This window comes from Salmo trutta, chromosome 12, assembly GCF_901001165.1.
Source record: "Salmo trutta chromosome 12, fSalTru1.1, whole genome shotgun sequence".
In the NCBI taxonomy this organism is placed as follows: domain Eukaryota; kingdom Metazoa; phylum Chordata; class Actinopteri; order Salmoniformes; family Salmonidae; genus Salmo; species Salmo trutta.
Window position 1 is genome coordinate 14,794,521 of NC_042968.1, and position 144,179 is coordinate 14,938,699.

A 144,179-nucleotide genomic window follows, 5' to 3' on the forward strand; every position below is an offset into this window, starting at 1 on the left:
CTGTGTCTTTTGCAGAGGTTTTGTTTGACACTGATTTCTCTATAGCTGTAATTGAAAAATGATTGGGCAATCTGATGTAGTTACATCCATTTTTGGACATATAAATGAATGAAATGTACCCATTGATTCTTGAATAATATGAGGTCAGTTCAAGTGTCGTACCCCATCAGAACTCAAAATATAAGCTTGTTTTACTCCAATGTTTGTAAACAAACTAAATGTAAACAAACACTGTATAGCCTCAACACATTTTTAAAACTATAATGTTGACATCATGGATTGTCAGTCCTTGCATTCATAGCTCTGTCTATGAATTTGAGAGTGGTTACCCACTGGGCACAGATATCAGTTCAATGTCAAGTTTTGATTTAAATTTGTGAACTAACATGATTTCAACGTAAAATTAACAAAAAATATCACCTTGTCATTGACTTCATGTTAAAAGTTGGGTGAAAATAAAGACAAAATGCTCTAAAAATTGATGGCTTTTTTCAAAATTCTGTCAGTTTTCTACATTGATTCAACTTCATCACATTACATTCTTTTGTTGAAATGATGAGGGAACAACATTGATTCAACCAGTTTTTGCCCAGTGGGTACATTTCTCCAGCCCCATCCCTTAGCTTTTTAGTAAAACAGTGGCGGGGAGTACACTTTGTTATTGTTTCAACTGCTGATTGCAGCTTTAAGCGCTCTGTGAACCATGAAAATTGAATAGATTTTCTAATTCAATGATAAAGTTGAGTAATCTTAAATAAGCCACTGCTTATGGTCTTCATGGAATTCATGAGCTGTACAGAGGCACTTTGTAAATGACAAGCATGTCTTAACTGGAAACCCTGACAGTTACCATTTGTGAGGCACGTCCCCACTATAGATAGATTATCAGTGTCAAATGATGTCAGGAAATCCATTATTTTTATATAATGAAACCCATTTCCACCTGTCTTGGAACATAGCCATAGGGAAAACTTAGAACCAAGCTTTCACACTTGATCCGTCAGCTATAATAAAAAGACATTTTAAATGATACGTTTTTGTTGGAAAACAGAATATTCTAATAACAGTAATATATGGAAAACAGTCAATTTCATAGCTTTCCAATAATTGTTTCATGTGTCTGTAGTGTATAATGCTACAGGAAAGAATGGTACTTCTAAGGGTAATGGGAGGGTCCCGCTCCTCTGCACCTATGTGATGATGGATCCCTTTCAGCTGGTGACCTCAACCAACTGCAGCGCTCGGCGTGGCTACCTCTGCACCCTGGGTACAACACCTTCAATAACACCATTTTAACATGTTTAAAAAAATGTGTCCTGATCCTTATTGTAAGCAGGTATGCTGCAACATTTTCTTTCGTTATTTAACAGTAGTGTAGAGGCCTCAATGATATCCTGAATGAAATCTGTGCTGTATAATTCTTGCTCTACAGTTTTTAATATCTCTACAAATGCCTCAACGAGTATGGTAAGTGGCTTTTATTAGTGGCCTTTATCAGTTGTTGTAATCCTATGGTGCAGCGTCAGTAAAGTTATTGTGAGTATGAATGGTTCTTGTTGACTTTTGTAGGACAAACAGGGAGCAAGTGGCAAATCAAGACACTGGAGAAGCCATCAAATTAAAGTAAACCGTAAGTTGGTGGAAAGTATGGTGGCAAATTTGTTTCACGATTTCAACCAACCATTTACTTCCACAAACTAAACGTCTCTCTCTCTTTCTCTCTCTCCTCTCCTTGTTATCCTACAGGTATGTCAAGGAGTCTGTCTAGCATGGAGAAACAAGTGACCCAGATGGATGAGCTCCTCAAGGTCAGAAATGTTGCCGTGTTAAAAGTGCAGTGTGATATTTTGTCACATCCCACTGTGCACAGACGTCAATTCATCGTCTATTCCACGTTGGTTCAACGTCATTTTGTTCAAATTACATGGAAACAACGTTGATTCAACCAGTGTGTGCCCAGTGGGATATTTGAAGAACTTTTTGCTATCAAAGCATTAACACAATTATAGTTTTCAGTGGTTGGTAGTTTTGCAGTCATATCCTCTGTTTTGTTTCAGGAGGCTCAACTGGAACTAGAAAGAATGGAAAAGGCTATAGGAGAGCCTACAGACGCCAACGGGGTAAAGCATCACAATGACGATGGACATGTAGTAAGATGGGTGTGGTCAGTGGAGTAGATGACAGAGTTTAGGGCCACTGGAACTTTCAGTCAAAGTGCTCTCTCTCACCACAGAGATATATTATTATAAAATCAGCAAACAATGAATGTAATGAAATAAGTGATACTGCTGTATCTGGTCAATTTGGACCTAACCTTTACCCTCCCCCAACAGAAAAAGTACCTTGAGCTTCTATTACATGGAACACAGATGCTGTTTCCAAGTGCTCTGAGATTAGACAACACAACAGCTAGCCTCCTCATCAACTGCACTGGGGGTGTCATACTCCTCAAAATGAAAAGATGTAGCGAGGACAGTGACACTAAAGTGGTGGGTCAAGCAATGATAGCATAGTTGTACCACAGTAGGTGCATATAAAATGTAAATGTTGGATTACATACTGAAAACCTAATGTCAATACTCTAAACCTAGTGCTGTAAATACTGTAAACATATAGATCTGTTTTTAGTGTTGTGACATATGACAATAGAGAGGGCATTTTGCTGATGATCTGCTGTCTTCAAACAGGACAAGGAAATGTTTGATTTGACCTTTGAGATTTATAAGGCGGTAAATTTAGTACTGACCACAGAACTAAATGAGGCCTTCATCGTGAAACACCCAACAGGCAGCATCTACCAGATCAGGTGAGTGTTTACAACCTGGGCCTCCACCATCTCACTCATTGGTATAGCCGCCAATTCTACACTCGTAGAAAAAAGTGTTCGAAAAGGGTTCTTTGCACAAGGAAATGGTTCTACCAAGAATCGTTTTTTGAAGAAACCTTTTTGAAAGATAAGAGTTCTTTGTAAGGCAAAGAGTTCTACCTAGAACCGTTTTCATCCTAAGAACCACTTTCTGGAAGAAAGGGTTATTTGATGATTGTTTGGAAGGCAAGACAGGTTCTTTGGAAGTCAAGAAGGGTTCTTCTGCATAAAACCCTTCTGAATCCGAACAACCTTTTTTCTTCTTTTTTTTCTTTCTTTCTTTAAAATATTTCCTGAGCATTAGTGTTTACCTCAGTCCTTAAACTTTAACATCTGGAGTTTGAGTAATCTGAACAATTAAAAAATATATGTGTGAGGTTTTAAACTACCCATATGTCAATATTTCTGTATTTACTGTATCTGGTATTCCATTAATACTTGTACATATACAGTACTGACATAGTTGATATCTTTGCCAGGATTTGTATTTTTCAAATGAGTATTTTCTGTGATTTTATTGAGCAGAGAGTAGGTGAACCAGTCTGAGTGAACCAGTAGTATATTGTACAGTACACAGCAAACACAGTTCAATTAACTTAACACTCAGTGGTGTAAAAGATCCTCAGTGTCGGTGTTAATAACCAGTCGAGTATGATTGTGTCATTTTTACTCTGTGTAGAGTAAAACACTCAAAACCACACCCCTCATTATCATATTTGTCAGCATGCGCTATTGCAGGTTGATTTTCAGAATTGTTTGTTTCAATATCTGTGTTTTTGCTTGTGCATTGATTGGTCGATTAATCTTATGCTTCACAAAGATAAATAGCATACATTCTCCTAAAGTAATTCAACCTGTTAGAAGTTGGACTAATTTCACTCATTTCTGAGATGGTTGTTCCAGTTTAGATGATTTAGGTAGTCCCAATAATCAATCTTCCCAACCCTGGCAGTCATTCTAATTGAAAATTGCGGGAGATTAAAAGTGTTAATTGTTGGATATCCTCACTCTGGCTGGATTCCAATAAGAACTACACCTTACTTTGCAAACCAGCACAATGTGACTTGCAGACCTGATGTGGCCTGTAAAATGGGAATTTCTTAACACCACTTAGGGTATAACTAAGCCCTCAAAGAAAGGCCTTATGAAACATGTAAAGTATTGTCATTACAGAGATTCATTTTAAAGGCTGGTGGAAACCGTTCATTGAGGTTCTATTAAGAACTCTTCAAAGATATAAGGGTTCTCGGTAGAACCTTAAGAGAATAAAATAGTTATTGGCAGAACCCTTCATAGAGGGTTCTAACTTGCACCAAAAAGGGTTCCCCTATGGGGACAAACCAATGAACCCTTTATGGTTCTACTTAGCATCTTTTTTTCTAAGAGTGTATAACTATGCATCTTGCTGTCCTCTACTTGAATGTAAGCTGTCTGACTCTTGTTTTCTTGTCTTCCTCAGCCTCACCCCATCACAAATGCATAACAAGGTTCTAGGGTCAGACGACGATGCATACATCAAGCTTCCATCTTTCTCAGCATTACATTCCTCTCTGGAAAACCACTCAGTTGTTAATGTACAGGTTTGTACGGTAAACAACATTGATGTTGTTTCGTTGTGCAAATAGTATTTTATTCAGATATTCTTTTATTCCTCTCAGATGACCACTTTTATAGGCAACCCATATCCGTCGACTGAAAACATCACAGGAACGGTGTGTACCCTTGTACTAAGGGATGGATTGACGGAAATCAGTGTAGAAAACTTGACAGAGCTAATTGAGGTAGGCTACAGGATAGAACAGGCCACCTTCTTTAACTTTAGTATGCTGTCATTCCATCCTCATTTCCCTAACAGAGATGAGGGAACCATAAATGCAAGTAGGTTTGGTTGTTTCTCTCTCTTCTCTATAGATCATTCTGCCACGCCCAGATGCTCCTGTGCTCTCTGGTATAACTGTATCCTTGGAGGAAGGGGCTCGGGTTGGGACCTCTTTCAACACTACGGACCCCAACATCACAGTCATATTCACCGTAGAGCCCAGTGTCAATGTGTCCATAGAACTGCTGCTGGGCCTGGGCTCCCCACCCAATGACACCCACTATAAACACCGCACCGTCCTGAGACACACAGGTAGAGGAGGATTCCACCACCATAGCTACTGCTAGACATAACATTACACCCACTGTGCTACTGATTTCAGTCAGTCTAGCTGTCTGGTATGCACGTAGATTCACATAATACTTTGATATTCATGGTGATTCACAAGCTTATAGACATGTCTGTCTGACATTTCACACTGTAATTGGAGGTTGGGCTCCCCAAAGGTATTGTTGGTTTTCTTTCTTAGCCTGGGTGGCACAGATTAATCCATGTTCATAGCCTATTGTGGTCTTTCAGAGGGTTATCGCTGGCTGGTCACCCCTGAGATGATGGAAAAGGGAACAGGCACCTGGTATGTGAATGCCAGTCTGTTTAACTCAACCTGGAGCAAGGGCCTGACACTACAGATCACCACCTTCACTACTAAGTGCATGTACTGGAACACTAAACAGCTGACATGGAGCATAGCTGGCTGCTGGGTGAGGCTGCTATTAATGAGCCCTATCCCTCCTTTGTCTCCATCAGAGTATGAACAAACCTAATTAAGCGTTGAAATGTGTTTGTGACATTGTGAAAGCGTTTGTCTGTGTTGTTTTGTTCTAGGTGGGTATACAGTCAACTCCCAGGATGACCCATTGTCTGTGTAACCACCTGACATCGTTTGGGAGCTCTTTCTTTGTGATGCCCAACTACGTGGATGTGTCGCTCACAGCTCAGTACTTTGCCACAGTGAATCAGAACTATGTGGTGGTGGCGTTGCTCTCTGCCTTCTTTGGCCTGTACCTGGTCACTCTGCTCTGGGCCTGCTATGCAGACAGGAGGGCCCTCACCAGGGTGAGTTTATCAAGGCGTGTACAAACACAAACACACACAAAGTCATGCTCACACACACACACACACACACACACACACACACACACACACACACACACACACACACACACACACACACACACACACACACACAAAGTCATGCTCACACACACACACACACACACACACACACACACACACACACACACACACACACACACACACACACACACACACACACACACACACACTCACTGAAGCACTTTTGTTGTTCACAGAGGAAGATGACACTCCTGAAGGATAACCACCCATGTGCCAGTTATAACTACCTACTGAATGTCCAGACTGGCAGTCGGAGAGGGGCGGGTACCTCTGCCAATGTAAGATGGGGTGGGAACTGAATAGATCCTTCATTCTGTGGTCAGTTTACTTAGCATAGGAATTAGCTAATCAGAGTATTTGTTTTATGTAGGTGACAGTCAAGTTGCTGGGTACACAGGGGGAGAGTGAGCCCCACCACCTAGGTGACCCTGATAAACCAGTATTTGAGAGAAGGGGTGTGGACTTGTTCCTGGTGTCCACACCCTTTCCCCTGGGGGAGCTGACGGGCATCCAGCTGTGCCATGACAACTCTGGGGGGCACCCCTCCTGGTAAGCACCAGGGCAGAGAACACATCCTCCCTGTAATTATTGTGACTTGTTTAAAGTCAAGGTCAAGTCATGTTTAAAAATTATGTGTGGCACACTGAACTCTTAGGTTCGGTTAAGAATCTGCAGGAACAACTAAGACCTATAAATACAGGGCTGTTAAAGTAGTTTAGGTGTGACATTATCAAGCGTTGCTCCCCTCACCCTAGGAGACCTGGTAGAGTTTCATCACAATGACACTTGAAAATATCATCCTTGCCTCCTCACCCTACCTTGTCACCTCCTCTCCTCCTGTTTAATACCTGTCTTAAAGGTCCAATGCTGCCGTATTTATCTCATTATCAAATCATTTCTGGGTAACAATTGAGTACCTTACTGTGATTGTTTTCAATCAAAATTGTCAATAAGAAACAAAATAGCTTCTTAGCAAAGGATTTTGCTAGGGCTATCTGGGAGTGGGAAGGAGAAAACTAACTGTTATTAACAGAGGGGTTTGGAACTCTATTTCTTATTGGTCTGTTGTCACCAGGCAGGCCAAAACTCCATCCCACCAAAACAGGCTGACATTTATTTTTATTAAAAACAGTTCTTACACTAAAAAGGCATTATCATCAATTTTATAGTATTATTCCAACCTCATAATGTGGAAATATAAAACACAGGGAAATCACATTTTTGACTGCACTAGGCCTTTGAATACCACAACAAAAACATTGCAACCACTGCTATGCTGGCAGGGACTTGTTTTCTGGTTTTTATTTCTACAGTCTAGGAATCTCTATCTCTACACAGGGAATAATAAGCAGTTTCCTGAGTGTAACGTCACGTTTCCTCCCACCAGGTATCTCAACAAGGTGACGATCCAAGACCTGCAGAGACAGAAGGTTTGGCACTTCCTGTCCTCATCATGGCTGAGCTCCGACAGGGGGGAGGGGCTGACCAAGAAGACCCTCAATGCTGCCAAGAAGAATGAGATCAGAAGCTTTAGGTGACTGACCACCGGCAGAATACAATGTTACAACATGTACAGTATGTAGAGGATTGCTAGGCAAGATCAAACATCTTGCAATGTGTCATGGAGTTTTAATTCTGAACCCTTGTATCCTAGTCTACTTTTCCAATGTAATTTCTTTAACTTCCACCCTGGTCATCCCCTAATGTCCCACACTTTCTATGTCCTAGAAATATTTTCCAGACCAGGACGTCGACAGGCTTTAGAGATCAGCACATCTGGGTGTCCATCGTAGACCCTCCCTGGCGTAGCCCGTTCACCCGAGCACAGAGGGTGTCCTGCTGCATGAGCCTCCTGCTCTGCACCATGGCCATCAACATCGCCTTCTGGAAGATCCCCAAAAACCAGCAGTCTCCTGTCATCTTCACCATTGGTAAGTCCATAGAGATACAACATTGTATTGGGTACTGGATAAGTCCTTGTTGGTGAGTCAATTAGTCCTCTTTTGTGACTGTGCCGTTCTTATATCTGAGCCCACATCTAATGAGCTGCCTCTGATAAGAATGGGCAATTTTACTCTCCACTCAAATAGAAATGGGACATTTTGGCTACCGGAAAAAGTTTTTTTGACAGTAAAAAGAGAGCAGTGCAGTACATGGGATTTATGATTAGCCTGCAATATGGATGGTAATATATCAGACTTTTTAGATGCAGCTGCGTTAAGTATCAAAGACAAGGACTGGTCTCAATTATAAACGCAAGGTCCCACTCAAGGCTCTTTTGTCCTTGGTGTTCACAGAGTTACAAGGACTAGTAGTTGTAGGCAGTGGATGGCTCTTCATAACCCTTCAATAGACAACGTTTCAGCCACATTCTTTCGACTATCCAGCCCTACACAGCACAGAGTGGTTATTCAATGACCCCAAGCCCTTGATAAACCTTTCATACGGCTAAGAAATACTTGACCCAGAACAACACAACAAGTGTTCAGACATTGAATGATATATTTTTTATTTATTTATTTATTTTTATTTCACCTTTATTTAACCAGGTAGGCAAGTTGAGAACAAGTTCTCATTTACAATTGCGACCTGACCAAGATAAAGCAAAGCAATTCGACAACATACAAAAACACAGAGTTACACATGGAGTAAAACAACATACAATCAATGATGCAGTAGAAAAAAATAAGACTATATACAATGTGAGCAAATGATGTGAGATAAGGGAGGTAAAGGCAAAAAAGGCCATGGTGGCAAAGTAAATAAAGTATAGCAAGTAAAACACTAGAATGGTAGATTTGTAGTTTGAAGAAAGTTCAAAGTTAAAATATAAATAATATGGTGCAAAGGAGCAAAATAAATAAAATAAATAAATACAGTAGGGGAAGAGGTAGTAGTTTGGCCTAAATTATAGATGGGCTATGTACAGGTGCAGTGATCTGGGAGCTGCTCTGATAGCTGGTGCTTAAAGCTAGTGAGGGAGATAAGTGTTTCCAGTTTCAGAGATTTTTGTAGTTCGTTCCAGTCATTGGCAGCAGAGAACTGGAAGGAGAGACGACCAAAGGAGGAGTTGGCTTTAAGGGTGACCAGAGAGATATACCTGCTGAAGCGCGTGCTACAGGTGGGTGCTGCTATGGTGACCAGTGAGCGGAGATAAGGGGGGACTTTACCTAGCAGGGTCTTGTAGATGACCTGGAGCCAATGTGTTTGCCGACGATTATGAAGCGAAGGCCAGCCAACGAGAGCGTACAGGTCGCAGTGGTGGGTAGTATATGGGGCTTTGGTGACAAAACGGATGGCACTGTGATAGACTGCATCCAGCTTGTTGAGTAGGGTATTGGAGGCTATTTTGTAAATAACATCGCCGAAGTCGAGGATTGGTAGGATGGTCAGTTTTACGAGGGTATGTTTGGCAGCATGAGTGAAGGATGCTTTGTTGCGAAATAGGAAGCCAATTCTAGATTTAACTTTGGATTGGAGATGATTGATGTGAGTCTGGAAGGAGAGTTTACAGTCTAGCCAGACACCTAGGTATTTGTAGTTGTCCACAAATTCTAAGTTAGAACCGTCCAAAGAAGTGATGCTGGACAGGCGGGCAGGTGCAGGCAGCGATCTGTTGAAGAGCATGCATTTAGTTTTACTTGTGTTTAGGAGCAGTTGGAGACCACGGAAGGAGAGTTGAATGGCATTGAAGCTCGTCTGGAGGGTTGTTAACACAGTGTCCAAAGAAGGGCCAGAAGTATACAGAATGGTGTCGTCTGCGTAGAGGTGGATCAGAGATTCACCAGCAGCAAGAGCGACATCATTGATGTATACAGAGAAAAGAGTTGGCCCAATAATTGAACCCTGTGGTACCCCCATAGAGACTGCCAGAGGTCCAGACAGTAGGCCCTCCGATTTGACACACTGAACTCTGTCAGAGAAGTAGTTGGTGAACCAGGCGACGCAATCGTTTGAGAAACCAAGGCTACTGAGTCTGCCGATGAGGATGTGGTGATTAACAGAGTCAAAAGCTTTGGCCAGGTCAATGAATACGGCAGCACAGTATTGTTTCTTATCGATGGCGGTTACGATGTCGTTTAGGACCTTGAGCGTGGCTGAGGTGCACCCATAACCAGCTCTGAAACCAGATTGCATAGCGGAGAGGGTGCGGTGGGATTCGAGATGGTCGGTAATCTGTTTGTTGACTTGGCTTTCGAAGACCTTAGAAAGGCAGGGTACGATGGATATAGGTCTGTAGCAATTTGGGTCAAGAGTGTCCCCTCCTTTGAAGAGGGGGATGACAGCAGCTGCTTTCCAATCTATGGGAATCTCAGACGACACAAGAGAGAGGTTGAACAGGCTAGTAATAGGGGTTGCAATTATTTCGGCAGATAATTTTAGAAAGAAAGGGTCCAGATTGTCAAGCCCAGCTGATTTGTAGGGGTCCAGATTTTGCAGCTCTTTCAGAACATCAGCTGAATGGATTTGGGAGAAGGAGAAATGGGGGAGGCTTGGGCGAGTAGCTGTGGGGGGTGCAGTGCTGTTGAATGCAGTAGGGGTAGTTAGGTGGAAAGCATGGCCAGCCGTAGAAAAATGCTTATTGAAATTCTCAATTATAGTGGGCTTATCGGTGGTGACAGAGTTTCCTATCCTCTGTGCAGTGGGCAGTTGGGAGGAGGTGTTCTTATTCTCCATGGACTTTACAATGTCCCAGAACTTTTTAGAGTTTGAGTTGCAGGAAGCAAATTTCTGTTTGAAAAAGCTAGCCTTGGCGTTTCTAACTGCCTGTGTGTATTGGTTTCTAACTTCCCTGAAAAGTTGCATATCGCGGGGGCAGTTCGATGCTAATGCAGAAAGCCACAGGATATTTTTGTGTTGGTTAAGGGCAGTCAGGTCTGGGGAGAACCAAGGGCTATATCTGTTCCTGGTTCTAAATTTCTTGAAAGGGGCATGCTTATTTAAGATGGTGAGGAAGGCATTTTTAAAATATTGAGTGATATAGCCTCTGTTATTGTGCCTTGACTCCATAATGGTGTGTGCTTTCATGTCCCAGGTTCGCTGAAGGTCACTTGGGAGGAGATCATGGTGGGGGTGGAAAGCGGTTTGCTCATGTTCCCCATCAACATCCTCATCATCACCATATTCCGCAGTATCAAGTCACGAGTCGTCCAACCAAAGGAGAAGAGCCACGATATGCAGGGCCTGAAACCCCTCGCTGTTACCATGCCAACCATTCTTAAGGTCCTCTCTTTACATTTTCAAAATAAAGTGTTGCTGCTGTGTTATAGTTCTGCTCCATACTTTGTCTATAACCTTCAAACACTCCCATCGTTTATTCCTTTCAGCTGTGCCTTCCTTTTTTCTTACCTCCAAGGCCATACAATATCTTATTGGTTATAGCAACCATTAAGATTGGTATTTGGTATTTTATTAGGATCCCCATTAGCTGTTGCAAAAGCAGCAGCTACTCTTCCTGGGGTCCACACAAAACATGAAACATAATACAGAATGACATAATACAGAACATCATTAGACAAGAACAGCTCAAGGACAGAACTACATACATTAAGATTGGTACTAGCAACTGTGTTTATGTATGTTCTGTCCTTAAGTACTGTATTCCTGTGTACTACGCCCCTATCTAGGACACAGAGGAGATGGTGACTCTGCTCTGTAAGAGCCAGAAGAACAAAGTGCCTGAGCTAGAGAAGAAGCTGGAGTCATGCGATGACCTTTGCTCAGCCTTGGGCAGAGTGCAAGGGGTCATTCAGCTTATGCAAGGTGCTTCACTGACACTGCAAGAGCAACCTTACAAGTCACACAGGTGTTGACGTCATTGTAATTGTTGGAGATGTCCTAAAATTTGATGCGTCTGCCTACGTATCACTAGGGTTGAGTGAGAGTGACCCACACTGGGTCTACTGCAGCAAGTTTGTCCTGTACTTCCTCCACCACCTGTCCATGTGCCTGGAGCGGCTGGATGAGAGTGCCTTCTCCACCCCAGAGGCCCGTCAACACATCCTGAACACCGTCCACCTGCTGCAGAAGACGTCCGAGATGGTTTTCACCAGCCACATGGCTTACAGGTTGGACAATATACCTGTGCAGAGAAGGGAATATAAATAACAGAATTAAAAGTTAAGCTTTTCAAAAAACAACTTTACACGTCATTCCCTTCCTCTCAATTTCCAGTCAAGTTTAATTGCTCTGTATTTGCGTGAATATCATTGTCATACATTACTCTGACCAAGTACCTAAACAGACCTGTGTTTCCTCTGTACCTCCTCTCTCAGTCCTCCCCGTGTTGCTAGGGAGAAAAGGAAAAGCTCAAGCTGCTGGCTGCCCTGGTGGTTTGTGTTTGTGGGCTGGTTCTTGCTCGTCTCCATCAGTGTTGTGTCCACGTACTTTACCCTGATGTATGGCTTTGCCTATGGGAGGGAGAAATCCATCCAGTGGGTTATCTCTCTGGCCATGTCCCTCTTCCAGAGCATCTTCATCCTGCAGCCTCTTAAGGTTAGACCAGGGCTCTGTAGCTTACATGAAGAACATAGTCCTGAAGTTCTGTTCAATCAATCAGTCAATCATCAGCAGATGTAAAAACAAGAATTTTGTTTGATTCTTGGGTTTATTCTCAGGTAATTGGTATGGCGATCTTATTTGCCCTCCTCCTCAAACCAGTGGCAGTAGAAGACAGTGAGGAGGTTGGACTACTCCTGAAAGGTAAGATCCTCTACCACAGAAGACCTACTGTACAGGGCTCTCACAAAACCATTATGCTTTACCTTAGTGTCAGTTTACAAAGGCATAATTGATCTGGGTTTCTCAGTACTGGTACTCTGAAAAGGCAATTATAGAGTTACATCAACTCAACTCTCAGTATTGATGAAGGGTTTTACAGAGAGAGAAGGGTTACAGTCAGTATCTAAAAGGACTGTCGTAGAGAGAAAATGCATTTTTTTTCATGTCCACGCCTACTCTCGTGCAGATATACAACAAGGCCTTGGATATGAAGGGCTTCTGTCAAACTATGGAAACCTGTCTGTTCAGCATAATTAATGGTATATGCATTTTAGAATGGAATAGAGCTGTAAGTCTGTTTTACTCTCAGATAGTAGGAGAAGCATAGTATTTTGCTAGTATTTTGCTGCCATTTTGGCCAGGCCTCTATTGTAAAATATATGTTTAATATCAATGAGACTAACCTGGTAAAATAAAGGTACAAATATTTAAAACCTGTGTTAGTATGCCATACCATGTCAGGCTCACAGGGATTCTGTTGAGCTTCCCTTCTGAGATGTTGCAAAGAAAAGTCCTCACAAAGAGGCCTGTCTTATCTGTTTTACAGAACAAAAGGAGATGTGTAAATTGTACTCCGGTAGGGAGATACACTAAAGAAACACAATTTAGCTCTACATGCTGTCTCCAGAGGGTCGATGGGGTCGGAAGGCCTGATGCCCTACAACAGACATCCTCTGCTCTGCTGCACTGACTATCAATGTGGCAAACTGAGAATACAAGTTCTTTGAAAATATACTTGTTATGTTTTTATTGAATACTTGTTACTCTTATCTTATAAGAAATGTATAAGGCATAATATGTATGAATGTACTGAAAACTACTGTATCATTGAAATTGTAATATTTAGTCATATGCTGATAGTTATAAACTTTTATTCTTGTGGATTGTATGAAGTTTCTCAATGTATGGAATTACTCTGTTATATTTATTTTATCACAAACCGCTGATATACTATTTTACACTGTACAATTATATTTACTTTTAAGTAACATACAGTCACCTCCAAAATCATTGTCACCCTTGATAAAGATGATCAAAAAAGACTATAAAAGAAATAATAGAAAACCAGAGCTATATTGAATGTTTTCTGAGATTAAATAACACATTGGGAACGATCTTAGACCACTCCTCCATACAGAATCTTTCCAGATCCTTGATATCCTTCGGTCTACGCTCTGGACTGCACTCTTCAGTTCAAACCACAGGTTTTCAATGGGGTTCAAGTCCGGAGACTGAGATGGCCTTTGCAAAATGTAGATTTTCTTGGTCAATTAATAATTTCTTTCTGGATTTTTATGTGTGCTTGGGGTCATTGTCTTGCTGGAAGAGCCACTGGGATTTTACATGTGTGTTACCTCTTTTTTATACCCCAGTGAAATGGGAAGCCATGGAAGATACAGTTCCTTAAACTGAGATTATTATTTTTTTAAGTAGAATGTTAATGCAAATTGATTTTATTGATAAGAATCTTTACGGTGCCAATCATTTTGACACCTACAGTATCTTTTTTAGACTTTGTTTTTACTTGGTAGCCCTTCCTGCAGTGAAATGACCTAGTGGCCTCATGGGTGGAATGTTATTCATATTTTTCATAATTTCATAATTAATAAAAAGCCACCGAAAATCCGGTGTTTCTATGTCAAACGGTTTTGTTATATTTCAGTCTTCTGTGATGTATATAAACTGCAATATTGGGATGCAAACTCAAAATGTAATACCTTTCAACTCTATATCTCACTATTTTAAGCCCATAACCATGTGTGTGAGGTGTATACTTTGGTTTCAAAGTAGATTTGTTTAAGACTACCAAGAAACACTGTGTGTGACCCTGATTTAGCCCACTGCAGTAAAAGGTTCAACAAAATCTCTTTCAACTGTATTAATATAAAATAATATATATATATTTTTAATATGAGCATACAATAAACCTCAGTATTTGTATTATTTATTTTATACAGTCTATTTTGCTCATCTTTGTCAAGGGTGCCAATACTTTTGGAGGTGACTGTATCTGTGGGTTCACTTAGTATTATATATTTATTGGAACACATTTTCAAAGAATACTCAAATTAGATTCATTTCACCCAATTGGACGTGTTGGCTGAATGACATAAGGATACAGAGTTACAGTCTTTTAGCTACAGTACAGTAAATGTCCCAGTAGGATGATCCAGTCTGGGTCAGATGGAGGTCTGGCTCTGTCCTCGAGATACGACTCCACTATCTGCATCCCGTTGTCTTCACTCCACTCCCCTGCTACGATGTGGAAAGCCATCTTCCCACAGAAACTAGACAGTTGGATAGTAAATTAACTGTGATCATATCATGAACCAGACAGGTGGTTTCTATTCATTTTTGCAAAACATGTTCTAACCCCAGACAAATGGCTCCTATCCAACCCTTATGGAATCATTCTTGCACTCAGAGACAGGCCCACTTTTGCACTTTCCCTATGCCCCAATACAATACACATAGATTATTCAACCTAACCCATAACAGAATAATTACTACTGATTTGCTAATTAGACAAGAAAGGGTGCTCAGGTCATAATGGTCTCCAAAAAACTCACTGGGCGAAGACATGTTGGAGTTGTCAACAAATGGGTATTCAGTTTAAACTGTTGATTTTTGGATAATAATTCTTTGATGTTGGTATTGATAATGGTAACAATGTTGACTGGACCAATTGAGTCACTCACTCCTCAGTCCCGACATTAGAACTGACAGCTGATATGGAGCTGAAAAGGAAGTGACAGTTTAACAGTCTGATGTGGCAAAGAACAGAACTCTCCTCATCAGAAACCTATTAGAGAGTGTGTATAGTTGTCTTTCTCTCTCTCTCAGTCCACAATGTTAATATGTTTTTTCAATCGGCTAGTTAGCACACACAGTGTAGTGCCCAAACCCCCTGTAAGGAAAGTATGCAAGGTCACTAACACCAAGGTCTCTAACACTAAGAATGCTAATCTAAATCCTTGGGTAATGAGAAACAGGCAGCTCCACCAAAACATGACATTTCTGCTGAGGGCATTGAGATCCATTGTACAGTCCATGCAGTTGATAATGTGGTCATTCATTTTGTGAGTCTCCATAGAACTGAAGGCTGAACCTGAGAAAATGTGTGTAATCCGTCATTTCATCTCTGCAAGGCTTCAGTATCAATGGAGATTGCCATAGAGGTAAATCCCACTGCAGCAACAATGGTGGTTCAATGGTCAGACAGAACGTTACCCATTCCAAACTAATATCTGACCCCAGTTAAAATGATTTGGGCCCTCTGCAGAATATGTTTTTAATAAAAAGCACAAATTAATGAATTCAAGTCTATGTGAGAAATTAATTTAGTACATTTCTTGGGGAATTGCCAGCTAATAAAATGTTGGAAGAGGGGATATTAATATTCTCGTAACCTAAATTGAGTCACTCAATTCCCCTTTAGCGTAGTAAAAATAGAGTTTGGCCATGAGCAGAAAGGAGAGTGCTTCAGGGCTTTAACCTCCGCCTGGGTGACTCATGGCAGGGAAGCAACCTTCTCCAATTGGTTGTTTTCTTTTTATTCTTGCAATTTTAAAACCCTTAGCTAAACTCTCTCCCCTCAAACTCTATACTCTGCAGAGAGAGGGTTGTGTTGTCCTCAGGTAGAATGTAATAAGAATGATTTTAATATTATATTGTGTACAGTAACTTAATTGTTTTAGTTGATCTTTGTTGTTAGGTCAAACCAACCTGAGAAACCAGGACTTATGCTGCTTCATTTCCCCTATGTGCTTTACTCAATACTCCAAACAGTGGAAAATCACTGAAAATGTAATTAAACTTTAAAGTGTTTTTCGCCAGTAACCTCACTCATCACCAGGTGCGAATGTAATCGTATGTGGCATCAGAGGACCTTTTCACAGAAGATTGTTAAAATGGGGCAGGTGGAGAGCATTGGCTGAACCGAGGCAAACCCCAAGAACCATCAAATGTTCTCTCAACATCAACAAAAAAATCCAGCACTGAACAAATCCTAGTTTTCCAGTGTGCAAACATGTTTATAAAAAATAAAAAAAGCTGCCTTTATTTAACCAGGTAGGCTGGTTGAGAACAAGTTCTCATTTACAATTGCGACCTAGCCAAGATAAAGCAAAGTAGTTTGACACATACAAAACACATAGTTACACATGGAGTAAAACAAACATACAGTCAATAATGCATTAGAAAAATAAGTCTATATACAATGTGAGCAAATGAGGTGAGATAAGGGAGGTAAAGGCAAAAAAAGGCCATGGTGGCGAAGTACATACAATATAGCAAGTAAAACACTGGAATGGTAGATTTGCAGTGGAAGAAAGTGCAAAGTAGAAATAGAAATAATGGGGTGCAAAGGAGCAAAATAAATAAATAAATACAGTAGGTAGTTGTTTGGAATAAATTATAGATGGGCTATGTACAGGTGCAGTAATCTCTGAGCTGCTCTGACAGCTGGTGCTTAAAGCTAGCGAGGGAGATAAGGGTTTCCAGTTTCAGTGATTTTTGTAGTTCGTTCCTGTGGCTCAGTTGGTAGAGCATGGTGTGTGCAACGCCAGGGTTGTGGGTTTGATTCCCACGGGGGCCAGTACAAAAATATTATATATATAAATAAATAAATGCATGAAATGAAATGTATGAAATGTATGCATTCACTACTGTAAGTCGCTCTGGATAAGAGCGTCTGCTAAATGACTAAAATGTAAATGTTCCAGTCATTGGCAGCAGAGAACTGGAAGGAGAGGTGGCCAAAGGAGGAATTGGCTTTGGGGGTGACCAGTGAGATATACCTGCTGGAGCATGTGCTACAGGTGGGTGCTGCTATGGTGACCAGTGAGCTGAGATAAGGGGGGACTTTACCTAGCAGGGTCTGGTAGATGACCTGGAGCCAGTGGGTTTGGTGACGAGTATGAAGCGAGGGCCAGCCAATGAGAGCGTACAGGTCGCAGTGGTGGGTAGTATATGGGGCTTTGGTGACAAAACGGATGGCACTGTGATAGACTGCATCCAATTTATTGAGTAGGGTATTGGAGGCTATTTTGTAAATGACATCGCCGAAGTCAAGGATCGGTAGGATGGTCAGTTTTACGAGGGTATGTTTGGCAGCATGAGTGAAGGATGCTTTGTTGCGAAATAGGAAGCCAATTCTAGATTTAACTTTGGATTGGAGATGTTTGATGTGAGTCTGGAAGGAGAGTTTACAGTCTAACCAGACACCTAGGTATTTGTAGTTGTCCACATATTCTAAGTCAGAACCGTCCAGAGTAGTGATGCTGGACAGGCGGGCAGGTGCAGGCAGCGATCGGTTGAAGAGCATGCATTTAGTTTTACTTGTATTTAAGAGCAGTTGGAGGCCACGGAAGGAGAGTTGTATGGCATTGAAGCTCGTCTAAAGGGTTGTTAACACAGTGTCCAAAGAAGGGCCAGAAGTATACAGAATGGTGTCGTCTGCGTAGAGGTGGATCAGACAATCACCAGCAGCAAGAGCGACATCATTGATGTATACAGAGAAGAGAGTCGGCCCAAGAATTGAACCCTGTGGCACCCCCATGGAGACTGCCAGAGGTCCGGACAACAGGCCCTCCGATTTGACACACTGAACTCTATCAGAGAAGTAGTTGGTGAACCAGGCGAGGCAATCATTTGAGAAACCAAGACTATTGAGTATGCCAATGAGGATGTGGTGATTGACAGAGTCGAAAGCCTTGGCCAGGTCGATGAATACGGCTGCACAGTATTGTTTGTTATCGATGGCGGTTAAGATATCGTTTAAGACCTTGAGCGTGGCTGAGGTGCACCCATGACCAGCTCTGAAACCAGATTGCATAGCGGAGAAGGTGCGGTGGGATTCAAAATGGTCGGTAATCTGTTTGTTGACTTGGCTTTCGAAGACCTTAGAAAGGCAGGGTAGGATAGATATAGGTCTGTAGCAGTTTGGGTCAAGAGTGTCCCCCCCTTTGAAGAGGGGGATGACTGCAGCTGCTTTCCAATCTTTAGGAATCTCAGACGACACAAAAGAGAGGTTGAACAGGCTAGTAATAGTGGTTGCAACAATTTCGGCAGATAATTTTAGAAAGAAAGGGTCCAGATTGTCTAGCCCGGCTGATTTGTAGGGGTCCAGATTTTGCAGCTCTTTCAGAACATCAGCTGACTGGATTTGGGAGAAGGAGAAATGGGGAAGGCTTGGGCGAGTTGCTGTGGGGGGTGCAGTGCTGTTGACCGGGGTAGGGGTAGCCAGGTGGAAAGCATGGCCAGCCGTAGAAAAATGCTTATTGAAATTCTCAATTATAGTGTAATGTAAGCCTATGTAGTTAGCAGTTTGAGCAAATGTAGGCTTATGTTTACTGTGAACACTCGGGCTGTACCCCGCAGCCATTCCTACACCACCAGACATGTATGTGACCCCTGTCTCTCTATCCCCTACTCTGCCACATACAAACTGCATGCCCCCTGTCTGTAAACAGCACCATGCAGAGCTGAACACCAGTGGACTATTAAAGAATATCTTCTGCCCTATCCCTATCTCAGAAGGGGGTAGCAGCCTTTATTGCCACCAGGGAGAGAAGGAGACAGAGCTGTCAAAACAGCTCATCATCGTCCACAGTCAGAGACATTTAGTGGCGATGCACAGTGACTCACCTAGCTGGGTCAGTTTGACACTCTCAGAATAAGCAAATTCATGCAGCTACAGACAACTTAGAATAGAACCTCTCAGACAGCCATCTGGACAGGACGCTCTGTGATGTGACCATGAATACAACAGGAGAGCCACAGATCAAAGAACACTCTGATGTAGCATCTCCTCTCTTTGAAGTTATAAGGACTCTGAGCACTGTAGGCCAGTGGCAACTTAATTGGGGAGGATAGGCTCATAGTAATACCTGGAATGGAATTTATGGAATGGTATCGAACACATCAAACACATGGTTTCCAAAACACATCAAGACAAAAAGTTATGTCAGCATTGACAAAAGCCTCAAGCTCCTGAGAGTTCCAGGAAAACACCCCATTGCGATGCTACAGATCTACACAAGACAAGTGTCAAACAAGCCTCCCTCTGTAGGAACCTGGGTTGTGATCTGCAAGCACAAATCTTGGGAAACTTCCTGAAAAGGAGCTTCCACTTCAAACTTAGTTGAAGTACACATATTTTTATTTCTGTTTGTTTCAAGGTATTTTCAAGGTCATTGAATGAAACCCTGCTCTCTTGGAGATGGGTCCCTCAACGCTTAGGAGACTCATGTCAGCGTGTGCGCAACTGGTCGAAAGAAGTCAGGTGCAGGAGAGCAGAGATGAGTGAACAGGCACACTTTAATCAGGCATAGGAAAACAGCCGGACGCAACTGCGTCACAACACTCCGACCCAAGGAAAAAGCGATAGCGCACAAATAACACAAACTGGTACAAAATACAAAACCACGGGTTACAATAAGACCCGGTGCAAAACCAGCCTTAAGCGTCACACACGTAACGACCAAACAATACCACACACAGACATGGGGGGAACAGAGGGTAATATACACGTAGAGTAATGAGGGGATGTAAACCAGGTGTGCGGGAAAACAAGACAAAACAAATGGAAAATGAAAAGGTGGAGCGGGCGACGGCTAGAAGACCGGTGACGTCGACCGCCAAACGCCGCCCGAACAAGGAGAGGGACCGACTTCGGCGGGAGTCGTGACAACTCATTTCTGTGTCCTTTGTGTAACACTCTACCTGCCACATCCACTGAGGCATCCATGTCAGTCAAGCTTCACTATTCATGTAGTAATCTACCCTCTCTAGTGGCAGTACTAATACCAACACTGCACTACCAACCGAGTTCCTTTGATTACAGTAGAACTGCTTCACTTGACAAGATATGACAACACCAAAACAATTACGTCTAAGAAAATTAGCCACCCCAGAACTTCAATTAGAAAGATGTCCTTTATTAGACAGAAAAAAACATAGCCTATTATCTCTTTTATGTGACAAGATATACAGTACACTTGCTAATCAAAGTCGGTATCAAACATTCTTCAAACAATCCTACATTACACCTTAGAGGATGATCAGTCAAAGCAGTGAGCGGGTCACTGTACAGTAGTGTTAAAGTCTTATTTTAGGATGGTGGAGTAGACAGTCTTAACTTCCACCTATCATATATTAGTGAAAGCAAGCTATAAGACAGGAACAGCAAATCTACCCCCCTTTCTCACCTTCTTCCATCACCAAGATTCAACACATTTTCATCAAACACAAAATCAAAACTTTGAACAACTTTTAAGAAAGATTATATGTTACCAGTGGTGTAAAGTACTTAAGTAGTACTATAAAGTATTTTTACTTAAGTATTTTTGGGGGGTATATGTACTTTACTACATTCCTAAAAAAAAAAACTTTTAAAACATTTTACTCCAAACATTTTTCCCTGACACCAAAAAGTACTAGTTATATTTTGAATGCTTAACAGGACAGGAAAATTGTCAAATTCACACACTTATCAAGAGAACATCCCTGGTCATCTCTACCGCCTCTGATCCGGAGGGCTCACTAAACACAAATGCTTATTTTGTAAATTATATCTGTGTTGGAGTGTGTCCCTGGCTAGCCGTAAATTAAAAAAACACAAATAGTGCTTTCTGGTTTGCTTAATATAATTAGAAATGATTTATACTTTTGATACTTAAGTATATTTAAAACCAAATACTTTGACTTTTACAAAAGTAGTATTTTACTGGGTGACTTTCACTTCAAGTCATTTTCTATTAAGGCATCTTTACTTTTACTCAAGTATAACAATTGGGTACTTTTCCCACCACTGCATGTTACGTGTACATAGTCTGAATATACTTATAGAATGGGAAGGCCTCTGATGATGGTGGTAAATGCAGTGTGGCACATATAGGACACACATACATAGATAACATACTGAATCACACTATAAACCTCTATTACACAAAGAGGAAGAAGAACCCATTACATTTTGAGGGCCATATTTACATCAAACTTACATGGTCAAGTGGTTTTTCATATAGAGTATCATTTCTGTCACCAGTCAAATCATGCATTCCAGTTGCCAATTCACTGCATGGGTTATATTACACAAACACGAGAAGTGCATGTATAGGGTTAAACTAAATACTCTAAAACAATAAGTGGATTTTATGAGAAAAAAGATGTACAAAATAAACAAACATTTTCCAACTCTTGCCTTCAACCTCCTCCCAAAATATTTTTGCTGTATAAATAAAACAATTCCTTTAAATAGCCTTATGTATTACATATTTCAATACCCCACTTTATCACTCAAGTCTGATTGAATCCCTCCACCCCATGTAACATATGTCATAGAACTGGTTTCAGACGTCACCAAAGGTTCAGAGCCAGAGAGTACTGAGGGTCAAACCCGACAGACAGGGTGCTACGGCCTTGAATATGTCCTAGGCCTGAATTATTCCACACAATGGGTGTGCCAGAAAACAGGTTTTTCTAGTATGCAATTCAGTGACCGGTAAAAAACAGTTTCATGAAACACACAATGACAAACTATTGAGATCCTGTATTACTCAATCCAGTCTCTGGACGAGAGACACTATTAGTTAAGACTATTCGATTATTAACCAAATATTGGCTCATACTGTGAGTCAAGGGGATACGTGACAACCATAGCAACGAGAAAGATTGAGGTGTTACATAGAGTACTAGTAACTATCATGAAGGCCATTTTATATCCAAAGTGCTCATATAAAGATCACATCTATATGGCCCAGTTTTGATTGGATGTAGTCGATAATAAAATGTACTGTCAAATAGCCCTCTAAAAGGCCTTCACCTGTTTGAATGAGGTACAGTTAATGTTATCAGTAAAACTACACAATAAGGAGAGTTTCACTGCAAAGGGTGCCAATCCAAATATTTCAACATTTCCTGATACTGTAGCTGCAGTGACTGACAGCACAGTATAGCATGATGGGATACTGGAGGACTAGGTCTTCTTCTTCAGATCCTCAAAGCGTCGTGACAGGTCATCAAAGTCGATGTCATCAGAGGTCGCAGTGTTTCGCCCAACTCCAAAGGAGGAAGTGGGAAGCGTGTCAGGAACTGAGGGAAGCTCAGGGAGGGCGTTGTTATCGTAGATCTGGGATGAAGGCCCCGGGCCTGTGGAAAGAACATAGGTTTAGAATGACATTACAAATACACCCCAATGCAACCGTTATGCAAAAAAAGCAAGCAACAATATTGTTGAAGAGATTGACGTGTAGAAAAGGAAATATTCATTGAAAACAACTTACCAGAGACCTGGGATCGATCAGAAGGTTTAATAGACAGCTCATCAATCTGAAAAATACACACACGTTATGATCTCTCTACCCCGCCTGCATGTTGAAATGTTAAAGTTGTATAGATACATGAGAAGGCAGAGAAAAACAATGTTTTTGTATGTTAGTATGTGATTGGGGGAGGAATAATCATTGAAGTAGTGCATTGCTGAGAAAGTCAACACCGCTGGGCTAAGAATGAGCAAAAAGCAAGAGCTAATAATATAACTAACCTCAAATTGCATTCACTTCACTATGAAGAGCATTGCTTCCCTACCACATCCAGTAACATTCTAGTTTGACAGCAAGCAGATCTCTGTTTCAGCATATTATACTCACTCAGAGCATTCAAAAAACAGTCGTATGCAGTTCAGCACAAGGTTAGTGATTAGCAGTTAATACCAGCTATGGCCGTTTCCACATTCTATCTGTTCTTATCCAATCCCTATCACGTCCCTGTAGCATAGCTCTGTGCTGCAGAGACAAGCGATGGCACAAGCAAACTATAATGAACTCCTCTTCCCTGAAAGGTGAACTGTCCGTCTGTCCATCTGTCTGGAGAAGCAGAAGGGGCAGGGGGCTCTGACACTTACAGACTGGTAGGTAGGGGGGCAGCTCGGCAGCTCAGGGGGCGGCCCTCTCATCGGAGGCTGGAAGTTGTTAAAAGCATCATATGTGCCAACAGAGGGGCCGTTGAACCCTATGGGGCCAGGCATCTAAAGAAAATAAACTTACATTTATAAAAACATCACATTCATATCAACAGCTCTATATTTCTTAAAGCTGGAATCCTTAATGGTGAAACAGCCATGTCTGTTGGTGGTATTACAACAACGAAGTTACTGCAAACAACTAAGACTTTTCTTCCGCTCTGACATCGTCGCGCGCGCAATAGAAAAGCACAATATGTACTGCTGCACAAACAATAGCGGTCAGTGGCGCTGTTTTCCCCCCACTGCGGACTCCATCTGTAAGCAACGATCTCACCAAACAAGAGTGGTGTCATTCAAGACACTACTGGGGGGAAAAAAATGGTCTTACGGCTCCTTTGGGTGTTGGGTAGCTGAACGCCGATGGGGGGCCCATGGGCATAGGCATGGCTCCAGCGGTGAAGCCACCACCACCACCGCCGCCGCCTGGCTTCTTGAAGTCAGAGTCCACGTCTATGAGGTCAGCCTCCTCTCCTGTACACACCTCTGGCTGCGGGGGGGGTAATTCAAATCAAATGTTATTCATCACATGCCTAGTTAACTACTTATCAGTCTTATGGCTTTGGGGGTGGGGGGCTTTCAGGGTCCTGCTAGTTCCAGACTTGGTAGTATATAAATAGTAGAGTCAGTCAGGGAGACAGACAGGTCATCATCATCATCATCATCATCATCATCATCATCATCATCCACTCACTCTGACCATGGCGTCTGACTCGTAGGGAACGTTGTAGTTCTTGGCAATCTCAATGAGGTAGCGCTCCACCAGGATCTTAGGAGGAGCCTCTACACTCAGTTTGTGCATGAGCTATGGGGTAAAGTTGAGACATATTTCTCTGTTTTAGGCACACAGAAACAAACACATCAACATATACAGTACCAATCACAAGTTTGGATACACCTACTCATTCAATGGTTTTTCTTTATTTTACTATTTTCTACATTAGATTCTTCAAAGTAGAAACTATGAAATACCACATGTAGTAACAAAAAACAAAGTGCTAAACAAATCTAAATATATTTTAGATTCTTCAAAGTAGCCACCCTTTGCCTTAATGACAGGTTTGCACACTCTTGGCATTCTCTCAACCAGCTTCACCTGGAATGCTTTCCCAACAGTCTTGAAATAGTTCCCACATATGCTGAGCACTTGTTGACTGCTTTTCCTTCACTCTGCGGTCCAACTCATCCCAAACTATCTCAATTGGGTTGAGGTCAGGTGATTGTGGAGGCCAGGTCATCTGACGCAGCACTCCATCACTCTCCTTCTTGGTCAAATAGCCCTTACACAACCTGGATGTGTGTTGGGTCATTGTCCTGTTGAAAAAAAAATAATGATAGTCCCACTAAGCGCAAACCAGATGGGATGGTGTATCGCTGTAGAATGCTGTGGTGGCTATGCTTGTTAAGTGTGCCTTGAATTCGAAATAAATCACTGACAGCATCACCAGCAAAGCACCCCACACCACCTCCATGCTTCACAGTGGGAACCACACATGCGGAGATCTGTTCACCTACTCTGTTCAAACCAAAAGGACAGATTTCCACCGGCCTAATGCCCAATGCTTGTGTTTCCTGTCCCAAGCAAGTCTCTTCTTATTATTGGTGTCCTTTAGTAGTGGTTTCTTTGCAGCAATTCAACCATGAACGCCTGATTCACAGTCTCCTCTGAACAGTTGATGTTGAGATGTGTCTGTTAAGCATTTATTTGGGCTGGAATTTCTGAGGCCGGTAACTCTAATGAACTTATCCTCTGCAGCAGAGGTAACTTTGGGTCTTCCTTTCCTGTGGTGGTCCTCATGAGAGCCAGTTTCATCCTATTGCTTGATGGTTTTGCGACTGCACAAAGTTCTTGAAATGTTCCGGATTGACTGACCTTCATGTCTTAAAGTAATAATGGGACTGTCGTTTCTCTTTGCTTATTTGAGCTGTTCTTGCCATAATATGGACTTGGTCTTTTACCAAATAGCGCCATCTTCTGTATACCACCCCTACCTTGTCACAACACAACTGATTGTCTCAAACGAATTAAGGAAACAAATTCCACAAATTAACTTAAGACACACATGTTAATTGAAATGCATTTCAGGTGACTACCTCATGAAGCTGGTTTAGATAATGCCAAGAGTGTGCAAAGCTGTCATCAAGGCAAAGGGTGGCTACTTTGAAGAATCTCAAATATATTTTGATTTGTTTAACACTTTTTTGGTTACCACATGATTCCATATGTGTTATTTCATAGTTTTGATCTACAATGTAGAAAATTGTACAAATAAAGAAAAACTCTTGAATGAGTAGGTGTCCAAACTTTTGACTGGTATTGTATCTTGAAGCAGACCATCTGAAAATGCATACCCTGTCATTGACAGTCCCGATTTGGTTTGTCCTACAGAGCTTGCCATACTCCTTGCTGTATTTGGCACACAGCTGATCAGACACCTGTATGGAGAAAGCACAGTATCAAGGATCACAATACAGCAAAAAGTGTACAAACTGCATTTAAACATTTTTTTAACTGAGGACTAGTTTCAAGTTTTATTAGTCGTATGTCCAGGATACGCATGGTACACATGATCCAACTAAATGCTTACTTGCAAGTTCCTTCGACAATGCAACAACAATAAGAAATAATAAAAAGATAATACGAACATCAAGTAAATGGCTCAGCAGAATAGAATACTACATTATAGTATAAGTATAATACAGAAAGGCACAATGTATAGTCCAATAGTTACATGGGTATTGGGGAAGGGGGAGGATGCAAGTGTTTAAATTAGGCAGTATAATAAAACTAGTCCAAGCTACTAGACATGTTAACACACATTGTATACTACTCACAATTTTGAGCTCGTTGACCTCAGACTGCAGACGTGGGGCTGCCCAGATGAGAGTGGACACCGCCTCCTGCAGGCCAGGGTCCAGCTCCCTGTCAAGAAACAGACAAATAGGTGTTAAGGAGATGGCTTGACAGATTTTTTTCACTCATCTGAAAACTCAAATGAAAAATGGTCTAACATCATGGGCCAAAAGGGCGACATAAAATTGTGTTGTATGATGAAAGGAACCACTTTACAAAATACGTTTATCATTACCATACAGAGAATCGTAAAAATGTAAGCCACCCCTCCGCCTATTGACTTCTTTGCATATGTCTCAAAAAAACTGAACACAGCCCCTTAAAAAAAAAAAATACATGTTTTGTCACATACACCAGATAGGTGCAGTGAAATGTGTAGTTTTACAGGGTGAGCCATAGTAGTACGGCAGCCTCTGGAGCAAATTAGTGTTAAGTAACTTGCTCACGGGCCCATCTACAGATTTTTCACCTTGTTGGCTCGGGTATTCCAACCAGCGACCTTTCGTTACTGGCTCAACGCTCTAACCTATAAGCTACCTGCCGCCCTTTAAGGCTCTCCTGGAGAATGGTTGGCAATCCTTAAAATAGCGTAAATCACTTTTTCAATTACAACCAAATACCAATTAATGAATAAGGGATCAAATGGCTTATGTCGGCTACTTCAAAGCAAGGTAACTTACTAAAGACATGTTTATCTATAACCAAGTAAGGCTGAAATATGAAGGTTTTCGTGGAGATCTATTGACAGGATAGGAGTCATTTCAAAATTAGGTTACTCTTCGGGCCGGGGCGATACTCGTTAGTACCGTGGCATGGAAACAAAACACGAAGCGGATTTAACTTCTTTAGGAAAACAGCCCTAATGATGGAAACAAACATGTTGTCATCCAGTCATTTATGCATTTTCCAAGCTATAGCACACAATATTTTACATACAGCAGGTTTTTAAAAAGGACTAAAGAGTTGGATCCGCTTTGGGTTTTCATTTTTGCCATGGTATCATCCAGGCCCTAGATATTCTAATAATATTTTTTAACACTGTCAGAATGACATGCCCAATGTTGAATAGAGGGGAATAGAGTTAACTCCCAATTGAGTGTTTGAGCTGCGTTGATTATAACAGGAGTAGGTTAACGCACCAGTTCATCATCTGCGTGAAGGTAATTTATTCAAGAGCGCTGGACAGCATTTTTGTAGGACATCGGACATGACATTAATACATGCTATTAGCTAAATACTTAACTACCAAAATAACTAACCAGGCTACACCATATGTTTTGAATTGGCTAACTAGTCTGTTTGTTAGTCTATCATTATTTTATAGGCCATAGTCTAGCTGCTGAAATCTCTCCCCTCAGGCCCAATGACACTGGCATAAATGCAGGGGAAGCACACATGACTTTCCAGGATTTTCATGGCTGTATGATCGGTTTGTAAACCAAAAATGTACTGTCTCTGGGCAAATAACTCACGTGACCGCAAAACCGCCTGTCAATGCAATAATTCTGCTCCGATGCGCTCTGGAATAATTGGGAGAACAGCGCGCAACATTGCATGCGGAAGACACTGGTCCAATTCTGATCAGAGCAATTTTAGGGTTTTATTTTTTAGCTTGTCCATCCAGACAACTTACAGTAAATCTATATTCTTCTGGTCCAACTATTTGTTTTACCTGTCCCGGACAAGCATTACATGTCAAGCCCTGAAGGATAAACTCAAACACTGATAATAGGGCAAGGAGTTTTTCCCTTGACCAGGAGAAATTTTGCACTTTCAATTGCCTTTACTCAATTCCTTGCATCCTCTCTCGTCTCGGTCTCAAAACGCATTGGAAGAGAAGTCCCAAGGCTCCTCCCCTCTCTAACCTCACTCAATGTGTTTTGAGGAGGCGGCAAGGAGGCAAGGAAATAAACAATTGAGAAAGAGCCTCCTTGTCCGAGTCCTCTAGGCTGGCTCATTTACTTCATGGACTGGATGAGGCCAAAGCGAGCCAGCAGCAGGTCACAGTACAGTTCTAGGATCTCCATGGCCTCTACCAAGTAGTCCTCTCTGATGATGTGCTCCACACGGATCCGTGCTCGCTCATCCTTCCCTGTTGACAGGTAGTCTGCAATCTCCTTCCGCGCCTTCTGAGCTAGCTCAGCTACAAAGAGACAGAAGATCCAGTCTGTAAGCATTTATTTTAAAGACAACCCGAGATAGAAAAATGTCAATTAACAGAGACTAGGCTACAGCTTGCACGGTGTTTGTGTGTATGTACAGTACCAGTCAAGAGTTTAGACACGCCTACTCATTCATGGGTTTTTCGTTATTTTAACTATTTTCTACATAACACATGGAATCATGTGGTAACCCCAAAAAATGTTAAACAAATCAAAATAGATTTTAATAGTTGATATTCTTCAAAGTAGCCACCCTTCGCCTTGATGACAGGTTTGCTCACTCTTGGCATTCTCTCAACCAGCTTCTCCTGGAATGCTTTTCCAACTGTCTTGAAGGAGTTCCCACATACGCAGGGCACTGGTTGGCTGCTTTCCCTTCCCTCTGCAGTCCAACTCATCCCAAACCATCTCAATTGGGTTGAGGTCGGGTGATTGTGGAGGCCAGGTCATGTGGTGGGAACTGCACATGCAGAGACCAGCCGTTCACCTACTCCGCATCTCACAAAGACACAGCGGTTGGAACCAAAAATCTCAAATTTGGAGTCATCAGACCATAGGATAGATTTCCACCGGTCTAATGTCCATTGCTCATGTTTCTTGGACAAAGCAAGCCTTCTTATTGGTGTCCTTTAGTAGTGGTTTCTTTGCAGCAATTTGACCATGAAAGCCTGATTCACAGTTTCCTCTGAACAGTTGATGTTGAGATGTGTGTTACTTGAACTCTGAAGCATTTATTTGGGCTGCAATTTCTGAGGCTGGTAACTCTAATGAACTTATCCTTCGCAGCAGAGGTAACTCTGGGTCTTCCATTCCTGCGGCAGTCCTCATGAGAGCCAGTTTCATCATAGCGCTTGATGGTTTTTGCGACTGTACTTAAAGAAACTTTTAAAGTTCTTGAAGGTTAGTCAATCCGGAAAATGTCACGTTTTAAAGTAATGGACTGTCGTTTCTCTTTGCTTATTTGAGCTGTTCTTGCCATAATATAGACTTGTTCTTTTACCAAATAGGGCTAAATTCTGTATACCACCCCTACCTTGTCACAATACAACTGACTGGCTCAAATGCATTAAAAAGGAAAGAAATTCCACGAATTAACTTAAGGCACACCTGTTAATTGAAATGCATTCCAGGTGACTACCTCATGAAGCTGGTTGAGAGAATGCCAAGAGTGTGCAAAGCTGTCATCAAGGCAAAGGGTGGCTACTTTGAAGAATCTCAAATATAAAATGCAGATTTGTTTAACACTTTTTTGGTTACTACATGATTCCATGTGTTATTTCATAGTTTTGATGTCTTCACTATTCTACAATGTAGAAAATAGTAAAAAATAAAGAAACCCCTCGGAATGAGTAGGTGTGACCAAACTTTTGACTGGTACTGTAGTTGCCAGGCTCACTTTTCTTTTTCTCCAAGAGCTTCAGGCGATTGATCACCAGTCGGAGATTGACCCGGAGTCTTTCTGCTTTGAATCCTCCACCGAGCATGATGGCCAGCTAAGGAAACAAAAAAGTTGGTATTAAAAAGAGGAGCCAATACATACGGGCAAGTCTGACTATTTCTTTGCCACACTGACATCACCCACCATATTGTTTTCACCGATCCTTTGATCAGAGAACGTGAAGATGAAGGAGATGGGGGAATAAGGAGAGGGAATAAGGAGAGGTTTCGACCCTAGTGAGTCATCATCGTATGAGCGTGTTGATGGCCACACCAGTAACTACAGGCAGGTAGGACTGAAGCGGGCATATAAAACAGACAGCCATTGAGCTAACAGTAGTATCCACCCTCTGAAACCAATAACTGGCTAACTTACATCGCCTCTTATCAGCAATTCAGAAAGTATACACATTTTACTTAGTTTAATCAACAAAATCCACGTTCATGGATCACATAGTAAAGGAATGGTTAGCTAACTAGCTAGTTTGCACAACAAGGATGAAGAAATCTAGTTAGCTAGCTACTAGTAGTTATGCTAGCAAGATAGCTAGCTAGCTAACGTTAGCTAGTTTGATAAACAAAGCAGTGCTGTTAGAATCAAAACGTTTCCAGCTAGCTACAGTAATGTTACCTATAAAAAAGGATCAACCAATAAAAGTATAGTATATATAATAATGTACATGTTATATCTAATACACCATTTTTGTTTACATTACCTGTTAGTGTCGTTAGCTAGGTAAACAACTTGTCGAGTTGCCTGACTTCCGTGAATGTGAGCCTTCCTCCTTCTGCCGCACAAAAAAAACATATGACTGAGTGACGTCACGGGGATTTTTCAAAACGTGGCCGGTTCACACCTGCTGTTTACACCACTAGAAGGCGATGGTGGATCGGAGTGGCATAAAATAGATTTAAAGAAGTTAGACCTAATCCCATAAATGTACGGTACACTAGCTACATAGCCAGATATGTTTTGAGGAAGACGACCACAATATAGCTGGTCAAACTGCACAGGGCAGCAAGACCGAGTTTCAAAACTACACCCGCAGCTCTTTTTTCTTTAGATCATAAAAATACCCTTAAATATTCACTCACATGAAAAAGAATCTGCAAGTAGTAGTGTGAACTTTGAACAAGAATCACTAATTTAATCAATTATTTAGCTAAATAATACTACACGTTTTTGTCACGTACATCGGAGGTGCAGTAAAATGTGGTTTTACGGGATGTCTACTCATTCCACGGAGGGCTGAGTGTCTGCGGATTTTCGCTCCTCCCTTGAACTTGATTGACGAATTAAGATCACATTAGTAAGGAACTCCCCTCACCTGGTTGTCTAGGTCTTGATTGAAACAAAAAAACAGCAGACCTTCCGTGGAATGAGTTTGGCACCCGTTTTACAAATGATGGTTAAGCCCTAGGGCACATCAGCAGATTTTTCACCTGCTGCCCACAGATCGGTTAGCTGAACAGATTAATAGTGTGAATCTAATTGGTTGCAAAAAGTCAGAATAAATTACATCATGACAAGTTTAGCTTTTTTTAATTGCAAATTACAAACTTGCGAGTACTGGTTAACAAACTGCAGCTTTCTCTTTAAAAATCTGTACAAAGAAATACGCATTACCATAACACATACATCATCATAACAATCTAAATGTTACAACTTGAGTTTGCTGGCTGAGACTTCCTTGTGTTTCTTCTTCTTGGAGCCCGGGTCCTTGGCTCCTTTGATCTGGCTCTTCACTTGGTCTTGTAGTTGGGAGAAGAAGGCGGAGGAGGAGCGGAGAGCTTTATCCTTCCCCTCATCCTTGAACAGAGAACAAATAAAAAAAGCTCAACATCTATTTTTAAGAAACTATTTGCAACTGTGACAGCTGAATCCTAGCTATTGTAATAAAAACAAATTAAAATGTGTGGAGAACACAATGGCCTTATCAGTCTATACTGATCACACAAATATAATGGAGGGGCTTGCATTTGAAAGACAATGTTAACTAAATATAAAAACGAGACATGCAGAAAGAAAACACTGACCTTTAATAATGTTGCTTTGCCTCCCTTTGTGAGTTTCTTGAGGTTTTCTGCCACCTCTGCCTTTGATTGTTTCTTGTTCTCTCCAGTTCTGTTAGCCTCCTTCAGTTTCTGTTTCTTCTCCTTCTCGTGGATCTTGACACGCTTCACCTTCTTCTTCTTGCGTCTCTCTCGTTTCTTGTCTGTGGAGGTCTTTTCAGAGTCACCCAGCACGTCGCCAGCCTTGTTCTTCTCCTAAGATCAGAAAGGAAACGGTGTTACCCTGGCCTCTACTGAAAGCCTCTACTGAAAGGCTACTATGGTGGAAAACACAGTAGTTCATTGGTTGTCTTCAACCCTTGAATGCTTTTGTACACGTCAGTATACCCCACTAGAATATGATTTCCCATAACATGAAACATTATGGAGAGAAATGCATGACAAACCTTGACTTCCTCTGGAGCCAATAGAGTGCCACTACTAGCACTGACTGGCGCAACTTCCTCCATAGCAATAGAAGGCAAATTAGAGACAACTTTCACTTCAGGAACAGGCTGCAGGACACAAAGAAAAGGTCAAACATATCAATATTGTGCAAAAAGCGTTCCCTTCATTATAAACTGGGTGGTTCGAACTCCGAATGCTGATTTACTGAAAGCCCTGGTGTAGCACTGTATTTGGGTATGACAAAACATTTATTTTGAAACCACGGCCCAGGGCTGTATCCAGGCACTCCGCCGTGCATTAACAGCCCTTAGCCGTGGTATATTGGCCATATACCACACCCCCTTGTGCCTTATTGCTTAAATATAGCATCTTCAAAAGACAAGCATAAATTCAGGTTGTCATGCAAATGCTCCACATAAAACATACAAATACATGAAAGTACAGAACAGTAATAGACAAGAACATCATAAGATATTACATTAAATAAATAAAAAGTTCTATATAGGAAAGACACAGAGACAACAAAAATACTACTTACGCACTATTCTTATATACAGTACAGTTGAATTAGATCTTTAAAATATTACAAGATGGTTTTTTTTAAAGCTAAACTTGCTTTTTGCCCGTGTAACCTCTGGTGGCAGAGCGTTCAACAAAGACATGGCTCTATACATAACTGAGTGACGCATTAAATCTGTTTTTGGTTTGGGTACCGTGAAGAAAACCATAGTGGAGTGTCATAGATGTCTGTTTGAAGTGTATGCAATTAGATTATACAAGTGGTTAGGCATTTTCAACACACAACTGTTTCTTAAAAAGACTGGAAGAGAAGTAGTCAATTTCTCCTCAACCATGAAAGACTATCATGTCCCTGATGTTAGTTCTGTGTGTGCAGTTAAGGGCAAGGCGTGCTGCTTTGTTTTGAGCCAGCTGCAGCTGTGCAGTGTCCAGGGCACATGGAAACACTGACAGGAAAACTCACCGGTTTGGGTGTGAAGTGGAAGTTAGAGAGAGCGTCAAGTTTAAGGAATAGAGAATCCATGAGCTTTTGAATTTCTACATGGGCTGGGTTTTCTTCGTCCTCCGTCTTTTGCTGAAAAACAAGGGAAATAGATATAAATAATATAAATAATTTCTTCAACAAAAAAATGCATTAATTGCAATATAGAAAACAGCCAAGTGTGTTCCCACTAAAATATAATAACTACCTGATTCTGCTTGAGATACTCCTGCTCATAAACCTCTGCAAGGCTCAGCTTGCTCTTCTCATGGTCCAGAGTCAGCCTCTTCTTGTACTCAAATACCTCTTCCTTAGGCTTCTCCTTGCGCACCACATCATCCCACACCTTGGGAAAAAATTATGTGCCAACGTGGTTTAAATACTGGATAGACCTATACTTGTTCTACCCATTTACTCAATGAAACGATGATGACACATTCAGCTGGACCCAACTGGGAATAGTTGTTCAGTTTGTTGTCACGATTGAGTTATGTCTCTAGAGACGGGTTAGCTAACAACGTGACGAAAACGATGCACGCGATTCAATGGTGCAGACGTTTGTATTCTGTTGTGATTCTGAATGGCCAGATACAGTAGCTAGCAACAATGACTGACGCTGCCATGTGGGGAATCATAGGTGGCTCTTTTCAGCTAGTTTTATCTTGTTCTTGATACCATGTCTTGTTTTGACTGATGTCTATACTAAAATGTCTCAAATTCACTAGCTAGCAAAAACTATAACAATGTACTTGAAAGACACGTTCTCATTGTGCAAATGTATGTTTTCAATAAACAGTGGAGATGAAATATAGTTTACATGTTGTCAACAATCTAAGCCAACCCAGTCTGTTTTGCCCCCTAGTTGAGCATTGGGTCGGTTTCGTTGCTAAACAACCGACCGTCTATATACTGACCTGGTCTTTAATCCTCTGCTTGATGATGTCCTCCAGCTGCAGAGTGGTTTCCTCTGTTACAGCAGGGGCTGAGAGAAAACAGAGCAAAATGTTACCTGGCTGAACAAACACCATCTCTAACACACACAAACTTGCAGTAAGTAAAATACTAAACCCTCTCCAACGGGACTGACGGCTAAACTGAACAGACCGACAAGCATGTGGTACGTACCCATCCTGGAGGCCGAGTCAAATGCCACATCCACCTCAAGAAGGCTGTTCTCTGGACGAGTCTGAGCAGACACCTCTCCTGTTAGTTGCCATGGCTTCTCTCCCATGGCAGCCTTTTCCAAATCCTGGATCTTTTCAGCCATCTGTGTAAGGTAAGAATTGACCGTTTCATTAGTCTGCTACATAAAAAAGTTATATATGACAGATGGAAGAAAATTGTAAATGAAATGACACCCAACATAGATATTCTAAAACAGCCCCTGAGGAAAAGCTTGCCTTGTCTTGTCGTTTCTCAAAGGATGATTTGGATTCAGGTTTTGTTGCATTTTGAGACTTTCCTCCAAAGATGTCCGCCATGTCTTCTCCCTCACTGTCATCACTTTCTCCAGGTAGGTTAAAGGTCACCCGTTTCAAAGCCTCCTTGGCTTGTCTGCACTCTTCATCCTCAACGAAGTCCCTAAAACAGCAAAGGAACAAACAACTCTTATCTTAAGTAGAAAATGAATATCCCTGCCCTATATTCCTTTTTGATGCAATTCCAACCATGACATTCATATGAGATTCCTGCATCAGCCACTTACTCATTTTCTTCGTCTTCTTCTTCATCATCTTCTTCTTCATCATCTTCTTCTTCTTCTTGCATCCCATCTATACTGTTGTCCTCATCCTCTGCGTCTGATTGGTCAGCTGTTTGTGCAGGATCAACATCCACAGCATCAAAAAAGTCTTTGTACTTCAGATTCCTGGAACTTTTCAGCTACAGAAAGAACATAGTACATTAATAGGAATTCAGTGTTTGGCTACAATAATGTCCAGAAACACCACCGAACAGTAGCTAGGTCTGGCAGAGAGAAAAACTATATGATACATACTGTGCTTGTTTTTTTTTGTTTTTTAGAAGAAACATCTTCACTGAAGAGGCCTACGTCATCATCTTCATCTCCAGAGGGCAAGTCCTGGAAGTAGTCTACTTCACCTTCCCCCTCCTTCCCCTCCCTTCTGTCCATATCGTCCAGAAAGGACTCCATCTCTGAGAGCTTAAAGAACCTGTCATCAACCTCTGATGGAGGACCCAGTGGCTTTGACTCTCTCACCGCTGAGCATTTCTTCTGTTTAGCTTGTTTTTCTAATGCGTCCACATCAAAATCTACATCAGAGTCCTCGTCTGTGTTATCCCCTCTCAAGCATTCTCCTTGCCCATCTCTCGTCTCCTCTTCTATATCTTCACCATCTTGTTCAACCCCTTCATCTGGCTCCTCATCAGCATCCTCTTCATCAAACAGGATAGTCAGAGCTGTATCCAAGGCAGCCTGACTCACCGCTGTCTCAAAGTGCTTCAGCACTGCAGTATTCTGGAGCTCCAGCTCCTGCCATATCTGTTCCTCGTCAAAGTTCTCGACCACCAGCTGGTCCAGAGGGCTTCCCTTTGAGCCTGCTGGCTCGTGGGTTTTGTGTAAATCATACAGGGTCTTAGTGAGGTAAGTGAAGTCTGTTGCCACGGCACCCTGAAGACTATACACAAAGAAAAAATACAAATAGCAATGTTGGTTAGTATTCTTCAAGTAGTACAGCGGTTAGTAACGTTAGCAGTCTTCTTCAACCAACCCTGGCCTTGAAATCCCACAGGGCGTGCAGGGGTTTGTTCTAGCCAAGTACCCATACCTGGCTCAACTAATCAAGTGTAGCTAAATTACTAGAATCAAGTTTATCGGTGCTGCTGGGCTATCTTTAAGAATATTTGATGACGTGGTCTAGCTAACTAAACAGGGAATGCTTGCAGATGTTTTCTTGCTATATGCTAGTTAGCCTTAGCATTGTGTAACGATGGCAGCAAGTCAATGAATTGATTTTTAAGCTAAACATATCTGGATATTATTATAAAAATGTTGCACTTACCTAAGAAAATGTTCTGGATGTGCAGTTTTTATGTTTAGTAGCTTTAAACAGCACTCCAACGTGTTACCTATGTCCCCGGTAGCCATCGTTTTTCCTCACATGTGAACATGTGTGTAACAAGAAAATATGCTCCCCCCGGAAACAATCTCTGTTGTGCTATAAAGATCCGGATAGCAGGTCAGGTTAAGATTTAGCAAGCTGGATAGACAACATTAATATCTCAAATAACTGTATTTACAAGAGCAATGTACGGTTTTTAATTGAAAAGCAATATAAGTGTGCTGTATCCCATTGTCTTGACATTCAAAGCGATTCACTATCCTACGTTGCACGAATTTTCGAAAATATGGCGGCGTCCGTGTTGAAGGTTGCACGTAAGTATAGATGGCTGATAAATATTGCTTCACATGTCAACAACAGTCTCTTTAAACTTGATCTCAGGCTACACAACAAAGTAAGCTAAATCCACCGTTGTTAGTGCAGAATTACTTTGAGCAAGTGTTCCCTGTTGCAACCTACTTGACTTATCCAGGTAGCATATTCAATCAAATCAGATCCGTACTCCGGAAGAGAAAAAAAACAGCATGGTATGGTATGGCTGTACTAAACACTTAATTAATTTTGTTACAGGTCTCTCAAAGTGTGTTCGTCACACTTGTTCTCCAACCCTGAGGACACTTTCAACCTCAACACCACTCTGCCAAGGTATTCCAGGATCTGTCTGGAAACTGGGAAGGCTAAATCACATCGCTATAGCTGTACCAGACATGGAGAAAGCCACTGCTCTTTACAGAGATGTGCTGGGGGCTCAGGTCAGCGATAAAGTTCCCCTTCCTGAGCATGGAGTCTACACTGTCTTTGTGGAGCTGGGTAACACCAAGCTGGAACTGCTGCACCCACTCGGGGAGAAGAGCCCCATCGCAGGCTTCCTACAGAAGAACAAATCTGGTGGGATGCACCATATCTGCATTGAGGTGAGTCAGCCTTAGCAATGCTGCATATGCTGTTCAGTTCACATGAATGGGCTGTATTCACTCACTCTATCCTTGTCTCCTCATCTGTTCTCTAATGGAATTGTATGTTATTTTTGTGATCTCAGGTTGATGATATCAGTGCAGCGATAGTGGATCTGAAGGCTAGGAACATAAGAACCCTGTCAGCTGAACCACGGATAGGCGCTCATGGGAAACCTGTCATGTTCCTCCACCCAAAAGACTGTGATGGAGTACTTGTGGAACTGGAGCAAGCCTGAATACCCACAGGTCTCAAAAAGTCTGTAGTTCACAATTAGGCAGTTTGAAAATTGATTAATTATTGCACTTTTTCCACCAGTAATAATGATAGCAAAGGTAGATTTTTTTTAAATATGTTTAATACCAGGGTTTTGATCCATTTAAAAAAAATCTTTATCTTCCTTAAAAGTAAGTGTCTATTTGCCTCTGCTGTGAATAAATTCTATGATTGACTCTATGCACTGTATGGTGTGTAAAAAATGTAAAATGTATTAATTCATTTCATGTGCAAGTCAAACCTGAAGTGTACATAGATAAATGTTTTTATGTGAAACAACTCAACATTTATTTTCACACTGATTTTAACTGAGATGATAGAGCTGCTGGGAAATATTTATTAGGAGCAAATTCAATAATCATGCACCTTTCAGCTGGCTCTCAGAGGAATGCTCTCGCTCTCTCATTGTGAAAAAAGCAAAATGGCCTTTTGATTTGCAATTTCTGATAATCTCATTTGAGTTTGCTATGCAACAGGACAAATGTCTTAATATAAACATGTATAAACTGATATGATAAGCATATATTGAGTGTAATAAGGTTGTTTCAGAGTACTAAAAGCATTTACGTTTAATTGCATGTGTAACCGATGTGAAATGGCTAGTTAGTTAGCGGTGGTGCGCGCTAATAGTGTTTCAATCGGTGACGTCACTCTCTCTGAGACTTGAAGTAGGGTTTCCCCTTGCGTTGCAAGGGCCGTGGCTCTTGTGGCGCGATGGGTAACGATGCTTCGGTGGGTGTCAGTTGTTGATGTGTGCAAGGGTCCCTGGTTCGAGCCCGGGTTGGGGCGAAGAGAGGGACGGAACCTACACTGTTACACATGGACATTTTAAGCAGCCTGTCCAGTCTTATCTATAGTGTTGCAGCAGGCTTTTCTTATTTCCTCAGTGCCGTAGTTCCCCAGGCTGTTAGGAATTGGAGTGAAGAAATGCAAAAGGAACTTCCACACAGTTTCTGCATGAATATAAATTCATAGCCTTCAGCATATGAAGCATTCGAATCCCCGAGCTGACAAGGTACAAATCTGTTGTTCTGCCCCTGAACAAGGCAGTTAACCCACTATTCCTAGGCCGTCATTGAAAATAAGAATTTGTTCTTAACTGACTTGCCTAGTTAAAAGGTAAAATAAATAAAAAAAATATATATATATTCCTAATGACATTAGTCAGGCTCTTGTTTTGGAACTACATTTCAGGCAATATGTTTATGTCGCTGACTTTCTGCAGTGTTAAACATGTAATAGTTTCATTTGCTGTGAAATGGGCACATTCAGTAGCTTTGCCCATCATTTCTCACCAGTCTGGTGCCTAGATCAACTCATCCTCTGCAGCAAAGGTAACTCTGGGTCTTCCATTCCTGTGGCGGTCCTCATGAGAGCCAGTTTCATCATAGCGCTTGATGGTTTTTGCGACTGCACTTGAAAAAACTTTCAAAGTTCTTAATGTTCCGTATTGACTGACCTTCAAGTCTTAAAGTAATGATGGACTGTCGTTTCTCTTTGCTTATTTGAGCTGTTTTTGCCATAATATGGACTTGGTCTTTTACCAAATAGGGCTATATTCTGTATACCCCCCTACCTTGTCACAACACAACTGACTGGCTCAAATGCATTAAGAAGGAAAGATATTCCACAAATTAACTTTTAAGAAGGCATACCTGTTAATTGAAATGCATTCCAGGTGACTACCTCATGAAGCTGGTTGAGAGAATGCAAATGGTGGCTATTTGAAGAAACTCAAATATAAAATATATTTTGAATTAACACTTTTTGTTACTACATGATTCCATATGTGTTCTTTCATAGTTTTGATGTCTTCACTATTATTCTACAGTGTAGAAATAGTATAAAGAAAAACCCTTGAATGAGTAGGTGTTCTAAAACATTTGACCTGTAGTGTATCTTGATTACATAAGTATTCAACCCTCTGACAGTGATTACAGCTGTGAGTCCTTCTGGGTAAGTCTCTTAAGAGCTTTGCACACCTGGATTGTACAATATTTGCGCATTCTTGAAAAATTATTCAAGCTCTGTCAAGACATTTTCATGTCTTGCCATAGACTTTCAAGCCGATTTAAGTCAAAACTGTAACTAGGCAACTCAGGAACATTCAATGTTGTCTTGGTAAGCAACTCCAGTGTATATTTAGTCTTGTGTTTTAGGTTATTGCCCTGCTGAATGGTGAATTTGTCACTCAGTGTCTGTTGGAAAGCAGACAATCAGGTTTCCCTCTAGGATTTTGCCTGTGCTTAGCTCTATTACGTTTCTTTTTTTATATAAAAAAAAAAACTGTAGTCCTTGTTGATGCCACCCCCATGCTTGAAAATATGAAGATTGGTACTCAGTTGTGTGTTGGATTTTCCCCAAACATAACGCTTTGTATTCAAGACAAAGATAATTTCTTTGCCACATTTGTTTGCAGTTTTACTTGAGTGCCTTATTACAAACAGGATGCATGTTTTGCAATATTTTTTATTCTGTAGAGGTTTCCTTCTTTTCTCTCTGACAATTAAGTTAATTTTGTGGAGTAACTACAATGTTGTGCTTCATCCTCAGTTTTCTCCTATCACAGACATAAATTTATAACTGTTTTAAAGTCACCATTGGACTCATGGTGAAATCCCTCTCAGGCAACAGTTAGGAAGGACGCCTGTATCTTTGTAGTGAATGGGTGTATTGATTGGCCATCCAAAGTGGAATTAATCACTTCACCATGCAAAAACGGATATTCAATGTCTGCTATTTGTTTTTAAATCCATCTACCAATAGGTGCCCTTTGCGAGGCATTGGAAAACCTCCCTGGTCTTTGTGGATGAATCTGTTTTTGAAATTCACTACTTGACTGATGGACCTTACAGATGTGTGGAGTACAGAGACGAGGTAGTCATTAAAAAATCATGTTAAATACTATTATTGCACACAGTGAGTCCATGCAACTTATTATGTGACTTGTTAAGCAAAGTTGTACTCCTGAATTTATTTAGGCATGCCATAACAAAGGGATTGAATTATTATTGACTCAAGACATCTCAGCTTTTCATTTTTAATTAATTTGTAAAAATGTCTTGGAACATAATTCCACTTTGACATTATGTGGTATTGTGTGTAGGCCTGTGACACAAAATCTCAATTTAATCCATTTTAAATTCTGTCTGTAACACAACAAATAATGTTGAAAAAGTCAGGGGGTGTGAATACTTTCTGAAGGCAATGTAATTCTTTCATAACTTGCCACTGGAGGCAAAGATTAATGCATTCTATTGCGTGATATGAGGTACAATGGTTTCCAATTTCATCCTCTTTCTGTTATGTAATGTCATTTTGCTAAATATGATCACTCAGTGAGCTGCACACTGATGCATTAGGAAGAATTACTGGCTTATAGATACATTCACTCCACATTCAGTGAAATTTCTTTAAATTCGTTTTTAAAAATGTCACCCTGTTATGTGACTGGTTATCTTAGGTAAAAAAATATATAACCTCTCATATCCAATTATGCAACAATAACATTGTGGTTACTTTTGCCACTACCATAAAAGTGATTTGAAAAGTGAAGAAAATATGATTTCGTTTTTTTTCTCCTTTCTATGCATGATTTCTGTTATTTGTGACCAAAACAAAATAAATAGGATGTCAAATTATGGTGTTTTGTATGGGTCGCACTGCACTCTTTGTAAGCCTATTTATTTTTTTCTCTCCATCACCTTTTCCGTCTCGGTGGTCGGGTGGGGTTTGAGTCTAACGCCTCTGGATGCCGCCACTCCACCGTAAGGACCGGAGAAACACAAGTGTTTTACAAACTCTGTGGGAAACCCAATGGGGAGAGCTGCAGTGGGGTCGTTATACACGTTCCGGGGCCGCTTCAACTGGTACTTATATTTTTCAGATTCCGGGGCTGATGTAATCTGATCCCGTGCAAGTGTCTTGGAAGCATCATCAGCTTTCACAATTCTGAAAGGGAGGTGACTTGAGCGACCGAAGAACATACTTTGAATTCAGCAGGTAAGATAGTGTGGTCTTCATTTATCTACATAGAAATGTTTGATTTATCATTACCGGTTTGTCGAAAAGAAAGGTGCTTTTTGGTCCATTATTTCCTAGAGCATCTTTTGAAGAGAGCGGACAGCAACCATGGCATAGGCTCATCATCTGCAACTAGCTAATTCACCAATATGGATTTTTAACTGCCTGTTCGACACACTTTTAATGCGGGTAAATGTGTCAAATTATTCAATACATGCTGCATTCTCATTTGCTTAATTGCTGGGAATATAAACCTAATCTGAACAAATGTATTGTCAAAATTGTATCTGTAAATGATGGTGTTATACCTCAGATGTTGTCATAATCGTAGTAGGCTGTGCGATAAAGTAGCCTAGCCATTGATACATCTTGGAAAAAGTATATTTTGTTGACTTGTGTAATTGTAAGGTGATCTATGCCCTCTCTGTCTCTCTCTCATACTGTCTTTCTCTCTCTCACTCAATCACACGCACACAAGCTCCATAATCATGAACAAAAAATGGACTGCTAATGAGAACGGTCTGCTTTTGATGCTCTTAGGGTTGATTTATGTTGTCTGTTGTGTACCACTCAGTTCCAGAGCTAGCCATACAAGAGGACAGCGCAGACAGCACACTCACTGTAATTATTTTTGGTGTGTTGTTCTATAGAAACTCAAGGAGAAATGTCAGGGTTGGTAAGCTAGCTCAGTGGAGTCAACTCATGTCCGGTCTGCCTGATGCTGCTGCATATTGATGTAAATGTATTTGAAAGCCTACATAAAAGAAAGCCCAACTCAATCTGAAATTGGCCTTTCAATTAGACAAAACCATGTTCTGATTACATTTTGATTGTCCTTTAGTCAGGCTTGGTAGGAATTATAACTGCTGTAGAATTGTAAGATGACAGCTTGATGACAGCATGTTTGGAATTTTTGCCTTAGGGGTTTGATGTCTGTCTTAACTCAATACAAATGTTAATGAAGGCCTTGATGTTTTTATTCAGTTACACTATACAGTGAAGGAAAAAAGTATTTGATCCCCTGCTGATTTTGTACGTTTGCCCACTGACAAAGAAATGATCAGTCTATAATTTTAATGGTAGTTTAATTTGAACAGTGAGAGACAGAATAACAACAAAAAAATCTAGAAAAAACGCATGTCAAAAATGTTATAAATTGATTTGCATTTTAATGAGGGAAATAAGAATTTGACCCCTCTGCAAAACACGACTTAGTACTTGGTGGCAAGACCCTTGTTGGCAATCACAGAGGTCAGATGTTTCTTGTAGTTGGCCACCAGGTTTGCACACATCTCAGGAGGGATTTTGTCCCACTTCTCTTTGCAGATCTTCTCCAAGTCATTAAGGTTTCGAGGCTGACGTTTGGCATCTCGAACCTTCAGCTCCCTCCACAGATTTTTTATGGGATTAAGGTCTGGAGACTGGCTAGGCCACTCCAGGACCTTAATGTGCTTCTTCTTGAGCCACTCCTTTGTTGCCTTGGCCGTGTGTTTTGGGTCATTGTCATGCTGGAATACCCATCCACGACCCAGTTTCAATGCCCTGGCTGAGGGAAGGAGGTTCTCACCCAAGATTTGACGGTACATGGCCCCGTCCATTGTCCCTTTGCGGTGAAGTTGTCCTGTCCCCTTAGCAGAAAAACACCCCCAAAGCATAATGTTTCCACCTCCATGTTTGACGGTGGGGATGGTGTTCTTGGGGTCATAGGCAGCATTCCTCCTCCTCCAAACACGGCGAGTTGAGTTGATGCCAAAGAGCTCCATTTTGGTCTCATCTGACCACAACACTTTCACCCAGTTGTCCTCTGAATCATTCAGATGTTCATTGGCAAACTTCAGACGGGCATTTATATGTGCTTTCTTGAGCAGGGGGACCTTGCGGGCGCTGCAGGATTTCAGTCCTTCACAGCGTAGTGTGTTACCAATTGTTTTCTTGGTGACTATGGTCCCAGCTGCCTTGAGATCATTGACAAGATCCTCCCATGTAGTTCTGGGTTGATTCCTCACCGTTCTCATGATCATTGCAACTCCACGAGGTGAGATCTTGCATGGAGCCCCAGGCCGAGGGAGATTGACAGTTCTTTTGTGTTTCTTCCATTTGCGAATAATCGCACCAACTGTTGTCACCTTCTCACCAAGCTGCTTGGCGATGGTCTTGTAGGCCATTCCAGCCTTGTGTAGGTCTACAATCTTGTCCCTGACATCCTTGGAGAGCTCTTTGGTCTTGGCCATGGTGGAGAGTTTGGAATCTGATTGATTGATCAATCAATGCTTCTGTGGACAGGTGTCTTTTATACAGGTAACAAACTGAGATTAGGAGCACTCCCTTTAAGAGTGTGCTCCTAATCTCAGCTCGTTACCTGTATAAAAGACACCTGGGAGCCAGAAATCTTTCTGATTGAGAGGGGGTCAAATACTTATTTCCCTCATTAAAATGCAAATCAATTTATAACATTTTTAACATGTGTTTTTCTGGATTTTTTTGTTGTTATTCTGTCTCTCACTGTTCAAATAAACCTACCATTAAAATTATAGACTGATCATTTCTTTGTCAGTGGGCAAACGTACAAAATCAGCAGGGGATCAAATACTTTTATCCCTCACTGTATATACACAAATATGTGGACACCCCTTCAAATTAGTGGATTCAGCTATTTCAGCCACACTCGTTGCTGACAGGTGCATCAAATCGAGCACACAGCCATACAATCTCCATAGACAAACATTGGCAGTAGAATGGCCTTACTGGAAAGCTCAGTGACTTTTAACGTGGCAAGTCCGTTCGTCAAATTTCTGCCCTGCTAGAGCTTCCCCGGTCAACTGTAAGTGCTGTTATTGTGAAGTGGAAACGTCTAGGAGCAACAACTGCTCAGTCGCGAAGTGGTAGGCCACACAAGCTCACAGAACAGATCTGCCGAGTGCTGAAGCGCCCAGCGCGTAAAAATCTTCTGTCCTCGGTTGCAACGCTCATTACCGAGTTCCAAACTACCTCTGGAAGCAACGTCTGCACAATAACTGTTCGTCGGGAGCTTCATGAAATGGGTTTCCATGACCGAGCAACCTTAAGATCACTATGCACAATGCCAAGAATCGGCTGGAGTGGTGTAAAGCTCGCTGCTATTGGACTCTGTAGCAGTGGAAACGCGTTCTCTGGAGTGATGAATCACGCTTTACCATTTGGCAGTCCGACGGACGAATCTGGGTTTGGCGGATGCCAGGAGAACGCTACCTGCCCGAATGCATAGTGCCAAGTGTAAAGTTTGGTGGAGAAGGAGTAATGTCTGGGGCTGTTTTTCATGGTTTAGGCTAGGCCCCTTAGTTCCAGTGAAGGGAAATCTTAATGCTACAGCCTACAATGACATTCTAGACGATTCTGTGCTTCCAACTTTGTGGCAACAGTTTGGGGAAGGCCCTTTCCTGTTTCATCATGACAATGCTCCTGTGCACAAAGCGAGGTTCATACAAAAATGGTTTGTTGAGATTGGTGTGGAAGAACTTGACTGGCCTGCACAGAGCCCCTACCTCAACACCTTTGGAATGAATTGGAACGCAGACTGCGAGCCAGGCCTAATTGCCAAACATCCGTGCCCAACCACACTAAAGCTCTTTTGGCTGAATGGAAGCAAGTCCCCACAGCAATGTTCCAACATCTAGTGGAAAGCCTTCCCAGAAGAGTGGATGCTGTTATAGCAGCAAAGGGGGGACCAACTCCATATTAATTAATGGCCATTATATTGGAATGAGATGTTCAACAAGCAGGTGTCCACATACACTACATGACAAAGTATCTTCCTTTCAGAATGACTGTAAATTAGATTACAGTAACATGATGACTGATTTTGAAGATGAATAAATACAGTTTTTTGGGGTTGTTTTACATAATACCCACTGTGCACACACTGGTTGAGTCAACATTGTTTCCACATAATCTCAATGTAATTACTTTGAACCAACGGGGAATAGACATTGAATTGACGTCTGTGCCCAGTGGGTAGTGTCATATCATGAGCAAGTTCATCACCAAATAACATTTGCGTGATAATACTTGCACTTTGTTGTGATTTTACATTCACATTTGGAAATTCTACTTAGTAAATGGCCATTCTGTCCTAGATTAGGTGTCTTGTTTAAAAAGGTCCCCCTGGGGAGCCTGGGGAAGGTGTGCAGCTCTGTAGGCACCTTGGTCCCCAGCAGGTGGGCTCACTCCACGGCCGAGACCTGCTTCACGTTCTGGCTGGCTGGCGCCTGGCGGCCCGCCTTCTCCTGACCCTCTCCCCTCTCCCAGCCGTCAGAGAGGGTGCTTCTCTGCTCGTTCCTGTTTTATGTGTGCCACAGGAGCTGAAGGACAAACACTGTGTCGCAGCAGCCTGCTGGGATGCCATTCATGCAGCAGCAGGAGAATTCTAAATTGGACTCTTGCGGATGAGAGAGAGAGCCAAGAGAGAGGTACTTGGGAATCGTGTTTCCCTTCTGCTCAGGCTGACCAAGACTGGGACATGTGAATCAGCTAGGCTTGATCTCTACTTTAATAGATAAATTAAATATCTGCTTTAATAGATACATGGCTATTACCTTCTTTACAGCAGTATACTGTACACATTATCAATATAAGATAATTAGATTTGGCTGTGGTCCTGTGAATGACAGAAACAAGTGATGTCTCCATAGTTCACATGTTATGTTTGAACAGAACTGTTTTCACCTCAAAAGCTACTGTTACACATAGCTGTTTAGGATGTAGGATGCGTCTTTTCATTTCTTTGCAAGCCAGACATGTAGGCTACTGATGTCCAAGGCCAGTCAGTTGCCCACAACCCAGTTGCGGTGGGTTGTGTCCAAGATGAGATGTGTTGAAGGTTGGAGAACTCTCTCTACTGCCTCTTGTGGTGTTTTTAGACACGTCTCTCAGCCTGCAGCACTCCCAAGGAAATCAGTTTGACAGTTGATTAATGTAGGAACTCGTTTGAGAGATGACAATCACCACCCCAGTTATTGCATGGTATTACTGCCCGGATCATTAGTGTATTTTTGTAGCAGTACAAATGGAAACCTTTTATCAGTAGTTTTTCTATTTTCAGATCGCTTAAATGTCATATGCTATCTGAAAATAAAAAAAATCTATGGTTCAGGAGTAATTTGGATAAAACAGTCTTTGTGATCAGATTCTTCGACCATTTTCGTGATTTGTAACCTGGCTCAGAAAGTAGCAAAAAATATGTTTTATATTTGATACACAGATGCCTCTGTATGAAGTGTGTCTGTGAGCTGACGTTTAAACCTGTGGTAGTGTTCCTGTTGTACAGGATGTTAATCCTGCAGGAGAGCTGTCAGCCGTGTGCTATCACTGTGTTATGAGAGATGTGAATTTTGAATGAGGAGAGTATAATCAGAGGCTACTCTTTGATCTGGTGTTCAACCTTCCCAAGTTCTCTCACGTCACCCCGCTCCTCCGCTCTCTCCACTGGCTTCCAGTTGAAGCTCGCATCCGCTACAAGTCCATGGTGCTTGCCTACGGAGCTGTGAGGGGAACGGCACCTCCGTACCTTCAGGCTCTGATCAGGCCCTACACCCAAACAAGGGCACTGCGTTCATCCACCTCTGGCCTGCTCGCCTCCCTACCTCTGAGGAAGCACAGCTCCCGCTCCGCCCAGTCAAAACTGTTCGCTGCTCTGGCACCCCAATGGTGGAACAAGCTCCCTCACGACGCCAGGACAGCGGAGTCAATCACCACCTTCCAGAGACACCTGAAACCCCACCTCTTTAAGGAATACCTGGGATAGGATAAAGTATCCTTCTACCCCCCCCCCCCAAAAAAAGATTTAGATGCACTATTGTAAAGTGGTTTTTCCACTGGATATCTTAAGGTGAATGCACCAATTTGTAAGTCGCTCTGGATAAGAGCGTCTGCTAAATGACTTAAATGTAAATAACATTGGGCCAGCTTTTTCTACTCTAAAACATCCCTGTATGGCCTCATGTATTTCCTTCCTTCAGAATAGCTGAACTGTTTAGGGGGAATCCATCACATGGCCACTTTGTGTAGTTGCTTGTCCACAGTTAAAAATGCTCTTGAATTGGGATTGGTGTGGGTTTTCAATTTCCATGATGGTTGTAGTATGTCATCAGGACGTGTATGTTGAAAAGGGGATTTGCATGTTTTCTAGAAGTCGTTGAACCACAGAGACAAGCTGTGTGATTACAATCTTTCATGTTTTACATTTTGATGCATTTTGCTGGGGAACTCAGCCAACATCCAGCCGTGTGATGGCTTCAGAATACTCATATACTCATCTTCCTTCACTTAAGCGACTTAACAAACTCTCCATCTCAGTCGAATGCTAAAAGTGAACAGAGAAATACAACTTTGGAACATCATTAAAGAACTCAACGTTGGATTATTTCCGTCTTTTTAAATCAGAATTGTTCATTCAGAAACTGAAGCTTGTGGCTATATATTTGTCTTTTAAGGCACTGATGTTCATTAATATGAAAGCAAAGTTAAAAACAGCAAGTCAGCAGGCGTTATAAATGCTCTAGTGGTTAGTGAGGGATGATGGCAGCCACCATTATGCCCTGCTAGGAAGATTAGGTAATTAGCAGGGCCACCCGACCTACCTGCTGTGGAGGGATGGGAGGGACTCCGGTTATGTATTTTTAGACACCGCGTTTACCCTTCCTTACCCACTAGGTGTTCAGTTAACACAGTCTAGTCTAATGAATGATGGTGCTCTTCAAGGGGAAATCATTTCTCGGTCCACATAGAGGTTTGATTGTTCAATCAAAGTCATAGCAGGAAGGATGACTTAGTACCAAGTCGTGATACCTGAGACTAGAGCCCCCCCCGCCCAAGACAGTCAAGGCTGGCTTGGTTAGTGGCATATTGATTCAACACCCTTCTCGTTGATAATTTGTAACCATCATCCTTCAAAATCCAATGCCTTCTTTAAAGTGTGCTGTTTATCTGCAGGGATGAGAAATGAGGACCACTCTGATATTCAGCCTTTTGAGGGTTTCATGTGATGTGAGCTGAGCAGTTTCCTGGCAGAGGGAAAACAGAGAGCCAGCCCCCCCCGCCTGTGAATAACTCCCACAGTGTGTGTGACTCATATCTGTCTCTAGTAGAGAGCATGTTCCTCCTCATGCTCCTCTGTCAATAACTGCTTTACACTGCTTGCCTGCCACAGTTATTTCCCTTCCGTCTGTTGTTGGCGTCACACTGAACGTAATCACACCCACCTACTCTCCCGACCCGCCGGCCGAGTGAAGTATGAACTGAGTGTGCTGCTGGAGGAGAATGGTCTGTCTCGTCAGTGACCTATAGCCCTGGTGGATGACCCAGATGAAATGGTTTTCAGCTTTGAGAGATGTGGATGTCTGACAGTCCTCATATACCAGGAGGTCATTGGGTCATATAGGCTTTGCTGAGTGTGCTGAATGAATGCTGAGACATTTACTTCAGTTTTAAGGGCCAAGGCTACCAGGACATGTCACTTTAATCTTTAGAGCAACGAGGCTATGCCATACAGCTGTCGATAGTCACACACTGTGTGGAGTGAGGATAGAGACGAGCGTCTATGCACGTAGGCTATGTATTATACCAATTTGAAACCCTTACTAGATATAATCTTAAAGAATTAGTCACTTGTTTTTGAGAAACTTACCCCAGCTGCAATGGACTTCCTCATTGCTCATTGTGCAGTGTGGGGGCGTACAAAAAATAAATAATTAACAAAAGCTTCAAAAACACCCAAATACTGTGCGTCCTTTTAGAAACGGACACACTGTCAGTATATCGATGTAGGTCTTTAGATGTTGTACACATGACATTGTTTCCTTCTGAACCTTATCCTCGAGGCTATATTCCACTTTGTGTGAGTTGAACGGTTTCCCCTACCCAGCTGGGTCATTCTCCGTGTAGCCTGCTGCTAGAGTGGACGGGAGAGTTATTGCTTGAGTTGCGACAACATTTAAAAAATACAACATGCAGATAAAGTTCAGAATGATACAATTTCATGTGCACAACGTCTAAAGACCTGCATCACTATAAAGTGTCTGTTTCTAAAAGAACGTATTTGGGTGTTTTTAAAAAAACCTTTTTCTTGTTTTTCAACACCCCCACAATGCATAACGAGCAACGAGGAAGTCTATTGTGGCTGGGGTAAGTTTCTCAAAAACAAGTGAAATTGCCAAAAAAGTGTGTGTACCCTTCTATAACATGCCATTTAGTGAACCACTCATTTACCTCCATTTTACATGTTGTTAACTACAGTACATTATAGGGCTGGCACAATTACCGTCTAACCGACAGTTATAGATGAAGACCGTCATGATTTTTGACCGCGTCACAACACTAGTACATTATATTATTTGCTGGTTTTATCGGCAAGCATATCTGTGTAATGTAGGCGGAACGAATGCTTCTGTTGAATTATCTGAGCTTTAAGGAGCCCTGATTCAAATCTGTAGACATTATGTTAATGGCGAGCTGGTGTCTCTCAGAATCAATGAGGTGATATCTGCATGTCATTTCCATATACATTAGCATTTAAATGAACTAAACCCAATTACACAGACTTTCAGAGGCTGAATGGAGCCACCTTTGGAAAAATAAAAATTGGCAACAAAAAAAACCTTGAAACCCCTAGAGAAAGCCCCATTCACGCCTGTATAAATCATGGGTGGCACTAAAGGAAAGCTTATTAACACCCCACGAGGGAGGAAAGGAGAATTCTCCTGTGCCTTCAAAACACCTTCAATTGAGCAAAGCGTGGAACGAAAAGCATGCAGACCGACAATCCATATTACTCTTTCATCTCGGTTCGATTCTTTCTTTTGTAAAGGAACGTGGGGGCTGTAGCCTAGAGAGGCATCATTTATCATTAGTAGTGACGGCAGCTTTGTGACAAGTCTGAGAGAAACTTTAGCTCCTGCCTACATTTTGTCTGAAAGTCCCCGTTATCTACATACTCTTGTTTCTCATAGTAGTTAGTATGTCTGTCTGCTTCTATTTGTCCTTGTGAATATGTAGGCCTACATTATGTACTAGGCTTAAGCTTAGGCTACTACATTGTAGGTGGGTATAGTGAGGTTGTGTGTGTGTGTGTGTGTGTGACCTTGCTATACCTGTTACCAGTCGTCCTGTACATTGCTGCAGTGTAGTGGTGGAAAAAGTACCCAATTGTCATACTTGAGTAAAAGTAAAGATACCTTTAATATAAAATGACTAAAATAAAAGTGAACGTCACCCAGTAAAATACTACTTGAGTAAAAGTCTGAAAGTATTTGGTTTTAAATATACTTACGTATCAAAAGTAAAAGTATGAATCATTTCAAATTCCTTAAATAAAGCAAACCAGACTGCATCATTTTTAGTCAGGGGCACACTCCAACACTCAGACATAATTTACAAATGAAGCATCTGTGTTTAGTGAGTCTACCAGATGACCACGTGTTCTCTTGATAAGTGTGTGAATTGGACCATTTTCCTGTCCTGCTAAGCATTCAAAATGTATGGAAGCATTTTTGGTTGTCAGGGAAAATGTATGGAGTAAAAAGTACATACTTTTCTTTAGGAATGTAGTGAAGTAATAGTTGTCACAAATATAAATAGTAGAGTAAAGTACACATACCCCCAAAAAGGACTTAAGTACTTTCAAGTATTTTTACTTAAGTACTTTACACCACTGGTTGTGGGTCAACAAAGCCCACCTTCATCTTTGTGTGCTTCCTACGTTATGTCATTATTCCTACTTTGGCTTGACTGTATTCAGTGGGCCTGCTCATTAGCCACTGTTTCTGGGAGGATTGCATGTCATTAGCATTTAGATGTAGAGAGGAGAGAGGGCTCTGGCTATCTGCTACAATACAATGCTTACTGGCCACAGCTGGATTGTTTTCTCTCTCTCTGCAAGATATGGATATTATAAAGGAAAACTACCATTTCTACAGCAGCCATGAAAACATTGACTTATTTTAAGTTGTGATTTAACATGATACATTACACTGCAAAGGGCTAGCCTGCAATCCAAATTTTATGTGTATAAAAAAAAACATTTATTTTTATTCTGGTTGACACGTTGCAGTAGCTCTTGTGTCTTTGGCAGTTTGAGACATTTCAGATGATGGTTAATCAATGCCATGATGGAATTAATTTAGAAACACTTTATCTGAGGGAGTATAATCTATGGTATACACTGAAAAAGCTCCAACAGCTTCTACATGACAGACAGAGAGAGAAAAAGATGTCAAGCAAGCCATCACTTCCACTGTTACAAGCAGGCAACCTCCTCTTAAAATACAATATAAGAGTGCCCAAACAATCACATCTTTGTTTGCAAACAGCCACATGTCCCCTTCATTCTTAACCCCCTAAGGTACATGGCTGCGCAGAAATCGAATTAGCATAATAAAAAAAATCCCCATTTAAAATTCTGTCAGTTTAAGATAGAGATGTTTTTTTGCATTGAATGCGTCTCCATCCACCCATGTAACATTTCTGCATCTGCCTGTGAAAGGTGACGGAGCTAGAGCGTTGTTTGTCAGACCATGAGACGTCCCGAAAATCGTTTTTCTCACAAAATCGTCTGTAGCGTCCTAATGGTTTGGCCTACAAACTATTACTGACCCCTCTATGGAAAGATGAGACTCTCACAAACACGATTGTATTCTCCATTTTGCTCTACGTCCACAAGCGTCTTGGGCCTCGTCTGAAGTCTACAGCCGATCTGCACACTTCTGTTTTGTAGTTTCTGAACAGTTTGGGCAGCACACTAATATGACTCCTCTTTATAAAGGTGGGACTCTCACGTACATGTCGTTTGTTTTGCTCTAAGACACGCACAGGCCTCACAAGACTCGTCTGAAGGTCCCAGGTACCAGTTTTAAAAATATGGAAGTACAGTGCATTCGGAAAGTATTCAGACCCCTTGACTTTTTCCACAGTTACATTAGAGCCTTATTCTAAAATAGATTTTAGAAATATTTGCGTGTGTGTGTGTGTGTGTGTGTGTGTATATATGTGTATGTATGTGTGTATGTGTATATATATATATATGTGTATGTGTGTATGTGTGTATGTGTGTATATATAATTTTTTTTTCTTCATGAAATATCACATTTGCATAAATATTCAGACCCTTTATTCAGAACTTTGTTGAAGCACCTTTGACAGCAATTACAGCGTCGCGTCTTCTTGGGTATGATGCTACAAGCTCTGTCAGGTTGGATGGGGAGCATCACTGCACAGCTATTCCCCCCCCCACCGCAGCTTAGACAGGGCTTAGTCTTTTAATGGAGAAAGGATATAGATTTATATTTCATGTGAGGACTGCTGGGTGATGTAAAAAGGCTGCAGAACACTGTGCTGTTGCCTTCAAATGGAATCCAATTTAGTTTGATATCTTTAACAACCATCAGGGAGAAAGCGAGGGTGGGAGAGAAAAAGAGAGGGATGAAAAAAGTGAGTAAGCGAGAGAGAGAAAGAGAAGGGGTGGGGGGCCTTCATGAGACAGACTGCCAGTGCAGCCTAAGCTCCTCAGACAGACATCTAGCCCTTCCATCCATCTGAATGTGATCTGTTCTATCTGGGCAGTGATGACATAGCTAGAAATATGTAGACATTTTGTTTGACCAAATATTTCAGAGAGATTTCATTTGAGCGAGGCATCATAGCACAAAACGTGATGAAACCTGAATGTACAATTTTTACTTCGTCAATAGGCCTGCTTATGAAGTGCACCATGTTATCCGTATGCTGTTCAGCACCTTGGACAGTTCCTTTCTGGAGTCAGTTGTAAACACATTGCGTTGTATCTGATATCCTGGTGGAACAGCTGCTTTGAACTACCGTCTGGTGAAATATCATTAGGTTCCTCACTGGGACGATGGGCAAATACCCCCTGAATTGTCACACAGATGGAGTGTCACATGTTGAAGGATGACAAACAGCAGATGCATCAAAACCCTAGACGCATCAGGGGTCCTGATAAGGGAAAGGAGGATACCTAATCAGTTGTACAACTGAATTTATTCAGTTGAAATGTGTCTTCCGCATTTAACCCAACCCCTCTGAATCAGAGAGGGGCGGAGGGCTGCCTTAATCGACATCCACGTCTTCAGAGCCCGGGGAAGAGTGGGTTAACTGCCTTTTCTCAGATTCATTCGTTGTAATGACTTGGGTTAAAACACTCATATCAGGGTATGTAATGATAAAGGGGATGCAATGGTAGAGTAGAAACAAAGACGGATATTACAAATAAGCGCACACGTTTTTTTATGTCAACTCTGCATCACATCAAATTGATGTATTCCATCTTGGCGTTAAGGTTTGACTGAACAAATGTTATGCATCATTATTTTTCTACTGTACGTATCTGGCGCATCGCTGTGGTTGGGAATAAATTAATATCAATTGAAAAGTCTGACATGCCTCTGTCTTTCTCGCAGAAGTAATTATTTTTCACGACGTTTAAAAATATTGGATTGTACTTTAGAAGACAGTGGGGGTTTTAGGTCTGACTTAGAAGTGCTTCAGCCCATGTTATTCTCTCTCCTGCTCAGAAGTCTCACACAGAGGCAACACACAATGAAGGGGCGACGACTAAGGCATAGAACCCTGAGAAGTCTCAGCTTCACTTGCAGTGCTGTAATTTATATGCCCTCCTACTGACTCATCATGTATATCAGTTATCAAACTCTGCTGACTAATATAGGGGGAGACAGGAGGGTAGAGCTGACATAGAACTGTCTGGGCGCTGAAGTAAGAGTCAAAATATGAGTGTTGAACAAGAAGAGTGGCACTTCTTGACAGGGCATTCTTCTTAGTGCTTCTTAGTTTCAGAATCGGAACATCAGATTAACCTTACTTTGTTTTTGCCATGGTGAAGATTCCACCTCATGCATTCTAATGAGGGAATTAAGTGAAGGCGTTTGAAGGGAAGAGATAGTGACTGAAATAATATTACAAGCTCTAGTGTCAGCACTTACAGCGTTGAACGTACCCGACCTGCATGTCACCCCTGGTTTAATTCTAATCACATTCACTGGAGCAAGATGTTAATGGCCAGCCTCTAACCTCTATAATGTATTATCTGGTGTCGCAGTCATACTGCCTGGCCATGTACAGTTGAAGTCGGAAGTTTACATACACTTAGGTTGGGGTCATTAAAACTCGTTTTTCAACCACTCCACAAATTTCTTGTTAACAAACTATAGTTTTGGCAAGTCGGTTAGGATATCTGCTTTGTGCGTGACACAAGTAATTTTCCAACAATTGTTTTCAGATAGATTATTTCACTTATAATTCCCTGTATCACAATTCCAGTGGGTCAGAAGTTTACATACACTATGGTGACTGTGCCTTTAAACAGCTTGGAAAATTCCAGAAAATTATGTAATGGCTTTAGAAGCTTCTGATAGGATAATTGACATAATTTGAGTCAATTGGAGACGTACCTGTGGATGTATTTCAAGGCCTACCTTCAAACTCAGTGCCTCCTTTGTTTGACATCATGGGAAAATCAAAAGAAATCAGCCAAGACCTCAGAAAAAAATTGTAGACATCCACAAGTCTGGTTTCCAAAAGCCTGAAGGTACCACATTCATCTGTACAAACAATAGTACGCAAGTATAAACACCATGGGAACACGCAGCCGTCATACCGCTCAGGAAGGAGACACGTTCTGTCTCCTAGAGATGAACGTACTTTAGTGCAAAAAGTGCAAATCAATCCCAGAACAGCAGCAAAGGACCTTGTGAAGATGCTGGAGGAAACATCTACAAAAGTATCTATATCCACAGTAAAACGAGTCCTATATTAACATTACCTGAAAGGCCGTTCAGCAAGGAAGAAGCCACCGCTCCAAAACCGCCATTAAAAAAAGCCAGACTATGGTTTGCAAGTGCACATGGGGACAAAGATCATACTTTTTGGAGAAATGTCCTCTGGTCTGATGAAACAAAAATAGAACTGTTTGGCCATAATGACCATCGTTATGTTTGGAGGATAAAGGGGGAGGCCTGCAAGCCGAAGAACACCATCCCAACCGTGAAGCACAGGGGTGGCAGCATCATGTTGTGGGTGTGCTTTGCTGCAGGAGGGACTGGTGCACTTCGCAAAATAGATGGCAGCATGAGGTAGGGAAATTATGTGGATATATTGAAGCAACATCTCAAGACATCAGTTAGGAAGTTAAAGCTTGGTCGCAAATGGGTCTTCCAAATGGATAATGACCCCAAGCATATTTCCAAAGTTGTGGAAAAATGGCTTAAGGACAACAAAGTCAAGGTATTGGAGTGGCCATCACAAAGCCCTGACCTCAATCCTATAGAAAATGTGTGGGCAGAACTGAAAAAGCATGTGCGAGCAAGGAGGCCTACAAAGCTGACTCAGTTAAACCAGGAGGAATGGGCCAAAATTCACCCAACTTATTGTAGGAAGCTTGTGGAAGGCTACCTGAAAAGTTTGACCCAAGTTTTAAACAATTTAAAGGCAATGCTACCAAATACTAATTGAGTGTATGTAAAATTCTGACCCACTGGGAATGTGATGAAAGAAATAAAAGCTGAAATAAATCATTCTCTCTACTATTATTCTGACATTTCACATTCTTAAAATAAAGTGGTGATCCTAACTGACCTAAGACATGGAACTTTTACTAGCATTAAATGTCAGGAATTGTGAAAAACGGAGTTTAAATGTAGTTGGTTAAGGTGTATGTATACTTCCGACTTCAACTGTATATACCGTAGACTCCAGGCTAAGGCAAATACATCTGGAGGTCAATGCGTACTATTTTATATTTTATTAACCGTGTGTTTATCACAGTTCTTGCCTCAGATCCCTTTAATTCCCACTGATTGCTGCAGATATGTGTCTGCAATATAGAGGAGAGTCCAGTGATTGCTTTGGGATGCAAGGGCATGGCATCACAAAGGTGGGAAGCCTTGTAAAAGGTTGATGGGTGTAAAGTGGCCTTGGAAAAGCTTAGCAAGCCTTTAAAATGAATTGTCTGCTGAAAAGGAGAGGGTAGAGGAGATCGATGGGAATAGATTTATTTCTAGACCTCACCTGTTGGGGGGGGGGGTGTGTGTGTGTGTCCGCGCATGCGTTCCTCAGGACTGCAGAGATGTCCATGTGCTGAGTCAAGCCTTATGTAGAGGATAGTTGACTTTCACTTATTCACCCATTTAGAATGGAGAATATTTCTGTGCATGCAGAGCAATTGAAGCCCTGTGTGTGTAATTAATGATGGCTGATTGCATATATTCCTGTGATTTTGTCTGATGAATCTAATGGAGTGGACTAAGTGTTACGGCAGAGATCAACGAGCATGGAGGATGTAATGTAACTTCATGGACGTCAGCTCCTGGCATATGATGCAGCTGAGAGGAGTTATTGACAGACAGCAGTGTGCTCCTCAATGTTTGATCTCCTAGAGGTGTCACCCACACCGCAGCCTATTCTAGGGTCTTAACATTGTCTGCAGAACACTGGGAGAAGATCAACACAACCTGTCTGTCACCTTTCTCAAAACGGATAAGAAGGGCAAATACCCTACATGTTAGCACACACTGAGAAGCTACTACACTGACTCATACTACAGTCATCACTTCCTAAGGATATGATATGTTCAACCATGTACAGATGTAGGATCTTAATTTGAGCCAGTTTGCTACAGCAGGAAAATAATCTGGCAGCAACAGGAAATGTTTAAACAGGTTAAGCATAAGGCTGGGCGATATGGTCTAAAAATGTTATAGATTTTTTTTCAAAATTATGGGCGACTAATGATATGTATAAAAAAATATATAATCTCTAGAAGCGTTGTTGTACAATTAAAGTTAATATACACTGCATTTCAAACAGTCAGCAATAGTCTAATGAATTCAGGGCTTGTGAAGTTATATCTAGGCTAAATATAAGCCTTCCACAACCATAAGACCCACTAATCATTGCATTATTTATCCAAATAGTTGAACCTGCTTTTTTTTTTTTCAATAATCAATGATCTGGCTTTCATGTCTGTCTATGAAAATTCCCTTTTTGGTTACAAATGTAACTAGAACATATACATACATACATACATACATACATACATACATACATACATACATACATACATACATACATACATACATACATACATACATACATACATACATACATACATACATACATACATACATACTGCACATTAACTAATAATGACTAACTTATTGTAGCAGGCATTAGGCTATAGAGAATTAACACAGGTCTCATCAACAATCTCTCAAGCCCACGTTAGATTAGCCAGCTAATCTTTGTTTCAACATCAAGTTTAGCCAACTTTGATCTATTTGCTAGCTAACAAGTTTGAACAGTTGAATTGTTATGAACACATACTTCTGTCTGTCTCCAATTGTTTGAAAAGCATGTGAGCCTGTCCACTTTGTTCAGATGTTGAAATCAAGTGGCCTACCTTATTTCTCAGAAGTAGAACGAGTTGCCAATTCCTTATATAATTGTGTTCTATGCTTATTGCACATTTATAAAACACAGACTAGACAGCTAGTACAAGTCTTTGGCTAAAATGCTGCTAGCGGTACCCTAATGCTGTGCGCGACAAACTGATTCTGGAAAGTGTATGCTCAATGTTCATTGATACCCTTGTTTTAGTAGTGTCTGCTCTGCTTGCAATTTGATAGTTGAGGCATAAAAAGGGTATCGTTCGAAAAGTTATCTTCTCCTCTAGTACAGTAAAGTAGTCTCAATGTGTTTTGGTGTCCACATGACCGATTCTGCAAATGAAAGTAGCGAGTTGAAACCACTTGTCAGAGAGGAAGATGAGATCTCATCTTTTATTGGTGTGAGAGGCAAGAGGAGGGGCTTGATGTGTGTGTAAACCATTCAAGACGAGGCGATGAAGTTTCACTCCCGCTAAAATCTGTCCAAAAATAAAGCCAAATGCATGTCTATGGGTTTATTTTGGACCTAGTCTTGTCGCCTGCCTTCCCGCCTTTGGGACAACTCCCATTGTTAGGGCAGAGAGGTGCATCTCGTCATTATATACTGATCTCTGGTGTAAATGGGGAGGCGCACACGGCACAGGATAGAACGAGACGAGACCAAAAAAATACAATACGAGAACAAGCGGACATAAACACTCATAAAAACGGAAAATAACAAAACCTAGATTCTTGCGATACAGGCGTTTTGGAATATCGCGGAAAAACATAATTTTAGAATTAATCCAATTAATTTGATATATCGCCCAGCCCTAGTTAAACAGGTTAACATTCAGAGGGCCGCAGGGCTTGCTGGATTACCATGAGGCGTACTCAGAGCATGCATTTACCAGCTGGCAAGTGTCTTCACTGACATTTTCAACATCTCCCGGACTCAGTCTGTAAAACGCCAAGGTAACCTGTCTAAATGACCATCGCCCTGTAGCACTCACATCTGTAGCCATGAAATGCTGTGAAAGGCTTGTCATGGCTAACATCAACATTATCATCCCAGACACCCTGGACCCACTCCAATTGCATACCACCGCAACAGATCCACAAATGTCACAATCTCTATTGTACTCCACACTGCTTTTTCCCACCTGGACGAAAGGAACACCTACGTGAGAATGCTGTTCATTGACTACAGCTCAGCGTTCAACACCATAGTGCCCTCCAAAATCCTCACTAAGCTAAGGACCCTGGGACTGAACACCTGCAACTGGATCCTGGACTTCCTGATGGCACGTCCACAGGTGGTGAGGGCAGGCAACAACACATCTGCCATGCTGACCCTCAACACGGGTCCCCTCAGGGGTGCGTGCTTAGGCCCTTCCTGTACTCCTTGTTCACCCATGACTGTGTGGCCGCGTATGACTCTAACACCATCATTAAGTTTGCCAATGATGGTGGTAGGCCTGATTTACCAACGACAATGAGACAGCCTATAAGGAGGAGGTAAGAGACACTGCCAAGACAACAACCTCTCCCTCAACGTCAGCAAGACAAAGGAGCTGATCGTGGACTACAGGAAACGGAAGGCTGAGCACGCCCCCATTCTCATCGATGGGGCTGTAGTGGAGCAGGTTGAGAGCTTCAAGTTCCTTGGTGTCCACATCACCAACTAACTATCATGGTCCAAACACACCAAGACAGTTGTGAAGAGGGCACAACAATGCCTCTTCCTCCTCAGGAGGTTCAAAAGATGTGTCATGGGCTCTCAGATTCTCAAAAAGTTCTACAGCTGCACCATTGAGAGCATCTTGACTGGCTGCATCACTGCTTGGTATGGCAACTGCTTGGCATCTGACCGCAAGGTGCTACAGAGGGTAGTGTGGACGACCCAGTACATCACTGGGGCCGAGCTCCCAGTGTGTCAGATGAAAGCTCTAAAAATTCTTAGACTCCAGCCACCCATGTCATAGACCTCTCTCTGCTACCGCATGGCAAGCGGTACTGATGCACCAAGTCTGGAACTAACAGGACCCTGAACAGCTTCTACCCCCAAACCATAAGACTGCTAAATAGTTAGTCCGGGTAGCTAATTGGTTAATTATTTAACTATCTGCATTGACCCTTTTTGCACTAACTTGTTTTTGACTCATCACTTACTCCAATGCTTCCCACAGTAGTGTCAAGTTGGCTGGATGTCCCAGCAGCATTGCAGTTGTTGACACATACCGGTGCGCCTGGCACCTACTACCATACCCCGTTCAAAAGCACTTAAATCTTTTGTCTTGCCCATTCACCCTCTGAATGGCACACATACACAACACATGTCTCAATTGTCTTAGGTTAAAGAAGGATTTTTAACCCTTGTCTCCTCCCCTTCATCCACACTGATTGAAGTGGATTTATTAAGCGACGTCAGTAAGGGATCATAGCTTTCACCTGGATTCAGCTGGTCAGCCTATGTCATGGAAAGAGCAGTTCTTAATGTTTTGTATACTCTGTGTATATAGCTAAGTTATTGTTACTCATTATTATTCATCGTGTGTCTATTACTTATATTATTATGTTTTTTACTTTTAAATGATGTCTCTCTTTCCGTTCTCTCTGCATTGTTGGAAAGGGCCTGTAAGCATTTTACTGTTAGTCCACAACTGTTGTTTACGAAGCATGAGACAAATACAAATTTAGATATTTTTTTGTAGGGGTTGATACATTTTACATTAGGGCAAATCAAGTCTGACATTTTTAAGTGGAAATTAGAAACTTTAGAAGCTTTTTAAAACCTTACACTGCAATTTTGCATATCCTGCTGTGCAGGACATTTTCATCAACAGAAGAGTGATACAATTAATATCCTACATATGTTGCTAGCTACTATATTAAGCTATATGTTCTCACCACATGTCAGATGTAACCATTTGACAGGCCTACTGATACTGTGAGTTTGGCACAGTATTTTGGTTTTTCATATTGCAGTAATATACTGTAATTGGTTATTTCTAGATAATGCAGGCAGATTGATTGTGAGTTGTTGAAGGTGTTGGTAACTCTCCCCCCATCAACAGAACAAGTGTCATTTATTGGCGTCTCCTCTGCATAGGACCATTCTGATCAGTCACAGAAGTAGCAGCTGCAGTGTACTGCAGTGTGAGTGGGACCTCTGGGACCAAACGGAGCCCCAGGGCATGAGATGATACTGCAACCAGAGCACAATATGACTGCGTGGCTGAGCGGGAGAGACAGTGGTGTTGCTGTCTGAGAAAAGGAGCGAGTGTGTGTCTGCATGCTTGCGTGTGTTTGTGTTGTATGTGTGTGAGAGCGTAGGAGACATTCCAGTCGCCAGAGAAAACATGCTGATTGTTTTGTGCATTGAGAAGTTGAGGAAATGTCCCAGATAAACTTAAAATACCTGAAGAGGGGGTGATAATATATTCTGCTCTGCCTCATAACTGGCACTGTGTTCTCAGTAACAAACACAGTTGGTTGGTTTCTGTGTCTTCCCCTGAGAGGATGAGTCACACAGCGCTGCTTACTATTGGTTCAAACAGTTTAATCCTCAGATGGAACGTGGGCATTGTTTAGTAGATAGCTCAGCTTGGTGCTACTTGCTCATATTTATCACCTGGCAATGCTTCTTCTGGCTTTATCAGTTCTCCTAAGAATTGAAATATGCTGCGCTAATGTGTTAGATTTTTCTTGATTCGATTTCTGTGTGCCACACAACAATTATTTATTTATACCCCGTCTTAAACCAAATGATGGTTGATAATTAAAATGGCTGAACAATGCCATTGGGCACAGGCAGGGGGGGCACAGAACAACACTTAGACTATTCCTAACCAGCACACCTGTCAGACTGCGCCAGGGTTTTTGACATGGGCTAATAGCAGGAGTGGGCCCACATGGCCCCTGAGGACCCATGATGGCAGCCTGACAGTGAACATCAGCACTCTATAGTCATGGCATCTCCCACATGCTTGTTGAGTGACACTCAGGTCTCCATGCTGTCAGCAGGCTCTCCTCATCTCTCCTCTCCCCCTGACAGCTCCCCTGACAAACTAACTGTCCCTCTGAAGCTGGATGGATCCTCTCTAGGCTCTAATTGTGGAGTGGAACATGAATGTGGATGTGGAAGCGTTCCTTCACAGAGAGGATGTGGGGCTGAGATTTACACTGGCTGGACTCTGCTACAGTAGCCTATCGGGCACAGCTTGTGACTCCAGCCATTTGTCAAGATTTGCGGGAGAATCTGCCCTGTTTCCACCCAGACTGAGCTTAGCTGCATATGGCCACCTCTCCTGGAAGGAAAAGTAGAATGCGACATGTTAGAATGCAGTAAGCCTATGCCCTTATCCTTCTGTATCCGAGATGGAGGCCCAGACATCCCAGAAAACAATTCTCACTTCACACTGAGGGCCCAGGGGATCAGTCTTGTTTGTCCTGGTGTTGTTTTTCTTTGAAGCATCTCTCCCTTTCAGTATCAGCTGATCTTGGTAAAGGGAGACAGGTTGTTTTAGGACATCAAAGAAGCAGCCCAGCTTTAATCAGCACTCCAGCCTGAGCACGAACAGAAGCTATCTCTGGATAGGAAGATGTGGTGAGATAACATTAGCGTCTCTGTGCTGTGGTGTTAGCCCTGATTAGTGTAAGGCCAACCTCGCTGAAGAGATTCGTGTCCAAATGAGTCTTGGTAACAATACAATGTGCAAATCACTTTCAGTGCCACCTGAAGCCTTGAGGGGAGGAAGGATGTGTCTGCACAAGGCTTATCATGCAGAAAACATCTAGCCAGAGGGAGGTATGTTCCTAAACGAGTCAGCATTGTGTGTGTGTGTGTGTGTGTGTGTGTGTGTGAGAGAGAGAGAGAGTACAGTCAAGCAGCAGCATCCTCTTCCTGTGCTGCCTGTCTCAATTGTCAACCCCCCCTCTTTCTCTCCTTCTCTCCCTCCCTTTCTGCCTTTCTCCCTCCCTCCATCTCTGCTCCCTCTCCCCTTTATGGCGCCAGCAAAATGGAGCTACTTAATGAATCAGAATCTTTGTGAGCCCGTACTCAGTAATCACATCACACTAAACTGAGTGACAACTTTTTTTCTCCTCTTAAATGTGTTAGTGCTTGGGTTTGTTGCTAATCTAATGACGTACCAGTTCCTTTCAGGATGCTCCCCTCCAAGCCAGAGATAAGCTCAAAGTGCTCTTTGTTGAGTGCATCGGCATGAGGATCTGATCAGCTGTGACAGGAAGCACCCTGAGAGCATGTGATGTCTACATGTGCTCACTGCTCTAACTCTCCTGTTTAAAGATTGGGCTTTTTGAGCTTCTCGTCTTTATTTGTGCGGTGTTGCTTAAAAACCAATTAGGAAATCTTGCTGTGAGTGGTGCAGTAATGTTGTTGTTTTGGCCCAAAAGCCAGACTACTTTATTACCAAGGGACTGAGGAATGAGGGGGGTGATAGATCAAGGCTTTACTGTCTGAGCTGAACAAGTTGCCTCTTCACCATACTCAGCCTTGTACTTTTTTTGTTTCAGGAGTGCACCTGGGAAATAGACCACATCAGCCACCAACCTACAGCTATTGGTGAGTATTTATGCCTATTTTGGGGTTTCTACTTTCCAGCATTAATGGGTTTCATTTTCATGGTTGTTATAGATGTGCTGCTGTTGTTTAAACTAGGTGGCTTTATTAGATGGAAAGGTGGGATCAGGTGCACATCTCAATGACAATGTGTGCTTTTAAAAAGGCTGTTAGTCATGTCCTCTGTCATTGAATGTTCTGGTTAAGCTAATTAATCGGAGCTATGCACATCTCAACTCAAGGCTCCTCTGTGAACGCTCATTACTGTCCTATGATCCTACTGTTTACCATGTGATGTGTTGCTGTTGTGAGAGACCTGTAGGGCACAGGGCATCCTCTGGGACCACCTGGGCTCTCTGTAGAAGTGTGATATTGACACGGAAGAACTGTGTGAGGGAGGGGTAGATGAGAATGCACAATGATCAAAGAGGAGGAGGAGGAGGAGGGAGGTATCGTGGGAGAAGTCTTTGAAGACGTTGCAGGGCCGAGGAGAAAGAAGAAAAACAATAGTTGAACAACCCAAAACGCTGTGAACCTCTTTAAGGCAACCCTCTCCTCATCACCTATTCATCTTCAGCTGGAATATTTATACACAGCCATCCTTTGAGATAGACTGAGCAACAGTTACATTTTCTTAGAGGAGAGGACCAAGCTGCTAGTCAGTAGCCTTGCAGGTCACTTCACAGTGGGAGTCGTGGGTGACTGATATTACAGCTGCTAGACCTTTAGGCTTGGAAGTCAGACACTCAAACATCCAATCATCATACTAGTATCTCATGGTGTGAGTAGGCCCATAGCAGCATAAGGCTTTTGTATCATTAATCAGAATGTGCAATTACTGAACTGCTCAAGCAGTGAGGTAGACCGAGAACATGTCAGCTATACAGTACTCTATATCTGCCTGGCTACCCAACCTCCTTGCTCCGGCCAAACGCTACGCCACGCCAACGGACGTTATTTTCTTCTCCGCAATGAGTCTGCATCTGAGTACTTCCCGGCGATTTTCAAGAACGCAAACACATTCTTACCATTCTGATTGGTCCTAGAAACCAGTGGGTTGGGCCAGAGCCAGAACACACATTGGTAAAATGGCGTTTTGAAAATATGTCTTTGGCTTTGATACTCTGATTGGTTAGAGAGTACAACACCCCTCATTGTGACGTCACCACAAACGACTTCAACGATGCAGTCTCAGACCTGAAGTATGTCGCGAACATAGAGCAGTGGAAAAATTCTGTTTGAGTCTTCAGGCGAAGTCAGCTGTCATTCTTCTTCTCGTGATGTGACATTTCATTTCAAGAGTAGTTCCATATGGAATAGGAAGAAGAAGCACAATGTGGATGTGTACTCTGTTACTGTCAGAGCAGAGAAGTGACAATATTAGGTGAGACACCTCCAGAAGGAGGAAATATGTTATTGTCATTTCATAAAATTGGAAATGGATACATTTGCATTGTAAAATATGTTACAGAAATGCTGATAGATATTATATTTTCCCTGTTGTAACACATGTCATTTACATTATTGAAACATACTGCACTCATACCCACAGAGGTGAAAAACAGAACAAACTAGGATTGTGGTCCTGCTTGCAGATTGGCCAAGGAGTGTTCGAGCTGGCACAATATTGTGCCAGGGATGGAATGAAATGTTCACATCTGTTTTCAGTATCACTTAGCTTTCGATTAACATGCCCTTGACAGAACGACGGTTTGCCAGTTTGGCTCTGCTTCGTGCCTCACAACATCCCTAGTCTTGCCATTAGTGATGACATACCATCAGGGTACATGTAATGCACTGTAATCCATTACTTTACCAGCAAAAATATTGTAATCAGATTGTAGATACTTTTGAAAAACGATGATTACTTCTAGGATTATTTACAAATTCAGACAGGGTGTTTGTGAAAAGAATCTGACACCTTTCTGTTTTCTCAATGCTGTCAAATCAGCATTGAAAAAAGGATTCAAAGTTTGTGCCGCCTGAGCGAATCTGACCACAAGTCAGAGACCACTATGATGACACACCAAATGGGTTTGATGGATCGCGGGAGAAGGGCAGGAATATGCTTTTTTAGGCTACAGTCCAAGCTATGTCTTCCAGTGGTGCGACTGCTGTCGGCATCCAAAGATTATCCAACTTGAACGCTTGGAGATAAGGATGACAGCAGTGCTGTAGCCTACGGGGCGATACGGATATCACTTGTTATTGATATCTACATAGCGCATTGATGTGACTCACACTGCTGCTCACTCATTTAGGTATTTGCACCTTACAGATTGTGGATGGCTGTTCAAATGTATTTAGTGCCTTCGGAAAGTATTCAGACCCCTTGACTCCTACACATTTTTTTAGGTTACAGCCTTATTCTAAAATTGATTAAATTGTTTTTTTCCCCCTCAGCAATCTACACACAAAATATAAAATGTACATAAGTATTCAGACCCTTTGTTGAAGCACCTTTGGCAGCGATTACAGCCTTGAGTCTTCTTGTGTATGACGCTACAAGCTTGGCACACCTGTATTTGATGAGTTTCTCCCATTCTTCTCTGCTGATCAAGCTCTCTCAGGTTGGATGGGGAGCATTGATGGACAGCTATTTTCAGCTTTCTCCAGAGATGTTTGATCGGGTTCAAGTCCGGGCTCTGGCTGGGCCACTTGGCTGTGTGCTTAGTGTCGGGGTCCTGTTGGAAGGTGAACCTTCGCCCCAGTCTGAGGTCCTAAGCGCTCTGGAGCAGGTTTTCGTCAAGGTAGCTGTGTTCCATAAAATTTTTCAAGACATTGGAATCGTCCGGTTGGAATATTATTGAAGTTTTATGTTAAAAAGGCCCTAACGATTGATGCTATACAACGTTTGACATGTTTCTACGAACGTAAATAGAACTTTTTTTGACTTTTTGTTGTGAAATTTTCGGCGCGCTTCCTACATTTGGAGTAGCTTACTATACGCACAAACAACAAGGAGGTATTTGGACATAAATTATGGACTTTATCGAACAAAACAACATTTATTGTGGACCCGGGATTCCTGAGAATGCATTCTGATGAAGATCATCAAAGGTACGTGAATATTTATAATGCTATTTATGATTTTAGATGACTCCAAAATGGCGGGTATCTGTATTGCTGGTTTGGTTTTCTGAGCGCTGTACTCAGATTATTGCAAAGTGTGCTTTCCCCGTGAAGCTTTTTTGAAATCTGTCACAGCGGTTGCATTAAGGAGATGTTTATCTATAATTCTTTGAATAACAGTTTAATATTTTATCAACGTTTATGAGTATTTTTGTAAATTGTTGTGCTCATTCACCGGAAGTTTGAGGCAAAATATTTTCTGAACATCACGCGCCAATGTAAAATGGGGTTTTTGGATATAAATATGAACTTTATCGAACATAACATACATGTATTGTGTAACATTGAGTCCTAGGAGTGTCATCTGATGAAGATCGTCAAAGGTTAGTGCTTAATTTTAGCTGTATTTCTGTTTTTTGTGACGCCTCTCCTGCTTGGAAAATGGCTGTGTGGTTTTTCTTGTTTAGGCTCTGTCCTAACATAATCTAACTTTATGCTTTCGCCGTAAAGCCTTTTTGAAATCGGACAATGTGGTTGGATTAAGGAGAAGTGTATGTTTGAGAAATTTGAATTATGAGATTTTGTTGTTTTGAATTTGCGCCACTGATATTTCACTGGCTGTTGATAGTGTGTACCGCGGGTGGGACGCTAGCGTCCCACGTAGCCCAGAGAAGTTTTAAAGAATATAACTTATAAATGCCTCATTTAGTTCAACTGTCACACCCCATGAGAACCCAAAATATAAGCTTGTTTTAATCCACTGTTTGTAAATGTAAACAAACACGGTATAGCCTCAGAACATGGTTAAAACGATACTTTTGACATCATGGATGGTCAGGCCTTGCATCCATAGCTCTGTATTTTAGTTTGAGAGTGGTTATAGGCCCATCCCTCAGCTTTTTACCAAAACAGAGTCAGGGTGGCCCTTGGTTATTGTTTCAACTGTGGATTCTCCCATTTAAACAGCTGTAAATGATCGAGATATCACCAACAAAAAAAATGTCAACAATAGGCCTATAGAGAATGCAGCATATGGCATTAATCTTTCACATGCAAATAGCACTTTTTGGTAGTGCTCAAGGCATGCCCTTCCATGAGAGCAGCATTTATTTTTTAACTCAAAGCAATGAGCCTAATCAGTCCTCCATGACAACAAAATCAGAAACAGTTTTTTGGGTTATGCTCAGGTAAAACAGTTTGGCTGATCCATATTTCCAAGTCCTATTCTTGAAGATCAAGGGGCATAGCCAGGAAGTGAGGATGCTGCAGCATCCCCTGAAAAATCTGAATTCAAAAACGGTGTTAATACAATTATTGCAATTTTTTTTCCTCACAAGAGCAGTGCACTGGGCCTTTACTAATCCTGTATATTTACTAGTCCCCCCCATACCTCCGTCAGCGAAAAAAATCACTCCACCCCCAAACGTATTCCCACAGCTATGTCAAGGGGTATTACACTATTTGGAATGACTGGAAATCTGGCAGGCTTTGGTTTTTAAGCTGATCGTATTATTATCTGTAGTAAAAAGAAGTCGGTTAGAAGCCTACATAACCAACCCATAAAGTAAAATCAATTTATGGCCCGCTATGTAATCTCTAACATTGATTTATCCTGCAATAGATGCTGTTCAATTGTTTATATTCATTTTTGTATTCTTCTAGTGCCTCTTAAGGGGAAAGTAATCAGATTACGTTACTGAGTTTGGGTAACCCAAAAGTTAAGTTCCTGATTATAATTTTGGAAAGGTAACTAAACGGATTCCATTTAGAAAGTAACCTACCCAACCCTGCAGACCATGGCCTCTTGTGCATTACCACATTTGGAGAATCAGATGCATACACAGGAAATTGAACTCTAATTGAAGAAAATGTAACTCTGCCAGAGAAAACATTTGGTCCCAGTCTAAAAAGAGTAAAAGGTACTCTGTCAGAGTTCTTTTTTCAGAGTATATGCTCAATTTAGTGTTGATATTTAACTCTGCATCATTGCGTTTCACTCCGTACAGTATTAATTGAAAATAACTTACTTTTTTAATTATCTGCTGTGTTGTTCAGTACTCTAGAGTAATGTTTACTCTTACAATATAATCGCAAGAGTTTATTCAACTCCTATGGAGTCAAACTCAACACTGTTTGGGGGTTTATGTGGTCCCATTTAAGGTGTAATGAGTCATTGACATATTTGTGTCATATTATGGTGGCTTACAATGTGACATCCAATTTCTATTGCAGGAATCATCAACTACATTTAGCCGCGCGACAATTTTTTTCTTGAGCAGATGGTCAGGCGGCCGGAACATGATTACAAATAATTTGTAGACTGCAAATTAACCACAATAAGACCAAACGGATATAATAGTTGACTAAAATATAATCATTTCAAACTTTGCTTACATTTGTATATGGTCACATATCTCTCTGTTATGCATGGGAATACTTTGGAACAGATGTCCAAATTCTAAATCACTTGTAGCTGATTTGCTAGGGTTTTTTTTTTTACAGTATTTTTATGTCCAACAATTAATAATAAAAAAAATACACTGAACAAAAATATAAATGCAACATGTAAAGTGTTGGTCCCATGTTTCATGAGCTGAAATAAAAGGTCACCGAAATGTTCCATATGCACAAAAAGCTTATTTTTCTGAAAAGCTTATTTTTCTGCAGGAATGTCCACCAGAGCTGTTGGAGAATTTAATGTTCAGTTCTCTACCGTAAGCCACCTCCAATGTTGTTTTAGAGAATTTGGCAGTACGTCCAACCAGCCTCACAACCGCAGACCACGTGTAACCACACCAGCTCAGGATTTCCAGATCCGGCTTCTTCACCTGCGGGATCATCTGAGACCAGCCACCCGGACAGCTGATGGAATTTAGGCGTATTTCTGTCTGTCCTAAAAGCTTTTTGTGGGGAAAAACTAATTCTGATTGTTTTGGCCTTTCTCCCCAGTGGGTGGGCCTATGCCCTCCCAGGCCCATCCATGGCTGCGCCCCTGCCCAGTCATGTGAAATCCATAGATTTCATTTTACGTTTACATTTTTCTTACATGAACTGTAACTCAGTAAAATCGTTGAAATTGTTGCATGTTGCATTAATTTATTTTTATTTATAGTGAACAAAAAAATAAATACATATTTGTTTTGCTCAGAAAACTTGGGGGGCCAAATAAAATCACAGGCCACCAGTTGGGGATCCCTACTCTATTGATATCGATTTAAGAGGGAGGATATCCAGCAATTGTACATCACCCACATCAGAATCTATGTTGGAACAGGGAGGAGAGTACTGTTGTTAGAGAAGACCTACATCAGGCCTCCCAAGTGGCGCAGCGGTCTAAGGCACTGCATCACAATGCTTGAGGCCTCACTACAGACCCGGGTTCGATTCCAGGCCGTGACCGGCGTACAATTGGCCCAGCGTCGCCCGGGTTAGGGGGAGGGTTTGGCCGGGGGGGCTTTATTTGGTTCATCTCGCTCTAGCGACTCCTTGTGGTGGGCCTGGTGCCTGCAGGCTGACCACGGTTGTCAGTTGAACGGTGTTTCCTCCGACACATTGGTGCGACTGGCTTCCGGGTTGAGAGGGCGGGTGTTAAGAAGCGCGGTTTGGTGGGTCATGTTTCGGAGGACGCATGACTTGACCTTCGCCTCTCCCGGGCCCGTTGGGGAGCGATGAGACACAAGATCCTAATTTGATATCACGAAATTGGGGGTAAAAAAGAGATTACCTACATCATGAAAACTAGAAGCACCTTCTCAGTTACGATTGCAAGATATCCAACCGTTAATAGATTAGATTAATTTAGGAAAATGTATGTTACATAATTGTGTAGCATCAGATCAAAATCAATGAATGTACTTGCAAAAACACAGATATTGAATCAAACAAAAAACATCTACCTGCAACAGAGCATGCTGGGAAATATGACAATTCTCCATAGTTTTAACTCCCTGTCTCTGATTACTCTTACACGGAACCCAAACCGGCTGTGCGCATGCGCCATCGTGCGCTATCGTGCATACATTTATTTTTTCCCCCTACACCAAACGCGATCACGACACGCAGGTTAAAATATCAAAACAAACTCTGAACCAATGACATTCATTTGGGGACAGGTCGAAAAGCATTAAACATGTATGGCAATTTGGCTAGTTAGCTTGCACTTGCTAGCTAATTTGTCCTATTTAGCTAGCTTGCTGTTGCTAGCTAATTTGTCCTGGGATATAAACATTGAGTTGTTATTTTACCTGAAATGCACAAGGTCCTCTACTCCGACAATTAATCCACACATAAAACGGCCAACCGAATCGTTTCTAGTCATCTCTCCTCCTTCCTGGCTTTTTCATCTTTGAACTTATATGGTGATTGGCATCTACACTTTTACCACTACAACCGGCAAAACATTTCGTCTTTCAATCACCCACGTGGGTATAACCAATGAGGAGATGGCACGTGTGTACCTGCTTTTATAAACCAATGAGGAGATGGGAGAGGCAGGACTTGCACCTCGTTGGCTCGCGCGAGCAGTGTGGGTGCAATAATTGAATAACTTGCATTTCTAAATTTATTTTGCGACGCTCGTGCACGCGACTTGTCCGGTCTGGTCAGCATGTTAGGGCGTTTTCACACATTTGAGCTATAGTTTGAGTTCCACCATTTGTTACATGATATATATTTTTTCATTTTGTCCAGTTGGTTTCACAGTGCCAAATGTAAAACTAACAAAAATTCATAAACAAAACCACGTTTCCATGCATGTAATTTGTTTATTGGACAAAAATGACGAAGTTAAATCCATTTATGATGAATTATCATGAAGCATCACTTGTGTGTCCCAATCTTAATATTACATTTTGCATGTCCCAATCTTCATATTATTTTATCTTTGGTCTTTTAACAACATGCGGGAGGAAACATCACAAAAGCAGCTCTAACTGCGAAGTGGAAAGGCTTATATTCAGTAGGTCATATTCAGTAGGCTAAATCCCCTGTATAGCCCCCGTCTCCTCTAATCTGCATCGGATGTGCTCATAAATGTGCTGCTACTTACAGAATGTTTCAGATATATGAAGTTTCATCAAATGCTCGCAGTCCAACAAACAATACAAATAATATGCGACTCAGGTTCTTTTCCTGTGTTTGGTCCTGACAGCGTTCTCACCTACAGCGAATCGCACCACGGTACAAATTGAATGAGACCAAGACCACTCTTTTTGAGCGAACCACTGTGCGTTGTTTAGTCCGGACCCGAGTGCGGATCGTGTTCACACCAGTCCAAACGAACCAAACTAAGGGGATAAACTGATTAGAACTTCGGAAAAACCGAGCCAAAACTATTTGGTGTGAAAGCATTTACATTACATTTTTACACTTTAGTCACTTAGCAGACGCCCTTATCCAGAGCGACTTACAGTAGTGAATGCATACATATCATATCATTTCATTTCATACATTATTTTTCTGTGCTGGCCCCCCGTGGGAATCGAAAGCCCCCATAATGTAGTTAAAAGTCCTCAGTCCCAATCAACTCCAGTTATCAATACTAAATCCAGGGAGCATATCACTCTGTTGAGGGTTAAGATAAATTGACTGTACTTGAGTTAACTTTAAAAATGTAACTTTAATCTCTCCTTGATTTACAGTGTATCCAGATATTTGTGACATGGGAACATAATCAGGACAAGTTCTCCTATTTGCATGAACAATATGATTCGGGTGGTGAAAATCTGTCTCCCTATTTCCATCTTCTATATTTCTGCTCGCTTTCAGCCAAAAGCCCATGATTGATTCAGCACTAAAGAGGATTATTATTGGCTGAAAGGGAGAGGAGCTGTTGTGGGTTGCTTGCTGTACCCATGGAAGCAGAATGGCAGGCTGTGATGTGGCCCTCCAGAAGGCTGTGTTTCTGAGCCAGATAGCACTATGACGGGGCCCAAGACTCTGCCTGCCTGTCCACTCTGTTTCTTATCCTGTTGGCCTATAATCTCCTCTCAAATAGTTCCCATCCGTCTGCATGTCACTGATAGTGTATGGGAATTGCACGCGTGTTATGGGGCCCATGCTTCCATATAAGACACATTTTGGGCTGATTGCATTTGGCGGCTTCGTCACTCGTGTGTGTGGTGGAGTCTATCATCTGTTGAAACAGTGCTTTACATATCATGATTAAAAGCTTGAATTACTGAGGAGATGGCTGACATCAACATCTAGCTAGTTTAATCTTTGAAGGCCATGAGACCCAAGTGTAAACTGATGATATGCTACTCACTACAATGATACATTTCTAATCCTCTGTGCATTCGATGCCAAGGAATCGTATTGACTGGGAAGTGTGGAAAGAAAGTGCCCTGGACTGTCATCATGTATGCTGTTGAATATGGAATTGATTCCTCCGATTTTCCCAATGAATATTTATTTGGGACTACTCTAAGGGGAAATAGACTTCTTGAATAGCCTACACCCCTCTTCATAGTCAGTTTTTCAAATGAACATTTTTCCTTGCTGACTATTTTAACTTTGTATAACATGATGTGTATGTCTTGAGTTGGCTGTTGTGAGTGTTCATCCATTGGTGTGTGTGTGTGTGTTGTTTCTGCGTGTGCAATAGTGTGTCTGAGTGTATATATATGTGTGTGTGCTGTCTTGCATATCCTCTTGCTTTTAGTCATTTAGGCAATTTAGTCTCGCTGAGGACACAAATGTTGTATCTAAATGAATTAGATCCTCTGGGAGAAGCGTAAACAAACAAAGGGATAATTTAATATTTCAGACCATGCAAATCACATCTGTTTTTCTGTTGAGGCGGAGGCAGTTACAATTCCATAGCCTGACCGCAGTCTGCAGACATTAATAGGAATAGTGGTGCTCGGGGGCAGTTGCTAGTGTGGACATCAGTGTGTCTTAGTTTGCTCAACTGAATAGAGGGTTTATATACTAGTACAACCTTTCAGCTGTAGCCCCTTTAAACTAGTTGTGAATCCCAAATAGATCTCCAATTTAAAAATGCAGTTATTCATTGTCATTTCTACCTGTTTCTAAGCAAGTATTTAACAAACACCCAAGCAAAGGTGCTCCCTCCTTTTTACAATGCTTGTAATGTCAAGGTCCTCTATTATTATGAAACAACATGAGGTCTTTACCAGATGTGGTGATGGCACGACATACATGCCCAGAAGGGAGGATGGGTTTATAGAGGCAGACTGAGTGGAGCTGCAGAGCTTTGTGATATAAGGGGATTGCAATCAGAGTCCAGTAATCCATCCATCCAGACCTCCAGCATCATCAGTGGATCAGAGACCGAGCTACCGTACAGTATGTCTGGCCAGAGGGGTGAGGACGTCACTTGTTCCCACCAGGGACTCTGTAGTTCGTCACGTTACAACAATCTTTAGCGCCAGGGGACCCAAATGCACGCTCTGATATGATGTTATGCCTTGAGATGGTTGGGCAATGTTAATATGCCACCATTTCCTCTGTTTAAGCACTGCTGCCGTCGCCCCCGTTTCCTCCCTCATCCGTCACCACGCCTCGTCTTCCCTCGCCTCGTTTTGTTCTTCTTTAATCTAATCTGTGTTTCATCCCAAGATGTATGACTCAGCCAAGTTGAGATGCTGTGACTCTCGGAGAAGACGATGCATTTTAAAGACAATGGTGACAGTGAAACACAGGCTTCATCTCAGAAACAAGTGAAACCTTTCATCCAGAAACTCCAAACTGGTGACAGCAGTAGCACTGAGACAAGCCAGATACTGAGCCGTGTGCCTAAAGGGGATGGGCGGAGATCCTGTAGATCCTGTAGATAGATCTGTCTCTTTTGTCTGCTGTCTGTCTCCATGTCTTTGGTTTGGAAGCTATTGAATTGTCAGTGTTTGACTTACTTCTTTCACCCTGTTCTGTGCAGTCTTGTCTTTATTCCTGATGGTCCCTGCCATCTCCATCTCTTCTTCATTGGCCCTTCCCCGTGTTTGTAGGTTGTAGTTATTGCAATGTAGTAAACACTGGCTATTGGCTACAGATGCTCATGCACACTGACAGCTCTGGGATCAGCCATTAGAGACTCCTGCTGCTAGCAATCTGGAGGAGAGCATGCAGTGTCTCTAGACCGGGCATCCAGAGTCTGCCATGTACATCAAAACAAAGCACGTTCAGCATGTCCAGACTGTCCTGGACATGCATTAGCACACCTTTGATTCAGGAATCGGGGTACTGTTGAATGACTTCCCATTAAACTAAGGCATTCTGTTCCTTCCAGCACAGCTTGCACGGAGTGATGGAGATTGGAGAGGTCCCAGAAGAACACAGGGCTTGCTAAACCACCACCCCTTTCTTAAAATAGCTTTGAATCATGCATTATTCGTACTGGGACTGCCAGTGCTGTCAAGCAGCATTTTTCACAGTGCTTATTGTCTCCCCTTGTTTACTTCAGGCCTTGCAGTTTGAAAAGATTCCCTCAACTCATTTCTATAGCTTTGTGTTTCTTATTGGGTGATGTTTCTACAGTGAAGAAACATTAAGGATGCTTATTACATTCTGTTTCTTCTCCTCCTCTGTTATAGAATTGGTTGCTGACTGTGTTCTGTTGTTGCTGGCTGTTGCCATGCACACAGAGAGGGAGAATGTGCCGACGACACTCCTCTAGAGATGGGGAAGTAGATTTCAATCTCCCAGCCTGCCTCTCTCTGTGTCACGCTGTGTCCCCTGGGCCCACTAAAGCGTGAAGGATGCTGGGGGGGGGGGGGCTCTGACAGGTCCTCCAGAACCTGCCACTTTGTCAGTAGTGATGCAACAGCTGCACACGCTAGTGCTACACGTGTCCCTCTTATCGATCAGGATCGATATCCTCGGCTAACAGGGCCACACCCCGAAACACACACTCATACACACACGTGCATACACACACATTCACAAGAATACAAAAGCCACATAATGCACTCAAACTGATACACAAAAAGAACCAGACAACCATGAGCTGAGCTGATAATGGAATCCCTTCCTCCATTTTTCTTTTGTTCTTGTTGATAATGGGCCATTCTCCTGGATGATGAATGGTTAAGCCTCAGCCTTTCTAATGTCCAGCGGTGAGAACTGGAAGGGCCAGTTCACTCATCAAATGCACAGACGGTGTTTCGCGTAAGATGTCAGGGTTCATGAGCACTGTGTGTGTGAGAGATGATAAGATGTGTGTAGATATGCTTATCTAAGTGTGTGTGTGTGTGTGCGTGCATGCAGTGTGTGTGTGTGTGTGTGTATGATGTGAAGGCTGATGAATAATTGATCCCTGGCGTTCCATGTGGAGGCTGTCAGTGACTGAAGTCAGGAGTTATTTCATGTGTGGATGGCTGCTACCAAACTGCAGTAGTGGGCCCAGTCATTACTACTGTGGTTGTGGGTTTGATAAGGCAACATTTACTGTCCTCCCCCTCCTCATATCGCTGGGTATTGAGGTGTCATCGAAATATAATGAACATCACTACTTTCAATGACTCTTATTACATTATTTTCCTCATCCCTGTCAATTCTTTCTCTCCCATTCCGTGTCTCTCCCATTCCATCTCTACCATTCCGTCTCTCCCATTCTGTCAATCTTATTCCATCTCTCTTCTGCATATGAATGCTTTGCTCGTTCCAAACAAACCTCTGTATAAAGGAGAAACTACAATGACAAGGACCTCCATATACCATCAGGTCAAACATGTATTACTATTCATAAACATTCATTCCAGTCAACAGAAATCGCACAACAAATCCATGCCAGGTTACACATACCTAGTACGCTATGAGATGTGCTGTGTACAGATGTAGGATCTTAATTTGAGCTAGTTTGCTACAGCAGAAAATTAATCCTGCACCACAGGAAATGTAAATTATTATGTGGATTATAATTAATGGACATTTTTGTAGGGGTTGATATACCTTTTTTCGTAAGGGAAAATCAAGTCTAAAATTTCTAAGTGGAAATTACAAACTTCAGAACACTTGCAGGAAATGTATCCTGCAACAGGGTGATCGAATTAAGATCCTACACCTGTACTATAAATCCCCTAGCTAATGGTGTTTCAAACATGTGTAATGCAATTTTTTTGAATAGCGTTCTCTAATTGGCAACAACTCAGTGTTAACTGCTGTTTTGGTTATTTGTGTTGAACTATGTATTCTCCAGATGAGTGCTGCTGTCTCTCTCCTCTCTGTCTCACACCTCCTCCTCCTCCTCTCAGTACATCCTTCAGTGCTTTCCAGGGTCTATTCCATTGGCTTCCCTAGTATGATTTATGACCTTCCTTACCTCTCATAGGCTAAAGCATGGACCATGCTGTGGTGGAGGAAATATGTGAAATGGCACTGATCACCGGGGGATTAGGATTAGAATGATAACGATGATTGTAATGCCACCTGTTTGTACATGCAGTATAGCCTACGACTCCTCATAGTATCGCTGGTTGTGATCATATTGATACTATCACACGTCAAAACATGTTGTCACAGGTTAATGTGCATAACCTTTGGGGCTGTGAGGTTATGATTGTATGCCATATTGCTGTAGGCATACTAATTTGGTTCTCACTTTCCCGAGCAAATGTTGACAAGTTGGTACACAGTAAGAAACGCTCATCTGGCTGAAACTGTATGTTGTGTTAGAGCTGAGAGGTCAGTGGCAGGTGGTGCAGGTGTCCTGTTTCATAGGACTGGGAATTGCCAGGGACCTCAAGATACAATATTATCACAATACTTAGGTGCTGATACGATATGTATTGCGATTCTCATGATAGTGATTTTTCTTGCGATTCGATGTTCCAAACATATTGCTCACCGTATGTCTGCTGCAGAGGGACAAGAGAGAGACATGAGAAAACGACTTTTGAAATGTCTTGGAAATAAAAGTGCTGAAAATGAATTGGCTCCCTATTTAAAAAGAAGATGGGAACAAGCTAAGAGATAAAAATACTGACGTTCAGGTGCAGGCACAGCAAACTAGCGCAAAAATAATATTGCAATATTGTTAAAACGATACGATATACAATATATCGTCCAAAATGATATCCAGATATGTAACTGTATTGATTTTTCTCCCCCCATCACCAGCATCATCAACGTCACGTCTGAGTGGCGCTTCCCCTTTAGAATTAACTTCAAGGCAAAACCAATTATTCAGTCTAACTTTTAATGAGTCCTCTAACTTCAAGTCTGAAATTAAGAGTTAAGATCTCTTAGGTTCTCTTCTCATTATTCTGCTGCTAACCCCTCTGTAACAAATCAAATCAAATGTTATTTGTCACATGCGCCAAATACAACAGGTGTAGACCTTACCGCGAAATGCTTACTTACAAGCCCTCAACCAACAATGCAGTTTTAAGAAAATGAGAGTTAAGAGAATATTTACTAAATAAACTAAAGTAAAAAAAAGTAACACAATATAATAACAATAACGAGGCTATATACAGGGGGTACCGGTACCAAGTCAATGTGCAGGGGTACAGGTTAGTTGAGGTAAATGAGATAATATGTACATGTACTGTAGGTAGGGGTAAAGTGACTATGCATAGATGATAAACAGAGAGTAGCAATAGTGTAAGAAAAAAGGGGGGGGGGGGGGGCAATGCAAATAGTCCAGGTAACCATTTGATTAATTGTTCAGCAGTCTTATGGCTTGGGAGTAGAAGCTGTTATAAGGAGCCTTTTTGACCTAGACTTGGCGCTCCCGTACCACTTGCCTTGATGTAGCAGAAAGAACAGTCTATGACTTGGGTGACTGGAGTCTTTCAACATTTTTGGGGCCTTCCTCTGACACGGCCTAGTATATACAGTTGAAGTCGGAAGTTTACATACACTTAGGTTGGAGTCATTAAACTCGTTTTTCAACCACTCCACAAATTTCTTGTTAACAAACTATAGTTTTGGCAAGTCAGTTAGGATATCTACTTTGTGCAAGTAATTATTCCTACAATTGTTTACAGACATATTATTTCACTTATAATTCACTGTATCACAATTCCAGTGGGTCAGAAGCTTACATACACTAAGTTGACTGTGTCTTTAAACAGCTTGGAAAATTCCAGAAAATGATGTCATGGCTTTAGAAGCTTCTGATAGGCTAATTGACATCATTTGAGTCAATTGGAGGTGTACCTGTGGATGTATTTCAAGGCCTACCTTCAAACTCAATGCCTCTTTGCTTGACATCATGGGAAAATCAAAAGACCTCAGAAAAAATTGTAGACCTCCACAAGTCCAAATGCCTGAAGGTACCACGTTCATCTGTACAAACAATAGTACGCAAGTATAAACACCATGGGACCACGCAGCCGTCATACCGCTCAGGAAGGAGACACGTTCTGTCTCCTAGAGATGAACGTACTTTGGTGCGAAAAGTGTAAATCAATCCCAGAACAACAGCAAAGGACCTTGTGAAGATGCTGGAGGAAACAGGTACAAAAGTATCTATATCCACAGTAAAACGAGTCCTATATCGTCATAACCTGAAAGGCCGCTCAGCAAGGAAGAAGCCACTGCTCCAAAACCGCCATAAAAAAGCCAGACTACAGTTTGCAACTGCAGATGGGGACAAAGATCGTACTTTTTGGAGAAATGTCCTCAGGTCTGATGAAACAAAAATAGAACTAGAAAAATAGAACTGACCATCGTTATGTTTGGAGGAAAAAGGGGGACGCTTGCAAGCCGAAGAACACCATCCCAACCGTGAAGCACGGGGGTGGCAGCATCATGCTGTGGGGGTGCTTTGCTGCAGGAGGGACTGGTGCACTTCACAAAATAGATGGCATCATGAGGATGGAAAATTATGTGGATATATTGAGGCAACATCTCAAGACATCAGTCAGGAAGTTAAAGCTTGTTCGCAAATGGGTCTTCCAAATGGATAATGACCCAAAGCATACTTCCAAAGTTGTGGCAAAATGGCTTAAGGACAACAAAGTCTAGGTATTGGAATGGCCATCACAAAGCCCTGACCTCAATCCCATAGAAAATGTGTGGGCAGAACTGCTTGTGGAAGGCTACTGTAAACGTTTGACCCAAGTTATACAATTTAAAGACAATGCTACCAAATACTAATTGAGTGTATGTGAACTTCTGACCCACTGGGAATGTGATGAAAGAAATAAAAGCTGAAATAAATCATTCTCTCTACTATTATTCTGACATTTAACATTCTTAAAATAAAGTGGTGATCCTAACTGACCTAAAACAGGGAATTTTTATTGGGATTAAATGTCAGGAATTGTGAACAACTGAGTTTAAATGTATTTGGCTAAGGTGTATGTATACTTCCGACTTCAACTGTAGGTCCTGGATGGCAGGAAGCTTGGCCCCAGTGATGTACTGGGCCGTACACACAACCCTCTGTAGCACCTTACGGTTGGATGCCGAGCAGTTGCCATACCAGGCGGTGATGCAACCGGTCAGGATACTCTCGATGGTGCAACTGTAGAACTTTTTGAGGATCTGGGGACCCATGCCAAATCTTTTCAGTGTCCTGAAGGGTAATAGGCATTGTCGTGCCCTCTTCACGACTGTGTTGGTGTGTTTGGACCATGATAGACCGTGCCTTTAGTAATGAATTAATACTGCACCATTCAACTGAGTATATTACGTGTATTGGTGATTCATTCCAAAGCTGTACTGTACTGTAGGCCAGGAACTGAACATGAATTCACTTTTCAGTTTTAGTCGTAATACACTGCAATTTAATATTTTTTCTTTATCCCAAGATTTGGAAGCACTCCCAAACACTGGCCTAATCCTCCATCAAATATGATTAAACTGAGTGTATCCTTTCTGAGTCCCAGCCACACGTTTTCATTTCCCACCAAAAAGCTAAGCAAACATCAAAGCAGAACTGTTTATTTATAGTTTGACCAAGCCTCTTTTCTTCCAAAACTCTTTTGCTGCGTCTATCCTTGGTACCACGGGCTCAGTGTCTCCAGCATGTTACGACCCACTCAGGGCAGCTGCTCAAACCCCCAGATGGCTGACAGGAAAGACCAGATTTAAACATGCGACTGCAGTGACAGCTCTTTGTCTGTGTGTTTCTGTGTGATTGCGTGATGCAAGTGACAAAGATGGAGTAACCAACAAAAAGCTTGAGAATAGCAAGAGTGAGACATACTGAGTAAAAAAGAGAGAGATGAACAGATCAAAACATAGCTGGAGACAGGGAGGAAGTATCTGGTGCCTGCCACTGTGATTTCCCTTTCATTCTCTGATCCTGCTCCCAAATGCTCATTCAGAAACACACACATTCATTTTCTTGACAGTCAAGGCCACTGTCCTCACTAATGTTTTTCTTCCTATTTACTCCTTTTGTCTTGAGTAATTTTGAGGCCATCTGTAGCATACATTGTGCCCAGTGTCAGCAGCCTGAGAAGGGGTGGTGGTGGGTAGTGGGGGGTCCTGCCCAGAGCTCTGTGTGTTATTGTTGTCCAGTGGTCAGTGGTGTCGGGGGGCCGGGTGACAGTGTGCCAGGCTCTCAGCAGACAGCTGTTCACTGTGTGTTAGTGTAGGTGTGCGTGTCTAGGCCATACTCACCTCGTGTGTGTGTGTGTGGTACAGGACAACAGATGTGTTTACGTATTTCTGAGATGATGATGGACCTCAGCTTTTACAACGGGCACTTCCTCTCTATGTAACGATGATGAGCGCAATAAACCAATAGCATGTGTGCTAATAACCCTGTACAGCCATAACACCTCAGGGTATTCTCCTCTGTTCCCTCTGGCTCATCTGCATGGAGGGGATCCAGCTGGCAGTAGCAGGCACCGATCAAACCTTCCGTGTTAGATGGTCCCCAGTACCTCTCCCTCAGGGGCCGAGTGCGCTCTGTTTTCAGCACTGTGGAGTGGAGCTGTCGTCAGGCAGACTTTGAAGAGCGCCGGAGTTCTGTACTGATAGGTAACAGAAAGACCCCCTTCAGAGGCGCAGAGAGCTTCACGGTCACAAAATGACCACACCGTACCCTCAATTGTATAGGAGAAGCATAATGTAGATGGGCTATATTATTATTATTATTATTATTATTATTATTATTATTATTATTTATTATTATGTTAGTTTCAGCTCTTATCTTTGGCCAGCCTCCTCATCTGTACCTTCTGGGTCCTTTCTGTATTATCTTACTCTGCAGACATTGAAAGGTATTCATGATACGGGTTGGCTCGCTGTCCATCTGGGAGATTAGCAGGTGCTGCAATGCCAACGGTCGGCTGTCAAGTACTGGAGGGAAAAAAATGCTGAAGACCTACCTCAACTGTGTGTTTGGCAGCAAGATGCGGGTCTTAGCCAAGACGTTTCAGTTGGTTAGTTGTGTCCTTCAGGGAATTAATTAAAACCATTGTACTCAAACCTACTTTCCTCTGAAAGGTTAATTCAACCTTTTCATTCTCCCTTCAGGCTCCCAGTAACGAGTTGGCCACTCTGTCAACCATTTTGGTGTTAAGGTTGGAAAAAAGGCTGTTGAATACAAATACAATTAATCAGTGAAGTGTCTAGCACATCAATGAAGGAGCGATGCGTTTGAGGCTGCAGATCTAGACTGAGGGTAAAGCATGAGGGCTTTGTGGTGTGGCTGGGGTCTATCTCAGGGGTGACCTGACCCATGAAAACAAAGAGTTGCCGTGGTGACTGGAAGGGGGAAGGCGTGTCAGGATCCTGGCGGCAGTGCCACGAGGAGGGTTGGGCTGGGTGCTTGTGTTAGGGCCTGTCCTCTCTCCCTGTCTCCCTTTCTATCTCTCTCTCCCTCTCTTTCTCCCTCTCTTTCTCTCTCTCTCTCTACCTCTCTTTCTCTCACTCCCTCTCCCTCTCTCCCCCTCACACCCTCCCTCTCCCTCTCTCTCTCTCCCTGCAGTATGTGGGAGGCTGGGGAGAGAACACACTGAATGTCAATAAAACAGAGATGGAGCCTTCCCTTTTCTCGCTCAGCACAGACGCTACGGCTTTCTTTCCCCGACCGCTTCTCATTCGCTTGCAGCATAACTATCTGAGAACAATACATCACTAGCGATGTAAAACCGAAATTGAACCACAAATTGTTATAGTAGTTTAATGTAACGTCACATCCTTTCCCGGATGGATGGAGAAGTGATGAATGAATCCAGCTACAGTTTCAGGCACTAAGGAGGTGACTTTACCGTGGCTGTAATTAAGGTGACAGAATAATAATAATGGCCATGGTGAGTTGGTAAAAGACCTTGAAGTCAGATTGGAGGCTCATTCATTAGGGAAGGAGGAAGGGCTTGTGCATATCGTAAAGCTGTCGGAAGGGAGAGAATAAAAGTTCAATTTCCCACTTTGAGCACTGACACAAAGCCCAAACTCTGTGTTAGATTTAGTGTCAGGTAGGTGGCTCACAACACCTAGTAGGGATGTAACGATACCAGTATCGTGATACTCAGGCCTAATGTTGGAAACAAGCAGCCTTAATGTTGTCACCCCGAATCACGTTTTTTCCCCAAGCTATAACACACAATATGTTACATACTGTAGGTTTTTAAAGGACCGAAGAGTTTAGTTTAGTTTTTGTCATGGAAAATCAGGTATCGTAGTATCGCCATACTGGTATTGTGACGACCTTAGCACTTAGATTGGACAGATTTTAAGAACCTCAAGAAGACTGGGATGTGTAGTCTGGTGTGGTGTAGCGAGAACAAAATATAACTTTTGAGAGGAAACAGTCTGTCCTGTGAAAAAACATTATGGTCTTATTTCTCTGAAGTGTAGACTGTGCTGAGTGCCCTTTACCAAAGCAGACATTAATACAAAGTACAATTTTACTCAGGAAGTGGCAAGCAGCAGGTAGCCAGGACTTTAAAAGCAAAAGATTCCTTCCACTGCACTTTGTTCTCTGTGAGAACTCCGAGACTCTTTTCACTCTGCCCATGAAAAGTTTCGTACTTCCTTTCAAGAAGACATTTAAATGAATCAGACCTAAAGCTATCTGTTGTGAGTGATACTGATAATGAAAGCCAGCCTGTTGAAGACTTGGAGATGGGAGTGAAATGTGAAGTGTATAATAATTCAGAGCAGACCAGAGCATTACAAACACACAGCTAGCCCAGATACTTAACCCACCAAGTGTGCGTGCCATGTGGACTACTGGCCTCAGACAAATTAACTTCCTCCAGAGGAGCTTCTCTCTGAATTTCTCCTTGTAAAGTCTCATTTTTCCAGCTGACTAGTTTCGTGACTTTAATTTAATCTTTAATGACTCTGGCATGCTTGATAAAGCAAGTCATTAAAATGTGTTGTAAGGCATCGGCTCACCACTGTCCAACAGAAGAAGGGGTACAGGCCCACTAGTGCTGCTCTCTACTCTCCTCTCTGCTTTACATTTAGAGGACCAATAGCATCTAGAAATACCCATGTAACTGATTTGGCAATACCGATTTGTTCCAGTTAAGTACCATGATGATATTTGCCATCCCATTCCCATGACATACATCTTTAATGATAATGAGCTTATTAGTGATGACATCAGTATAGGGTACAATTTATATTCCAAGAAGATTGTGACTACGATGTGACATGGCGATTGGCTATGCTCTGCTGCTTTAAATTCCAGTAGTAAAATCCATATGGCAGTACTTATCAGCCAACGATGTGCTAGAGAGTTACTGTAGCTAGCGTTGTAAAGCATGCTCTTCTCCTGACCCTGGAAAAACACTGGGCTCTGCTCTGTTCGGTTCCACCATTGTTTAAGCCGGTTGTTTGCTTTGCTGGAATAAACACAATGGGCAGCACTTAGGGCTTAAGGTACAGCCATTTAGTATTCCTCAGGCCTCTGCTCCTCACACAGAGGGATGTGGTGGTCCCTGCCTTACTGAATGCCTGCCTCCCTCCCTGCCTCCCTGTCTGGCTTCCATCTCCTAAGGCACAGGACTCGGGAGGGACCCAGTCCAAGTCCCCTCACTCGTGAGCGACGGAGAAGAGGTAAATGGAGGCATTTGTCAGCCAAACAAGGAAAGCGTCACAGACTATTTTGAAGCTGTAGCTCATCCACAGATATACATTCAGTAAGTCTCTTCATATGAGGAAGCCAGTGAGTGCTCTTCCCCAGCTGAGTCTCTCTCAAATCACTCTATTGAGATGCAGCACGGCGTCTGAGCGCTGAGCGAACCGGGCTCTGCAGGAGAGGGATCATCTCACGGGGACCAACGCATCCCCCTGCTTATCACGCTCTCCCTTGTTCAGTTCTCTGCTCATTACCACTTGATTGGCTTATTTGTGTCCAATCACTTTCAGGACTGTGTCCATTCTCTTCTAGTCGTGTGGGTACTGGTAGCTTATACTGTACCAGGGAGAAGAGGTTCACAGTGGAATGGTGGTGCAGGGACTGATAATTACTTAATGGGTCCATGTATTATGACTGAATCTCAGTGTGCTATGCTTTAACCTTGATGGGCCAGTGGCAGGGTGAAATTAGTGTGTCTCAGTTTGTACCATCATCATGCCCTGAGGCTGCTGCAGTCATCATGCAGGTCCACCTCTGCACTGGGACCTCAGCTGGTTCACACTAATGACAGCTTTCTATGTATCGCCTGCAGGAAGTTGTGTGCCTGACTGGAACTCAAGGACCTGACAAAAGGGCTCAAAATTTAACAAACATGTATATATACACACACACACGCACACACACTAAGTAGGGCTGCTGAAGAGGAAAACAAATCAACCCTCAGTACGCCTACCTTGCTTCCTGTGTATGTACAGTATATATGGTAATATTCCACAGAATTAATTATAGTCTATTATACATGTAAATGTGTTTATTGATATCAGTCAATCCAAGATTTCACCTGGAGTGAAAATATTTCAAGGAAAACCATATAAACAATGTTCATAGTAAAGAAGTAAAACAATAACCATGGATGCTAACTGTAATGATGGTGCAGGGAACATACAGTTTGTATTAGACATCTGTCTATAGATGCTGTCTGGGGATAATTGGCCTTCAAGGAGTTTTCACCCAATCAGGTGCTGTGTGGAACCTTTTGTTTTATTCATATCTCTTACCCAAACATATACAGTACCAGTCAAAAGTTTGGACACACCTACTCATTCAAGGGTTTTTCTTTATTTTTACTATTTTCTACATTGTAGAATAATAGTGAAGAGATCACAACTATGAAATAACATATATGGACTCATGTAGTGGCCAAAACAGTGTTAAACAAATCAAAATATAATTTAGACGGTGGGAACCACACATGCAGAGATCATCCGTTCACCTACTCTTCGTCTCACAAAGACATGGCGGTTGGATCCAAAAATCTCAAAGTTGGACTCATCAGACCAAAGGACAGATTTCCACCGGTCTAATGTCCATTTCTTGTGTTTCTTGGCCCAAGCAAGTCTCTTCTTATTGGGGTCCTTTAGTAGTGGTTTCTTTGCAGCAATTCGACAATGAAGGCCTGATTCACACAGTCTCCTCTGAACAGTTGATGTTGATGTCTGTTACTTGAACTCTGTGAAGCATTTATTTGGGCTGCAATTTCTGAGGCTGGTAATTCGAATGAACTTATCCTCTGCAGCAGAGGTAACTCTGGGTCTTCCTTTCCTGTGGCGGTCCTCATGAGAGCCAGTTTCATCATAGCGCTTGATGGTTTTTGTGACTGCACAAAGCTCTTGACTGATCTTCATGTCTTAAATTAATGATGGACTGTCGTTTCTCTTTGCTTATTTGAGCTGTTCTTGCCATAATATGGACTTGGTCTTTTACCAAATAGGGCTATATTCTGTATACCCCCCCACCTTGTCACAACACAACTGATTGGCTCAAATGCATTAAGAAGGAAAGACATTCTGCAAATTAAGAAGGCACACCTGTTTAATTTAAATGCATTCCAGGTGACTACCTCATGAAGCTGGTTGAGAGAAGGCCAAGAGTGTGCAAAGTTGTCAAGGCAAAGGGTGGCTACTTTGAAGAATCTCAAATATAAAGTATATTTTGATTTGTTTAACACTTTTTGCTTACTACACAATTCCATGTGTTATTTCATAGTTTTGATGTCTTCACTATAATTCTACAATGTAGAAAATATTTAAAAAAATAAAGAAAAACCCTTGAATGAGTAGGTGTGTTCAAACCTTTGACTGGTACTGTTTATTCTCCTGCCTTAGGGAAGAGGGGGTGGGGGACAACAGTTTTCTTCTTCTCTCTGTCTCTCATTTACCTCTTCTCTCTCCTCCCTCGCTTCTGTAAAGAAGATGAAACGAGTGCTGTGTTCCCATTCCACACAGGCATGGAGGTGCAGTAAATCCTTAGCAAATTGTATTACATCTCTGCCTGTTAAGTTGAAATCATGCATCATAGCACTGCAGTCTGGTGTGATGTGTTGGTGATCTGAAGAAATGCATGTGCGTAGGAACAGGGCAACTTGTAACAAGGCACACCAAACGTAATGAAAGGAGTAATGATGCACCTACTCATTTAAGACTCTCAGGAGCAATTCCCCCATTGTTGATCCATTTTATGATCCATTTTCATCTTTGTTATTCTGCTCAAATCGTACAGTATGTAACATCTTTTTGTTGGTGCACAAACACCTGTTTCTTTGTGCTGTAAGAGAGAGTGGGGGGGGCGCTGGGAATGAGACAATGTCTCTCTGCAGTGCACCATAGAGGATGGTTTAATAGATCTTTCACTGTGTTCTGTGCTCACACTGGCTTCTATACAGACTAGGCGCACTGTACTACTATGGCTGACCTCTGTAAAAGACCCCCCCACCCCCTGTTAGACTCCATCATATAGACTGTTTGGTTGTTTAGTTTTGTGGAACTATGAGGCAAAACAGACACCATGTAAACTATATTTTGTCTCCGATGTTTATTGAAAACAAGTACGTTTGCACAATTAGCACTTGTTGTCTCTCAAATCAAATGTATTGATAAATACACGTGTTTAGCAGATGTTATTGCGGGTCTAGCGAAATGCTTGTAGATGTGACCAAATACAAAGTTACGGTCGTTGGTTAGCTAGCTAGTGAATTTTGCAATATTAGCATTAGACGTGCCGTTAGTTTAAAACACCTCAAAACAAGACCGATGGGTATCAAGAACAAGATAAAACAACACACTGCCTCCTGCCCCATTTGAAGCGTGCACATTGTTTTCGTGACTTGTCAGCTAACCCGTCTATAGACACTTACATTTTCTTTGGGTGTCTATTGGTCCTACTTTACCCTATACAGAACAGTGGTGTGCGAGACTGATCTTTGAACGTGATCCTGTCATGTGTGGAGCGGAGTTTTCCACAGTGGACGTGGATCAATAATCGGATAGGTTTTGCAATGTGAGCAAGACGCAGTGCCAGTTGAAAGGACAGAGAGCTGCAACGTTCAACACATTGCAGCGATGGAAGCTGAAAGGACAGAGACAACAAACTGCAGCTCGTTTGGAAAGGAAGTGATTAAAGCCATCCTATTGGGGTTTACAAAGGAGGCGTTTTATATATCTAATCAAAAAAGCGCTAAAGTGCAATTACTAGCGTGATTAGGACCAATTAGCTGGGATCCATTTCACTGTTGTTGCCTGCAATACAAATAGGCGCTGCCAATGCCACTGTCTCTCTGTTAACACCAGTTTTTTGTTTTAATTTTGTCGGCCCTGTACTTCCAGCAAACTATAGGCTCATTTAAATATATCCTGTAGAATATGAACAGAATTGTTTCCTTGTTGTTAAGTGTTAGAAGGGGTGGGCTGCTGTGAAAGAAACAGATAAACCTCCTTCACAGGTAGATACAGTAAGTCATATTAAGAAAAGCATGGGCATGGACAGTAGTTGTGTTAGACAAAGATACTGCATAAGCTCGAATATCACGAGGGAACAGCCACAGAGAAGCCACTTTGATATTCCTCTCTTGACATACATATTAGAATGTCCTAATTATAGGAAGCACAAGGGGAGAAACTTCTCTATTGTACTGTCGTGCTGTTTTTATGAGCTTTCCAGTCATTTCCTCACTGTGACGCTCATAGTCACTATCCTAATTAAGCTCGTTCAAAAAGGACCAACTGTGATTTGTACTTGGGTTTAGTCGTCAGGCCTGTCATGTGTTTTACTGCAATCAGATGATAGAGAATTGGGACTTGGACACAATAGGCATGTGGCACTGACTGGTGTCAGGATTCACATTGACATGGTTCTGTGTCGTTCAGGGGATGATATCTTTGTGAGAGTAGATGTCTATGACAAATGCAGATCGTTCTGCGCTATATTTCATTTTGATTTAGGGGTATACCAGGGGACAGAATACAAATTGCCCTGAACAGGTAGGATGGATTTCTTATGTATTTGTTGTGATAGGTCGTCATTCACATGGTAATGTGTTCAAATTCAATAAAAGCTGTCAAGTCTGTAATTCATACGGCTCAGCCCAAACAAAGCAGAATTTGGGAAAGCTATTTGGGGACTGGGAGAATTGAATGATTCACACCTCAGAAATTCTATTGAGATGTAGGTAGAAACACAGACAAGACACTGCACATACAAAATAGATCCAGGCAGACAGAATCCATTGAAGGAGAGGTAAAACATACACACTCTTGGTAGAAACACTCAGTCAACAGATTTATCCAGGGCTCCTGTGGGGGATTTATTCAGAACCAAACAAAGAGGAGGTGAAAGGTCATTGGTACCCATAGGAGACAGTTACTCTTAGCTACCAATAATTGCCCATTGGGAGTGGCGGCGCTGGGCTGGCTGCTAGAGGATGCTGGAAAGAATAGGGGGAACAGGGAGGAGGAAGAGGAGAGCAGCTGGTGGGGGATGGGGTAAGGCAGGGCTATACGCCTGTATCACTACACGCCTGGCCCTGTTCACCACTACTACTGCTCAGGACCAGAGACAGAGGTAGGACATATTTATTTTTTTTTTTTTTTAAATTGAACCTTTTTTTATTTAACTAGGCAAGTCAGTGAAGAACAAATTCTTATTTACAATGACTGACAAACCCAGACGATGCTGGGCCAATTGTGCACCACCCTATGGGTCTCCCATTCACGGCCGGATGTGATACAGCCTGGATTTGAACCAGGGACTGTAGTGATGCCTCTTGCACTGAGATGCAGTGCCTTAGACCGCTACGCCCCTCGGGTGCCTAAAGTTAAATATAGTTCCTCCATATTATTATTGCTCTTTATGAGTGTCTGCCAGTCAGATATCTACAGAATGTGTCGTTATCACATTTCTTATTGTACCCACTATAACGATAGAAGGCTGGGTTGAATGGGGAATCATGTGTTCTGTATATGTGTTTGAACTTGCTCTCCCCATAGACTTTCCAGTGAACAGCCTCTTTGTCTAGCAACGGCATCAGCAGTATTGCTCCGAGTCAGTCACCTGAATGAATGGCCATAATGTGGGTTGTGAATGTGTGCTTCTGGAGCTATACCTAGTCCACCCCCCAGACACAGCCTCCTGACGGAGAGGGAGGTGGGGAGCGGGCTGGAGTGGGGGTAATTAGCCGTTCACCTGTGATGGAAAGCGTAATTATAGGCGGTGAGAGAAGAGGGGAAAGGAACAACAAAAGCCCCTCAGAGAGCAGCCAGTTGTTAGTGGCAGCTGGTGGAGATGAGACAGGTGGAAGGAACGTAGAGGAGGAGAGAAAGTGGGACACCAGGTCACTCTCTCTTTAAATCGCAGTATTGTATTACTCATCTAATGTTTTTGTGCCGGCACTCGTCTTGTGTGTGTGTGTGTCCTCTATTAATGGCTTCTCACGTGATTTATACCATCCCTTCGCTGTTTGATGGCTTTTTAATGAGATTGTTGAATTTGTTTAGGGCCCTGCGTGCAGAAGCACCAGAAATACCCCGACGTAATCTCTCCCTGCTCGCCTCGTGGCCGCACCCTAACAATGATTCGAGCTCTCTGAATTAGGAGAATGATCCCAATCTCCCAGGCGAGCCATTCTCCACCCTGCTGTGTACAGATCAATACCAGTCCAGGTACTCTGGGAGACTGAACATCACGCCAATCTCTCCCGATCTAGGAGTGAATATTCACAGGCCTCTGTGTAGAGATGACCCCCATTTGAGTATTGATTGTATGACTGTCAAAGTCCAATTAGCTTTAAGGTAAAGGCAGGCTCCCTCTTTGTTTTATTCTCTTGCCTCAGGCATTTGTCCGCAGGCCAAACACAACTCAATGCAAAGCGCTGTATTGAGCAGAGTTCTGTATTGTGTCAAGCCTAATGCAGTAGTGCTAAGTAAGCACTTAATTGTGGGTGTGGGTAAGCTACTCGAGAACCTGTCTGCCTCCAATAGCAGTAATTGATCAGGTCTTTCAGTGGTGAAGAGATCCTGTGTCCATTTGCAGGTTGAGAGAAAGAGAGGCATTTGTGTTCAGCAGGGGAATCAATGTGCATCAGCTATTTGTAAAGGCATGGATGCTATGTTAGGAGTTAGGTCTAACTTAGAGGTATGCACAGCCTGTTTGTTTTGTCAGACTAGTTCTCCTGATCTTCACCACAGTGAGGTGCCCATGATGGTTGTTTAGAGCTGCGTTTCCATACTGAGATCAATGCTTCTACATTGCTAGCTTTAATATGCTGGGGACTCCTGGACCTGGGGTGTGTATGTGGTTAAACGCTTTCATAATGCTGATCGTTTGTGGCTTCCATCATTGTAATTGTCTCCATCATTTAAAATCCCACATATACTGTATATAGTTTTTGTAAATACATACAGTACCAGTTTTCTTTATTTTTACTATTTTCTACATTGTAGAATAATAGTGAAGACATCAACACTTTGAAAGAACACATATGGAATCATGTAGTAACCAAAATACATTTTATATTTGAGATTCTTCAAAGTAGCCACCCTTTGCCTTGATGACAGCTTTGCACACTCTTGGCATTCTCTCAACCAGCTTCATGAGGAATGCTTTTCCAACAGTCTTGAAGGAGTTCCCACATATGCTGAGCACTTGTTGGTTGCTTTTCTTTCACATTTTTGCTAAGAGTATTATTATATTATTGATTGATTGACTATGACTTTTCAAATCACCCAGCAGTGCTATTTGCAGAGTTAGCTCCAGGTAAATGTTGCAATTCTTCAGCTATTCCTGAACCTGCAACCACAAACAAGCTACAAAGGGACAGTACCAAAACAAATCATTTAATGATTCTATCTCTTCGCAGAAAAATCTGCAGAGCTGGGATGGTTGTATTCCATTTTATATAACATTCTATTGATTGCAAGAATTTTGTATAATACTTTTAATTGAAAAACTCAAAGTTTTGAATCCGGCGTGGTTTTGTGTATCAGTTCTTAAACCATGTGCCAACTATTTTGCAATCTATATGGCACAGATGCCAATTTTTGGTCCTTAAATTAAACTGGTATACTTTTTTATTTATCACAATTTTCTTTAACCAATTTTGGTCTTTAATGCAGGGCCGACAGACAAGTTCCTTACTTTCTCCCCCTTCCACTTGCCTCTTCCATTTTTGCGGAAATGCTGCAATTAGTTTGCTGTAATTTTGGGTAGAGCGGTGGGTAAAAGCCTTTATTTGTTCCCTCACCATTGGTTCCCTCACTTCCCTCACTATGTCTTGTTTTGAATGTGTCAGTCATAGTGCATCTCTAATTGGCCCTAACAGGGTTTCACAGTAGGACAACAGAGTGGTTAATTCTCTCACTGTGTCTAAAAGGCTCACTCACTGCGGGGTGCGTAACACTTCCAACACATTTCATCTTTGTAGCCTTCCTGCACTGTGTTTCATTGAAATGTTTGTGATGATTGTACTGTAGCAGTATAGCTCTAATGGTGCGGTTCTGTCTTTCTGCCTTCTGTAGGACTGAGGACAGTTGAGATGCATGGCCTGTAAGCAGCCAGCGCCAGTGATGGCTCACAGGAAGAGGCCAGGGACCAGTGGCTCCAGCTGCAGCATGGTGGTGCCCCCCGTCCGGCCCCCCTGCCCCGCCGCCTACCCCCCAGAGCAGCACGACCAGGAGCATGAGGAGGGGCCGGGGGAGGATGAGGTGGAGGAGGTCCACTACTGCCGCCAGCAGGGCCTGGAGCCAGAGCTGACGGACAGCCGGCCAGCCACACCTACTACACCTGAGCCGGAACACGAGCATGAACACAGCCATGACCACGATCACCCAGACTGCCACGACCATGATGACCACAGTCACAGCAACGACCATGCAGAGTGCCATGGCCACGAGCATGCAGACAATCACGGTCACAGTCACGACGACGTAGACTGCCATAACCACGGCCACGTCCACAGTCACATCAATGACCACGACCATGTAGGCTGTCACGGCCACCGTCACGACCACGCTGACAGCCTGGACGGAGACTCCAGCTCTGACTATGTGAACAACACCTCAGAGGAGGAGGACTATGATGAAGGTCTGCCAGAGGAGGACGAGGGCGTCACCTACTACATCCGCTACTGCCCTGAGGATGACAGCTACCTGGAGGGCAGCATGGACTGCAACGAGGCCGAGGCTGACTACACCGCCAGCACCGTGCAGCACGTCCGGGCTGAGCCCCCGGGCGACACAGACGAGTGCCAGGAGGCGGTGGAGGAGTGGGCGGAGGGAGAAGGAGGGGTGGAGGTGGGGGAGGTGCGCTGTGAGGTGGTGGAGCAGGACCCAGATGAACAGATCTACAACGTCCTGGACCCCCACCCCGCCGCCGTCCTGCACGAGTCACCCCCACCTACAGAGGAGGAAGAAGAGGAGAAGGAGGAGGAGAGAGCTGGGGTTGCCTACACTGGGGACTACTATGGCCCAGAGGAGGACAATGGGAACTCCGTGGTTCACGTACCGCGGTCTCCATACCGTGGCCGTAAGGTGGTAGTGGAGGGGGAGACAGGGGAGGAGGCGGAGGAGGATATTGACCAGATAGTGGCAGAGATCAAGATGAGTATGAGCATGGGTAGTCTGAGCAGCGGTGGCACTGACCAGAGCCCTGACGAGCTGGTGCAAGACAGTGTACCCAGTGATTACCACCCTCCTGAGGCCCACGCCAAGCCTGAGCCTGCCCCCTACACCCCAACCCCACACCGCCACGACAGCAGACCCAAGTCCCTCAACCTCCCCTCCACACGGCACAACAACCCTGAGCTCCAGAGGGGCTTCAAGGTTCGCTCCCGCACCCCGGAGGAGCGACAGCAGTGGGCTCAAGAACAGGTGAGAGGGACAGGCCATTTTGATGGGTATTTTCTATACACACTCATTGAATCTCCTCTATTGAAATGATGTGAATGACAAGTCAGACGTACAGTTAAGGTGATGTGTTGAGACGGTTGTCAGAGTATAAATCCAACGTTTAATCTCTCTTCCAGATTGTACAGGGAGATGAAGGGCACAGTGATCAAAGTCATTTTCAGACTACATTTTTCCAATCCAAAATGTCTAATGCCTCTAACACTAATCTCCCGGATAAACATGACTTGGGTTTTTAATCGTCTAGATTTTGGGGCTTTTTCCAAAGTATCCATTTTAGAAGGACTATAACCAACCCTTAAATCATGGTCCTCCTTCTTTACACTTTACCTGAGTGGAGGGAGAGATCTGTATAGAGTAACGTTATACATTCAAGGTCAAATCGGGGCTGCTTATTTGTCCTGTTTCACACGTGCACAAGTGTGTAACCTGTACAGTGTGTGGTGTAATGGAAATAGATTTTCTTTGCATATCCCACTCCCCCTGAGACACCCTCGGAGAGTGGGGTCACGACATGTGTTTAATACAGTCGGAGACCGTACACAAGATGCACGGCCAGGTTATGTTCAGATTCTGGAGCAGACCTATGCCATTGGAACTGATTAAAACAAGATTTGTGACAGGGAGATATTTATTATGTGTGAGGTGGTTGACAGGCAGGTTATTGCACTGTAGCTATAGTGCAGCTAGTGAGACCCTTCCCTTCCCCCTGCTGGAGACCCATCCCCCAGCCACAGCCAGACACCTTGAGCTCCCCTCTCCATCTCCCACGCCCACTGCCCTCATTCAGATCCAGCCTGTTCTTGTATTCCACACAGGTGCGCGCACACACACACCTCTTCCTGTCCTCCACCAAGCCCCTCTCTGAGTCCTACCATGCTCACCCCCAGCCCAGCCAGATGGTGAGGTGAGGGGAGAGCCTGTGTGTGTGCTCTGCGGTATGGGATGGCAGAATGCTGGTACACACCTGCTCCATCGTGTACATATGTGTTATGCATAACTGTGTGTATGGTTGTGGTTATGTGTGTTGTCTTTACTGTGTTGTTGGAGAGAAGTGGGACAAGCCAGATACCTGGATTGTATTGGAAGCAAGCACATATTGTGCAGAACAGTCACTGACAACAACAATAGAAAATCTGCTGCCCAGGTTAAATTCAGTGACTGTTTGTGATTTTACGCAGCAGTTGTAGACGTTTTGCAGAAAGCTTTCAGCATTCAGGTACTGTGATTAAGGCTCACTGAAGTGTTTGAAAACAACATCAGATTCAGGCTGGATACTTCCTCCTTCCTCAGGGCAGAGATTTGTTTCCTCCTGTCAAACAAATGGATATAATTATTATTGAATTACTGTTTGCTCAAACTGATGTGTAGATGTCGAATACTAATCAGGACTTATGATTGTGTTGTCGCTGTAAAAATAAGGATTGTTGAGTTATGTAAATATGAAATGAGAGCAATTTCGTAATCTTTGATTTCATAATCTCTACCATGCTTTGCTAAGTAAATGTGAACTGTCAAGGCTATAGTGGTACTCAAGACAACATGTTGTCCTGTATGTATTTCACAAAACTCAATTCATGTCTAATAATAGCATGACCTTAATTTTCACATTACAACTACTCCTTTCTCTGACCCATAGAGAAATGTATGGGACTGTATTACTAATGTATGTTAGCTGTAGCTCCCTCAGGGACCTGTCCTTTTTTCTTCATTTCTACTGTCTGCTTGGAAAAGTTTTATTAACTCTCTGTTGCCCTCTGGTCCCTGTTTAACCCCTGGTTTAACCCCCACAGATGACCAACGGTGCAGAGCAGCCCAGGAAACAGCAGCGTTCTGACCTCAACGTGCCGCTGGAGAACAACAATGTCCCGGAGGTAAACTGTCTCTGTCTGCCGTCCGAACTCATTGTGACAGATGATATTATGTGGAATACATAACAGTATTATTACTGTCCTGTGCTTGTCCTTCAGAGCCCGTGTCATGGGTGTGAAGAGATGTTCTTCAGATTATTTATCATCAAATCAAGCTTAATTTATACATCAGATTTCAGACATGGAATGCAACACAATGTGCTTTACAGGAAAAACGAATAAAAACTATGAAAATAAAAGCTGTATCGCAGAGCTGTTTGCTTTGCTAGTTAGAGCCTAATGTTAGCTAGCTAACATTGAACCTGGTTGGTTAGCTCCCACCAGATTCATGCAGGGTAGTAACGACATGATTTGGCACTATGTTCATTGTTGTTTAACTAGGTAACTTTAGCTGGGTGGCTCGTTAGCTAACGTTACGTGATGTGTGTGATCTTATAAGTTGTTTACCTAGCTATGTTCATTGTTTACCTCCAGTTGAAGTCGGAAGTTTACATACACCTTAGCCAAATACATTTAAACTCAGTTTTTCACAATTCCTGACATTTAATCAGAGTAAAAATTCCCTATTTTAGGTCAGTTAGGATCAAAGTTTATCAACTTTCAAAGCAGAATTACTTTCCCATTGTTTCTCAAATCCAATGTATGATATATATAATTCAGTAGCTGTGAGTCTCTACTTTTATCCAATGTAAAAAACACAATTTCAAATGTTGTTACATAAGACCGAATACAGGTGCTGAGTCACATATTTACTACACAACAAACATAAGATATATATTTTTTTAAATGATACAAACTGAACAACTAAAAGGAAAAGCAAAGCAAAAAATATGTTTCAAGATCTCTTTAAAATATGTCCACAGTTTTGGCCCCCTTCAGGTTCTCTGGCAGGCTATTCCAGAGCCTGGGGGTATAATAACTAAAGGCTGCCTCTCCATGCCTTGTTAAAATGCCAGTGCCAGAGGATTTATGAGGATCAGTGAACTGTGTTTATGAATGAATGAAGTCCCTGTCTCCAGGTAACACAGTGTGGTTGTCCAGTTTTCTTAAGGAAATCACCACTGTTATTATTGTGGACATTTCTCTCAAGGACATTCTATACAAGGTTGCTATCCTCATTCCCCACTTCCATTGCTCTAAAAGGAAGGGAATTGGCTGTGCCCTTTTTTGACTCTGCAGTCAAGACACTGGTTGAGAGCAGCAAGCTGTGTGTCAGGGAAACCACTCAACCTTGACCTGACTGTTCAAGTGACGCTCAGAGACAAAGCCCTCTCCCCTGCCCAACCCAGTCTTATCATCCTAACACCGATTTGTCTGGTCAGGCTTTCATTCACACCCCAGCACTAAGGCTGGAGAGCACAGCCGAACTGCAGAGCGAGGCACGTCTTCACTTTAAAGGTCATCTAGAATGATACGGTAGCATTTACGTATTGTATATTTGCGGGAGGCCACTAAAGCATAAGTGTACTAAGATATACTAGGAAGTTGTTTCCCTTTAAGTTATTAAGTGGTTTGATAGTGCTCCTGGGCCTTCCTCACAGACTGTAATGAACTGCCACACATATTTCAGCCTGGACCCTCCATTTGAGTGTCATGTCTTTCAAGTGATGCCCATTACTCAGAGTGCTTTAATGTGTGGCTCTCTCATTCAGAGCTTTGTGGAAGTATTGATATACAGTTGTGTTTCACATCTGAAGATGTAGGCATGTCATGACCCTACATGTTAACATGGACCACTGTTTACAATCAGGTCGATGCCATGAAGTGTTACTTCCTTTGATCTGTACTATACACTCTTAGAAAAAAAGGTTCCAAAAGGGTTGTTCGGCTGTCCCCACAGGACAACCCTTTTTGGTTGCAGGTAGAACCATTTTTGGTTCCAGTTAGGACCCTTTTGAGTTCCATGTAGAACTCTCTGTGGGAAGGGTTCTACATGGAACCCAAAAGGGTTCTACCTGGAACCAAAAAGGGTTCTTCAAAGGGTTCTCTTATGGGGACAGCCAAAGAACCCTTTTAGGTTCTAGATACCACATGCTTTTCTATGTATTCAGTTCTTGCATCGTTTCTTACATTTTCTTCCTTATCTGTTGATAAATAGGGTTTGTATCGATTTCATAGGCTACTTTGAACTGATGTTCAAAAATGTTTCATCTTCTTTGACAGACTGAAGCTTTTGGAGTTTGTTAGTCTGTTGTTTGTTGTGGAAGCCAAAGGCCTTGCAGAGAGGCGGGTTTTCCTTTCAGTTTCATGAAATGAGAATGCATTCATTCTGCTTTACTAATTCAGAGAGTTCAATCAAGACTTTCTGTTTTTCAGGAAACAAAGAAGGCTGCATCTTTCCCCAGCTTTGTTAATGGTAAGGCACCTCCACGTCTGAAATCAAAAGACAAAAATGAATCAAATTCCCAACATCAAAAACAGATATTCCCTGTAAGAGGCTTATATCACTTTGGGTGCAGGGATCTGCTCATTCCAAGAATATTAGATTTGTCTCTCTAATTCAAGCGCCTTAATAACCACTCAAAATCTAGTTGCAAAATGACAGATCATGGAGTATTAAGGAGAGAAAATAATGAGCTTGCAGCTGTTACATGAGATCAACATGTTGAGAGGGAGAGAGATTGATGAACAAATTAATGAGTCTGCGTTTGAAAATGAAGACAAACAAGAAAGTAAAGAGGAATGATCATATATGTGTGGAATATGAATATGTGAATATATGGACAACTATGTGGACAACTACAAATACCTAGGTGTCTGGTTAGACTGTAAACTCTCCTTCCAGACTCACATCAAACATCTCCAATCCAAAGCTAAATCTAGAATTGGCTTCCTATTTCGCAACAAAGCATCTTTCACTCATGCTGCCAAACATACCCTCGTAAAACTGACCATCTTACCGATCCTCGACTTCGGCGATGTCATTTACAAAATAGCCTCCAATACCCTACTCAATAAATTGGATGCAGTCTATCACAGTGCCATCCGTTTTGTCACCAAAGCCCCATATACTACCCACCACTGCGACCTGTACGCTCTCGTTGGCTGGCCCACTGGCTCCAGATCATCTACAAGACCCTGCTAGGTAAAGTCCCCCCTTATCTCCGCTCACTGGTCACCATAGCAGCACCCACCTGTAGCACGCGTTCCAGCAAGTATATCTCTCTGGTCACCCCCAAAGCCAATTCCTCCTTCGGCCGCCTCTCCTTCCAGTTCTCTGCTGCCAATGACTGGAACGAACTACAAAAATCTCTAAAACTGGAAACACTTATCTCCCTCACTAGCTTTAAGCACCAGCTGTCAGAGCAGCTCACAGATTACTGCACCTTTACATAGCCCATCTATAATTTAGCCCAAACAACTACCTCTTCCCCTACTGTATTTATTTTATTTATTTTGCTCCTTTGCACCCCATTATTTCTACTTTGCACTATCTTCCACTGCAAATCTACCATTCCAGTGTTTTACTTGCTATATTGTATTTACTTCGCCAACGTGGCCTTTTTTGCTTTTAGCTCCCTTATCTCACCTCATTTGCTCACTTTGTATATAGACTTATTTTTCTACTATATTATTGACTGTATGTTTGTTTTACTCCATGTGTAACTCTGTGTTGTTGTATGTGTCAAACTGCTTGCTTTATCTTGGCCAGGTCGCAATTGTAAATGAGAACTTGTTCTCAACTTGCCTACCTGGTTAAATAAAGGTGAAATAAAAAAATAAAAATATAAAGTGTTCACTATCTTTATTTGGCCAATTTACCTGAGAGCCATCATGTCAGATGTGTCAGTGAGTTAGTCGTCAATGTGGGAGGGCTATATCTAAGCAGGCCAGTTCCAGGCCTCTGAGTATGTTTGGTTTGAGATGTTTTCAAGGCATTCCTCGCCAGGCCCCTCTCACCACTGGGCAGCGAACAGCAGGGCTTCCTGGAGGCTGAGCTGTTTCTTTCTTTCACTCTCTCTGATTTCATGACAGTGCATTGTATCCCTCAGTGGTTGTCACAGAGTCTACATCTACATATCACACGGCCACATGAATCCCCTGGTGCCTCTCTCAGCTCTCAGCTCGCTGCCCACCCGTGGCCATTTCACTGCTCAAGCCTCCGCCATGATTGTTTCTCTGCATAATACTCAACAGCTACAGAATTTCAGTGTTTGATTTATTCAAATTGTACATACAGAAGGCTACCAATACTCATACGAATGTGACCTTTCAGCTAGAACAACACAGAGATGTCTTTGTTTTGCAAGAGAAGTATGATCTAATAGCGTTTTTCTCCTGCTCCTTCGTTTCTCTGTCCATCCATTCTCCCTGTCTCTCTCTGTCAGTTCCGGGTCCCTGTGAGCCAGAAGATCTTATTGATGGCATCATCTTTGCTGCTAACTACCTGGGCTCCACCCAGCTGCTCTCTGAGAGGAACCCGTCCAAGAACATCCGCATGATGCAGGCCCAGGAGGCTGTCAGCCGGGTCAAGGTACGGACAGACAGCAGACAGGTCTTCCATCGCACGCACGCACACACACACACACACACGCATACATACATAGACACACACACGCACACACACACTGCACCACCCGTTTCAAATCCCGCAGACAGCTTCCCTACCTTCGTTCCTTTTCATATGGATGTTGTTTTGATCTGGTATATTTTCACCGTGACTCTAAGAAGCGTTTTGGAAGATTCAAAGTGCCTGATGTGTTTGTTTACACCCCAGGAGACCGTGTCCAATCTAGTAGGATTATTGCTACTGTACTGCAGGACGCAGTGGTAGTGTGTAATCATGTTCTCCCCAGTGGGTTAGTTTATAGTCCTTTCGCTCTGTTTACAACCCACTGTTTTATTTTCATACTGTCAGGATTTAATGATGCCCTGTAGAGGAAACAACACCTTAAGGTATTCATCAATATTATTTGATCTTTCTAGTTCTAGTATATCTTAAATAAACTTTATATTCATGTTTCAGGCATATAGAAAACCTGATTGAGACTTCAAAGCTTGTACAGAGTATTGACATAACCTCTGGAAACCTTTTTAATTAGTACTCTAAATGGAACCTCTTGCTGTAGATGGTCTGCAATGTGGCAGACAGAAATACAGTTTTATAAATGGACTTCAAATGTGCTGGTCTTTTTAATTCAAGTGAGGTCCAGATTGGTCTATTAAATCCACATGGACATCAACGCTGTTTATCTCCCCAGTCATAGCAGTCTGAGATTTGGCCAGAATTAGCAGTCCATTTGGGCTCCAGTTGGGCCAGATTGGGCTAAAGCATGTGTCACATGGTGTTGGTAATGGATTGCTGGCTCACAGAGGTTATGTTTCCCCTTCCATTTCAGTCCCATTTTCTACATGACTTCTCTGCTATGAATACTGATGGAGAGCAGCCAGAGAGAATGGCCATATTCAAAACAGACTCCGCCACTGTGCATTTCAATCACTTCACTACTGGTTGGCTCTCAACTAGCTCTGGAGTTATGATTGCTTTTGGCAGTCTAGCTTTTCAAAGGCCATTTATGCAAGGGCCGTTTTCCCCTCAGTCTGATCACCGAATAATCACAAATATAGTATTTGCACGGTATGTTTTTGAGTGAGTTCATGTGTGCTGACAATGTATTGTTGAGACCATTGACAAGGAGACGCTGTACATGACTTTAGGAGCTATACCTATTGGATCAAAGAAAAAACAGCCCAAGATGAAACACCAGATGTTCATGAGCTGTCCAGGCACCATACGTTTCCTCTCCCTCTCATGAAAACATGGGCTGGGCTGTAATCATGAATATTTTATAACCTAACTCAGTGGTCCACTGGCACTTCCCTGGGATCTACTTTTAGAAACATCCACCTGTGGCAAGGCCAGCCAGTCACTGCCGAGCAGAGATGGGAGTATATGTTAGCTCAGTGGGTCAGATTGACCCACAGCTCAGTGTGACACAGTGGCACACTCGCTTGTCCAGCAGCAGTTTGCTTCAGCAGGCACAAGACTGGGGCATGTGACCCTCCCATCTGAGACAGCTGGCAGCTTTCCTTTGGGAGAAGCTGGCATCTTTTGGAGGGATATTTGAGTTTTGATGGGCCCCTGCCTCCCTTCCGCTGCTGGGGTCTGGCTCCATCCATCCCAGTGACAAAAAAAAATCCTTCCGTTCTCTCGCTACCATCGAAGGCCTTTGAAGATGATACCATGGCAACGCTTAACTGAGCGTTTTTTTTTTCCTTCATTATTTTTATGTTGGCTGTTCAGCTGTGAAGGCCGCCATCGGAAAGCATGCCACTTGTTCTCTCCCCTCATCTGAGGAGGAACTACAGATGATGTGTCTCTCCACAGATGAATTGGCCATATGTCACTCTGGACGCAGGGGATCGGGCTCTGTTATGTGCTGGTAGCTACCAGTTCTTCACACACCAACCCCTGAACACTGGGACTGGGCAGGGTGCTCTGTGCTGCCTGCCTCCCTCAGTTTCATTTTCTGGTTCTCATAAACACACAACCCACACACAGATGAATTACGCTGCTGTCCTCAATATTTAGTCCACTGCTACAGAGAACAAAAAAACAGAACATTGCAGGTAAATACCATGCCATCGTAGGTTTTATTTATACAGATCTTTTTTGGCATGCTCCCCTCATTTTGATGTAATATTTATGCAGCTTCATCGCCCACTCCTTTATCTGCCTGCCTTGATTTGATGCAGTGGGTGTAGCTGGATGTAGCTGGAGGACTGCCTTGCATTAGGAGGGCTGAAGGTGGTGCAGTAAATGTGTAACAAACAACCCAGGTTCATCCCTGAAGGCCATTCTCTGCTCTGCTTCCCATATGAACACAAATAAACTGACTAGTTGCAGCACGCAAATATCCAACTTGCTCGACCGTCTGAGAGGCAAGATCCTGCCCTCTGCTCTGTCTCCCAGCAAATGGTGAAGCGGTAGAGAGAGTGCTGACCCTTCCTCTGCTCCTGACTGGCTGGCTTGCAGATAGCTGTGGTACCAACTCTCTCAGGCAGCTGAACCAGTTTCAGCTCAGGGCTCACAAACAGAGGTCCTTTATGTGTCTGGACTTCACCACACCCTCCTTCTGGTCCTGTGCAGTAAGGTCTTTTTGTGGGGCCCAGTGTTGGGAAAGGGGATACCTAGTCCGTTGCACAGGTGTGAGATTAACTGAATCGGTATCTTAACTGAATCTGAATCAACTGAATTTACTGAATCAGTGTTTTCTGGTCAGCCACCCTACAGTAGGTTTCTCAATATGTTGTTTTTAGACCATTTGAAAACCACTCAGTCACCAGCTGTCAGTTTTGACATCCCATTTCTCAGGGGGATGATGACGGATGTCAATACAGGACTAAATCATTGCGCTGCCTTAAATTACATGTCAAGTCGCCTCAGGATGCTGGGCTCTGCTGTAATTCCTCACCATTTTCTGAAAGACATTACAGGAAAGGTATGCCGAGGATGTCTTGCCTTGACTTCACATTTGAACCGGAAGCCCTTTGATAGAGTATTTGCATATGCTACACTCGAGTTCCCTTTTTACTGTGATATTAAGGTGTGGTATCAACTCATTTTTGCATGTTTTTATGATTTGCTGTATTCAAAAGGAAAAAGAGCAATTATGATCCTTTTAATTGCGTTTTAATTAGTTTCTGCAGAACACAGCTGTGCCATCGCTCCTCTCCCTCTCAGAGCAATGATACACCTGCTGTTTGGTTGAGTTATTGTCTCTTACTTTCTTTTACTTTCTTTACTTCCTGCTCTCTGTTTTTGCCGCTCCTCCCGTCCCGTGTCTGACGACCCTGTTCTGTCCCAACGTCTCCTCCCAGAGGGTTCAGAAGGCTGCCAAAATCAAGAAAAAGGCGGTGTGTAAAAACAATCTGATCTGATAACAACAGAGAGAAGGGCCACCTTGACTCCACCCTCACCCTCTGGCTCCCTGTTCCGTCTGTCCGTCTGTCTGTCTCTGTCTCACCCTGACACGCTCTGAGCCGTGGAGTGTGAGGAGGTGACTTGAGTTATGATGAGAATCTCCATATCCCATTCCATCTGATTACCCTGCATGCATCACTGAGAGTCTGGACTGTGTGAACTCCGGGAACATCACTGCAGCTTGTGCTCTGAAAATCAGAGCCAGCAAACATGAAATATATTGATGATGCAAAGAAATATTCGAGCCTACACAGAATTACTACAAATTATAATTTAATCTATTAGACATATCATCAATTAAATTGCTTCATTATATATTGCATATTTTAAAAACATGTATATTATGCTGCTCATTATACACACATCAGTCCTTAGATAATTAACTTAAATCAAACGTGATTGAATTAGCACGCAGTGCGTGGTGATTAGCGTGAATGCAAACCAAATGCCTGGGACCGGTATTCACACACATCCAGCAGCTTGTAATGGCTTAGCTAGCACTGCCATGTTGCACCTACTCTCATCTGTGCCAGCTCTCAACACACCAACATCATGTCAGACCTATTGATGTAAAGCCCCAGAGCCAACTGGGTCCCTCTGTGACTATATGACCTGCCCTCACTCCCGCTGCCTCAAATCTGATCTGGATGCTGGCCCTGTCTGTCACAGAGATGGCTGTTTTTTAATTCCACATGTATTCCATGCAGTCATGCATGCACAATCACATGACCATTTATCATGAAGATGAATATTATTAATCACCTAGTCCCAATTGTATAGATATAGTAGCCTTCAGAGACCCATTTTGTGTGGAACAATGTGAGCATGACCACCACTCAATAAACAACAACAACATCCTATGGCAATTCTACTAACCAGTCCTTTAGTCCATATCAATGTGTTACAATGTGTTATAATTCAGATTATGAAATGGAATATGAATGTACATTTTATGGCTGTTCTCTATGGGTGTAGCCTTAGTCCAGCACTGACTGAACACCTACTGTAGGCTTGCCAGGAGTCCGCCGGGTCCCAACCTATAACATCATTACATGATTTATGAAATAGCTTTAAAACTGTTCTCAACAGGAGATTAAAGTGTGCAGCCTGTTAACCGTGGGCCCTTGGTGAGCTCTCCTCAGCCCCCAGCCAGGGTGCTTACAGAATGGGCACCCGGGCCGCTCTCTCCTGCCTCAGGGGGGACTCTGACACGCCTGTCTCTCTTTTGTCTCCGTCCAGAGCCCAGAGGGGGACGCACAGACACTGACAGAGGTGGACCTCTTCATCTCCACCCAGAGGATCAAAGTGCTCAACGCAGACACACAGGTGAGTAGAGGTCCTGACTCCAGCCCTGACAGGACCAATCAAATGCAGTGGGGCCAAAGCCACACAACTCCTCTCGGTGACCTTTGTGACAGATGTTGGCAGATCATTTATTTATTTCATATTTATTATCTGATCTCCCTCTGAGCGAGGATAAAAAATAAATGAACGTTGAAGCCAGAAAGCCTCTATGGACAGCTGTCAATAAAGTGGGACGTAGCAGTAAGATGAAAGCTAGTTTTAAACACTTTGTATCCCAACCCACTTGACTCCCAACCCAATCCATCTGCAATATTAATTAGTCAGAAATCATCTCACCTCCAAATCCAAATTGTTTAGGACATACATGCTTGACACATGGCTTTGAACTGTCATGCAGTTATACATTAGGTAGAGTGTAGCACTTTACTCTTGATGTCATGCCTTAAATGTCTTATGGGAAACAAGGTTGTCCAATGTGAGAGGGTCAGCCGCAGTGTTAACAGTGATGTCTCTGGTGTAGAGACTAGAGTGCCAGCTGACTGACTGTGAACAGAATGTGTGAACCCTGTCGTTGAGTTGCAGTCCGACTGAACAGAACAGCAGTGTGTGGGCTGGCTGCCTGGCACAGCCTACTGTAATGTGCTGCAATGCAGTGTCTCTCCATTCCACTCCCTGTGTGGCACAAGGCTACCTGCTTCCCGCAACCACCAAGATGGGAAAAGTCTGGATTTATGGGGGTTGGTTAGTTGGTGAGAGATTTGAAGTCATAACTGCTCTTCCATAAATTGCAACACAATGGCATTTTCATGTGATTCTTCTTATTTACTATACCAATTCTACCACTTCCTAGATGGAATAATGTCATATTTCATACACACTAAGAACATTTGTGCCGCGAATGAAAATGTAAGAGCAATCCTATTGAATAATCTTTTTAAATAATCCCCAAACGTGCCTCGGATCAGCCCCTGCTGTCTGTGTGTACCAGAAGGGATGAGAACATTCGAGAACCCCAGGTTGATTAGAGGTGTGATTCCCACGCCTCGGCCTGCTACGGAGCATATGGGCTGAGGGGAAATGCATGGAGTTCTGCCACTCTGCTGAGGCTGCTCACCGTGACAAGGTGAAAGGCTGTAGGCGCAGCATGCACAGACAAATTGGATCATTAATTCTGCTGACGGACTAATGATGTTTCGCTGAAGAGCGTGCAGGACGGAGCTGAGTGTTCCCGCTCCTCCTACGGCGCTACCAGACACTCGCGCGAAGATAAACACCTTGTCATACTTCGCCTGAAGCTGTGCAAAACACAGTGTGTTTATTTTACTCGAAGCGTCAATTGTAATAGAGTTGTTAGGTTCTAATTCTCAGAGTGAAACACTCAACGGACATTTATGAAAGCTTAACCAAGTTTATTCTGCCCAGAGGGTCACTACAGCTGCATTCAGAGGAAAAACATTTTCACACAAGCACTGATATTTAACCGTTCCTCATAGGTTGAGTCTCCTCCTACCCATCTGTACAAACATCGTTCTTAACTGCTAGGCAGGACACTAGTGATACGGGCCATAAACTTTTATTTCTCCCTCAAGGTGACCTGACCTCAACCCCCCTCTCCATCACTGATCTATGGCTCTCTCCCCTTATCAATGTCTGCCACATGTAATCGCTTTCCTTCACTCAACACATTCCAAGCTTAGTTGCCCCCACTATATACCTTCCTCCTATAACCGTTCACTTTTGGTGTAGACCCTCTAAACCTCAGCACTCAATCACTGGCATGAATAAGTATATTTCATATTCTCAGAAGCCAACACAGTATATATTATAGTATTTTTATACTGTGTATTAGTACACCTGTTACGGTGTGTTCATGATACCCTGTTTGTTATTCACATGTACCTGTCTACGAGGGAAGGTACTAGTTGTTCATTGTTCGTTGCTGTGGTTGCGTACACAGGAAACTATGATGGACAACGCCCTGCGCACCATCTCCTACATAGCTGACATTGGAAACATCGTGGTGCTGATGGCGAGGCGCCGCATGCCGCGCACAGCCTCCCAGGACTGCATCGAGACCACACCTGGAGCCCCAGAGGCCAAGAAACAGTACCGGATGATCTGCCACGTCTTTGAGTCTGAGGACGTAAGTGAACGTGTGTAAATGTCTGTGATCTGCCCCTTGAGGCTAATATCAAATGGTAGAATGGATCAGGACCAGGTGAAAGGTTAAGCACAGGACATGTTTCTAAATATAGAGGTAATGCTTTGTGACTGATTCAGAGATGAATCACAACAACACATTATGAACGACCCTCTGATATGTTTAGCTGGGAGGATCCACCTCTGATAGGCCAGTCTCTCTACCTGTCTCCTCCCCTAGCCAGCGTGCGTCTGCCCCTGCATTGCAGTTGTCTCTCTTAATCTCCATTTCTCCATGTCTAATTAGCTGGTGTGTTATAAAGGACAGTCATTCTGAGTGTTGACACATGAGTCATTTATCCTCAGCTCAAAAGGGACAATTATATATTTCAATGCCTCTCCCAACAGTGTCTTATTACTGTCTACCTATTACATGGTAGGACTGATCCTTGATCTACTGGTCTGGATAAGGGCAACGACTGGCTTTACTGTCCTCGTTCGTTATGGGCAGGATTGGCTGAGTTAGGGATAGGGGATTCCTACAACTCAAATAGCAGGTTGTTTATATTGCCCTGACATTTCAATCACTGGTTAACTGCCCCCCTGTCCCTCGGCCAGTGTAGAGACATTGCCAATGTGTGGTATGCTCTCTGTTACAGTAATACTGCCAATTTTCACCCACGCCACAGTCCAGGATGTGCTTCATGTGTCTATCAAAGCCCAGCATGCAGTTGGATGTCAGTTTGTTAACAGGGCAACCACAGCTTGCTTCCTTTGAAAATATATTATTCCCTAAAACTGCCTGAGCGAAGGTAGGAGGTAAATATAGGGAAACTGGATGGGATCGACACATCCCTAATATCATATGATATGCAATTAGATTACTTTCCTTTTCTTCTCCTCTTTAGATCAGCTTTTCAATCAATACCTTTGCCATTTTATACAGAAAATGACGTAATCATTGCACCAATGATCCAGGCTTCATGATGCTCACCACTTTAGCTTGCGAACATGTTTTGATCCATTTATATGGTTTAATTAAATGATGCCAGGACAGAAGCTAATTGTCAGTAATGAAGACATGGCAAATAGGTTTTGACATTTGAATTCAATGTTTATTGGACCTCATATAGTACTTGGCAACAGTGAAGCAATTCCTTATGTGCTTTGATTCATACCACATGAATGAATATTGATCCCCCAGTTGCTCTGTGATGTGATTTTCCCCATTGCTGTCACTGTGACAGTGTATTGGCAGTGTATTGCTTCTGCCAAATGCATAGCTGGTTTTATTCATAGAAATATAATTACTAGAAGGGAAAAACCCTCTCAGACCACAGAAATTTGACTCTTAACACTCATGGGTAAATTCTATTTTCATGGCCTTATCCTCTCTTCTCATTGGCTCGCCAGGCCCAGCTCATAGCCCAGTCGATTGGGCAGTCATTTAGCGTGGCTTACCAGGAGTTCCTGAGGGCCAACGGCATCAACCCAGAGGACCTGAGTCAGAAGGAGTACAGTGACATCATCAACACGCAGGAGATGTACAACGATGACCTCATCCACTTCTCAAACTCTGAGAACTGCAAAGAGGTTTGGCTCTCATTTAACTGTATGAGGTAACTGTATAATGGTGCCTCAGATGCACTGTACAATCCACTGAGGACTTTTGGATGCTCAGTCAGTGACCTCTTGCTTAGGATGAAAGAATCTCTGATGAGCAGTGAGGCAGTGTAGTTCTGTGGAAGTACTGCACATGGACTTAGCCACCAGAGTCATATACCCATCTGGCCCTCCTTCTTCCGCATGCTGTTTTGGTTCTTCCGCTACACCGTCATATTTCTCCCTGGTTTATTAGTCTCCTGCCCACAATCGCTTTGACTAGAGGCACTCATCACTCTCTCTATCTCTCTCTCGCTATTGGCTGGCTCCACAGCTGCAGCTGGAGAAGCATAAGGGAGAGATCTTGGGCGTGGTCATAGTGGAGTCTGGCTGGGGCTCCATCCTGCCCACGGTCATCCTGGCCAACATGATGAACGGTGGGCCGGCCGCCCGCTCCGGGAAGCTCAGCATCGGAGACCAGATCATGTCCATCAACAACACCAGCCTGGTGGGGCTGCCGCTCGCCACCTGTCAGGGAATCATCAAGGTACATGGACAGAGTTCTAGGAAGAGTCATTAGTGGTTATTATGTTGACATTACATTCATTGTGGAAGACTACAATGAATTCTGTAATTTGATCATAATTCTAATGTAAAATAATCCACTGACTAAACCCAGTGGAGGTTGCAGGATGCCCTCTGCTCTGTCTGACCACTGTGTTTGTCCATCAGGGCCTGAAGAACCAGGTGCAGGTGAAGCTGAACATTGTGAGCTGTCCCCCTGTCACCACCGTGCTCATCAAGAGACCAGACCTCAAGTACCAGCTGGGCTTCAGCGTCCAGAATGGGATTGTAAGTACGATCAGATCAGGCACCACCGCTTAGCCCTGTAGGTTGAATAACACAGGCTGAGATAACAGTCTGTGATTGGTTGGTTGAAAAATACTTTTGGTGAGATTCTGGACTTTATCCATGTCTTTGTCCAACGAAACTTCAGTTCCCTCAGGAGGATTTCAGCTGACATAAACTGAATAGGAGAAGACAGCCCCGTAAATTATTAAAAACCTTTTTTTGTTTTCTCCTTTCAGCTGGTACAGTCATATCTCTAAAGAAACCAATTCTGAGGAAAATAATATTGTATCAAACGATATGACAAGCTGTTAGCCTGTAGGTCTGTGCGTATGTGATTTGCATCATGAGCGTTACATGCTTTGATGAAAAAAAACATGCTGCGCACACACACGTATTTTAGTGTGTTCCTCATACCACTTTATTCAAGTCTCCGCTGTATTCAAGTTATCCTCTGTGGCACATTGCTTCTATGACACACATTGTCAACTCCTTAGAGCAATATTTATATAGTCTGACAATATCCCTTTAAAATCCTATAAAAAGAAAAATCCAGATGTAATTACTGTTTTATCTCTCGTGGCTATCATTGCACCGAGGCTGAAGCTAGGAGCTTTATTGCCTTAGGTTATCAGCTCGGTGTGAACTGCCATTTTCCTTGCTACTGCATACAGATTAACCTTACAATGTCATTCACAGAGCTCAAATCTCACCCTGGCCTCTCCCTATCAGGATCACACGACCAAATCCATTAACTATCCTTGACATTTTAGCAATACAACTGTTTCAGTAGATTTAATGGGTACATTGTTGCATCATTGCTTTATTCCCCTATAGAATTACCCCTGTCTTGTTGCCAATGGGGGTGAGTGACTGCCATGAAGGATAATATTCACCTTCTGTTTGTCATCTTCACCCACAGATCTGCAGCCTGATGCGTGGGGGTATTGCTGAGCGGGGGGGTGTCCGGGTTGGCCACCGCATTATTGAGATCAATGGCCAAAGCGTGGTGGCTACAGCGCATGAGAAGATTGTCCAAGCCCTCTCAAACTCTGTGGGCGAGGTGAGGTTCAGTTCAGATACACAGACAGAGTTCATAAAGGAGCTCAGAGGACACCACAGTCAAATAGTATGAGAATTCACAAAACTAGATTACTGGCCAAGGCAGGTACCTCTTGGAAAGAGGAATGAGCATAATATGCATTCATCAATACAATCGTTAGGCTGTACGTGTGTGCCTCTAAGCTTGATTATTTTCAATAAAGATATTGACAGATAAAACAACAAGCGATAGATGCAAGTGCCTAGCTAAATGTTCGTTTTCTGTCTTTTCCTAAACCAGATTCACATGAAGACAATGCCAGCGGCCATGTTCAGACTCTTAACAGGACAGGAGACTCCTATGTATATATAAACCAAGGACAGATCCCATTGTCCTCCACAGAGGAGCTGTAAGCAGCGGTTGTTTTTACAGTCCAGTTGGAGAGCTCTGGGTAGACAAGACTAGCAGACTAATGAGTGTCTGAGGATGGCAAGTGAGCCAGAGTGATTACCTTTCTTACTTTTGTGTCGATGACTTGTCCTTTTCTGAGCTAACATTCATCCAACTGATACTCCTGATGTTTTGCTGATGTTAATACTAAAGAGGGTCATCTGGGCAGAAGGTGTTTACGTTATTTATTTGTGTTGTTTGTGTTTTTTGGATGCATCAGTGTATTTTTTATATTCACAATGTAATATTGTACCTGCATATTGTTTCATTTACTTTTCTTTGTTTTTCATTTTCATGTAAATACATATTTTGCTAATGTGTCTAAAGTAATGGGGAAGGGTCATGGTTGCTTTGTAAATATTTATTGACTTTTCCTGCTGGTTTGATAAAGGACGGTTTGCTAAACGGTTTGCTAAAGGACGATTGAAATCCTGTTGTCAATATAGTTTAGATGGACAATGAAAGGGTATTTGGGAGTGACTTGGGTAATATAATTTTGTTTATATACAGTACCAGTCAAAAGTTTCAACACACCTACTCATACAAGGGTTTTTCTTTATTTTTACTATTTTCTAAATTGTAGAACAACAGTGAAGACATCAAAACTATGAAATAACACATATGGAATCATGTCGTAACCAAAAAAGTGTTAAACAAATCAAAATATATTTTATATTCTTCAAAGTAGCCACCCTTTGCCTTGATGACAGCTTTGCACACTTTTGGCATTCTCTCAACCAGCTTCACCCGGAATGCTTTTCCAACCGTCTTGAAGGAGTTCCCACATATGCTGAGCACTTGTTGGCTGCTTTTCCTTCACTCTGCGGTCCAACTCATCACAAACCATCTCAATTAGGTTGAGGTCGGTTGATTGTGGAGGCCAGGTCATCTGATACAGCACTCCATCACTCTCCTTCTTGGTCAAATAGCCCTTACACAGCCTGGGGGTGTGTTGGGTCATCGTCTTGTTGAAAAACAAATAATAGTCCCATTAAGCGCAAACCAGATGGGATGGTGTATCGCTGTAGAATGCTGTGGTAGCCATGCTGGTTAAGTGTGCCTTGGATTCTAAATAAATCACAGACCGTGTCACCAGTAAAGCACTCCCACACCATCACACCTCCTCCTCCATGCTTCACAGTGGGAGCCACACATGCGGAGATCATCCGTTCACCTACTCTGCGTCTCACAAAGACACAGTGGTTGGAACCAAAAATCTCACATTTGTACACATCAGACCAAAGGACAGATTTCCACGGGTCTAATGTCCATTGCTCATGTTTCTTGTCCCAAGCTAGTTTCTTATTATTATTGGTGTCCTTTAGTAGTGGTTTCTTTGCAGCAATTCGACCATGAAGGCCTGATTCACACAGTCTCCTCTGCACAATTGATGTTGAGATGTGTTTGTTACTTGAACTCTGTGAAGCATTTATTTGGGCTGCAATTTCTGAGGCTGGTAACTCTAATGAAGTTATCCTTTGCAGCAGAGGTAACTCTGGGTCTTCCTTTCCTGTGGCGGTCCTCATGAGAGCCAGTTTCATCATATCGCTTGAGGGTTTTTGTGACTGCAAATTTTCTTGAAATGTTCCGTATTGACTGATCTTCATGTCTTAAAGTAATGATGGACTGTCGTTTCTCTTTGTTTATTTGAGCTGTTCTTGCCATAATATAGACTTGGTATTTTACCAAATAGGGCTATCATCTGTATACCACCCCTGCCATGTCCCAACACTACTGATTGGCTCAAACTCATTAAGGAAAGAAATTCCACAAATTAACAAGGCACACCTGTTAATTGAAATGCATTCCAGGTGACTACCTCATGAAGCTGGTTGAGATAATGCCAAGAGTGTGCAAAGCTGTCAAGGCAAAGGGTGGCTACTTTGAAGAATCTCAAATGTTTAACACTTTTTTTGGTTACTACATGATTCCATATGTGTTATTTCATAATTTTGATGTCTAAACTATTATTTCTAAACCCAGCAAAAAAAGAAATGTCACTTTTTCAGGACCCTCTCTTTCAAAGATAATTTGTAAAAATCCAAATAACTTCACAGATCTTCATTGTAAAGGGTTGAAGCACTGTTTCCCATGCTTGTTCAATGAACCATAAACAATTAATGAACATTCGCCTGTGGAACGTTTGTTAAGACACTAACAGCTTACAGACGGTAGGCAATTAAGGTCACAGTTATGAAAACTTAGGAGACAATAATGAGGCCTTTCCACTGACTCTGAAAAACACCAAAAGAATGATGCCCAGGGTCCCTGCTCATCTGCGTGAACGTGCCTTAGGCATGCTGCAAGGAGGCATGAGGACTGCAGATGTGGCCAGGGCAATAAATTGCAATGTCCGTACTGTGAGACGCCTAAGACAGAGCTACAGGGAGACAGGACGGACAGCTGATTGTCCACAGTGGCAGACCACGTTCTGTTCCCTGCAAGACAGGAATGTCAGTGTTCTGCCATGGCCAGCGAAGAGCGCGGATCTCAATCCCATTGAGCACGTCTGGGACCTGTTGGATCGGAGGGTGAGGGTTAGGGCCATTCCCCCCCTGAAATGTCCGGGAACTTGCAGGTGCCTTGGTGGAAGAGTGGGGTAACATCTCACAGCAAGAACGGGCAAATCTGGTGCAGTCCATGAGGAGATGCACTGCAGTACTTAATGCAGCTGGTGGCCACACCAGATACTGACTGTTACTTTTGATTTTGACCCCCCCATTGTTCAGGGACACATTATTCAATTTCTGTTAGTCACATGTCTATGGAACTTGTTCAGTTTATGTCTCAGTGCTTGAATCTTATGTGAATATTTGTATGAACATATGTTAAGTTTGCTGAAAATAAACACAGTTGATAGTGAGAGGATGTTTCTTTTTTGCTGAGTTTACAATGTAGAAAATAGTAAAAATAAAGAAATACCCTTGAATGAGTAGGTGTGTCCAAACGTTTGACTGGTACTGTATATCAAGCCAATGCTAGCAGCAGAGGTTGTATGTTTCAAAACGCCATATCCCTTCAGATTTTAACTTTTTCATTTTACAGAAGTTCAATCTGGTCATGAGGTAAATGTTAGACTAGTGTGCAAGTGTTTTTTTTTACTTTCATATGTCAACACAATGTTTTGGACAGCACTGTCTCTCACACATTTTAATAACAGTTCAAAACTATAAGCAATGTATGAAACTCGAAAGGCTAGTTTCTGTGTGCCATGTTCATCTTGTGTTTCACCCCAACAGAAACTCAGTTGAGTCGATTGTGAATGTATTGTGTTGTAAGAACTGTGTCCATTGCCATAAGCAGTATTAGAATGTCTGTACATAAAGATAACTTTGTCTAGGATTGTGCTCATAAGCGTCATGGTTAGCCACTGCAAATATCCCTCCTTCTGCTGTGTCGGGCTTCAGCCTTGAGAGAAAGATGAACAATGAATCCCACTGTGACTGAGGAAGCCTTACGACTGAGTAATGCTTTTAACATGCATTGTACTAAAAATGACATTTGAAAAATTTACATTTATCTGTGTGCATGCCTCATGATAGTATCAAATCATCATGTCAAGATAACAATAAAATCTCAAATAAACCCCAATTTCTGTTTGGCTGGCTCATTGGAATATATTTGTTTTACTATGAATTGTCATTAGGTTTTATCAGTCAACAGTTTCACATAAACCATTTACATTTTTAAAATATGTATTATATGGACAGGAGATTGATTGTCTCTATTACAGTATGTGCAACACACTGGACTTGAAATACAGTGTGTGAATTAGTCTCTACCTCCTCCTGGTGGCAGCAGCTAGGTACTGACTAGAGGACTAGACAAAAAAAAAACAGCTAAAATATTTCAATACTTTCTGGTTTATAACAAGATTCAAAGGCTGTATTTAATAGTTTTGCGTCATCTTATACAAATATGGTAATCAAGTAATTACAGTCAAAAGCAACTTGAAATCACATGATGAAAGAAAGCTGCTGTGAGCACAACTTTTTGCCAAATCATATACTAGGTTTCATAGAGTCTCCAAATATCACATTTCAAGAGTGAACATTTCTGTTTGGGCAACAGGTAACCTGATTAAGATGTAAGCCTGAACATAATCAGACATTGAAATCCAAACATTGAAAGTGTACAATAACATGGGGCAACATAGACAAATAACAGAAAAATCAACTGTTAGATCTACAGCGCTGTGGTTGTCTATACTGACTCTCTTGATCCTGGTGTTCCCAGTCCTCTCAAGGGTTCTGGTCAGTCTTGTCACACTTGAGCATGATCTTGACCCCTTGTCCCTGGCGTGTGGTCTCGAAGGCCTGCACAGCCTGCTCTAGGGGGAACCGGTGAGTGACCAGGGGAGCCACGTTCACCTTCTTAGAGGCCAGCATCGCTATAGCCATTGGCCAGCTAGAATAAGAAGACAAAAACACATTAACAGTTGAGTTATAAGACAACTGATAAACACAACTTGCTGTAATTGTTGGAACATTAGGGACCATATTCCTGAAGACCTCTCATTGTTGGGAAGGGCCTGTAAGTAAGCATTTCACTGTTAGTCTGGGGTGGCAGGTAGCCTTGTGGTTAGGTCATTGGGCCAGTAACCGAAAGGTTGCTAGATCGAATCCCAAGGCAGTTAACCCACTGTTCCTAGACCGTCATTGTAAATAAGAATGCGTTCTTAACTGACTTGCCTGATTATGAAACAATTAAAATTTGAAGACCTATATCCTGAGCTGGCTTCAGGGCTCTGTTGTGTGAGATGAATGGCAGTGTAAAAGACAACAACTTATTTTCTGTACCTAGTTAACGTGAGAGAAGGAGGTTCACTTACGTGTTGCAGTAGCGGAAGACCCCTCTGATGTCCACCTCTCTGAGAGCAGCATTAAGCAGTGGGATAGTGGTCATCGCTGCACCCAACCCCACTAGAACCACCACTCCTCCAGGACGTGTAGCCTGGCAGCAAGCATATATATACACAGTACCAGTCAAAAGTTCGGACACACCTACCCATTCAAGGCTTTTCTTTATTTTGACTATTTTCTAAATTGTAGAATAATAGTGAATACATCAAAACTATGAAATAACACACATGGAATCATGTAGTAAGCAAAAAAGTGTTAAACAAATCAAAATATATTTTATATTTGAGATTCTTCAAAGTAGCCAGCCTTTGCCTTGATGACAGTTTTGCACTCTTGGCATTCTCTCTACCAGCTTCATGAGATAGTCACCTGGAATGCATTTCAATTAACATGTGTTCTTTGTTAAAAGTTCATTTGGGGAATATCTTTCCTTCTTAATGCGTTTCTCACCACTCCCCCATATGCAATGTCTTGAAATATGCAGACAGACGGATTAAAAGTGTTTACATTCTAATACTTTGACAGCCAACTGTCTCCGCCCATAACTTTTGGACTTTATAGCGTTCCCAGAGAGCATGAGTCATTATTAGTTTTACACTTAAGACATGACTCTGTTGCTGTGCTGTAGAATATGTGAATTTTGTCTCTTGTATAATAAATTCTATAGATTAGTTCATACTGGATTAAGTGTACATTTTCGTTAACTGTAATTTCTTTAGTTATGCTCCAACATTCCCTCCATCTCGTACCAACATCAGTTCTTTGTCTTGGTTGCAATAGTTTTTTTTTTGTTTGTAAAAGAAAACGGCAACATTTCACAGTACAGTATTTCCATGGGCTCTAATATCACTCTTGTGGCTGTACTTACATAAATGGCAGTCTGGACACTGCTCTCCACACCGGTGCACTCAATGGTGATATGAGGCTGTGCTCCCAGCAGTCCTTCAACTCTCTTAGCCAGCTCCTCAGGCCCATCCTCCCTCTTCACAGTCAGAGGGAAGTCTGCTCCCAGCTCCTTGGCCATGACCAGGCGATCTGCTGACAGGTCTGAAACAGGAAGGACAAAAATAGTACTGTGGCAGTCCCTACTATACTGGGCCAGCACACAGTATTACTAATGTACCCACATGTGTACCTTTTCACTTCAAAGCCCGTTCAAAAGAAGGAAGTCCCTGGTTGACCATTTAGATATGAGAGAAACAAAACGGATCCCATAAAGATTGTAGTATTACACCCTGTGCCTTACCAGTTATGACCACCTGTGAGGCACCCATAGCCTTGGCCACCAGCAGACAGACCAGCCCAATTGGTCCTGTGATAGGGAAAAGAGAACTGCTTAGTTTGAATATGCACATGTTCATTGAAAGTTTGGACACTGCTCCCCACGCCTCGTATCACTCGATGGGGATACGAGGCTGTGCTAGTAACCTTACAGGATATTTTTCAACTTAGCTGGTCATTGTGAAACTGTGTGCATGAGGGCTAGAAGTGATGACATGAGGGGTCGGTATAGGAAATAGTACGTAAGCCTTGTCTGAGCCAGAAGGGCCCATAGGGCAGGAGCCTATCGCCTGATTCAGTAGCTTGAGGCACCTTGACGTAAAAGTACACTCCCTGGACAGGGCACTAGTCTATCGCCAGGTCTATATCGAAAATACAGGGAAATACATCTATCATTAACTAAAAAGCAAGAGCTAATCTTTATTTGCTTCTACACCTGCATTGCTTGCTGTTTGGGGTTTTAGGCTGGGTTTCTGTACAGCACTTTGAGATATCAGCTGATATATAAATACATTTGATTTGATTTACATGTGTTGTTTATAAAGCACGCTCACTTACCAGCAGAGTGGATTTGTTAAATATCAAGTCTGTTACTACAGGTGTTTAAGTTCATTGGGTTTCCCCACTGTTATTATGCTGTGTCAGCATGATTCTCACTTCTGTAACTAAACCACATTCTTAAAATTTCCCGAACTTGCATGGGCATGTTAGTGGAATGTAGTAACCGCCATACTTCTTATTGGCTGTATGTTCTGCAAAGTTACATAGATTTTTATTTCATTTTATCATGTCTCGTAGTAGTTGAATGACTCGACATAAAACCTGAATAGCTGCAACTGCAAAATTGTGTCACACTTCATGGGTCCAAGCTGCAGTAACAGTAAATAACAGTAACAATTAATGACAGCTGAGCTTTACCTACCTGACCCACAGATCAGTACACTGCTGCCCAGGGTCACTCCAGCTCTGCGGCAGGCGTGAATAGCCACAGACAGGGGCTCAATCAGGGCCCCCTCCTCATATGTCACATTGTCAGGCAGCCTGTTCATACACAGAAACAGAGAGAACTTAAGCAATATAGGTTTGTCATGTTACCCCCAATGTTCTACAATGGCAGTATGTTGACAGTTATCTGTCCTTGTAGATAAAGTAGAAATAATGAACTCACTTGTAACAGAAGTTGGCGCTGTGTTTGTAAAATCTGCACAAATTCCCATCATCAGGGGGTGTGGCACAGAAGAAGATGGTGGGGGAAAGATTGTAGTTTCCTGATTTGAAGAACTCATCCATCTCGCGAGGGACACCTGGCTCTACAGCGACTCTATCCCCTAATTATCCAACACATATGAATAATTGACACAGACAATCCAAAGTTGCATTATATTTTCTTTTTTTTTTACTGGTGAACTTTAACCTGCATTAAAAGCAAAACAACATTGAATCAAATGAGTACTTCCTTCTCACATGCTTGCACAGTTCTTACCTTCTTTGAGGTTCTTCACTGCTGAGCCCACCTTCACCACCCGACCAGAGGCCTCATGCCCCAGCACCATGGGCTTTTTTACCACATAGTCACCTATGCGTCCGTTTTGCCAGAAGTGCACATCCGACCCACAGATCCCAACTGAATGCATCTGAAGCAACACCTCTGAATAAAGTTAAGACGAGCAATTGCGACACAGGATACACAAACTGTACACAATTAAAAATCAAATGCAGAAATATACTGTACAAGCTGTCTGGATAATACATTGTTTCTTATACCATTTGGACCTGGTTCAGGGATGGGTCGTTGTTCCTGTAAGAAATCAATCGTCACAATTAGTCTGACCATTCGGATAATCAATCGTAATTATTTCTCCATTCGCGTCCCGCCACCAGCCATTTAAATGACAATTTATATTAAAACATTTTACTTTTAATGTTTGATTACATTTATGTTAAAAGGTAAGTCAAAATTGTTCATATTATATCTGGTAATTTAAATGGTTAGTTCTGGGACGAAGCTATGCCATGAGCAGATGAACTAACTAACGTTGGTTAGCAACTTTGTGATATTGACCGAAAGCTGCAGTTTTCATTCAATCTCGATCTGCTTATATCATAATGACAAAGTTTAGAGACTACTTTATTACCAGTCTGAGGTCGCCCTGGGAATGCAACACCACGGAGAGGTTTTCTTTTTCCATGTTGTATTTACTCAGACAACTACAGTGTGAATAAAATCAAAAACCTGGTAAAATACTTGTTCGGTCTGTGCAGAGCTCAAAGTTCACTTTCCTGCTGCTTGGTGGGCAGTCGACAAAAGGAAACATGTGATTGGAGTACCGTTAGAGAGAACATTCCATTATAGCAAAGAAGAGAGGGTCGAATTGAGCTATTCTTAAAATTATACGAAAAGTGTATTGCTATTTGTATTAATCTAATGTTTGTTATTTTAATGATTTATACGTTAATGGTGTAAGGCTATGAAATGCTACAATATTGACGTTGTTCCTGTCTCACCTGCTGCGTCACATTTGAGCTAACCCAGAGCGCTCTGATTAGTCACATGATTGCAGTGCGTGGTAAATAAACCAATCACAGGTCTTGTTCCCGGGGCGGGAATGAGGTTGAAGACACACAGGAAATGTTTCTATGGAGACAAATATATATATATATATATATATATATATATATATATATATATATATATATATATATATATAAATAATATATATAATATATAATATAATATATATAATATATAATATAATATATATAATATAATATAATATAATATAATATATATATATATATATATATATATAATAATAATAATAAAAATAAAATAATAATAATAAAAACAAAAATATATATATATTTTTTTTAATAATTTTTTATTATTATTATTTTTTTTGTTTTTTTTGTTTACAGTAACATGCAAAACATAAACATAACAGCCGGCGGGATTCCACAAAGAAATTTGATTATTATTATTATTTTTTTTACTAATCCACATTATATGAATTCAAATACACACTTTTTTGACATTTTGTTTTGTATACGTTTTAATGACTCTAAATAGTTTTCCAAATCAGATAAACAAATTAAGAAAAGGGGATTTTTCTTCATAAATTTTGATTTGTGTATGAAGATTTTTCCTTAATACAATAAAGAGATTTATGACATACTCACGTTCAATTGTGGAATCAGTGTAGTAAAATAATATGTCAAACTTAGAAATTTCAATGGTTGTATGCAATTTGAGGCCAAGATATAGTTTTACATCAGTCCAGAACACTTCACTATATAAACAATGACTGAATAAGTGTTCAATAGATTCAGTTTGTAGTTCACAAAAACTGCATTCACTGGTAACATCAGGTATATATTTAGAAATCAAGCTATTACACGGATATAATCTATGGATAATCTTAAAGGAGATCTTTACTTTATTGGTCACCATAAATTTGTGTGGAGTAAGCCAAGCACGGCGCCAGTTTACATCAAACGATGAAGCCCAATAAAATATCGCAGAGGGAATAGACTTCCTGTAGAAAATATCCCTTAATAAACGATTGTTGAATTTTGTATCTAGTAGACCTATGCCATTACCTGGATTTCGCTTACAATCGGAGATATTCCAAAATATCTATTATTCTGAACTAAAGTTTTTATACCACTAGGTATAGCTTTAATAACAGTGTCATATTCCTTGCTTGAAACCTCAAAGTTGTATCTTTCATAAATTCTCCTTTCGTAAATAGATTCCCACTAATATGAACTAATTGGCTGACAAGGACAATGTTTTTTGAGAACCATTTATGGTAAAATAACAATCTTGTTTATATGTAATATCAACCCATTGTTCCATATAAAACATTTATGAGGTGAAAAGTTGTGTTTATACAACAAAGCCAAGCACATTAAAGCCTGCTTGTGAAAAGCCGCCAGTTTCACAGGAAGTTTACCCACAATATATGGACATTGTAGTAAAAAATGAAGCCCTCCGAACTTCTGAAAAACATAATGAGGTATAATATTCCAGAAACTATGAGCATTTCTTATGTACCTTTTAACCCAGTTGACCTTTGATATCTGATTGAAGAGAGTGAAGTCTAAGACATTTAGACCGCCGTCACATAACATCTCTGATAACATCTCTTTTTATCTTATGTGGCTTGTTTTTCCATATGAAGTTGTACAATAGCCTATCTAAGGTACAGCAAGGGGATTTGGGAATGTCAATAGATTAAAAAAGAGGATGCACAAGATTGCCCCTTAGCTTTGGATAAAAGCACCCTTCCTTGAAGAATCCCTCCCTAACCATGAGGAGAATTTGTTTTTGACAGATTCAGTTACAGGGTTTAAATTAAGACCATTCACAGCCTTACGATTTTTGGTGATTTTTACACCGAGGTAGGTTACAGTATCTTTCTCAGAGATGTTACAATCTGCTGGATTGACAGCTTCTTTCAGAACAAACATCTCACATTTGGAAAGAATTAATACCAAACCTGAGATTTTGGAGAACTGCTTCACGATATCCATCCAATGCTAATCTAGCTTGTGACACATTTTTCAAAAAAGGTGAGGTGTCATCCGCCAGTTGGGATATCTTGATCTCTTTGGCCTGGAATGTAATGCCTTCAAATTGACTTTTATGAACTAATGAGCATAACATTTGAGATACTAGCAAAAATAAAAAAGGTGAAATTGGACAACTTTGTCATATTCCTTTGTAAATGTTAAACCTTGAGGATGTTCCATGACAGAGTTTGATACAACTATTGCCACCATTATACAGAGTTCTAATAGCATCAACAACAAAAAAGACCAAACTGCAAATGCTTAGGACAATCAAAGATAAAATTGTGACTTACTGTATCAAATGCTTTCTGAAAATCCAAAAATAGGATAACAGGGAAGTCATCCAATAGATCACAATACTCAACCAAGTCTAACACCAGCCTCAGATTATTAGATATATGGCACCCTTTCATAAACCCTGATTGACATTCATCAATCAGATCATTCAAGCAAGACTTTAACCTTTTTGCAAAGATTAAGGCTATAATTTTGTAGTCATTATTTAGGAGTGTGATTGGATGCCAATTATCAATATTTAAGAGATCCTTGTGTGGTTCAGGTATAAGAGTAATAACCACTTGCTTCAGAGAGGCAGGTAGTTCTCCCTTCTTTATAGCCTCCTTAAAGGTTTCAAGTAAAAATGGTGCTATTTCTTCAGAGAAGGTTTTGTAAAATTCAGAGGTTAATCCATCACAACCTGGAGATTAGTTATTTTTTAACTGAGCAACCCCATACTGGATATTCATAATGGATACATCTTGACAACAAGACCAATTGAATTCTTCACTACCTGAATTAACATTCTCTATAGAATCAAGGAGATCCTTAGATAACAATTTGAGTGACTCTAAGGAGTAAAGATTCTCATAAAACTTAGTGGTAAAGTCTGATAACAACTCTCTATCCTCAGTGGTAACCCCATTAATCTTACATTTCCGAAGTGTGTTGAGTTCCCCTCTCTCTTTTCCAAATTAAAAAAGTGTCTACTGTCCTTTTCGCCTTTTTCAAGCTATTGTTTTCGGGATCTTATGAAAGCTCCTCTAGCCTTTTCTTCATACAATGTATCTAGTTGATTCTGTAAGTCATTCAATTTAGCTTTCTCATTAAGATCAAGATGCTCAATCTCTGTGATATCCGCAATTGCCTTAGAGAGTTCCGCTACTACACATCTCCTTCTTAAAGCAAGCTGTTTTCCAAAGTAATACAGGCTGAGCGGATTTTAAATTTCAACAGTCCCCAATATTTCCCAAATTCTGCATTAGATAAAATCCAGTAAGCAGAAATTATATTCTTAATCACATTTTTTAAATCATCATGCAATAACAATGAGTTATTTAATTTCCAATAACCACCAGAGTATTTCTTACCATCATTACTGCACATTCTTACAGTCAACCATATGACTTTATGATTCGTCAGAACTGCAGGCAGAATTTTTATCTCTACAGTGTTGGGCTCAAGACTAGAGGTTATCACCCACAAATCAATTATTGATTGTAGAGAACGATCTCTATTACTCCATGTGTATTGTTTCTCTCCAGGGTTTTTAACTCTCCATATGTCAATTAAGTCCAGGCTTTGGCAGAAATTCCCCAACTTGTTCACACCAATGTTAGGCCTATGGGGCAATCTATCAGTCTCATTAGAATAAACCATATTAAAATCTCCACCAACTATAATCTGACTGGATGGATATTTTCTCAGAAGACTTAAGAATTTCTTAAATTTCCTCTACAACTAAGTTATTTTGAGGACTAGAACAGTATCCATATACATTACACAACACAAATAATCTGTCCATGTGGTTGATGTCCGCTACTAGCCAATGTCCATTGGTGTCCATTTGAGTAAACAAAGATTTCCCTTTGAAATTGTGTGATAAAATTGCAACCCCAGCTGAATGATTAGTCCCGTGGGCCAACAGAATGACATTGCCCCACTGATTTTTCCACTAATTATAGTCCTCTTTGCATGAATGTGTTTCTTGAACGAATACAAGATCTGCGTTGCAGTTCTTACAAAACAAAAAAAAAGCTTTTCTCTTCAACAGGTTTCGTATCCCCCTGGCATTGAAGTCCATATCTACACAATAGAAAGAAAAATTCTGCGCAATCTCAACTCTACCCTCTCTATAAAAAGTTGCTTCATATATGTATTAACAGAAGTCTTAACTTGTAAACAGTAACACCATAATTCAAAACTAGAATGCTCAGTTTGCAGTGAGGAAGGAGCTACCTTGTAAACATACCGACAGAACAAATCACTCCGGTCGTATTTATTTTCCATCGGCAAAAAAGGCTCTGATTCCCCTGTAGTATCCACCCTTTCCTTGATTTCGGGCCTGTTGTACAAGAGGCCGCAATTTTGCCTTTGCTGCCTTGTCTGCTGCAGTCAGGTCCTCACCCAATCAACATTTTCTCTTTCAGAAAGGCGCTTTCCTTTGCTTTCTTCCAAACTGCATCTCTTGCTGTGCGAAAAGCAAACTGCATGATGATCGTGCGGCTGACAATGGCATCTTGCTTCTTCCCAATATGATGAGCGACATCCACAGCCATATCCATCGGGGAAGTCCGGTGCCACACGGTTACAGATGTCTCTTACTAAGCGCTTCACATTCTCATCCTGGTCCTCGGGGACACCGTAAAGCCGTAGCCACCAACTTCCCCGGTATCGCTCTGCTTCCGATAAGCGCTCTTGCATGTCTGCGATGGTCTTCTCCTGTGCAGTGCATTTCTCAGAAGTAGCAGTGTTTGCAAGTTTAAGCTCTTCAATACTGTTGTATGCATGATTCAGAGAGGTCTCGAGGTCAACGATTTTTGATGTGTTCTCTCATATCATTTTTTCCAGACCATCGGCTCTTTCATTTATCTTTGCAGAGACAGCATCGATTATGTTGACCTGTAGTTTTTTTGGGTGCAGGACTATTGACTGGATTTTCAGAATCAACCGAATGTCCAGATTCCTCCATTTCTTCTCCTGAGGAGTCAGGTGGCGGTTTTTCTCCAATGTATGAGTGCTCAGCTAGCAACTGCCTTCTCCCCCTTTGCTCTTTCACACATTTTTTTCTGCCATTTCTCAAAGTTTCAGATCAAATTAGTGGTCAACTAACCGTTGTTCTCTATTGTGTTTACTATAAGCCAAGTTCTGTTACAAGTTTGAGAGGGATAAAAGTTACTCGGAGCAAGCTAAAATCTCGTCTGCACTCGCCGCCATCTTCAGCCTGATGGGGGGACATTATGGAGACAAATATTAAACACGTCGGAATCAGTGGTCTGAATAAGTGGCGAAAAACACACAAAGCCCCCGTCCTCGTCCGGGGCTAAGACCTGAGGTTTGAAACATTTCTGAATCGGACGCAACTAGCTGACAGCTGAGGACGCGGCGAGGTGGTGGAAATGGATTCCCTATAGAAAGCAAGAACAAGATGGTTGTCAGGAGTAGTGCAGTTTTATCAGGAGATGGAGGAGGAATGGAGGGAAAAAGAGAGGGAGAGGAGGTCGAAGAGACAAGGAAGAAGAGGGTGAGATTGAGTCGGATAAAAAAAATTGTGGGAAAAAGAGTGATGGTTTGAAAATGTATGCAGTGCGAGCTGAAGACAGGAGGAGAAATGGAAGTGAAGGAGGGTGAAGTATGGAGGTGGTAAGTGTGGTAAAGTTATCGGAGACGGAGTTATGCACCGAGGGTTATTGTGAATTTTTCAGTACATATGTGGCAATTATTTATATCAGAAGGAGCCAGCAAAACTAGTGCACTAGTTTTGTGCTCTGGGTCATTAGACACCATTAGACCTGGTTACACCTCTTGGATTTTTTCCAGAACAGGGGTGTCCCTTTCACAGGAGTCAGCAGGAGGACATGTATTGGTTATTCCTGTAAAGTGCCAAGGTCCGTTGCTATGGTCCTACACGCATGAAACAATTTGTGACTCTACAGGTTGCATGTCCTAATATGAAGGCAAATACATGAACAATATAGTAACTTCGTAAGAAATGTTGAGACTATATGTAACAGTGCAGGTTCCGTCCCTCTCTTCGCCCCAACCCGGGCTCGAACCAGGGACCCTTGCACACATCAACAACTGACACCCACCGAAGCATCATTACCCATCGCGCCACAAGAGCCACGGCCCTTGCGACACAAGGGGAAACCCTACTTCAAGTCTCAGAGCGAGTGACGTCACTGATTGAAACGCTATTAGCGCGCACCACCGCTAACTAACTAGCCATTTAACATCGGTTACACTCACCCCCCTTTGACCTCCTCCTTTTCCGTAGCAACCAATGATCCGGGTCACTGCACCAATGTAACAGTGCAGGTTCCGTCCCTCTCTTCACCCCAACCCGGGCTCGAACCAGGGACCCTTGCACACATCAACAACTGACACCCACCGAAGCATCATTACCCATCGCGCCACAAGAGCCACGGCCCTTGCGACGCAAGGGGAAACCCTACTTCAAGTCTCAGAGCGAGTGACGTCACTGATTGAAACGCTATTAGCGCGCACCACCGCTAACTAACTAGCCATTTAACATCGGTTACATATATTAGCGAGTGGCCGGTGAGACCGTTAAAAAATTGCGTACTGCAAAGTGGATGAATATTCAGCCTATAGAAATTGCAACATTTAAAATAAGAATATACTCAAAAAGAGAGAACAATTATAAAAACTGAGAAACAGGGGTAATTACCAATAGTCAGAGTACAATAATTAGAGAGAGAAAACTAACATGGATATAAATAAGAGAGAATAGGGTGTGGTCAAAATATTTAGGGTTTGAACAGATCGTTAAAGTTTTTAGCCCTGGATCTATAGGGAGTAATATAAGAACAAGATAACGTGGTTTAACTTCACTAGGGTAGGGGGCAGCATTCGGAATTTTGGATGAAAAGTGTGCCCAAATTAAACTGCCAGCTACTCAGGCCCAGAAGTTAGGATCAGCATATAATTGGTAGATTTGAATAGAAAACATTCTAAAGTTTCCAAAACTGTTAAAATAATGTCTGTGAATAACAGAACTGATATGGCAGGCAAAAACCTGAGGAAAATCCATCCAGGAAGTACTATTATTTTGAAAGGCTGTTTTTCCATTGAAAGCCTATCTACCAAAAAGACTTAAGACCCAGTTCACGATCTCTATGGCTTCTTCTACATGTGGCCAGTCTTTAGGCATTGTTTCAGGCTTTTACTCTGAAAAATTAGGGAGATACAGCACTTTCAATGAGTGGACAGTGGAAATTTCCAGACATGAGTCCAGCGCGTGATCGGGAGCACGCCTTTCTTGTTTCTCCTTTTCTATTGACGAAGCTTTTGCCCGGTTGAAATATTATAAATTATTTATGACAAAAACAACCTGAGGATTGATTTTAAACATCGTTTGACATGTTTCTACAAACTTTTATTGTACTTTTTTGACTTTTCGTCTGGATGTTGAGAGCGCGCTTTGTGCCTTTGGATTACAGAACTAAACGCACCAACAAAACTGAGGTTTTTGGACATAAAGAGGGACATTATCGAACAAAACAAACATTTATTGTGTAACATGGAGTCCTGGGAGTGCCACCAGATGAAGATCATCAAAGGTTAGTGATTCATTTAATCGCTATTTCTGACTTTTTTGAGTCCTCTCCTTGGCTGGAAAATATCTGTATGGTTTCTTGTGGCTCGGCGCTGTCCTAACATAATCTCATGGTGTGCTTTCGCCGTAAAGCCTTTTTGAAATCGGACACTGTGGTTGGATTAACAAGAAATTTATTTTTAAAATGTATAATACTTGTATGTTTGAGGAATTTTAATTATGGGATTTCTGTTGTTTGAATTTGGCACCCTGTAATTTCACTGGCTGTTGTCGAGGGGGGACGCTAGCGTCCCAATGATACCAGAGAGGTTAATAAGGGAATAGCACAAAAAACTAAAATAGGAAGTAAAGAATAAATACGTATATCACAGAAAGCTAAAGTAATAAATACAAAATAAACCCAGAAACAAGAATATCCGTAGCGTTAGAATAAATAAGGAAAATTACTTAAAAGTGCAGCAATTATAAAAATACAAATGTCTATAGACTAATATTAAAGAAAATACTAGTACTCGGTAGATCTAACACAGAAAAAGGAATAAAACTGAGACTGACGGTAGGAAGACCAAAACGATGCAGGCCGCAATAATGAGTAAAACGTCAGTAGACATTCTGAGTGTTAGACATCCCCTACGCAAAAAAAGAACTAAAAGAAATGTCTAAGAAATGGGAAAAAAGCACCAGGAAATGGGTACTAAATGGCCGAAAGAGGGAACATTTGATGTCTCAGTGTGTGAGGAAATGGAAACTCTAATAAAAAACCATAAAGCAAAGGACACAGGAAAGAAAATAAAAAATAAAAGAGCTAGAGAAAGCGAGGTGATGAAAATGTTCAAAGTAGAAGGAGAGGGATTGTTAAAAAGTATAAAGACAGCTAGAAGAATGTTAGAGAAAGACAATGAAAGGTCAGATAGGATGAAGGTGGAATGGTTTACAGAACCTACACCATACGCCAATGGACAATTCCCGATGGTGTCTGGAATAGTAAAAATAAAAGGGGAAGAGGAATTAGAGGACGAGGGGATTGTTTCCTCTACACTTCCTTTAGAGAGAAGAAAGAACTTGGAAAGGACGGGAGATTGAGCAAGGTGCAAGAAGGAACCCAGAAAAGTTTAATTGTTATGAAGGATTAAGTAAGGCCTTAGCTAAAATGAAGGTTCAAAAGGATGTAGATGAAGATTCACTGGATGAAGACATAGTAACTGAAATAGAAGCAAGAAGCAGGAGGGTGGATGGATGGAGAAATAAGAAAGATAGAAAAACGCTTAAGTGAACAGAGGGAGAGAGCAAATGAAAAGAAACGGAGAGAACAGGCATGTAGGATACAAGAGCGGGAAAGTGAAGAAGATATAGCCAGTTTTAAGAACATGGTCTATGATGATGAAATAGAGAAAAGAAGAAGTCAGAGGAAGATGAAAGAACCTGAAAGATATGGTACACAATACCAGATTTTGATTAAAGGGACCCAAGGGCATTACGTTCCATGGGGGTCACAGGACCTGGAATGGTTGGTTACCTGTCTACCTGACCTCCATGATGGAGCTGGAATATGGATCAGAACGTTTGAAGAGCAAACCATGGGGAAACTACTGGCAGTGGGGGATCTGAAGGCACTGTTGGCGAGAGTAGTAGGAGTGGCAAAAATGGAGGATGTACTGGATGCCTGTGGCCTGAGAACGGCAATAGGGGATCCAATGAGGGATGGAGTGGACTTTGATACCTTCCAGGAGTCTGGAGAGCCCTAAGAGATGAGTACCCTGCACGGATGGACACAAAGTCACTAAAAGGAGAGCTACTGGGGGTGACAGAGAATCCGGCTGTGTATTTACACAGACAGCTGAAACAATGGAGGCAGGAAACAGAACGGGATCCAGAGGGAGACCCACTGATGACAACTCTGTTCCGATACTCAGTGATAGAAGCCATGCCCCTGCCAGTGAGAAGCAAGCTGGAGGATGTAGTGGGACTGACTTCAAAATCACACAAAGAATTCTTTGACCGTGTCATCCATGCAGTGGAAAAACACAGAAAGGATGAACAGAAACTCACAGAACAAGAAAAAAAACATTCAGAGAAAAATAACTCAGCTTCAGCTGGAAGAATTGACCTACAAAGGAAAAATCAAAATCCAAGCTCCAGTGACAACACCTGTGCCAGAAGTAGGGACTATGGCTGCAGTCTCCCCAGGAGGGCCGCAACTGCCTCCCGTACAGCAGGCCAAAGTGCAACCCACACCACCAGTAGTAAATGTGTATGCACAACAACCCCAACAATGTAATAATGACAATGGGCAACATAGACATCCACAGAACAATCAGAGAAAAGGATTTAGCGGCCCACAGGGGCCACCTGGGAGCTGTTGGGGATGTCACCAGCTAGAACACTTCAAAATAAACTGCCCTACCAATCCTTGGAAGATACAAGGAAACAGGAACCAAAATGAACCACAAAGAAATGGGTATCAAAATAAATGGAACCAAGAAGGAGGCTGGCAAAATAATCAAAGACAACCACAGGGCCCTGTGAACCCATAGGCAGGGCCTAATCAGGGATACTAGGGGTGCCCAGAGAATCCTACAGGGGAGGGTCAGTTTCCAATAACCACAAGAGCTGATCAAGAACCTATGCTGCAGTTTCAAATAGAGAACAGAGGCACACCTCTGATGATCGATTCTGGAGCCACTTACACATGTATAAATCCAAATTATGCCTCTCATCTCCCCACGTCTGGCAAATATGCCAAAACTATAGGATTCTCAGGACAAACGCAGCTAATTCCAATGACAGCTCCTGTACATCTGGCGGCTGAAGATAGATCAGCAACACTCCCTTACTAGTGTCAGAACAAACTCCGATTAATTTACTGGGTAGGGATGCTCTATGCAAAATGGGAATACAAATTAAGTGCTCACCTGAAAGAGTAATTATTGATAGAACAGGGGTAAATCTGCAAATGGTAATGACAGGAGAGACAGCAAATGTGTATTGGTTAGGGGACATCGAGTCAGAAGTAAATAAAACCATAGAGAAATGGGGAAGGTTTATTCAGGCCCAGATACCTGAAGCTGGTAGAGCAAATTCTGAGTATCACTGCACAATGCAGTATGATCCTTACCAAGACCATTTGTTAGAACAGCTTTGGATAATGAACGCAAATGGAAAATCAGTACCAATTATGTCTCAGTGCATAATTCTAGGGAAACAGGGAGCAGCAGTGGATGTAATGGATAGGGATGGATCTATCTTTGTAGAGGAATGGTATAATGTCTCTGATTCTGTCCCTCACATTACATTGTTGGTAAAGAAAGGGTTCAAAGCAAAATAATTGGGACCCATGGTGAAGAAAGCCAAGAATTGTAAATGGAATAAAACAGACAATCCATTGATTTTCCACTCTAAAGATAAAGCCTTTATAAAAAATACTGACCACAACAGTAATGAATGGGGATCCAATGGTTTTAGAGGTTACAGCTAATCCACAAATACAATTAGAAGATATTGAATCAATAAGTGAACAGAGACAGGAAATGGAAAGAAATGTACCTGAAGGGGTATGGTCGCAACATGACACAGACGTAGGATTGGTTAAATCAGCAAATCCTGTATGCATAAAAGTAAAACCGGATGCTAAACCCCCTTGGAAAGCTCAATATTATATGAAGCCTGAAGCTGAGGACGACATAAGCATGACAATTGAGGGACTAATCAAAGCAGGGGTTTTAATAGAGACACGAAGTTGCTGTAATACACCTTTATTACCGGTTCTTTAAGCAGATGGTAAAAAATGAAGACTGGTACATGACTTAAGGGCAATTAAGGACATAGCACTAGACTGGGATGCAGAAGTTCCTAACCCTCACACATTGCTGACCAATGTCCCCCCAGATGCCAAGTACTTTACAGTGATTGATCTACGTGGAGCATTTTTTAGTGTGCCCCTGGCGGAAGAGTGCAGACATTTGTTTGCGTTTACATACAGAGAACAACAATTTACTTATACTCAGATTCCACAGGGATTTAAGTACTCTCCTCATTTCTTCAATCAAGTGCTGAGAGCAGATTTGGAAGATTTGGTGCTTGGTGGAACATTAATTCAATACGTGGATGACTTACTAATCTGTTCTCCCTCTCTATAACAGTGTTAGACAGACTCCATGAAAGTGCTACAGAGATTGGCAGAAGGAGGACATAAAGTCTCTAAAACAAAACTTCAACACTGCCAGCCTCAGGTTGAGTACCTAGGATAGAACCAAGGTAATAGCACCAGGACAGCTGGAAGGAATCAGTAAAGCACCCTTGCCACAAACAGTAGCTCAAATGATGACCTTTTTAGGAACACTGGATTTAGCTCAGACTGGATAGAAGAATATGTAGTGAAGACTGCCCCCTTGAGAGAAATAATGAAAGAAGCAGGTCAGCTTAATCTCAGGGCTAAACTAGACTGGAACAATGATGCTCTGGTTGCATTTTAAATATTAAAAAAGGAAATGCAGACAGCTCCAGCCTTAGCGGCTCCAGACTACACAAAGCCATTTTTGTTATATGTAGCAAACAGGTGCGATAGTTATGCAGCAACGGTACTTATGCAGAATACATGTAGTGGAAGGCGGAAGCAACCCATTGCTTACTACAGTACTAAACTGGACTCTGTTGCCCAGGGATATCCTCCTTGTTATCAGGGATTGGCAGCATTGCAGTATGCGTATGATAAAGCTTCAACCATAACTATGGGATATCCAGTAACACTCCTCACACACAATAAAATAGTAGAGTTGATTGAACAGGGAAAATGTGTATTAACCAATGCAAGAAGTTTAGAATACATGACCCTGCTAAATTATCCAGATGTTTCTATTAAACGATGTAATACAGTAAATCCAGTTGAAAGAAGGAACTACTCATGATTGTGTAGCAGTATCTCTAACATTTACCAAACTAAGACCAGATCTCGAGTCTACGCCTTTTCTGGACAGAGAAGGAACTTATTTAGAAGAATACTTTGTAGATAGCTCCTGTTATAAAGACTATACTGGTAACCATGCAGGATATGTGTCACGGTTGTCATCGGTGAAGGAGGACCAAGGCGCAGCGGAAGTATGGATACTCATATTTTTTAATGTTAAAAAAAAAGGAGTAGGGCATCCACTTGAAACAAACAAAACAACAAACAATACTCACAACAGCAACAGCGTGGCAGGCTCAAACAAAACGCAGCAGTGCACACAACAATTCCCCACAACCCCAAAAGGCAAAGTAGGCCACTTATGTGTGACTCCCAATCAGCCACAACCCTCTACAGCTGTGCCTGATTGGAAGTCACACGGCCAAAATTAATGAAACACAAACACACAGACTCTTCTGCCACGTCCTGACCCAACTACACCCTCTACTGGTCAGGACGTGACAGTACCCCCCCCTTAAAGGTGCTAACCCCGGAAGCACCTTTAAAACAAAACCCAAAAACAAAACCAACCCCAAACAACAAAACAAAAATTCCCCTCTACTAAAGGGAGGGAAGGGAGGTTGGCTGCCGTCAACGACGGCACTGTGCTACACCCCCCCTCCCCAACCCACCTAAATCAGGAGGTGGCTCCGGTTCTGGCCTTTCCCGGCAGTCGGGCCACTCTGGCAGTTCGGGGCAGTCTGGCGGCTCGGGACAGTCTGGGCAGTCCGGCGGCTCGGGGCAGTCTGGGCAGTCCGGCGGCTCGGGGCAGTCTGGGCAGTCCGGCGGCTCGGGGCAGTCTGGCGGCTCGGGGCAGTCTGGCCACTCCGGCGGCTCGGGGCAGTCTGGCCACTCCGGCGGCTCGGGGCAGTCTGGCCACTCCGGCGGCTCGGGGCAGTCTGGCCACTCCGGCGGCTCGGGGCAGTCTGGCCACTCCGGCGGCTCGGGGCAGTCTGGCCACTCCGGCGGCTCGGGGCAGTCTGGCCACTCCGGCGGCTCGGGGCAGTCTGGCCACTCCGGCGGTTCGGCGCAGTCTGGCCACTCCGGCGGTTCGGCGCAGTCTGGCCACTCCGGCGGTTCGGCGCAGTCTGGCCACTCCGGCGGTTCGGCGCAGTCTGGCCACTCCGGCGGTTCGGCGCAGTCTGGCCACTCCGGCGGTTCGGCGCAGTCTGGCCACTCCGGCGGTTCAGCGCAGTCTGGCCACTCCGGCGGTTCAGCGCAGTCTGGCCACTCCGGCGGTTCAGCGCAGTCTGACCTCTCAGGCGACTGTTGACTGACGGGCAGCTCTGGCGACTGTTGACTGGCGGGCAGCTCAGGCGACTGTTGACTGGCGGGCAGCTCTGGCGACTGTTGACTGGCGGGCAGCTCAGGCGACTGTTGACTGGCGGGCAGCTCTGACGACTGTTGACTGGTGGGCAGCTCTGACGACTGTTGACTGGCGGGCAGCTCTGACGACTGTTGACTGGCGGGCAGCTCTGACGACTGTTGACTGGCGGGCAGCTCTGACGACTGTTGACTGGCGGGCAGCTCTGACGACTGTTGACTGGCGGGCAGCTCTGACGACTGTTGACTGGCGGGCAGCTCTGACGACTGTTGACTGGCGGGCAGCTCTGGTGATGGTTGACTGGCGGGCAGCTCTGACGACTGTTGACTGGCGGGCCGCACTGACGACTGTTGACTGGCGGGCCGCACTGACTACTGTTGACTGGCGAGGCTGGGTTCACGCACTTGAAGCCTGGTGCGTGGTGCTGGTACTGGGCGTACCCGATTGTGACCACGCACCTCCATGCTAGTGCGGGGAGCTGGCCTGGGGCTCCATTCTTGCCCCGCAACACTCCCCTTGTGCCCCCCCCTAAAAAATTATTGGGGGAGCCTCTCGGTCTCCCTTACCTCGCCAGCCTTCTTCCGCTGCTTGGTCGTGTGTTGGTGGGGAATTCTGTCACGGTTGTCGTCGGTGAAGGAGGACCAAGGCGCAGCGGAAGTATGGATACTCATATTTTTTAATGTTAAAAAAAAGGAGTAGGGCATCCACTTGAAACAAACAAAACAACAAACAATACTAGCAACAGCGTGGCAGGCTCAAACAAAACGCAGCAGTGCACACAACAATTCCCCACAACCCCAAAAGGCAAAGTAGGCCACTTATGTGTGACTCCCAATCAGCCACAACCCTCTACAGCTGTGCCCGATTGGAAGTCACACGGCCAAAATTAATGAAACAACACAAACACACAGACTCTTCTGCCACGTCCTGACCCAACTACACCCTCTACTGGTCAGGACGTGACAATATGCAGTAGTAAGAAAACAGGGAAACGATTTTATAGAGGAAAAAACTGAGTACTGTCCACAACCATGTTCAACTCAGTTGGCAGAACTAATGGTTCTTACTGCAGCATGTGTTTTAGGGAAAGGTAAAACAGTAAATATCTATACTAACTCAGCCTATGCACACGGAGAATGCCACTTATTTGGAGCTGTGTGGAAACAAAGGATTTTTTTTAAAGTAATGGAACCCCCATACAACATCACGTACAAATTGTCTAAATGCACATCTAAATGCACAATTCCAATTTTAACAGCACCGATGGTTATCCTTGGATCAATACCTCAGCCGGATGATATCATTAGGATGCAGGAACATGCCGGACTGTATGAGCAATCCATGTGGTACCAAAGATGGGCAACCAAAGAAGACAGGGGATTTTGGAGATCCCATGAAGGGGACATAGTGGCACCTACTATATTGCTTAATTTGCCTATTACTGATGTGCATGGGTTGGACCATTGCGCAAGGGGGGAGGTGATAAGAAAGATTCAAAAACAAGGCTACTGGTCACCATACCTACAGGCAATGGTGGATGAGGCATTAGTGAATTGTGAGATATGTGCTCAAAATAATGTGTGGAAAGGGATAACCACACCCATAGGCCATATACTGGTCCCAGAAGGACCATTCCGACACCTAGTAATAGACTATGTGGATATGATAAAACCAGTAAATGGCAAAAGATGCATGCTGGTTATCATAGATAGATTCAGCAGATGGGTAGAAGCAGTACCCTCAACTGATCAGGGATCAAGAACAGTGATACAATTCTTAACCGGAGAAGTAACACCTAGGTTCGGAATACCAACAGAAATTAGTTCAGACAATGGTTCAGCATTTATTCCAAAAACAGTAAAGCAGGTAATATAGCAGCTAAGGATTAAACAAAGACTAGGATGAGTTTAGCATCCCCAGTCACAAGGATTGGTTGAAATAATAAATGGTACTCTTAAGGCTAAGATAAATAAGATTTGAGCTAGTGCAAGGCTTAATTGGGTGGATGTGCTACCGCTTGCTCTAATGAGGTATCACATGCAAACTAACAGAACTACGCATCTAACACCACATCAAATGCTTACAGGTCGACCTATGCCAGTGCCAGCTCTAAGGAGGCCCTATAAAGAACCCCCATTAGAACAATTAGAAATTGAGTTAAAAGCATATATGAGACAACTGCCATACATAAAGTTATATATCTCCAGGAAAAAGGGCAAGAACCTGAACCAGGACCAGAGGTTCCCTGTCAAGTGGTACGAGGAAGTGGAATGAGCCAAGGCGAACGGGTCCCTACAAGGTGGTCTTAGCAACACAAACAGCTGTCCATGTAGAAGGAAGCACCACATGGTACCATCTAACCACTGCACCAAAGCTTCAACGGAGATTGAACGACCATTGAGCCCGGAGGGAACAAAAAGAGAGGATACTGATACACCAGGCAGGAGCCTGGAGGAAACAGAAGGAGACAAGGATCATGGCGCAACTCCCAATAGTCAACAGATACACTCGCCGAAGATCCATAGAGATCAGAGATGGGGAGGAGTGACATGCCTGTCGCTCCTGATGACATACCTACCCTGGCAGATACCCCTGACAGAGGCGCTGTCAAAGGGGGTGGATAAACATCAACAGGAGGATGGGGAGAAGATTTCCCTACTATCGACTTCTCTGCCATCGCATGGTCTCTCTGACAGACAGTGGAAACCAAAACAACTGAAGAGTGGTAAAATGGCCTTCACAGCAACAGCAGCAAACCTAGGAAACATGGTAATAGACCCACTTATAACTATAGAGTATGTCAGAAGTAGGGTAAGAAAACAAGTTAAAATTAAATCTCCTTTGGATAAAAGTAGGATTAGCATCCCCATTCCATCCCAAATAATAACGGACGCAGAAGTTCAGAGGTCCCTCTCAATGAGGAGAATCAGACCTCTACCAGAAATAGCACTCTGTGGATGGACCCATCATCGGACGTTGGGAGAAGCCATCTGGGACTCAGAAGGATGCAATATAGAAATAAACAAAGGAGAAGCTAATTGGTTGATTATCATAGACAAGCGTGTTCAAAAGGAAGGTGAAGAATATATAATAGAAATAATTTGCACTAAATGGTCTGAAGGGAATAGTGTGACAATTATCCAGCTTGACCCCAATCTAGAGCCTCTGACAAGACAGACAGCAGTAACGGCTGTAGTGAAGACGACAGCAGCTATAGATGTAGTAAAAACAACAGCAGTAACAACCCAGCTACCGCCCAATGCCATTACAAATAGGTCAGAAACTTCAGTGTCAGTTGGGTACCTCCAAAACATTTGGAACCCTCCAATCAATCCCAGTAGTTTATGTCAAAAAATGATGTCTGTAATTCCAATTGGTGATTCAACCCCAGAACAATACTAGGACACATTTGTAATGAAAGTAGCAAGTAATGAATGGTATGAATGGGCTTAATATACAGTGTCTAAATTAAGATTGACAAATTGCTTATTGTGTGCACCCTTTCCACTAAAAGAGTTAGTGGTGGTACCTAATCGTTATGATTATAGGGACTGTGATGACTTTAATCAAAACTTATGTTATTTGAGGGGGTCAGAAAGGCCTTATTGTCCAGCTGAATGTTTGTCATATTTGGGAAATCCACACTATCACAGATATTACAACCAAACAGGCTGGGGAAAATGGTGTCAAGACTTAGATGTACGGGTGGAAGCACAGAAGTTAGAGATCCCATATAAATATCAAATAGATTATGAACAACCATATTAATATTTTAACAGCACAAAAGGACAACATGAGATGGGGAAGTTTAGAGGCACATGTGAGACTACATGGCACTTAACTAAGAACACCAATTGGAATGCAGACACACCAAAAAGGGCCACGTATCAAGCAGCTGGAAGTTGGGTGGGAACAGTAATTACTCACGATAGTTGTCCAAATCAAACTCTAGCACTACCATTAATTGAACCATGGGAAGAACAGACAGTGGTAGAGGCAGATTTCTTCTGGATTTGTGAAGGGAAGCGATTAAGGGCAACATTACCAAAAGGATGAACAGGCCTTTGTGCAAGGTTTAGGTTGATTCAACAGATAACTGTCATTGAATGGAATCCTCGTGATGCTAAGCAACTAACTACAAAACTTAGAGTAAGGAGCGAATATAAGTCTGACTCCAAGGTCTATATAGATGCAATAGGACAACCTAGAGGTATCCCCAAGGAATACAAAGTAAGAGATGAAGTTATGTCAGGATTTGAATCAACATTTCTTTGGATATCACCAAACAAAAACCTAGAATGGATAAATTACATTTACTATAACCAACAAAGATTCATTAACTATACAGATTCTGCATTGACCGCTTTGGGAGAACAAGTACAGGCCACTAGCAAAATGAGATGGCAGAACAGGCAAGTTTTACATTGGCTCTTGGCAGAGAAAGGTGGGGTTTGTGTTATGTTTGGAGATGAATGCTGCACCTTCAGCCCCAATAACACTGCCCCTAATGGTTATTTAACTAAAGCAATGATCAAGCTTAAAGGACTATGACAGGAAGTTAAAGACAATGCTGGACATGATCCCCATGCCTGGGACTGGTTGGACTCAATCCTGGGAAAATGGGGTGCAATGTTTACAAAAATGGCAATCATGATCGGCATAGCACTAGTGGTGAAGGGTGTTATATTCTGTTGTGTTTTACCTGAAATCTCTCCTCATCCAAACCACAGTAAAACAGATGTCTGTACAAATTGTCATTACCAACCCAGTCGTGGAGGTGTACCCTGTTTTTGGAGCTCCTGGACAATACACTGACCAAAGTGGAAAACCATGCAATACTAAAGGTGGACCGTTAGACTGTCCATTTGGAAATCCTGAATGCCAATGGGGTGTAGCCCCAGGGGGAGGATGGGGTTGTCGTACCTATGTCAATTGTTATAGAATGTAATAGATGTTGAACTTCCTGATATATTCAGTTACGGACTATGTCAGGATAATGAGGATCCTAATCCTGATTGCAGGTTTTAACCAAGGTTAGTGGTGTTCAAAAGATTGAAGAGAAGGAGATGGACATTGTCGTCATATTGAATCTTTGAATGTGCATTGTATCAAAGGGGTGTTTGATCATTGTGTTGGGGTTAAGAGTGTGTTGAGTGAATTTGGATGATACAACTAATGAAGTTAGACCTTCTGATTATATGTTCTCCTAGATATATAAGTGACATAGGGTTTTCTGGATACGAGTGTCCACGGACTATGTCCTTAATCCTCTAACAGGTTTATTTGTTATTGACTAAATAGTTGTTATAAAGGTGTCTGTGAGGGGGGGCATATGTTTAGGTGGCATATTCAGAACGAATTTATAATATATTTTGTGGTTTGGTTTAGTAATTATGATGTTTTTGTTTTTATTTTATTTTACTTTATTTAGACTCTCGGGCTAGGCTGGGATGTGCATGCATATGCTTTTCAACTGTTTGTAGAAGGATAATTGGCTTGAGAAGGGCTCTTATTCTTCTTTCTAGCTCTGTGAGGGCACTTGTACTGGATTGGATTTTGGGATGCGGGGCTATTTAGCCCCAGAGGAGGGATATATTGTGAATTTTTCAGTACATACAGTATGTGGCAATTATTTATATCAGAAGGAGCCAGCAAAACTAGTGCACTAGTTTTGTGCTCTGGGTCATTAGACACCATTAGACCTGGTTACACCTCTTGGATTTTTTCCAGAACAGGGGTGTCCCTTTCACAGGAGTCAGCAGGAGGACATGTATTGGTTATTCCTGTAAAGTGCCAAGGTCCGTTGCTATGGTCCTACACGCATGAAACTATTTATGTGACTCTACAGGTTGCATGTCCTAATATGAAGGCAATATGATAACGGTGGTTAAATGCCAGAGGTGATAAGCCATTAAGAGGAGTTACTATGAGTATGAAGTAAGGAGGACAAATGTTTAAGTAGTTTGTGCCAAGACTGGAAGGGAGTTACTTCATGAATTAGCTCGGCTTTTGTTATATTGATTACTAAAAGTATATTTGAATGCACATGCTCCAGTATTTGAGAATTATTATTAACTGAATAATTCCACAACAGGGTCAGGAAAAAGATGAGTCTGGGAATTTTATGGAAAAAGTGGACTCTTCTCTTGGCTGATCCATTCGTGGTTTCACGGCGGGCGAAAAAAGAGTTGGGTAATGTGGAATCGGTGAGGGTAACCAGAAGTGGTCTAGTGATAATTGTTTGTGTTTCTGTTGGTCAGAGGGAGAATGCGCTCAGAGTAAAACAAATGGGGGCAAGAAAAGTGAATCGTTTCGCTCTCAAGAAAAGTGCACCAATGAAAGGAGTGATAACTGGGGTAGCAGTAAATATAAAAGTTGACCAGCTGAGGTGAAAGATTCCCAGTGTAAGTGATGCTATTCGTTTGAGGCGACGCAGACAGGGTGGCGAGAGTGGGGAAACAGAAGAGTCATTGTTTGTTATTTTGAGTTTTGAAGTTGAGTCTTTGTCCGACAAAGTGAAGTTATAATATAGTATATAAGTTATCCTGAGAAGCGTATGTGCCGAATACATTACGATGTTACAGGTGTCAAGCTTATGGGCATGTGGAGGAGTGTGTAGGAGGGAGGGTCCAAGGTGTGAGAAATGTGCAGAAGGGCATGAGACAAAGGAATGTGTAGCATTGGGGAAAGTAGTGGAATGCGTTAATTGTAGGGGTGCCCATAGAGATGGGGATCAGAAATGTTCCGTGCGAGAGAGCCAGGTTAAGGTTTCCAGGGTAGAGTAGTGCAGAAGTTGTCATATGCTGAGGCAGTGAAGAAAGTAGAGGAAGATGGGTTAAGGGGGAGTAGTGGTGAGAGTAGTAGAGATATACCAGTACAGAGGGATAGACCAAAAAGTTATATACATTTCAGTAAGATTGGATTTTTAGCATTTATAGCAATGGTTATCATTTGTACTGCAGGGATGGAACGCAAGTCGCAGAAAATTGAGGTTGTGGTGGCAGCTGCAGAGAGGTATTTGGGTGTGCGAGACTTGACATCAGAAGAGTTATAGGGTGTGTTAAGTGGTGATCTCCCATCCTTTCAGGATGATGGCATGAGGTAGGAATAAATACATGTAATTAGTGGAGTAGGGTGGTGTTAATTTTATTTTATATAATTTTGAAATGAGTGAGTGTAGTGTTAGATGGTATTTATTTATTACAATTTTATTTTTCAAGCAAAGTATAAAGGAGTTGTACTCAAGTCTAGTAGGTGGCGGTAATGCAACAAATTGGATGCCAACCGCCGTTAAACCTCCTAGAAGAAGAAGGTCTGAATAAGACTCAACCACAGATAGAACAATGAGACAGATATTTCCCTGGATGTATAAATGTGAAGCACCTTTGACTCAACTGTCTGTCCATCTGCTTTGTACAGAGTATTTTGCTTATTTTTTTCATATTTTTTTTTACTTAGCTACAAATAACGCTAAGAAATAATGAACATCAACGATATGGTTGTTGAATGTGTTTTCAAACATTTGGAAAAGTGAAATATTAGTCACCAATGTCTAGTTTAACAACACTAGCCAAAATAAAAATAAAAAGCTGTCTTTGAATGACAACTGTCTTCACTTCTGTCCAAACTAGGTAAGCAAGACTGTAAAATAACTTTCATTGAAGATGTTACCCCAATTTTCCACATTATCCATAGGCCTGCCTAAAGAGCACCACTTACGGGAAAAGTTGTATAAGTGCCTTGCATTAACATCTTGTCGATTAGAATTATGACTTCCTCTCTTTTCTTGTGAAGATTCTGCATTTAGAACCTGTTGACCTCTGAGAAAACCCACTCAGACACAAACCACATCATTGGTCCTCAATGATGTCACCATTGCCATTGATTCTAAGCAATGTTATGCTGCTATTTTTATTGGCTTGGCCAAAGCTTTTGATACGGTAGACCATTCCATTCTTGTCGGCCGGCTAAGGAGTATTGGTGTCTCTGAGGGGTCTTTGTGTAACGATCGGCGTCTGGTGACGAGGAAGCGGACCAAAACGCAGCTGGGAGCGAATACATGTTTATTCAACACACTAGAATTAAACATGTACACAAAATCAAGGAAAACTGCCAATACGTTACGTGCTCAAATAACGAGACAACAACCCACAAACATCGTGGGGGGAAAAAGAACTTAAATATGATTCCCCAATCAGAGGCAACTAGCGACAGCTGTCTCTGATTGGGAATCAACAGAACCCAACATAGAATTACGCCCCAAAGCAAGGCTATACCAAAAACATAGAAAATAAACTATAGAAATGCCACACCCTGACCAAAATAGAAGAGTTCACCTGGTCAGGGCGTGACAGTACCCCCCCTCAAACGGTGCGTACTCCCGGCGCACCAACCTAAAGTCTATTAGGGGGGGGACCCGGGTGGGCGCCTCACCCTCGGTGGAGGCTCTGGCCCCGGGCGTGTTTCTCCCCCTGCCTCCACCCTAGCCCTACCCCTCTGGCCCGGACTGGACCACGGTGGAGCGGCATGCTCAGGCTCCGGAGCGGAGCCGCCGACCGGAACAGGACTGGTCACCGGTGGACCGGACACAGGCCGTGCCGGACTGTGGACACGCGCCGTGGGCCTGGTGCGGGGAACAGGGACGGGCCGGACAGGACCGGGGACACGCACCACCAACCTGGTGCGGGGAGCAGGGACGGGCCGGACTGGCCTGGGGACACGCACCACCAACCTGGTGCGGGGAGCAGGGACGGGCCGGACTGGACTGGGGACACGCACCACTGGCTTGGTGCGGGGAGCAGGGACGGGCCGGACTGGACTGGGGACACGCACCACTAACCTGGTGCGGGGAGCAGGAATGGGCCGGACAGGACTGGGGACACGCACCACTGGCTTGGTGCGGGGAGCAGGGACGGGCCGGACTGGACTGGGGACACGCACCACTGGCTTGGTGCGGGGAGCAGGAATGGGCCAGACAGGACTGTGAACACGCACTGGTGACCTGAAGCGTGGAGCCGGTTTAGCCACTCGTCCTGGCTGGATGCCAATCCTAGCACGGCATGTGCTGGGCATGTCCACCGGACGCACCGGGCTGTGCGGGCGCACTGGCGACACAGCGCGCAACTCCGCATACCATGGCTCCTCCTCCAGATCTTCCCTCTGCAGGTCCTCAATCAAACGCCTCATCTCCTTCTCTTCCTCCGCCGTCATCCCCCACGAGAGCAGTGGTCTGGGCTCTTCCTCTGCCCTTCCGGACCACCCCATTAGCCCCCCCCAAAAATTTTATTGGGGCTGTTTTCCGGGCCTCCTCGAACGCCGCCTGCGACTTCGTCTACCGGCTGGCTTTTCCTCCTCGACTTGGGAATCCGTCCGCCATGGTCCTTTCCCCGACATGATCTCCTCCCAGGTCCAGAACTCCTTCCCCTCGCGAGCCCATCTCTCGCGCTCCTTTTCCTCCCGCTGCTTGGTCCTGGTTTGGTGGGTTGTTCTGTAACGATCGGCGTCTGGTGACGAGGAAGTGGACCAAAATGCAGCTGGGAGCGAATACATGTTTATTCAACACACTAGAATTAAACATGTACACAAAATCAAGGAAAACTGCCAATACGTTACGTGCTCAAATAACGAGACAACAACCCACAAACATCGTGGGGGGAAAAGGAACTTAAATATGATTCCCCAATCAGAGGCAACTAGCGACAGCTGTCTCTGATTGGGAATCAACAGAACCCAACATAGAATTACGCCCCAAAGCAAGGCTATACCAAAAACATAGAAAATAAACTATAGAAATGCCACACCCTGACCAAAATAGAAGAGTTCACCTGGTCAGGGCGTGACACTTTGGCATGATTTGCTAATTACCTCTCTCAAAGAGTGCAGTGTATAAAGTCAGAACATCTGCTGCATCAGCCACTGCCTGTCGCCAAGGGAGTACCACAAGGCTCGATCCTAGGCCCCACGGTCTTCTCAATTTACTTCAACAACATAGCTCAGGCAGTAGGAAGCTCTCTCATCCATTTATATGCAGATGATACAGTCTTATACTCAGCTGGCCCCTACCCGGATTCTGTGTTAAACGCTCTACACCAAAGCTTTCTTAGTGTCCAACAAGCTTTCTCTGCCCTTAACCTTGTTCTGAACACCTCCAAAACAAAGGTCATGTGGTTTGGTAAGAAGAATGCTCCTTCCCCCACAGGTGTGATTACTACCTCTGAGGGTTTAGAGCTTGAGGTAGTCACCTCATT

At 42.5% G+C, this 144,179-nt stretch overlaps 7 protein-coding genes across 11 annotated transcripts in view; 4 read left to right on the forward strand and 3 right to left on the reverse strand.

Annotated features, from left to right (window-relative positions):
• LOC115204721 (uncharacterized) overlaps positions 1-2,177 on the forward strand; it is a 2,630-nt gene extending 453 nt beyond the window's left edge. The window contains exons 2-4 of the mRNA XM_029770444.1: positions 1,127-1,267; positions 1,747-1,808; positions 2,058-2,177. Of these exons, the coding sequence (XP_029626304.1) occupies positions 1,127-1,267; positions 1,747-1,808; positions 2,058-2,177 (323 nt within the window). The remainder of the gene's footprint in view (positions 1-1,126; positions 1,268-1,746; positions 1,809-2,057) is intronic.
• Positions 2,178-11,899: 9,722 nt separating this feature from the next.
• LOC115202697 (polycystic kidney disease protein 1-like 2) lies at positions 11,900-13,664 on the forward strand. Its single transcript, XM_029766763.1, has 4 exons — positions 11,900-11,950; positions 12,158-12,377; positions 12,500-12,584; positions 13,210-13,664. Exons 1-4 carry the CDS (start codon positions 11,922-11,924, stop codon positions 13,254-13,256), a joined length of 381 nt encoding a protein of 126 aa, XP_029622623.1. The 5' UTR covers positions 11,900-11,921; the 3' UTR covers positions 13,257-13,664.
• Positions 13,665-21,632: 7,968 nt separating this feature from the next.
• LOC115202992 (IST1 homolog) lies at positions 21,633-30,961 on the reverse strand. Of its 3 annotated transcripts, none has more exons than XM_029767217.1 (11): positions 30,855-30,961; positions 30,284-30,302; positions 30,098-30,194; positions 28,502-28,682; positions 26,521-26,608; positions 26,038-26,121; positions 24,380-24,490; positions 24,017-24,175; positions 23,569-23,691; positions 22,949-22,955; positions 21,633-22,814 (listed from the first exon to the last, which is right to left on the reverse strand). In XM_029767217.1, the coding sequence occupies exons 1-11, from the start codon at positions 30,944-30,946 to the stop codon at positions 22,642-22,644; spliced, it is 1,134 nt and encodes a 377-aa protein (XP_029623077.1). In that variant the 5' UTR covers positions 30,947-30,961; the 3' UTR covers positions 21,633-22,641. The 3 variants fall into 3 exon arrangements, with proteins under 3 accessions (XP_029623077.1, XP_029623076.1, XP_029623078.1); XM_029767216.1 differs by having other exon boundaries at positions 22,949-22,994; XM_029767218.1 differs by lacking the exon at positions 30,284-30,302 and having other exon boundaries at positions 22,949-22,994; positions 30,855-30,940.
• A 703-nt stretch (positions 30,962-31,664) lies between these two features.
• Positions 31,665-36,784, reverse strand: LOC115202991 (U3 small nucleolar ribonucleoprotein protein MPP10). The gene is made up of 11 exons (XM_029767215.1): positions 36,619-36,784; positions 35,595-36,234; positions 35,304-35,479; positions 34,999-35,179; positions 34,724-34,865; positions 34,513-34,580; positions 33,807-33,944; positions 33,581-33,691; positions 32,598-32,705; positions 32,176-32,406; positions 31,665-31,948 (listed from the first exon to the last, which is right to left on the reverse strand). Exons 1-11 carry the CDS (start codon positions 36,702-36,704, stop codon positions 31,799-31,801), a joined length of 2,031 nt encoding a protein of 676 aa, XP_029623075.1. The 5' UTR covers positions 36,705-36,784; the 3' UTR covers positions 31,665-31,798.
• On the forward strand, positions 36,769-38,187 carry LOC115202993 (methylmalonyl-CoA epimerase, mitochondrial). Its single transcript, XM_029767219.1, has 3 exons — positions 36,769-36,992; positions 37,249-37,592; positions 37,718-38,187. Exons 1-3 carry the CDS (start codon positions 36,965-36,967, stop codon positions 37,868-37,870), a joined length of 525 nt encoding a protein of 174 aa, XP_029623079.1. The 5' UTR covers positions 36,769-36,964; the 3' UTR covers positions 37,871-38,187.
• A 3,640-nt stretch (positions 38,188-41,827) lies between these two features.
• Positions 41,828-111,796, forward strand: LOC115202996 (amyloid-beta A4 precursor protein-binding family A member 2-like). 3 transcript variants are annotated; one of them, XM_029767221.1, is made up of 15 exons: positions 41,834-41,910; positions 63,085-63,162; positions 63,891-63,939; positions 92,809-94,158; positions 95,988-96,068; positions 98,382-98,421; positions 100,394-100,539; positions 103,887-103,922; positions 105,229-105,315; positions 107,252-107,437; positions 108,847-109,026; positions 109,370-109,582; positions 109,768-109,887; positions 110,807-110,947; positions 111,227-111,796. In XM_029767221.1, the coding sequence occupies exons 4-15, from the start codon at positions 92,830-92,832 to the stop codon at positions 111,296-111,298; spliced, it is 2,631 nt and encodes an 876-aa protein (XP_029623081.1). In that variant the 5' UTR covers positions 41,834-41,910; positions 63,085-63,162; positions 63,891-63,939; positions 92,809-92,829; the 3' UTR covers positions 111,299-111,796. The 3 variants fall into 3 exon arrangements, with proteins under 3 accessions (XP_029623080.1, XP_029623082.1, XP_029623081.1); XM_029767220.1 differs by lacking the exon at positions 63,085-63,162 and having other exon boundaries at positions 41,828-41,910; XM_029767222.1 differs by lacking the exons at positions 63,085-63,162; positions 103,887-103,922 and having other exon boundaries at positions 41,828-41,910.
• A 3,177-nt stretch (positions 111,797-114,973) lies between these two features.
• LOC115202997 (sorbitol dehydrogenase) lies at positions 114,974-119,818 on the reverse strand. The gene is made up of 9 exons (XM_029767223.1): positions 119,655-119,818; positions 119,284-119,317; positions 119,003-119,167; positions 118,688-118,847; positions 118,442-118,560; positions 117,485-117,550; positions 117,107-117,285; positions 116,208-116,329; positions 114,974-115,783 (listed from the first exon to the last, which is right to left on the reverse strand). Exons 1-9 carry the CDS (start codon positions 119,706-119,708, stop codon positions 115,618-115,620), a joined length of 1,065 nt encoding a protein of 354 aa, XP_029623083.1. The 5' UTR covers positions 119,709-119,818; the 3' UTR covers positions 114,974-115,617.
• Between the last annotated feature and the right edge of the window lie 24,361 nt (positions 119,819-144,179).

What these genes read in the sequence shown, in the direction of transcription:
- LOC115202991 (XM_029767215.1), bottom strand. Translation starts at nt 36,704, where the DNA reads ATGGCTACCGGGGACATAGGTAACACGTTGGAGTGCTGTTTAAAGCTA. An exon ending in CATCCAGAACATTTTCTTAG is followed by an intron (nt 36,235 to 36,618) that starts GTAAGTGCAACA and finishes CTTTGTGTATAG; the next exon opens with TCTTCAGGGTGCCGTGGCAA. An exon ending in AGCAGAGGATTAAAGACCAG is followed by an intron (nt 33,945 to 34,512) that starts GTCAGTATATAG and finishes TTTTTTCCCAAG; the next exon opens with GTGTGGGATGATGTGGTGCG.
- LOC115202997 (XM_029767223.1), bottom strand. Translation starts at nt 119,708, where the DNA reads ATGGAAAAAGAAAACCTCTCCGTGGTGTTGCATTCCCAGGGCGACCTC. An exon ending in CTCACAGGTGGTCATAACTG is followed by an intron (nt 117,286 to 117,484) that starts GTAAGGCACAGG and finishes TTCCTGTTTCAG; the next exon opens with ACCTGTCAGCAGATCGCCTG. An exon ending in GTCTTCCGCTACTGCAACAC is followed by an intron (nt 115,784 to 116,207) that starts GTAAGTGAACCT and finishes TTCTTATTCTAG; the next exon opens with CTGGCCAATGGCTATAGCGA.
- LOC115202992 (XM_029767216.1), bottom strand. Translation starts at nt 30,946, where the DNA reads ATGTTTTTTTTGTGCGGCAGAAGGAGGAAGGCTCACATTCACGGAAGT. An exon ending in GCTCTTGGAGAAAAAGAAAA is followed by an intron (nt 28,683 to 30,097) that starts GTGAGCCTGGCA and finishes GTCTCTTTGTAG; the next exon opens with CTGAGCTAGCTCAGAAGGCG. An exon ending in TGATCGATCCCAGGTCTCTG is followed by an intron (nt 22,815 to 22,948) that starts GTAAGTTGTTTT and finishes TTCTTTCCACAG; the next exon opens with GCCCGGGGCCTTCATCCCAG.
- LOC115202993 (XM_029767219.1), top strand. Translation starts at nt 36,965, where the DNA reads ATGGCGGCGTCCGTGTTGAAGGTTGCAC. An exon ending in GTCCGTGTTGAAGGTTGCAC is followed by an intron (nt 36,993 to 37,248) that starts GTAAGTATAGAT and finishes ATTTTGTTACAG; the next exon opens with GTCTCTCAAAGTGTGTTCGT. An exon ending in TGCACCATATCTGCATTGAG is followed by an intron (nt 37,593 to 37,717) that starts GTGAGTCAGCCT and finishes TTGTGATCTCAG; the next exon opens with GTTGATGATATCAGTGCAGC.
- LOC115202697 (XM_029766763.1), top strand. Translation starts at nt 11,922, where the DNA reads ATGGTTTTCACCAGCCACATGGCTTACAG. An exon ending in ACCAGCCACATGGCTTACAG is followed by an intron (nt 11,951 to 12,157) that starts GTTGGACAATAT and finishes CTCCTCTCTCAG; the next exon opens with TCCTCCCCGTGTTGCTAGGG. An exon ending in TCATCCTGCAGCCTCTTAAG is followed by an intron (nt 12,378 to 12,499) that starts GTTAGACCAGGG and finishes GTTTATTCTCAG; the next exon opens with GTAATTGGTATGGCGATCTT.
- LOC115202996 (XM_029767220.1), top strand. Translation starts at nt 92,830, where the DNA reads ATGGCCTGTAAGCAGCCAGCGCCAGTGATGGCTCACAGGAAGAGGCCA. An exon ending in ACTCTGAGAACTGCAAAGAG is followed by an intron (nt 109,027 to 109,369) that starts GTTTGGCTCTCA and finishes CTGGCTCCACAG; the next exon opens with CTGCAGCTGGAGAAGCATAA. An exon ending in TCAGCGTCCAGAATGGGATT is followed by an intron (nt 109,888 to 110,806) that starts GTAAGTACGATC and finishes CTTCACCCACAG; the next exon opens with ATCTGCAGCCTGATGCGTGG.